At 41.8% G+C, this 144,179-nt stretch overlaps 1 non-coding gene across 1 annotated transcript; it reads left to right on the top strand.

Annotated features, from left to right (window-relative positions):
* Nucleotides 1–73,098: 73,098 nt before the first annotated feature.
* Nucleotides 73,099–73,236, top strand: LOC114811437. Its single transcript, XR_003759140.1, has one exon. It is a non-coding gene; the product is annotated as a small nucleolar RNA SNORA7 (small nucleolar RNA).
* Nucleotides 73,237–144,179: the final 70,943 nt, after the last annotated feature.

Raw genomic sequence — 144,179 nt, 5'->3', positions numbered from 1 at the left:
AAATAACTTGTAGTTGCTAAGAAATTATTCTACTGAACAGGATGACCAGTTAAGCTGCATCTCCACTGAGGACGAACAGAGGACAAGATATTATACTGAAGAAGGAATGATTTTAGTAAGACATAGTAATGACATGCTGACAATGGAAAAAGTGTTGAACCTCCTAGCAGCTTACTTTAGGAAACTGGAGTTTTTTAAAAGCAGTAGTGACTCAGATAAGGCCCATCCCTAGAGAATCCAACCTTTGCCAACCCTCTCATCCCAGCCCAAGTCTTAAATTTCTGTGATTTTCTGATGAAATGGACCTTACACCTCTGTGTAGTCCTGTCTTAAAGACCATGTTTGTTACTTCAACTGCACATTAAAATCTGATGCTAGATTGTAAACTCCTTTGAAGGCAGAGGTCATGTCTGCTAACTTTATTGTACATTCCTAAGTGCTTATTACAGTGCACAGACCAGAGAAAGTACTTAAGATTACTGTTAATTGATCGACATGGAGATGCATTTGATAAGGAAATTCCACTTCTTACTTCAAAATAGCTAATAGAAGACTAGACGAGACGTCTATCTCTCTGGACTGCTCTGTCCTCCGAAATGCAGAAATGCTATTTAGGGAGTAGAATAATAAGAATGATCTATGTTCTGCATAACCTTTCATTCTAAACAATCTTAACATAGTTTTCAGTTACATATGTAGGAGTTAATTTCAACTTCTATTGGCCATGTAAGAAAGTCAAAGTTACTGCTGTGGATTGTTTCTTTGGTATCCTACTTAGAGAAGCTGCATGGCTTAGTGGAAAGAGCATAGGCTTGGGAGTCAGAGGACGTGGGTTCTAATCCCTGCTCTGCCACTTGTCTGCTGTGTGACCTATGGCAAGCTACTTAACTTCTCTGTGTCTCAGTTACCTCATCTGTAAAGAGGGGATTAAAAGTGTGTGCCCCACATGAGATAACCCAATTGTCCTGTAGTTACTGCAGTGCTTACAATGGTGCGTGGCCATAGTAAGCGCTTAAAAATAACAGAGTAATTATTATTTTTACTTGAAGAGGGCAGATTTTTTTCTTTCCAGGATGTTTGGGTGGGGCCAAGGAGACCAGTGCAGAACACACAGATCTTTCCACAATTAAGACCTACTCAACTGAAATGTCAATGAAGTCCTTTGCTTTACAAAGGCTAGAGGAAGTATCAACTGGTTCCTCAAACCACTAGATCTCCACTCCTCCACTAACTTTCACATTCCTTTGGTCCAGATCAGAATAGAAGTCCATTGGGTCTTTGAAACACCAAATGGGTGTGACATCGTTTGGGATTTCCAAAAGGGGCTCCCCAGCCAGAGACAGAAACACCCACTCAAGAAGAAATATTTCACTCCAGTGTCACTAACGATGAAAAACTGGGAAAATCTGATGCAAAGTTTCATTTTAAGCATTCTTTATGGCCTGGCTTTGACCAAAGTTTATTTCTTTCCTTTCAGGCTATGAGGTGACCTGAAGTGGGTTTTCATCAATGCAACCTTCAAGACAAGCTACATCTTTATCAAAAGACAACATCAAATTAATTTTTCTCTAGTCTCAGGAACTCATGTAAAATTTATGGGCTGTTTTTTAATTTTCTCTAGTGCGAGTGATAGGCTGGAGTTGGGAAAAAAAAAAAGAAGTTTGTAGCAAAATTGGCTGTGCTGACACAGGCCCATGCATGGGATGACCTTGCTTGCATGCCAAACTTCACACGGAACAATAATGAGAAACCGGCAGAACTAATCAATTTGGAATGGGTCCCATTCCCTCCATCTCCTTTGCTCAGCTAAGCCACTTAGAATGCTTATGGTGTCCTGGCCTGCTCTTTTGAGGCTGCCCTTTGAATACAAGCACAATGACTTCTCTTATATAGTCCAACAGGCAATTTTGCAGGTTCACAACCTAAAATGGAAACAGCAAGAATTTCCATATTGTCCTACCTTCTCTTTTTCTCCCTTCCTCTCCATCTTTAGTATCCTGGACCCTGAGGTAACTGATCATGTAGCAATGAAAATGCTCCAATTTCTGCCCACTAGAGAGAGGTCCAATGCATTTGGTCATTTCACTCATGGGATCATTAAGTAGGCCCTTCCACTGGAGATGCATTTGGTGAAATAAGCAAAGGACTAGGCCAAAGGAAAAAGACTGGTGGAAAGATAGTTTAATCCCAGTGTAAAAATGGGGCTGGGGAGTATTTATATTTGATGTTAATGGGGGCGCTTGAACAGCTGCTCTGTTCCACACCACCTATGGGCTTGTTGCTCCCATTAGCCTAGCGGGTCCATGATTGGCAAGCATCTGACTGGGACTAATTGGGAGTGGTTCTGTGCAAACCAGTATCCCTACAATCAGTTTCCCTTTTCAAGGTCTTGGTCCCCAGGTCTTCATTACCGGAAAAATGCATTTATAATGGATATGTCTTTATCAACATGATCATCATCCTCCTCATCCTCCTCTACATCATCACCATTTTGTCATCTCTTTACAATATACATTCATTTTCAATAGTGATACTGCTGATAGTGAAATTCTTTTCCATGTGGGTGTGTTTCTGAAAAGATCAGTATGAAGTCAACACTCTCTGCTGCATAAATATCTATACCTGATACACACACCGCTGTTCTTTATATTAAAAAAAAAATCAAGTTTTGTCTGAAGTTTGATGCTCTGATAGCATCCCAATCTGATAGTCTTCCAAAGGCATAAAGGTTTTTCCGATTTCGATTCTCCACCTCTCTGTGAATTAGAACATCACTGTGCAATGTGTTACTGAGAAACAACATTCAGTGACACCTTTCCTATGAAACCAGTGACCTTCTGGTTTCCTATGAAACCAGAAACCAGTTCAGGAGACTCCCTGTGATTAATCTCACAAGCATTCCCATTACCCTTCCTTTATTTTTACTGTTGCCGTGGCTATGGATATTATGTGGATTAGAAAAGGAGAAAGATGGGCCATTGAAGGTGAAAGAGAAGAAACAGAAAGAAAAGGAAAAATGGAGAAGGAAAAAAAGACTGGGAAGAAAGAGTAGAATGGGAGGAGGAAGAGAAGAGAAAGAGGAGGAGAAGGCAGAAGAGGAAGAGAAACTGGAATAAGAGGAGAACACTATTTACGGAGCTTAACACTCACTAATGAGGAAGAATGATGATAAAAAATATATTGGCCATATCTCTCACATTTTCTTGTGATTCCCAGAAAATTCCCCAACCTCACGTTGAAGCAGACTAGAGAGCATGGTGAGGAGTTGGAGGAAAAGGTGGAAAGTTTTGTGTCTAAGTATCCAAATAACTAGAATAACTCATTTTTTAATAACTAGAATAATCATTGACCTATTCAGAATTCATATAGTCCGTATTTATAGTGTGTTTCTAAATCACCCTCATTCGGTTATGTCACAGTGGACATGTAGTGAGGGGATACAATGGGCAAGTTGAAGATCCGGGGCTGGGTGTCCAGTTACTCATGACTCCCAGTCCTGGGATCTACTCATTAGGTCACACAGCCACCCACGAGGCTACTACTTATAGAGAAATTGGTAGATTCAGGCCTATTATTCAGATTTCTCATCTAGAGAGGCATTATTTTAAACAAATAACAGCTACATTTTCTTCAGTCATTCCTGAACTTGGAGCTAGGAAGATATAGTACAGGGCTCTGCACACAATAAACACTCAATAAATACCATTGATTGATTGATCAATTGACTATTTCTGGCTCAGACCACCTCTTAGCCTTCCCTCCAAGGGAGCAGACTCTGTCCATCATGGGGGAGAGAGAGAGGATCTGGGAGAACTCTTATGTGTTCTTAGAAAAGTAAGCATAAACACACCAGAGATGCCTCGTGATTAAAAATACATGGATGCTCTGTGGACCCAAGCTAAAGACATATGGCCTTTGAGTGTCTGGCATTTTCAATTCATTCGGGAACATTACAGTGCTGCATTATTGATAATGAAACGTATTTTGCCATTCTGCACTAAGGGTGCTTTTTTTCCTTCCTCCCCTTTACTTGGAGATTGAACTGTTCAATTAAGTTCTTATTTACTGTACTTACAATTCTGTCACTGATTTAGTTATGCCACCATGGTGGCTCCCGGAGTTTAGGCTGACTGACACGAAGCTACATCTCTGCTGGTGATTCCCTCCTGGAGCCTCAAGGGCAAGGATGATGCTGAGCCGCTTGACTCTGGCAGTTTTCCCCAGGAAATTTTGGGACTGAGACGGTCTCTGTGAGAAATTGCCTTTGAGAACCGCAGCTTTGGAGTATGTGACAAAGAAGAGGGACAGCTTTCTTGATTAGACTGAGGTAAGCAAATTCCCTCAGCTGGAGAAATGGCTCCATGAAAGGGCCACCGTTTTGTGCAGGTGCCAGCGTGCCCTGCAGCTGGTGCACTGAGAAATCTGCCCAGACTTCCCTGCCAGATGGCTAGTGGGAAAATGTGCATATCTGTAGAGGCCTAGGTTATCACCAGAACAATTTTTGCCCCGCTGGCTCCCTAGCTGACATTAATAGAAGAAAGCCTCTCTGCACCTCAACAAACTACAGTTCAATTGTCAAATTGCCTAACTGGAATTCCCTGGCTTGCCCCACTTCAAGAATGGCAATCTTGACTCTTTTCAGTGTTTCCACATTATTTTTTCCTTTTCTTTTAAAAAAACTGCTGAAGTTAGAATTCAGCAGAGAGAGGGTTTCAGAAGAGAAAAGCAAAATCATTGCAGCCTAGAAACTGCTCTTGAAATTTATTAGCTCGTGACTCATACCCCTGAAAGGAGCTAATACCTTAATTTCATATTTCTCTGCTCAAATGGAGACCAAGACAAAAACTGAAATGGAACTTTATACAAATGATTTCTTAATTATGCCCATCTAAAAGCAATTACCTGAGTTTTAACAGATAAAAAGTTAGCGTAGATGGGACGAGTAGATGAGACATGAGATGGTAGGTCATCTGTGAAAAAATCGATAGAGAGGAGCCCAGATGGGGAAAATTCAGATGTGGGCAAAACTGATACAACCCAAGAATAATTCTGCTTAGAGTCTTAAAGACTTTCTTCTCTTTGGCCAACGGAATAGTTTAGAGAATGAACTCTATTGGCAGGAAAATAATGATAATGATATTTGTTAAGCACTTACTATGTGCCAAGCACTATTCTAAGAACTGGAGGAGATACAAGGTAATCAGGTTGTCCCACGTGGGGCTCACAGTCTTAATCCCCATTTTACAGATGAGGAAACTGAGGTACAGAGAAATTAAGTGACTTGCCCAAAGTCACACAGCTAAGTGGCAGAGCAGGGATTAGAACCCATAGCCTCTGACTCCCAAGCCCACATTCTTCCCACTAAGCCACTCTGCTTCTCTGTGGAAGCTGACCTAGAGGAGTTGGATCAGGAAGTATGGGGTAGAGTCAATCAATCAATCACTCAATCTTTGAGCAGAGCTCTGTAATAAGCACTTACTAAAGGAAGCAGACTATCATTTGAAAGGTGGAGATTCTGGACCAAATTCTTGCCAGGGAATCTGAGTGTAGTGATCCTCCTTCCTAATGGTGGATGACTCGAGGGTGCATCAAAGCTTTAGCTCCAAGACAGAAGTGCTCCCCAAGGAACAAAGTCCTTCAGAGTAAGCTCTCAACTATACTTGCTTATCTAATTTCATAGAATTTCGTGAGTCTGCTATTCTAAGTTTAGATCCAAGACATTTTAAAAAATAAATGCATTTTTTGGTTGAGATCCCTCCTAGCCCAATCTGCCCAAAGTGGAAGATGGGTGACTTATTGATCATATGAGCATCTGTTGGAACAGAGAGGAGTTTCATAATAATAATAATAATGTTGGTATTTGTTAAGTGCTTACTATGTGCCGAGCACTGTTCTAAGCATTTGGGTAGACACAGGGGAATCAGGTTGTCCACGTGGGGCTCACAGTCTTCATCCCCATTTTACAGATGAGGGAACTGAGGCACCGAGAAGTTAAGTGACTTGCCCAAAGTCACACAGCTGACAAGTGGCAGAGCCGGGATTTAAACCCATGACCTCTGTCTCCAAAGCCCGTGCTCTTTCCACTGAGCCACACTGCTTCTCTATAAAACTGAAAAATCAGTCCCTTTGATGGTGATTTTTTTTAATGGTATCTGTTAAACAATTACTATGTGGCAGGCACTGTTCTAAACAATGGGATAGAAAAAACTAATCAGGTTGGACACAGTCTATGTTATACGTGGGGCTCACAGTCTTAATCCCCATTTCTTAATCCCCATTTTACAAATGGGGTAACTGAGGCACAAAGAAGTTAAGGGACTTGGCCAAAGTCACACAACAGATATGTGGTGGAGCTGGAATTGCAACCCAGGTTCTCTGACTACCAGGCCCTTGCTCTTTCCATTTAGCCCTGTTGCTTCTAGAGGTGATCACCTCTGATAAACATTTGGAACTGAGTGTAAACATCATTCGGGATTCACCTATTTACAAACACAATTAGAAGCCTGTCAATTTTACTTTTGGTGAGTTTTGGATGTTTAAATTCCCTATTTACAATTCAGGATGTGATCTGTAACTTGCTGATTATCTTGATTTAAAAAGATTCGAATGAGGAAATATTCAGCAAAAATCAGTGGTCTTGGTAAAAGACTGAAATATCCAGAGAATCCAGAGAGCACAATATGATGAAGATTTGAATAAAATAGAATAAAATTTTACAATATACTTTCCCTTTCTGGCATTCAGAGTAATAGCCTTTTGGTCTTTCATTTGACAGATTAGGCACAAAAGAAGGGAGGTTAGAAATGATCAAGGGTGGAAACAGAGGAATTCTTATTTACAGCTGCTTTTCACGAATTTGGATCCAGGTAAAAGACAAGGTAACAGATTTTCTTGTTTAACCATAGTTTATTTTTTAACACGGTATGACAGCTTATATTTTTGCCCTTTCCCCAAATTTTAAATGCTAATTTCTTCACTGTACATGACACTGAAGATGAACTGCTGGGTTGAATACCGACTTGGTGAGATATTTCTTCCTTAATCAGGGGAAGGAAGAGTTAAACATTCCAGGGATACTTTTCCCTAAAAATTGTGACAAGTATGTCTGTGGCTGAATTTATTTCCCCATTGATTGCACTGAAGACTTTATTCTTTCTTTTAGACTGTAGTCACGTGAACCCTCTGAAGAGATGGATGAGAGAAAGTCCTCAAGAGTCCACATTTTGGTTTGAGTTGTTTTACAGATCACTACTCATTCAGCATCCTCCACTGGCATAGTGTTTGCTCAGCATTTCTCACCTGTCTACATGAAGTCAACCACCTGATTGACACTAGAAAAGTAAAAGTAGATTACCTATTCACATGTAGTGCAAAAAGTTGATGCCACCAGTTTTTCATTCAGTTTGCGTAGGCCTTTCAAAACTGTTGGATACTCTTGCTTGGCATTCCTTAAATTTTACTAAGCCATTTGTATTGGAGGGAAAGGGTGCCCTACCTGAGGCTTCCCCCATCTCCATGCAAGAAATGAGAGTTGTGCAAAAAATTCTAGTTTTCCTTTACCTGTTCCAGAGGTCTGCACCATTATTCATTCATTCAGTAGTATTTATTGAGCGCTTACTATGTGCAGAGCACTGTACTAAGCGCTTGGAATGTACAAGTCGGCAACAGATAGAGACAGTCCCTGCCCTTTGATGGGCTTACAGTCTAATTGGGGGAGACAGGCAGACCAAACAATGGCAATAAATAGAATCAAGGGGAAGAACATCTCACGGGAAGCAGCGTGGCTCAGTGGAAAAGAGCCTGGGCTTCGGAATCAGAGGTCATGAGTTCGACTCCCGGCTCTGCCACTTGTCAGCTGTGTGACTGTGGGCAAGTCACTTAACTTCTCTGTGCCTCAGTTACCTCATCTGTAAAATGGGGATTAACTGTGAGCCCCACGTGGGACAACCTGATTACCCTGTATCTACCCCAGTGCTTAGAACAGTGCTCTGCACATAGTAAGCGCTCAACAAATACCAACATTATTATAAAAACAATGGCAACTAAATAGAATCAGGGAGATGTAGATCTCAATAAACAAAATAAACAAAATAAATAGTGTGATAAAGATAGATACAGTTGAGCAGTTGAGCGGAGGAGTACAGTGCTGAGAGGGTGGGACGGGAACTGTTATCTAGCCCTTCTCTGAAATAAAGTTGGCCGTAGAGAAAGGAGAAGGAGTAGGGAATGTCTTGTAAAACTGCCACAGAGTGAGATGTGACACACTAAAACCTTTATTATCACAACAAAGTAAGCCATGTTAATTTATGTTTAAACTGTAGGATTGGCTCTTTGCATACAAACTGCTCACCTGGTTCATTTTATTCAAATCTTGTGACCTATTCTATCCCAACATGCTGGAAACTTTCAAAATGGACCAGTAGCATGAGAAGCAGCATGGCTGAGAAGCAATGTGGGCCAGTGGCTAGAGCATGTGCCTGGGAATCGGAAGGACCTGCGTTTAAATCTTGGCTCCGTCACTTGTCTGCTGTGTGGTCTTGGGCGAATCACTTCACTACTCTGTGCCTCAACTCCCTTATCTGGAAATAGAGATTAAGATTGTGAACTCCAAGTGGGACAGGGATGAGTTCAACCTGATTTGTTTGTATCCACCCCAGTGTTTAGTACAGTGCCTGGCACATAATAAGCACTTAATAGATACATAAAAAAAACACATAAAATTTTATTTCTAGTCCTCCAGGGAACTCTTTCTTCAGGCCATGAACATCATTCAGAATTTTTGATCTAGAAGCAGCATATATATGTGAATGTCAGCGGCAAAGCACTATGGGCTATCTATAAGTCTGAACAATAGTGAATGTATGGATTTATGTAACACCCTGCATCTGGAAATCTCTTTAAACAATCCAGAATTTTAATTAGTGGTTAGTGCTGTCACTGAACTCTTCTATCTGGGCAATCCACTGCCAAATGATTCATGTGTAGAAAAGGAAGTAGTAAATGGTATTTGGAAGGCCAACATGGCCTTTGGTAGAGTGGTGGGCACATGGTTTTAAATTAAAGATCTAGAAAGGTTGAGGAGTGTACAGTCTTCTCTATAAACCCTTTCCAGACCCACTGGCCCCATCCTACTTTGAGCAGCTTCTTCAGGATCAACTTCATGGCAAAGTTAACATCGAATGTCCAGAGAAGGTCAGTTTAAAAATCCTACTGCGTAGTCAGCCATTGCACGTTCCCAGGCATTTGGTACAGTATTCTGCACACAGTAAATGCTCAGTAAATGCCAATGATCGATTTACCAATGGATTTTGGACATGTGTGTTTGGGTCCTGGAAAGGCAATTTGTCTCACACTATGCCCCTGAAAATAAAATCCTTTACCTTTTGGGGTGACCCCTTTTGTGATCCCTTGCTATTTGAAGTGACCATTGTATTCTGTTGTGCTGCTCAAGCAACAAAATGCTGTCAATGGCACTGTTGTCTCTTCCTCACCGAGAGCCAGAATTGCTCTGACTCCATTTCACAGACCTTTAGTGTTGGGAAGAGAGAAAGGATATTTTCTGCAATTCCTTGTCAAATGGGAATATTCATTAGCTGCCACCAAGACCCTCCCCATTGCAGTCAGCTGGAACTAGGTAAGGTAGTCAATCGATCAATCAGTGATACTTATTGAGTGCTTACTGTGTGCAGACTATTTCCTTTCCCTGACCCCCTTACCCCACTTTCTCTTACTCAAAACCTTCTAAAAAATGCCTTTTGTTTAAGTGTCTCCCCCATCCCTACCTCCTCAAATTTGCTTCTTTCCCCACTTCTTCTATTCTCCACCATCTCCAATTCAGCCCCCAAATCCAAACTCTCCTGTCATTTTGCTTTAATGGACAATCTTCTTGCCTTCCTGACTCTGCTTCTGACACTGCTTCTCTATCAGAGGCTTTGGAGGACTTGAATGGTGAAAACTAGAAAAAGACTGGTAAGTGTATATAAGCTTTGGCCCCTGGCCCACGTCCTACCACTGTCCTGGAATGCCCTCCCTCCTCACATCCACCAAACCAATTCTCTTCCACTCTTCAAAGCCCTGCTGAGAGCTCACCTCCCCCAGAAGGCCTTCCCAGACTGAGCCCCCCTTTCCCTCTGCTCTTCCCCTTCCCCTCTCCTCAGCACTGTGCTCATTTGCATTTATTATTTATTACCCTATTTATTTTGTTAATGAGGTGTATATCTCCTTGATTATATTTATCTTGATGATGTTGTCTTGCTTTGTTTTGTTCTGTTTTGCTTTGCTGTCTGTCTCCCCTGTTTAGACTGTGAGCCCGTTATTGGGCAGGGACTGTCTCTATCTGTTGCCAAATTGTACATTCCAAGTGCTTAGTACACTCCTCTGCACATAGTAAGTGCTCAATAAATACTATTAAATGAATGAATGAATAAGGATAAGGAAGGGAGCAGGCAAGCTTAAAGAAAAGTCCCGAGTAGAGTAAGTGTAGTGGTGATTGTCTCAAGAAAATAATAAATTGGTTTTCCTGGTAAACACTGACTGCAACAGGGAGAGTTAAATTGCCATGGGAAATAATAAGTAGTGAATATGCCCACCTGAGGAATGGTAGGGGGAGAAAAAAAAGAAAAAGATGATGGAGGAGAAAGAAGAAGATGATGATAATGTTCTTACTCTCCTAGAGCTAGCAAAAATGCACATTCACACTGTCTTGCCCAGTCCAACTACATGTATCTTAAGACAGAAAAAAACAAAACTGTTCACAGTAAATATGGCCCACATCCTATCTCTGGCCTTGAATGCCCTCCCTCCTCAAATCTGCCAAGCAATCATACTTCCTCCTTTCAAAGCCCTACTGAAAACTCACCTCCTCCAGGAGGCCTTCCCAGACTAAGCGTCCTTTTTCCTCAGCTCTCCCTCCCCCCACCTCACCCGGACTTGCTCCCTTTGCTCTACCCCCCTGCCCTCCCCACAGCACTTATGGATAAATGTACAGATCTATAATTCTATTTATATTAATTCATTCAATTTATTCACTCATATTTATTAAGCGCTTACTGTGTCCATAGCACTGAACTAAGCACTTGGAGAGTACAATATGGCAAGAGATAGAGGCAAACGCTACCCAACAACGGGCTCATAATTTATTTATTTATACTGATGCTATTGATGCCTGTTTACTTGTTTTGATGTCTCTCTCCCCCTTTCTAGACTGTGAGTTCCTTGTGGGCAGGGATTGTCTCTCTTTGTTGCTGAATTGTACTTTCCAAGCACTTAGTACAGTGTTCTGCACATAGTAAGCGCTCAGTAAATACAATTGAATGAATGAATGAAAATCTGCATAAATATGAATTAGAGGTCTATCGTGGAAAAGTGCAACTAAAAGCATAAAAAGTAGTGATTCTCCATTAGACCTAATGATATCAGTAGGAGTTAGTTCCCAGTTCCTGCACTTCCACTGAACAAACAGCACACATGTATATCTCTTCCTCCACCTGTTCCTCACAAGCACCCCTTTGTAATGGAGAACAAAGGGCTTTACTGCATTTTGTTTGATGTCAATTATAACTAGAGATTAAAGCTGCTCTTTTATGCATTCAAAAGTTACACTCCCCAAAATCATGCTTTCTTTTCCTTGACTCTGAACTTCAAAAGGATTGTTGCTTAGAAAACACTCACACACAGAATCTCTAAAGAGAAGCTTTTAGCACCTGAATGCAATGTAAAACCACTAATAAAGTGGTTTTGCATCCCCAAGCCTTTCAGAATAAATACACTACTAATAAACATTTTAAATGAGCAAATGGTTACATCCTAAAATAAAATATAGCTTGCTGCTGAACTTCAGAGAGTCAATCTAAAATAACCCTCCTTCAGGTTCAAAAATGACAGAACTGAACAGATTAATGAGTGTGTCTGTCCTTGACAAACCACTGTGGGACTGACAGATGCCCTTTCAATCAATGAATCAATAGTATTTATTGAATGCTTACTGTGTGCAGGGCACTGTACAAATTGCTTTGGATAGTACAATCCAATCATGCTTGTAGACATGTTACCTTTCCTGGCCCACAAAGAGCTTACAGTCTAGAGGGGGAGAACAACATTAAAATAAGTTACTGATAAGTATGTAAGTGCTGTGGGGCTGAAGGTCCAGTGAATATCAATAATAATAATGATGATTATAATAATAATGGTATTTGTTACGCTTACAATGTGCCAAGTACCGTTCTAAGCTCTGAAAGTACTTAAATGGTGCAGATCAGAGTAAACGAACAATATGGAAAGGAGAGAGAGTAGGGGATGTGAGGGCTTAATCAGTGAAGGCCTGCTGAAAATGTGATTTTAGTAAGGCTTAGAAGGGAGGAAGAGTGGTGATCTGTTATATAGTAAAAGGGAGGCAGTTCCAGGCCAGAAGGAGGAAGAGGGCAAGGAGTCAGTGGTAAGATAGATGAGATCAAGGTAATGTGAGTAGATTGGTGTTGATGATGATTGATGAACAAAGTGAATAGGTTGGGCTGTGGTAGGAAATCAGTGCGGTAAGGTAAGAGGGGACAAGCTGACTGATGCTTTAAAGCCCATTGGTAGGAGTTTCTGTTCACTGTTGAAGTGGATGGGCAACCACTGGATATCATTATGTGCATAAAGTTTGACCCTTACCATGCTGTTGCATTTGTTACCCAGAGTACCTGGCACCATCTTTTTTTCTTGTTCTTCTTGATGTCTCTGTACTGAAAGACAGTTATCCCATTTCTGCCTATTGAGCACTTACCCATCTACCTTCTGCTTTTCTCTATTGCTATAGCACAACATTTGAATTTTGCTTCATTATGTCTGTAGTGATAATAAAATTTATTAAGCAGTTACTTGGATCAGAGTTCTTAAAGAAATGCAAAAACTTCAGGAAGGCTGGTGACTGTAAGTGGTGGTCACTATGGCTACCTTATGACTGTTGAACTCAGCCATGAGGGAACTGAAATTCTGTTCTAGCCACAGTGTCCTATTGATTTTTGTTTTATTTTATGCATTTGTCCTAGTCTTCAGGTTGTCAGTGTTTTATTTCATCACTCCTTTTATGTCTGTACCAATCCCTTCTCCTCACTTAATATTTTAAATCGTGAGTCTGAACCTCTCCCCACTTAATAATTGTAAATTGTGAACACCTGAGGGTGAGAGATCATGTCTAATTCCCACCTGGTTCTTCTTTTCCAACAGTTAGTACCTTTGCATTTCTTTGATAGCCTGTTTATTCTGCTTTAGCTCATTCCAGAGCAACTATTTTTGGCAGTTTTCTATCATCCACTCTCCTTACTTATCCCACCCAGAAAAATGTGCTGTGATGAGTGTTGCTCCAGTGCTGGTAGTCTGACTGTATTTCAGGACAGCATCGTTTCTGATTCTATCTTGCCACTTCTGTTGAGAGTTGCAAGAAGTCTTCATAGAAGATCCATTTCTCTTGATTATGCACAAGGATTTATTGAGCTCTTACAATGTGCAGGGCACTATACTAAGTTCTTGGGAGACATGTTCCCTGTCCATAACAAGCTTACAGTATAGAGAGGGAGACAGGCAGTAATACAAATAAATAAATTACAGGTGTGTACACAAATGCTGTGGGATTGAGGGAGGGATGAATAAAGTGTGAAAATCCAAGTGCAAGATGTGACATAGAAGGGCTGGAGATGTAGATTTGGGAATCATCTGCATAGAGTTAGTAGTTGAAGCCGTGGGAGTGAGTGAGTTCTCCAAGGGAGTGGGTGTAAATGGAGAATAGAAGGAGACCTAGAACTAAACCTTGAGGGACCCTCCCAGTGTTAGAGAGTGGAGGCAGAGGAGGAACTCATGAAAGAGACAGAGAATGAGTGGCCAGAGACATAGGAGGAGAACCAGGAAAGGATAGTATCAGCTAAGTCAAGATTGGATAATATTTCCAGGAGAATGGGGTGGTTGATCATGTTGAAGGCAGTTGAGAGGTTGAAGAGGATTAGGATGGTGTAGAGGTCGTTGGATTTGGCTAGAAGGAGATCATTTTTACCTTTGTGGGGGTGGTTTCTATCGAGTGAAGGGGGCAGAAACCAGATTGGAGGGGGGCAAGGAGAGAATTGGAGGAGAGGAAGTGGAGACAGTGGTTGTAGACAACTCACTCAAGGAGTCTGGAGAGGAATGGTAGGAAGGAGATGGAGGGGTCAAGGGAGAGGGTTTTTTTTTAGGATAGGGGAGACGTGAGCATGTTTGTAAGCAATGGAGAAAAAGCCACTGAAGAGCAAACAGTTGAAGGTGGTCAAGAAGGAAAAATGGTAGCGGGCAAGTGCTTTGATTAGGAGTGAAGGGATGGGGACAGAGGCACAGATGCAAGTGGCTAATTTTGAGATGAGGTGGGAGATTTCCTCTTGCAATACTGCTGGGAAATAGGGGAGATTTGAAGGAGCAGGAGTAGGGAGGTATAGAAGAATAGCAGGAGAGATTTTAGGAAGATCATGTCTGATGTCTTCAAATTTCTCAATAAAGTGTGTAGCCTGGTCATTAGGGGCAAGAGTAGGGAAAGGTTGGGGGGAGGGCAGGGGGTTTGAAGTGAGAGTTAAACATCTGGAAAAATTGACAAGGGTACTGGGCATGGGAGACAATAAGGATGGAGAAATAGTTTTGCCAACAAGAGGAGAGGACAGAGTTAAAGCATGCAAGGATGAACTTGAGATACATGAGGTTGGTATGATATCTGGATTTCCACTATCTGAGACTCTGCCAGTTTGTACACTGCCAATTTGGCTTTACAGTTACTTGATGCCACAGTGGCACTGCTTACTGAGCCTTCATGCTTTGGTTTTCAATCCCTTTCTCCAACCTTGCTTTAAAGGACAATATAATTCCCAGTTAAAATAATTGTGACATCAATGAAGTGTGTCACTAATACCTTTTGGTAGTTGTGTGTAGGGTTTGTCAGATGCTAGTGGGTATGTATCTCTGCCTTTAAACTAACTGTCAATTGACAGTGAACTCTGTTCATGAAGAATGGTCTACCACTCTAAACCCAAAGGAAAATGAGAAAAACCTCAAATGTGAATGAGGTAAGTGAAAAGGAGCCCACTAATAAAGAAGCTTTGTAATCTAGGCCTTTTCTACTGGAGGATCACAGATAAAAACCAAACAAAAATAAGGTGTAGGAAATGTTCTCTAATTAATACTGTATCCTGAGGTAATGTAAATGAAGTGGATTATTATTGTCAATAGCTCGTAATTCAGAAGGCAAATTATCACCTTGCCTTAAAGATCCCCTGGTCTAATGGAAAGGTGACAAAAGATCAACAGCCTGAAAGTCAGGAGACCCAGGTATGAGTACCAGTTCTACCCCTGAAAAACTGTCATACTTTGGGCAAGTGACCTAACCTCCATGGGCCTCAGTTTCCTCATCTATAAAATGGGGATTGTGAGCCTAGGTGAGACAGGGACTGGATCTGATTTCATAAATTACCCCAGGGCTTAACCCAGAGAAAGTGCTTAATAGGTGTTATATTTATTATTAGGGCTCTGCCTGAGAGATTTGAGAGTTGAGGAGAGGGCACATTTGAAAGAGGGAAGTAGCAAGTGGTCACATCCTCTCCTTGGGGCTCCTAGCTCACTACAGAGAAGATCCACTTCCCTCTCATGGTGGAAGCCTGTTAGGGCTCCAGAACTGTTCTGGGGCTCTGCACACAGGTCACAAATCATTCAATCCATCAGTGATATTTACTGAGTGCTACTGTGAGTAGAGAACCATACCAATTGCTTGGGAGAATACAATGCAATGCCACGCCACTGGTAGACACAGTAGTCCCTACCCTCAAGGAGCTTACCGTGGAGGAAGCAGTAAAGTAAAAAGAAAGGTACCTAAGTGTTTGGGGGGTAGGGGTGGGTGGGTGGAGTGATTACCTAAGTGCTTAAGCAGTACACAGCCAGGTGAATAGGTGATGCAGAAGGCAGGGTGAATAGTGTGGGGAAATGAGAGGTCTAAGTACTGGCAAAAACGAGGACAAATTAAAGACTGATTACCATACAGGTACATGCCAAAGATAAAGCTAGCAGTCTAAAACACGAATCCATGCCACATAGTTACCATCACTGACTGCTCCATACTTTAGGGACCAATACATATGGTTAATTGATTGACCATGTATCTGGAATTGCTTGAGCTTCAGCTGCCCTTCTAGGCATCATCTGAGCTGGATGCTGACACCACCAGAATGTTTTTCTCGCCATATTCCATACTCTAGAAGCAATGGCTTGGACTCCCACAGATTCAAGTTGACTCCAGGTGGAAGCTAGTTTAAAATAATCAAGCCCCATTGGAGGATAGAGATCTCTGGGTTTTGAACTGATGACAACCATGCAATTGAAGCTATGGTTGAATGAGAGGGAGGAAGAGACACTAGTGAGGGGAAACTTTCAGAATGATCAATCTCAGGCTTGAGTTTAACATAGGAAAATCTTGACGTCTCAAGACAATGATCATAATAGTAATCAGAGTCAGTATGAGATGAGAGGACAGAAATTTCAGCTCTGGTCTTGTTTGTTAGAGCAGAATGACTTGACATACCCATGAGTCCCTTGTAAATAGGTGTTTTGCATGTTCCCATCTGCACTGCAGGCAGAAATTGAACGAGACTCTAATTTCCTTGAAACTCTCCCAGATTTTGATTTTGTTGTGCCATGAGTTTGTCATCTGTATTAGTTTGCTTTCTAAGGGGAAGAGTTTGAAGCCCTGGAATGTCCATCTCCAGCAATGCAATAATCTTACAGAATCCTATTGTTATAGTATAACTCTTCCCACCTATCCCCTAACTCTCCATCAAGTCTTAATTCTCATCCCTTTGAACTTTTGACCCCAGTAAGAACTCCTAAAGCCGGAAGTGAAAAGCGAAATGGTGGAAGAGCAGGGGAGGAAACTCAAATCCCCACTTTTGGGGCCCCTTGGTTTGTGTGATATGAGGATAAAGATGATAAACTCTCCTCCTCACCCACCAGGAACTTCCTGCTATACCCTCGTGAGAGTTTGCACCACAAAATTAGACTTCGATCTCCATCATTCTAAGGGAATGAAGAGTCAGTCTACATCCTGGAAGGGAAATGGTTAACCACCCAAGTGTGCCTAGTGGTGGACTGTAAATAGCATTTTGCAAAAGAGCCATTTATCAGAGAGATTATGGAATCTGTTTGAAGATTCCCCTGGAGGACGCATTTAAAAGATGGCTCGTGTGGAACTTAACGAGAGGTTATGTGAAATGAGACCGGCTCTGTGTAGGCAGGAATGCTTGCCGAGAATTAAATCCACGTTGGAAATGTTAATAAATGCATACACATGTTCTTGTTTGTAATGCACTCCTTGTTTTCCTCATTTTCTGGATGTTGTAACAACGTGAGTACCCTCTCGGCCAACTCCCGTGGGATCTCTATCTTCCCCCACTGGCTCTTTGACATTTGTTCTAAACCCTCCTGTTTTCCAGTGCCTGAACTACCTTGTGACTGTCCAGGAGAATGGGAGGGACTCACATTGGAGATGAATAGTAAAAAGAGAGGGTTTATACTGAATAGTACATACAGAAAGCAGTATGGCCTAGTTGAAAGACCTAGTTGAAACAGAACCTGGTTTCTAATCCCAGTTCTAAAACTTGCCTGCTGTATAACCTTGTGCCAATCACTTCTCTGTGTCTGGGGACTTCAAACTTGTTCTTTGTCCAACTTATAGTGTGGGAGCTGATTATCTTACACCTACCCCAACACTTAGTACACAGCTTGACATGTAGTAATACTCTTATTATTATTATTGCTTTTCCCCTTCAGCATGAGAACACATTGGAATTGGTGGCAGAACCAAGAGCATAAGTATGGAATCACCTTGTAATACTCACCCGATGTCTGACCACGTGTATGAGCATGACTCTTTCTTCTGGCTCTGTTTCGTGGTATATCCCAATAGATGCATTATCGGAATACTTTTCCTTCATTCTCCTATCACATCCTACATAGTGAAAATGCATATTGTGGCAGAGCTGAGTGCATTGTCTCAATATTTTTCTATCTTTTCGAAATTGCTGTTTGAATTTGCCTAGAAATGGACCACGTTTGTGTGAGAACAAAAATTTCAAACCTACATTATATTACCGAAAACAGCCTCGTTTCCAGTCATTCAACTTTACTTATTGTCTATAATGTGCAGAGTACTGTTCTAAGCATCTGAGAGAGAACAATAGAATTAGTAGAAATGATCCCCACTTACAATCTAGCAAAGGAGACACTGAAGTAAATCCCAGAGGGAAGAAGTAATATAGTAAAAGGTAAGTGTGTGCATGCTATGAGGGTTAAGAGTACTTAAGTGCTTCAGTCACCTGAAAGTGCTGATATAGAATATGAAGGATATACAGTGAAAAGATTTGAAAATATTCCAGAAAGTCTTTCTGGAGATAGATTTCAGAGGGGTTTTAAAGATGAAGAGAGCAATGGTCTGTCAAATTAGAAGGGAGAGGGACTTCCTAGAAGGTTGTGAGCAAGAAATAGGCAGGATAGGCAAGAGTGAAGCAGAGTGTTTAGGTTGACTTGAGAGGAATGAAGAGTGCCAACTGGAGTGCAGTGGGAAAGAGATCAGATTCCTAGGAGGAAGAGAATGGTTGTTCAAATGCCTTAAAAGCAGTGTTAGTAGTTTCTGCTTGATGTGGAAGGGAAAGAGCAACCATTGGAGGTTTTTAGGGATGGGGAGGCATGTACAAAATGTAATTTTAGAAAAATGATCCCAGGAGCAGAATTAAATATGGACTGGAGTGACAGAGAGATCAGCGAGGACGCTGATGAGGTAAGTTCCTTGTGGGCAGGAATCACATCTACCAATTCCGTTGCATTGTACTTTTCCAAGTGTTTAGTACAGAACTCTGCTCACAAAAAACACTCAATACACATGAATGACTGACTGATTGATTGAGTCAAGCCAGCATATGACGTACGACTGGACCAGGGTGGTAGCCTTTGGGTGGAGAGGAAAGGAAGGATACTGGAAATATGTAGGAAGAACTTGGTGACATGGTGACAGACTGAATGTAGTGATTGAAAGAGGTAGGAGTCATGGATATGCAAAGATAAGGGAAAGGTGGTGATATCACTATTGATAATACAACAATAATTATAGTATTAATAATGTTAGTGATATTATTTAAGTACTTACTATGTGCCAAGCACTGTACTAAGAGCTGGGATAGATTAGAACAGTGCTCCAGTGCTTAGAACAGTGCTTGGCACATAGTAAGCACTTAACAAATGTTATCATTATTATATAAAATAATCAGGTTGGACACAGTCCCTGGTCTAAAAGGTTCTCACAGTAGAAGTAGGAGGGAGAACAGATAGTTAGCCCCATTTTACAGATGATGAAACTGAGGCACAGATATATTAAGTTCATTCATTCATTCAATCATATTTATTGGGCGCTTACTACATGCAGAGCACTGTACTAAGCGCTTGGAAAGTAAAATTCAGCAATAAAGAGAGACAATCCCTGCCCACACCGGGTTTACAGTCTAGAGCCAGGGAGACAGACATCAGAACAACTAAACAGGCATCAGTAACATCAATATAAATAAATAGAATTATAGATAATTACACATAAATGATATAAATATAATAATCAATATGTGCATATATATTCATATATACACAAGTGCCATGGGGCAGGCAGGGGGTTAGAGCAGAGAGAGTGAGTCGGGCTGATGTGGGGGGAGGAGGAGCAGATGAAAAGGGGGCCTCGGTCTGTGAAGGCTTCCTGGATGAGGTGAGCTTTCAGTAGAGCTTTGAAGTGAGGAAGTGTGCTAGTTTGGCTGATGTTAGGAGGGAAGGCAATCCAGGCCAGAGGTAGGACGTGGGCCAGGGGTCAATGGTGGGACAGGTGAGAATGAGGCACAGTGAGAAGGTTAGTGCCAGAGGAGCGGAGTGTGTGGGCTGGGATGTAGAAGGAGAGAAGGGAGGCGAGGTAAGAATGGGCAAGGTTTCGGAGAGCTTTGAAGCCAATAGTGAGTTTTTGCTTGATACGGAGGTTGAGAGGAAACCACTGGAGATTTTTGAGGAGGGTGGTGACATGCCCAGAACTTTTTTGTAGAAAGGAAATTAAAGGAACTAAAGACTGAGCAGTAGCCCAGACAATTCTATCATAAAAGTCAAAAGACACAAGATGTTAGAAAAGCACCCTGGCCTAGTGGATTGAGCATGGGCCTGGTAGTCAGAAGGACCTGGGTTCTAATCTCAGCTTCTCTATGTGTGTGCTATGTGACTTGGGTAAGTCACATAGTTTCCCTGTGCCTCAATTACCTCATCTGTAAATGTGGATTAAGAGTGTGAGCACCATGGAGACAGGGACTGTGTCCAACCTGATTTACTTGCATCTATCCCAGTGTTTAGAAGAGTGCTTGGCACATAGTAAGCACTTAACTAGTACCATAATTATTATCATTATTACCTCTATGCCATTCCTCAAACTGTAATTCATCAGTGACTAAATATTAAGGCAATCAGTCATTTTGGGTAGGATACACTTTTTTTTAAACATCATGTTTTTTGAGAATTGTGGAAGTACTAATAACATCATTAAAAATGATAAGGTAATCTGTAACTTTGGGCAAGTCATTTGGCCTTTTGGAATGTCAGTTTCCTCCTCTGTAAAATGTAGATTAAATACGTATTCTTTTTTCTGAGACTATGAGTCCTTCAAATCTTGTTTCTACCCCAGTGCTTAGAATGGGATTCAGCACATAACAAACACTTAACAAATACCAAGGATACTATACTTAATATTATGAATAATAGCTCATTTCTTGAAAGAATAATAATGAGTCTGAATCTCTCCCTTACATAGAGAGTAGATTGTCTAAATCTGGAAATGGCTACCTATGCTTTCCATGTTTGTCCAGTAGAAAGAGATGATAGCACATCCTTGCTCTGGTCAAGTTTTCAATGATTCACATATAGAGACAAGTCTCAGGGCACACTGACATGCATTCCGTGATTACTCCTCAATTTTATCCTGTTTCAAATAAAATGCACAAGAATATAGGGAAATGTGACTATTCCACACTCATCTGAATAAATTCAAGCTATTTTCAAACATCACAGGGCCCACAAATATTCCATTTAATCTGTCAAAGTTTCATCAACTTCAGTGTACAAATGCTAGAACTTCCCCTCGGTAGCCATACCTGCTTACTGTGTTTGCTCTTTGAGAAATAAGATGCTTACGCATGGAGGAAACGTACTCAATTTAGCACTAAACAGTCTATTTTGAAGATGCTTTTATTTTAGGCATTACCAGTTCTCAATCAGCTAGTCAGAATTCAGAGGATGGCAAGCCATCCTGGCTTGCCATGTATCATCTCCATTCCCTAACTTGCTGCCCTGGCCCCTGAAGCCCACTGTTGCTCTGAACATCTCCATCTCCATTTTATAAAAATACAAAACTAAAAAATGCTCATTATCCTGATGCAGCAGTTTGTAGAGAAGAGATCCTTGAAAGCAAGAAGACAAAGTTAAGGTAAGCAATATAAACTTGGTTAAATTACAACCAATAAACACGGAGTTGGGAGGAGAGAGATGATTTCCCTGGGAACTGTTAGAGAAAATGCACACATGCTTTTGAATAATGAATTTAATTTCTAGGCGACGACACAACTTTGCATAAAGCCTAGAATCTTGATCTCCCTCCTTTGCAGTCTCCTAACCTTCTCACTCACCCTTCTACGCTAATTTTCAAATATCTGCAATTCTAGCCTGTCTCCTCCTTCCCCATTATTTCATTAATCCGTCTCCACCCACATCATTAATGCAATCACCTCCCCTTCCCTCCTTCAGCTCTTTGCTAATCACCCCGTCAGTATTAGTAACTTAGCGACCTTCAGCCTACATGATCAGCGTTACAATTCCCCTAGCTCTTCCAGATCCCTTAGAGAGAGAGAGAGTGTGTGTGTTTACGCGTGTGTTGGGGGGGAAGTACTGGAGCTGCAGTAGTTGCTTAGAAATAGCTCTCTTGCCCATCTAGGTATTTCTTGGCTTTGATCTGTATCAAGTTTTGACTGAAAGCATTGTTTTGCACCTGCTTTGATTTACCTCTTTTTTTTCTCTCTGCCCCATTTATTATTAGATATCGAGTGATTAATTAACTGGGATTGGATCCTTCTCAGGGATGCTCTAACCTGCTCAGCCTCACTTTTGGGCCCTGTAAAAATTAAAACAAAAATGAATAGATGTAACACAAGCCTTGGAACTCATCTTTTTAATTTGGTATTATTCTCTTATCTGGCCTTCCCCATTCTAATTTAATTTCCAGCATTATATCACATTCTTTTTTCACAGCCTAAAAAACGGCTGTTTTCATTCTCTTTTGCACACATTTTGGCTGGTTGTTGCATCTGATTCCTTTTTTTGTAGAAAGCCCTGGACACTGTGTTTCCTTGAATAGAAATAGGGAGGTGAATCTTTCCCATTGATATATTTAGACATTTCTCCATGTGAAAAATGGGAAAAGAGCCTTAATCAAGCATTTCAAAGGTAAAGGAGATAGCAAAGAAACAACGATTGAGACTTGAATGTTTAGAAAGCATAGTAAGACTGTACTTGCAATGCTTTTCATCCTCACATCATGAAACACTTTGTAGAGCTGTATTATTATCCCCATTATTCAACTTATTATAATCACTTAGCATTTATATCTGCAAGGATCTTCACATCCATTTTATTTGCTGTGTCTCACAAACACACAGTATGAATAGCTCGTACTCTTTTATCCCAGGTGGCTGGGACTCACCCAAGGCTGGCCAGTAAATTAGTGGCTGAAGCAGGACTGGAAAATGAGGCCCCTAAATATAGGATCCAAGGGAGGAATGATTAATCCGGCTTCCCATCTTGGCTTGGCATGTTTGAATCCATCTCTACTTAGACCGTGAGCCCCATGTGGGACAGGGGCTGGGTTCAACCTAATTAACTAGTCTCTACAACTGTGCTTAGAAAAGTGCTTGACTCATAGTAAGTACTTAAATATCAAAATAATAATTTTTTATGGTATCTAAGCATTTACTAGGTTCCAGTAAGCACTAGGGTAGATACAAACTAATCAGGTGGGACACAGTCTGTGTCTCACATGGGGCTCAGAGTCTTAATCCCAGTTTTACAGATGAGATAATTGTGGCACAGAGAAGTTAAGTGACTTGCCTAAGGTGAACAGCATACAAGTAGAAGAGTCAGGATGAGACCCCAGATCTTTCTATCAGGTGCATGCTTTATCCACTACACCTTGCTGCTTCTCACACTATTTCTCTATAAGTAACTTTTACTACTTCATCCAGGGTTAATTACCACAGTCACCATTTGGGGTTAACCTTAGAAACAACATGGCTCAGTGGCATTAGAACCCATGTCTACTTAAACTACTAACCCTTAGGCTCAGGAAAAGCCCACCTAGGCCAGAGACTGGAGAATTTCTTTCATTTTGCTTCAGGGTATGGTGTCCAGTTACGGTTAGCCATTTAAAGAGAAATATTATGAAATGGGGTAGGGGTGGCTGCACAAAAATGATGAAAAAGGCTGAGAATTAGGTTGTAGGAAGTGAAAGCAATAGGGTGATTTGTAATAATGACCTTCAAGTACTAAAGGGTTATTAAAAGAAGAAAGCTGACTAACATGTAATAAAGAATTGAATAGAAGTTAGAACAAGAAAGATTTAGATTGAATATAATGAATAATTTCAAAACTGTAAGGGTCATAAGTTGCTGAAATGAGTTATGTTGGGAAATTGTAAAATGTCTTCCCTAGAAATCTTTTAAGAATAAAATGGATATTCAACTATGGCTGCAGACAGATGGTTACTTAGTTATTTGTTTTTGTCATTTGTGCTTGGATTTATCTTTATTTATACTTGTCCCTATCAACCTGTAAGTCCCTCAAGGGCAAGGGTTCCTCTAGGGGTTCCCATTACAGTGTCTAACAAAGGGAAAATGATCTGGGCATGCTGAAAACAGCTTGATACTTTTTTCAGCCAGGTACTTTGAGGTCGAAATAATTTCTTTTTCAATCAGTCAATCATATTTATTGAGTACTTGCCATGTACAGATCACCATACCTGAGCATTTGGGAGAATACAATGTAACAATTTTGTAGACAGGTTTCCTTTCTAGAAGGAGTTTACAATCTCGAGAAAATTGTGGCATTTTCCTATAGGCTCAGCCAGAGAATTTATCAGAGGTGATTTTTTAAATGGTATCTGTTTAGGGCTTGCTATGTGTCAAGCACTGTTCTAAGCACGAGGGGTGGGGGGGGGGGGTAGATGCAAGATAGGTTGGTGTGTCCACAATCCCTGTCTTACATAATATTCACAGTCTAATTTGGATGGAGGAGGATTTAACTCCCATTTTACTGCTGAGGTATCTGAGGCACAGAGAAATTAAGTGACCTTCACATGGTGACACAGCAAATAAATGAACTGGGATTAGAACTTCTAGGCCTGTACTTTTTCCACTAGGCCACACCACTTCTAATTCCTGCCATTCCTGGCTCTGGTGATTCCTTTTCTACTCTTACATGCAACGAGATAAAACAGGAGGATATTCCATTGTCCCACATAGACATCTAAGACATTGGAAAAGCAGCTTGACATATCGGATAGAGCACAGGCCTGGGAGTCAGAAGGACCTGAGTTCTAATCCCAGCTCCACCACTTGTCTACTCTGTGACCTTGGGCAAGTCACTTCACTTCTCTGTGCCTCAGTTACCTCATCTGCAAAACAGGGATTAAAACTGTGGGCCCCATGAAGGACAGGGACTGTGTCTAACCTGAAGACCTTGAATTTACTCCAATGTTTAGTACAGTACCTGGCACATAGTGAGCACCTAAGAAATAAAGCTTAAAAAAAACTGGAGGGTGGCCTGGGGTTGTGTGAGTCTAGAATGCTTAGGAGAGAGCCATATACCTCCCTCAGGGCCTAAATTAGTCTTACATTCAAGGCATGTAGAAGCATTCAGTGTATTAAAACTCACCCTGCTAAGGTACTGCTTCCCATGGTCACCTAGCATTGGATAGCAGGACCAGAGGGGACTGTTATTACCCCTCACCCCCAGCCCACATCAAGAAGCCCCCTCCTTGCCAATTAATGAGAAGCAGCGTGGATTAGTGGAAAGAGCCTGGGCTTAGGAGTCAGAGGTCATGGGTTCTAATCCCAGCTCCGCCGCTTGTCAGCTGTGTGACTTTGGCCAAGTCACTTCACTTCTTGGTGCCTCAGTTACCTCATCTGTAAAATGGGGATGAAGACTGTGAGCCCGTGTGGGACAACCTGATCACCTTGTAGCCCCCCAGCTCTTAGAACAGTGTTTTGCACATAGTAAGCACTTAGCAAATACCACCATTATTATTATTATTAATGAGGTGAAGCAGAGTGGGCAGAGGACAGGAGACCTAGCTTTCCACCCTGAGTCACTCAGTGCTCGCAGTGGGATCGGCCTGTGCTGCAGGTCACACTTCAACCTAGGCCTGAGGCCTCTACCTACTCCAGGAAGCAAGGGGAATTCTGCCAGCCCCACAGGGAATTTTGCACCTGAGTCTGCACCTCCAGAATCTTTGCGTTCCTCTTCTAGATACATGAAAAGAGTGGCACATTTGCAGAACTTGCTGGAGGATAATTCCAGATAATTGAATAATATTTATTAAGTGCCTACTGTGACCAGAGAAATGTACTAAACACTTGGGAAAGTTCAATACAAAAGAGTTTGTATCCTACCCACAAGAACCTTATGGTCCAGAGGGGGAGACAGAGTCAAGACAGGGGTGAAATGGCAGAGTACAAGGATGTGTAATGTAAGTGCTGTGGGACTGAGGGTGGGTTGAATAGAAAGTACTGAAAGGGTACAGATCTGAGTTTCTACCATTCTCGTTATTACATTTGAGCTTCTTTGCTATGGGGCAAAGGACCTGAAGACAGTGTAAAGGAGAAAGCATGGGGTGGATAGTAGTGGAAACCTTGCAAGATGCAAGAGATCCAGCACTTAATAATAATAATGGCATTTGTTAAGCACTTACTATGTGCAAAACACTGTTCTAAGTGCTGGAGGTGGAGGGATACAAGGTGATCAGGTTGTCCCACGTGGGGCTCACAATCTTAATCCCCATTTTACAGATGAGGTAATTGAGGCCCAGAGAAGTTAAATGGCTTGCCCAAAGTCACACATCTGACAAGTGGCAGAGAAGGGATTAGGACTGTTGACCTCTGACTCCCAAGACCGGGCTCTTTCCACTGAGCCATGCTGCTTCTCAACAGTGCTTCTTAGAACAGTGCCCAGTGTTTAGACCAGTGTTTGGTACATAGTATGCGCTTCACAAATGCCATCACTATTATTATTATTATTATTGTATCTGAGAAGCTTCCACTACCAACCATCAACTGAAATTGAGTCAAACCCAGCACTCCTCTTCGCCCAGAAATTTTTGGAAAAGCCTGTGCTAATTAATTCCTACTCTAGATCTTTGGAACCACTCACTTTCTCCTAAATCATGTTACCTTTTTTTACCTGGCCCTCAACCCCCTCCTACTAATTGTTATGTTTCTTTTCTTTTTTCCACTACCTTTCAGATTTCCAACGGAAATTGATTTGTGTTTCATTTTGGTGTTGATAAAAAAGATAATCCGACTGTGAGCCCATTGTTGGGCAGGGATTGTCTATATCTGTTGCCTAATTGTACATTCCAAGCGCTTAGTACAGTGCTCTGCACACAGTAAGTGCTCAATAAATATGATTGAATGAATAAATTAATAAGTAAAAGTGATATTGAATTTCAAAAAAAGCATTTCAATAATCAAACAATTCCAGTGTGTTTCAGGTGGTTTCAGGGTGAAAATACTTTTAACGTGAAAGTTCCTTTTCCCATTTTTTGCTAAGTAGAGTTGTGTAAATATGCTTCAGTGATTTCATAAATCAAAGTAAATCACATTGAAAAAGTAGACTGTGAAATGACTTCCAGCTTGGGAACAAGTTTGTAAAAATCTTGAAATTCCTTGGTTCCCAGAAATACCTTGCCATTCTGTGTTGGGCCTATTTGCATTTATGCATTAGGAGATTAAGCCCTTGACTATGTGATCTTTGGTTTTTATAGGTCAGTCAGAGCCCCATGATCATATCTTCATATTTCTAAGATGCACATCAGTGAAACTTCAGAGCAGAATGAATCTTCAGCCTTTTTGCATGTCATTTGTATCAAGGGGCAGTCTTCCCTCTCTGTCACCTCTAGAAGTGGTTGTAATAATAATAATAATATTGGTATTTGTTAAGCACTTACTATGTGCCAAGCAATATTCTAAGGGCTGGGGGAGATACAGGGTAATCAGGTTGTCCCCACGTGAGACTCACAGTCTTAATCCCCATTTTACTGATGAGGTCACTGAGGCACCAAGAAGTCAAGTGACTTGCCCAAAGTCACACAGTTGACAGGTGGTGGAGTGGGGATTAGAACCCATGACCTTTGACTCCTAAGTCTGTGCTCTTTCCACTGAGCCACAGGACTTTTCTTCAGTGGATTATACTAGTAGCTTCTTAGTTTGTTCCACAGTCCACCAGAGGAGCCTGGACCTGAGGGAACCTTCTAGAATAAAACTCATGGCTACATCTGGTCAGGGCCTGAAGACAGAACCAACCACAGCCATTCTTGGGAGAGTAGTGTCTCTGCTATTCCATTGGGATGATGATTCAGGGAACTCATCTGCTGGGCTCAGCTCAAACAGGATCCTCTCTCAGGATGCTTATCTATGCTTGCCCCAAGCTCTCCCATTATAGTATAAGCTTTTTGTCAGCAGGGAATGTGTCACTCCGTTATTTTGTACTTTCCAAGCTTACTGTACAGTACATCATACCAAGAAGTACTACTACTGAGAAGCAGCGTGGCTCAGTGGAAAGAGCCCGGGCTTGGGAGTCAGAGGTCATAGGTTCGAATCCTGGCTCTGCCACTTGTGTGACTGTGGGCAAGTCACTTAACTTCTCTGTGCCTCAGTTACCTCATCTGTAAAATGGGGATTAACTGTGAGCCTCACATGGGACAAACTGATTACCCTGTATCTACCCTAGTGCTTAGAACGGTGCTCTGCACATAATAAGTGCTTAACAAATACCAACATTATTATTATTATTATTATTACCATTATTTCTACTACTATTAATACTATCCAGAAATTTCCACTATCCAGAATTTTCTACTATCCAGAATTTCAAAATGCCCCTGAGGAATGTACTACTTCCCAGTAAAAGTAAAGGCATAGGCTCACAATTATAGCTTCTATGTACAGTTAACATTTTTATACTTAAACATTCTGTATTGACCCAGATTTTGTTTCGAGGATTGAGACTTCCTAGTTCCCAACATTTTCACCCCGGTGATTGTCCAATGAAATGATGATGTCATTCTGATTTCCAACAGACCACCCAATCAGTCCTATCCACTAAATGACAGTAATTCCCAGGGAAAATGCTCTCATTCTCAGGATGTCTGGCACACACATGACGGCTTTAGGAGCTGAGGAGTGAGTATAAGAGAAGACTTTACATCTGACCCCATTCTTTACTTGTCTTATTTTAGCTGAAGACTGGCAGCTCAGCAATTTCTATTCCCAGATAAATTGGTTGTAAAGGACCCAGGTGTCAATTACACTGGGACTGGCCACCATCTTTTGAATCTCACCGGCTCCCAGACAGAAAAGAAGAACAATGGAAAAAACAGCCCTCCGAATCCCTTTAAAATGGCCTCATCTGCAGAGAAGTCTGGGTGACAGACAACTGTGCCCGCCCAAGGACATTTCCCAAGTGGGATGAGCTGTTTAAACTCGGAACCAGATTGCAGCTGACACCACAACGTTGATTTTTCTCTCTTATAATCATAATGGGATCTCAGCAATAAAGATGGATTTGTTAATTTCCATCCCTTCTCACTTTCTCCTTTAATCACTGTCGAGCGTAAATTAATTTCAGTTTAGAGAGCTTTCACCGGGAGTCTGTCATTGTCTAGGGCACTTAAAGGTCACAACACAGGAGAATCCAAAAATATTTATCCGATGTTTGCCAGGAATAAACTTTCGTTATTATGTTCAATTATTTTCATTTTACCCATGACAAAACAAATTGGAAAAAAAGATAAATGTCCCATCCCATGATGGCTAGAATGCAGAATTCAGATTGTCAGAAATTTGCTTTCCTCTTGAGACTGCAGTGAACAACCTATGCTGAATTTGCAGAAGCAATCCAATCTTAAGTCAATCCTCCCTTGTCAGAAACCATTCTCTTAATACTAATGTATTTTGAGTAAAAAGCAAGTTCCCTTGGGCTAATAATACTACTGATTGTGGTACTTGCTAAACTCTTACTCTGTGCTTAAGCTCTGTAAATTCTTGTAGTTTGTGGCACTTTGGTTCAGGCCTGATGGTACACCTGACCATGATGAGTGACTCATGATGGATTGGAGTAGCTGACTCACTGGAAGCTTGGTAATTACATTGGCTGAAACACAGCCAATTGCAAGGAAGAGTCAGGACCAAGGGGAAAGGAGACAGGATAGAAAGGGTATTCAGTAGGTAGTATTCTCCTTTTCTTCTACTTTGTACTTAGTCTTACTCTGCACTAAAGGAAAAAGTGTGCTTTATCTGGGGAAGCAAGCTGAACAGTAACCATGCCTGAAAGCTTTCTGACTGGTAAGGGTGGATGATTTATTTTTAGGAATTATTCTTCTGCATATCTATGTTTCCATTCCCATCTTTCTCATATTTGTAATTTATTTTGTTTCTGTTTCCTCTGCCAGAGTGTAAGTTTTTGGGGCTAGGGATCATGTCTTCTAACTCTTGTACTCTTCCCATATGCTTAGTATAAGGCTCTACCCATGCTGGATGTGGATTGATTTTGACTGATTAGCTGAAATGAGATAAATGTGAAAGGGCACAAAAAAGACAGGAACTGGAAAGAGGTCAGTGTGGTGGAGTGCAATCAAACATGGAGTGACAATCTTGAAGGAATGACTTTAGGTATCTTGTAACATCAAGAGGAAGAATAAAAACATCCCCAAACACTGTGAGTAGCAGATGTGCAATGTAGCCAAAGGTGAATTTTTATATGCACAAGGGAATTCCATTTACACTTTTTTTAAATTAACCACTCACACCCACTGATCTAAACTTCCCTGTTACTAGCAGAATATTTCTATGGGTGTACAAATTTTAATGAGTAGTTAATTTTCAGAGTCTTGTCATAGGCCAGGACTTCCAAGGCAACAGAAAGAGAATTTGCAGTTTTTGGCACCTTGGGTCAGTCCTAGTGATACACATGAGCACGATGGGTTGGAGCAGCTGCCTCACTTGATACTTGATGGCATTGGCTGAAACATAGCCAGTTGTAAAAAAAGGGAAAGGTGACAGGGTACAAAGGGCATTCGGTAGGTAGTATTCTCCTTTTCTTCTACTTTATACTCAGCCCTACTCTGCACTAAAGGAAAAAATTGTGCTTTATTTCGGGAAGCCAGCTAAATATTCACCATGCCTGAAAGCTTTCTGACTGGTAAGGGGTGGTTGATTATTTTCAGGGGTACACAGCTTACACTAAGGATCAATAGCAGACTTAGGTCAGGGCTTTATTTTTAAAATACCTAGTGACTTGGTTATGTTGTTATTGTGCTTACTCTCTTCTGACTAATGAAACCACTGATTTTGAGACATTATCTAATTAGTGCCAGTGTGGCTGAAAACTCCAATAAACAGTCAGTAGTCTGTCTTATATATAGTTACATTGTCACCTCTGATACCTGCAGTGCCCAGTGTAACCACAAAGTTTCTCTCTTTCATAATCTCTTAAAAATATCTATTGTCACCTCTTTTTGGCTACATGTTCATCTATGGTGTCTACTGCTGTTCCTAAACTGTTCATATTTCCTGGGGTTTAGCTTCACTGAATGTTTACAATCCTTTTGTTACATTCTTAACTTATACTTGTTCCATTTGGGCTCACAAAAGAGCAGCTACTTGTGTTTTCCACCAATTTCCTTGTGTTCCCTTCTCTGGGAATGTGTAATGTTGCCTAGTGGAAAGAGCATGGGTCTGGGAGTTTAAGGACCCGAGTTATAATCCTAGCTCTGACACTTGCTAGCTGTGTGACCTTGGGCAAGTCACTTTACTTCTGTGCTTAAGTTTTCTCATCTGTAAAATGGGGATTTAATGCATGTTATCCCTCCTACTTAGACTGTAAGTCCCCTGTGGGTCTGATCTGATATAACTAAGGGCTGAGGAGATATATAACTTAGTGTTTAGGGCATAGTAAGGCTTTAACAAATGCCACAGTTATATAATTTAATTTATTGTTATTATTAAATTACTTCAATGTTGGGGGACTGAATGCATTCCAGAACAACTTGTGATCTTGTGCTGACATTTTGTTAAATATGACATGTAGGCTATCATCAATAGTTTTTGAGTACTTACTGTGTGCTGAGCACTTTACTAAGTGCTAAAATGATGAGGAAACTGCTTGCAAAAGTCTCTGGTAAATGCATATCTCAATCAAAAGAAGACTAGACACTAACTACATGATACACTTTCACACTGGTTTCAACTTGGTTGCCATGCCATCAATCAATTGTACTTTTTTAAGAACCTGGCAGCATACAATACAGGAAGTAGATAAAATCCCTCCCCTTAAGGAGCTTACAATCCAGTGTGGGGAAACATATATTAAAATGTTACGGGTAGTTTTAAGATTAAAGTTCTGGTAAGTGCTTAACAAATACTGTACCATAATTATTATAATTATTACCAAATCACAGGAAGCAGAATTTAGTGATAGCCAGCTTTGACATTCTGATGGAGAGCTGTGTTTGTAGAGTTTATCTGGTGCTGGCTAGTTTCAATTTTCTTAGGATCACTGTTAGTCCATAGTACATGCTGATTCTCAAATAGCTCATAATAATAATCTGCATATCTTCTGTTGCTTCTACAACATAATTATCAGCTGATTCAAGGACCTTTCAATGATGCCCTTATCCTGCTGGAAGTTATTTCCAGAGTAACAAAGTTCTATTAAAATATTGGCTTCCAGAGTCTTTCCAAACAAGGCCCATACAATTGGCTGAACAAAAGCACAGCTAGTACAGAGACTTGCTTTGCTCCATTGGTGATGGAAGAATCTTTCCAAACAAGGCCAGTCCGATTGGCTAAACGGAAGTAGACACAATACAGAATCTTGCTTCACTCCTCTGCTGATGGAACAATAGCTAGACAAAACTCTTAGCTGATCACTTTTTCATGCAGAAATTAGAGCATCTTGGCCAAACTGCCCAGGGCAGCCAAACTAATTTAGTTACTTCACCCCAGGTTTTCTAATGACATCAATTTGTTTATTAAGGTATACAAAATTGTTGTAAAGTTCTTGGAGGTGTTTCTGAAAATCATACAGTAAGCACTCAATAAATACAACTGAATGAAAATCATGTCGGCTCCAATCGAGTTACTGTAATTTCCACAAGCCATCAAACTTTAAAGGCATTCATTCAATAGTATTTATTGAATGCTTACTATGTGCAGAGCACTGTACTAACTCACATTGCCCTACTTTGTCTCCAAACCCAAACAACCTTCCTTGATGACATTCTCAACACCACTCTCTATATTGACGTCAATTCACTCACTCCCCTATCCTTTTATTGATCTTGTACCACTAACCCTCAGCCTTAGATCACTTTCACAGTCCACTTCCTTCACTCTTGTGCACAAGCTGCAGAGTGTTCCTGGTGGAAATCCAGATATCAGACTGAGCATGTCCCCCGAAACTTCACCTTTGAATGCTTTAACTTTCCTCTCTTCTCGGCCTGGCAACACTTATTTATGTTAATGTCTGTCTCCTCCTCTAGACTGTGAGCTCATTGTGGGCAGGAATGTATCCTGTTATATTGTGCTCTCCCAAGTGCTTAGTGCAGTGCTTTGTACACAATAAGTGCTCAATAAATATAAATGAATGAACATTATTTCTCCATCCTTATGACTCCCTTTCCCAAGTCCTTGCTAGTTGCTTCAGATGTTTAACTCCCTCCTTAAACTTGTTGTCTCACTGCCTCCCTCATCTCTTATCCTTAGTGGCCTGGACATATATTTATTGAAAATTGAAACCTCAAGGTGTGATCTCTCTAAAATCTCCCCTACTCTTCTCCAGTCCCTCCCTCCCTCTTCCTGTTCTTTCTTCAACTTTCCCATGTTTCCCAGCAAATAACTCAAAAGATCTCCTGCTTCCTTTCAAAATCAACCTACTCCATCTGTGCCTCTTACTCCTTCCCTTTATGCCTTATCAAAATGTTTGCTCCTTCCCTTCTTTCCTCTCTGACCCCCATTTTCTACAATGGCTCCTTCACCATGACTTTCAAATACGCTTATGTCTCCCTGTCCTTAAAAAAAATAAAAACTCCTTTAACACCACAGCTCCCTCCAGTTATCACCCTAGCTTCCTCCTTCCATTCCTCTCCAATCTCCTTGAGCAAATTGTTTACCCCTGCTGCCTTCACTTCCTCTCCTCTAATTCTCTCCTTGATCTTCTCCAATATGGCTTCTGACCAATTTGCTCCACAGGAAGCAGCGTGGCTCAGTGGAAAGAGCATGGGCTTTGGACTCAGGGCTCATGAGTTCGAATCCCAGCTCTGCCACTTGTCAGCTGTGTGACTGTGGGCAAGTCACTTAACTTCTCGGTGCCTCAGTTCCCTCATCTGTAAAATGGGGATTAAGACTGTGAGCCCCACGTGGGACAACCTGATTCCCCTATGTCTACCCCAGCGCTTAGAACAGTGCTCGGCACATAGTAAGCGCTTAACAAATACCAACATTATTATTAAACTGTCCTCTGAAAGGTCACACGAATGTGTGTCCTCCTTCTTGACAAATCCAACTCTATCCTCATCCTCCTCAGCCTCTCAGCTCCCTTTGAAACTGTCAGTTACCACCTTGTTCTGGAAACATCCAACCTTGGCTTTACTTACACTATCCTTGTTCTCTTCCTAACTCCCTGGTAGCTCATTCTCAGGGGTTTTTTGTTGTTGTTGTTAAGCCTCCTCTTCCTCCCATCCTCTAACTGTGGGAGAACCTCAAGGCTCAGTTCTGGGAACCCTTCTATTATCCATCTATATGCACTTCCTTGGAGAACTCATTCACTCTCATGGCTTCAACTACCATCTCTATGCAGATGATTCTCAAATCTACATTTCTGGCCCTAATCACTCTCCTTTCCATGTTTCCTCCTGACTTCAAGACATCTCTACTTAGACGTCCTGCCAACAACTCAAATTTAACACGTCTAATACAGACAGACCTGCTCATATACCCACCCAAACCTGTCTTCCTGCTGATGTTCCCGTCACTGTAGACAGAACCATCATCCTTCCTGTTTCTTAAACCCAGTACTTTGGTGTTAGGCTCAACTCCTCTCTTTCATTCAACCCATATATTCACTCTGTCACCAAATTCTGTTGGTTCAAATTTCACAACACTGCTAAAATCCATCCTTTCAATCCAACTAGCATGTTAAACTAAGCACTTATCCTAACCCTCCTTGTCCTTGTATCAGTGTCCTTGCTTAACTCCCTGCCTCCTGTCACTCCCCATTGCAGTCCATACTTCATTCAACTACCCAGATCCTTTTTCTATGAAAAGATTCAGGCCAATTTTCCCCACTCCTCAAGAAACTCCTGTGGTTGCTTATCCTCCTCCATATCAAACAGAAACTCCTTACCACTGGCTTTAAAACACTGTCACCTTGCTCCCTCCTACCTTACCTTGCTGCTCTCCTACTACAACCCAACCTGTGCATTTTGCTCCTCTGTCACCAACTTACTGTACCTTGATCTTATCCATGCTGTTTACCCCTTGCCAATGTCCTGCCTCTGGCATAGAATGCCCTCCCTCTTCATATAATAGACAATCACTCCACACCTTCAAAGCCTTATTAAAAGCACTTCTTCTACAAGAGGTCTTCCCTAAGCCCTCATTTCCTCTTCTCTCACTCCCTTCTGCATCACCCTTGCACTTGAATTTGGGACCTTTATTCACCCCTCCCTCAGTCTCAAGGCCTTTTTTAGTGGTCTTAAGCACTTGTTAGGTGTTAAACACTCTTCTAAATACTGAAGTAGGGACATGTTAATTAGGCTGGACACAGTCCCTGTCCCACATTGGGCTCACTCTCTGAATGGGATGGAGAACAGGTATTTAATCCCAATTTTTCAAATGAGGAAACTAAGGCAAAGAGAAGTTAAGGGACTTGCCCAAAGTTACATAGCAAACATCTAGCAGAGCCAAGTTTAGAGCTTGGGTCCTCTGACTCCCACACACATGCTCTTTCCCACTAGGCCACACTGCTTCCCCACTTATGTACATATCTGTAATTCATTTATATTAATATCTGTAGCCCTTTCTTGACTGTAAGGCCACTGTGGGCAGGGAATGTCTACCAACTATGTTGTTATACTATTCTCAGCACTTCATACAGTACTCTGCACCCAGTAAGAGTTCAATAAATCCAATTGAGTGACTTTTTTTTTCCCCATTAATCTCTTTGCAACACTCTTCATTCTTTGGGACCTGGACTTTCAGCCATCTTAATGGGTTGAATACCATTTTTAGCTGTTTTCACTTGCATCAGTTATAAACAAAGCATGTTAATGCTGTCTCACTAAGGTGTAAAGTCGAAATGAAGCTAAACTTCTTGTGCAGGAAAATGGGAGAATGTTGCTTCTTGAGACATGTCTGCATGTGGAAATTTCCCAGATTTATGAAAGCTATAATACCCACGTTCTTAGGATGCCAAAGGGAGTTTTGCCTGGGTTATTTGAATTGTATTGGCCTCGTTTTGCATGGAGAGAGAAATCACCAAAGGGACAGATTTTTCCCTCTTCCCAAATTTGAATGAGTAAATGGTAATTCCTGTTCATTAAAATTCAGTGGAGATAAAGAATGAAAATTTGTAGATAATTAGCAGATTTCTATATTTGTAGAAACCCAGCAGTGCATAAATAAAGAATTGTGTTGCTATCGATGCATGTGGCCATCGCCTACAAATGGAAAAATCTGCTAATTACCATTACCACAAATGTTTCATGTCGTATCCTCATTGAAGCTGTAACAAAAAATATGACAGAAGAACTCTCTCTTCACCATTGCTTTGCTTGGGGATCACAATGAATGGCTGGTTAGCAAGCAGGTTGGTGAAAGAGATGAGAGATCATTAGAGTGGATAGCACTGAAGACCTGTCTTTATCTATTCTTCCAGGTTATTTGGTTCTCCCCACAATTGGCCTGGATAGGAGATCCACCTAGGATCATAAATGGTGTTGGAAACTAAGGAGCTGTGCTTCCAGTCATATGACTTGTAAAGTCATAGACCAGTAGTCTACTTTGGTTTACTGGGGAGAGTTTACTGGGGAGATGTTAAGGGCTTAGTAGAAAGGTGAATAATCAAAATTGTGGTGCTTCAGTGCTTTGAATATAGTAAAAGAAAACTCAACCAAGTGTTGAAATTGATGTAATATAAGCAGATTAGACACAGTTTCTGTGCAACATGGTTATCCCAGGTTAAGCAGGAGAGCAGGTATTATGTTGCTGTTTTACAGATGAGGCAACTGAGACACAGGTGGCTCCCCCACCTTAACCCCCAAGGTCATACATCAGGCAAGTGACACTTTATATTGCTCATATCCAGTCATTAGTCACTATCAAGACAGCCATTCTTTGCATGGTTTCTTCCAGGATTTGGGGGCCATTATCAGAGACAGAGTTCTGGTCTGTATAGAACCCAAAATGGTATTGCTCATGGTCTTATTTAAAAATCTCTATAAAATTTGAGCCACTGAAGAAATATGGACCTCTAAAGAAGTTACCAAAGAGATGATGTAAGACGTCTTCTCATTGATTATCTTCCAGATCTTCCTCTTTTATGGCTCTGAAAATCTGCCATTTCTTTTTCTGGCTAGTCTCCCTTAAGCATTCTTCTCTCCACTCAGGCTGATGAAAACTTGGCCTCTTTTCCTGGATGTGTTTTCTTTTGACACTTCTGCCTATGCCCAACTCACTTTCCCAGGGTTCTCTATCCCTACACTGGTCAATGGGACATCCTCAGACATCGGCACCTGAATCATCTTTAAGGTTTTCAGAAATGCTGCATTTTCTAGCCTCTCAGACAACCGGTTGGCTCCTTTTCAAATGAGTAGCAGAATGGCAAATGTGTAGATACATGGGGATAAAATGAGCTCCTCTTATTGATTTTTTTCCAAACCAATATGGCACTGATACTGCCTCTTTGTGCCATTTCCCTCCTCTGCCAGGAGGTATTCTCACCCCTTCCATCATTTTAATTAGACATTACACCTGACACAAATGCAGAGTTGATTAACCTTAAAGGAGCTGAATAGGTTCTCTGATCGTTAGCACGGGCCCCTGATATATTATAACTCATGTTAACATGTGCTGTTGCACAAATTCGTGGCTTCTCCGGCTCACTTTCCAAAGCCACAGTGCGATGTAATAACATCTTCAGAGAGCTTTTTATGGTTCTCTCTCACATAATAATGCTATAAAATCACAATTTAAAAGATAGATAGCTGTGGACTCTGCAGACTTCCATTGATAATGTTTACATAAATGCACCTTTTTTTTGAGGGGGTGGGACATGGGCGGGGTTGAGGGGACATTGTTCTTCTCTGAAACCTTTGTCCAAGTATCCATCACCAATGGGTAGCATTGCAGCTCAAAGCTGTCCCTGCTGGGCACATTCCTTTGTCTCAAATGGTGAAGCAACAGGGAAAGTTGAATTATCTTCCTGACTTTGCCACTAAATAGCATTGGCCACTTCCTTAAGTCCTACTTTCTCTGATGCTTGTCTTTCCCAGACTTACACCTACCATTCTAGCCAAACCACTATCCTCATCCATACACACACTGTGCTGTAATTAAACTACTGCATCTGCATTTTCACCTGTTTCCAGTATCCTTTCCTGTGGTCCAACTTTTCACTCTTGTCTCTGGATAACTTTTCTAAAATGTCACTTTGCACATGTCTTTTCAGTCCTCAAATACCTTCACTTTTTGCCTATCCCTCTATAGTAGCAAGTCCTTAACCCTGGTTTTTAAGGCACTCCAACAGTTCTCTTCCTCTTACCACCTCTCTTCTTCCACTACAGCTCAGATTGATCTCTTGGTTCTTTCCAAGCTAATCTCACTAAGTCTTATTCTTAACCCTCTGCTTTCCAACCCTTGTTCTTGACCTTCTTCCTGTATGGTACTAGCTCTTTAAATCTGCCAGACAAAGGTTCTCTTCATCTTTAAGACCCTGCTTGGAACTCCATCTCCTGTAGGAGTTATTCCTTAATCTCCCTAGGTCATAGCTTCCCAACTATCATCTTAACATATATGTCCTCACTTATAGCACTTTTGTTCATATACATTTGTCAGTCAACCGTATTTATCGAGCACTTACTGTGTGCAGAGCACTGCATTAAGCACTTGGGAGACTACAAAATAACTTGAGGGAGACTGGCCAAAAAAAGAAATGGCAGATTTTCAGAGCCATAAAAGAAGAGAAAGAGAGCGTGAGCACACAAAAGAGATCAAGTGAAGGAGCAAAAGAGAGTGAGCAAGTGAGAGAGTGACTGCATACAAGAGAGCACAAGGAGAACAAATGAGAGGTTTAGGCTTCTCTCCCTGTCTACTCAGAGAAGGCTATCATCCTGATGCAAGTGGGACACTGATGCCCTATGAATGGAGGTGGTTTTGCCCACACCCTTGTTCAATAGCCCAGATAGGGGATGTGTGGTGTGGGCCCAAGTTATGGTAACAGAATAGTTTGACTGATACTCTGTCCCATAACTAGACAAGGGCAGCAGAGAAAATATTCTCTCTTAGAGTTTGGGCTGGAAAAGCAAGGCTTTTGGGATCCACCAAGAAAGAATATTTACTGAATCAATCATTTATTGAGCCCTTACTGTGTGCAGATCACTGTACTAAGCACTTGGGAGAGTACAACACAACAGACACAATCCCTGAACCCTCATTGGAGTGGGATGGAGAGAGAACTTTCCATGCTGAGCATCACAAAACCCCCTCAGTCAAGAGCTAGATGTGGAAAGAGGATTGGCTTGCCCCAAAAACCTGTCAGAGAGGTAGATATCCCAGTCCCAAAGCCAGATAGGGATGCCCAAATTCCTGGCACAAGGAGACCTCAATCTTGGCCCCAGGGATGGATAGGGGCATAAATTTCCACGGGCTATAAAGCTTAGTGAGGTAGCCAAAGCCCCAAGCTGGCCAAAAGCAGGCAGCAGCAAGACAGCCGGCAATTCTAATGGTAGTACCTTGAATTTGGTGACTGCTTTTATTGATCCAGAATCTTTATAACAATTTCTCCTCAACATTCCTGAGGAAGGAGGGGTATTTTAAATCTCCATTTTACAACTGAAGTGATTTGCCCAAGGTCACCCAGTAGTCCAGTGGCAAGCAGGGGATTAAAGGCTGTGAATTCTTCTATATTTTAAGCTCCTTGCAGGGAACATGCCTACCAGCTCTGTTGCACTGCACTCTTCCAAGGGCTTACGACATTCTGAAAAATAGGTGCTCAATAAATAACATTGATTAGAACATCTCAGCCATGCGTTTTTTCAAATTAAACCAGGCTACCTAAGCAGCGTGGCCTAGTGGAAAGAGCCTGGGCTTGGGAGTCAGAGGTCATGAGTTCGAATTCCGACTCTGCCACTTGTCAGCTGTGTGACTGTGGGCAAGTCACTTAACTTCTCTGTGCCTCAGTTACCTCATCTGTAAAATGAGGATTAACTGTGAGCCTCATGTGGGACAACCTGATTACCCTGTATTTACCCCAGCACTTAGAACAGTGCTCTGCATGTAGTAAGCACTGAACAAATACCAACATTATTATTATTATTATTATTAACCATTCATTCGTCAGCCTCACTTCAGCCACTGGGAGAAGTTCCAAAGAAACAAGACAGCAACATCAACAATATAAAGGGATGACTGAGCCAACCCACATATCACACCAATTTGCCAGTAAACATGAAAGACAAGCAACAAGCCTAAAATAAGAATGATTCTATAAATACAAACCACAGATGGTTATGACAAAGACACCTGAATTATAAGAGAACTAGAATGTTGAGTCCAGAGCTTAATCTGTGCTTCAAGGAGAAGGGGGATTTTTCAGCAGAGTTTTAAAATGGGTGGAGGGAGGTGAAAATCTGGGTCAAAGGAAAGATTAGCATTTTTATGCTAGATGGCTTGTCTACCCCTCCAAAGCCTTGAGAGAGTGGGAACTAGTTATTTCTTGAAATATCCTCTCACACTCACATGGCCCATGTCAAGAATATGAAAGACACCAGCTTAATACATTTCAGGGACCACACTAAGAAGCTTATCATTAAAGTTTAGATGTTTCTCCATTTGACAAAGACACATGCCTGAGAGCTTGTGCCTTCACTACAGAAGTGGACAAGGATTAGAGGTCAGGGATTTTGTTCAAGTGGGTCACTTTTGAAGTTGAAAAATTATAATAGATAAAAAAAGAACCCTCTAAGGTATCTCTCTAGGGTTCCAGCTCTGATCCCCTAAACAGTGAAGTGAGCTCATAGGTTGGAACCCAAATTCTCATTTCTCGGGCATTTGGCCCACTAGATTTCACTCTGAACTCACAAAGAAATTTAGGATGTCTTAACTTTTTCCTTTCCTCAGCTTTGGTGTGGTTCATATACAGGCACACCAAGATGAGCTGCATCTCAGTGACAGGATGGAGAGAACCTTGACCATGGGCTGTAGAGTACCTTGGGTACAGCCAGAATAAAAAGTGCAGGGTGATGGAAAGTCAGGAATTAATCTTATCTAGATTTCTAGTATTCCTGAACTGTGCATCAGGTTTCATCTGAACCTGACTGATTTGATTAAGGAGTCACCACTTCAAAAGCTTTACTTCAATATTTTACCCAACTCCAAAGGCAGTTTAGACATTATTCCTGCACTGGCTCTGTCATAGGTTCAGTAAGAGGGGGCAGACTTTTTATGGCATTTACACATTTACTGTAATCCAGGAACTGTACTAAGCGCTATGGTAGATACGTAATATCCAAGCTGGATACGGTCCCTGTGCCACATAGGGCTCACAGTTTTAATCCCAATTTTATAGGTGAGCTGATGCACAGAGAAGTTGAGTGTCTTGCAGTCAAGTGGTAGATCCGGGATTAGAACCTAGGTCCTCTGACTTCCAGGTCCATGCTCTTTTCCCTGGGCCAGTAAATTGTCCTTGTTCACTAACTTCAGGAAAGTATTAATGATAATAATAACTATGGTTCTTGCTAAATATTTACTATGTGCTAAATTCTGTGTTGAGGTAAATTCAAGATAATCAGATTGAATTAAATATCACCTAAAGGGTAGAAATCATGAGGATTGAAATCTTCTGGAATGAATCCATCCCAGGGCTATGTGCACCAGGGGTGATTAACTCCCACATTTCAGTCAATGTCTGCAGAACTTTCCCCAGAATATTAACCCCAAATCAGCAAGTTGACTCAAACACCATGTGGTAGAGCTGATTTTGCCATCCAGAATATTCTCCAATCTAACTAGCCTCCTTTCCACTCCACCTATGCTGGTTCTTCCTGCTTGGCAGAATTAGTTGACCTGGATCTCTAGTCTGCAGAGTTCAGGAGACCAGGTGATTGTCTTATTCAGTTAGGAAACATGGTCTCGTGACTTAGTTCATAGCCACATCCTTTTATCCAAGATGCACTGGCACCGGCCTGAGTCTCTATGAATTCAGTTCAGTAGTACTTACGGAATAAATATTGTGAAGAGCAGTATACAGTGCATTTAGGAGAGTTCGATTAAAAGGTAGAAGAAACAATCCTGATCTCATGGAGTTTTGAATATAATGGGGGAGAGAGAGACAAGATTTACCTTTAGGAGGAAAAGATAGGAAAGACTGTAGTTGAATTAATGAATCAATCAGTGGTGTTAATTATTGATTGCATGCTATAGGCAGAGCGTGGTACTAAACATTTGTACAATACAACAGAGAGGACATTTCCTGCCCATAATGAGATAATAGTTTAATAAGTGCTTAAACAACAGAGACTGTAAACTCCACTGTGGGCAGGGAATATTTCTGTTAGATTGTCTTGCTCTCCTTGTGCACTCTGTGCTTGCTTGCATGTTGTCCCACTCCCACTTGCTTACTCTCTTGCTCCTTCACTTACTCTCTTTTGTGTGCACTTTCCCCCTCGTGCTCTCCCTCTCTCTCATTCTCTTTCACTCTCTCTCATTCTCTTTCACTCTCTCTGGTTCTCTTTCACTTTCTCTCGTTCTCTTTCACCCCCAAGTCTGGGGTTTGGGGGAAGACCAGACAAATACATCCCAAATGTCAGGGGTTTGAATTTCTGTTCTGCCACTTGTCAGCTGAGTGACTGTGGGCAAGTCACTTAACTTCTCTGGGCCTCGTTCTCTTTCACTCTCTCTTCCTCTCCCTTTCTCTGTCTCTGTCTCTCTTTCTCTGTCTCTCTCTCCGTCTCTCTCTCTCTTTCTCTCTCTCTTTCTCTCTCTTTCTCTCTCTTTTTATTTCTTTATTTCTCTCTCTCTCTCTTGCCTATGGAGCTGATAGAAGGACTTGGGTTATTAGCTCCAAACCACAAAGGATACAAATGCCTATCAGGGCCTAGTTAATCATAACAAAATTAGCTCAGTGAGTCTTCACGTAAATCACATCAAATATCACTTTTATGGCCAGTAAGAGCAGATACAATCTCTCTTGCCATTGAGAGAGCAAGCAAGCAAGAAAGGAGTGTGCCAGGGAGAAGGAAGAAAGTGCAGATGCATCTTTATGTGTCACAGGGGACGAGAGGTAAAAAAAAAAATTGCAACAGTTTGGAGTAACCTAATCAATTTGTACTGGGTGGGAGAAGTGATTTAGGTGGCTGTGCCAGAGAGCGGATGGAAATAAATAACTTCTTTTATACAAGATGGAGAAATTATCAGAGATATATGAATTCTGACGAGCGCTCCAGCCAGTTAATCTGTAACACTGATTTCTTCATGCGTTCTGTTATTCTTTGTCCTGTATTAAAACCGGTCACCCTGGGATTGTATAGTGTTTTTTTATTAGGCTCTAAATTGGCAGTTAGCCAACAGCACAGCAAGGTGCTTCAGGAAATTCCTTCACTCGGAGACTATCTATTTGCAGGAACGGTGTCCACAGAGAATAACTTACTATTGGAGATCTCCTGCAAAGAGAAGTTACCCCAGGAAGGCTTCTGGTGCTCTGCACACTATAAGTGCTTAATAAATACCACTGACCTCTTGATTTTTATTGAGTTGTCCCAACCTAATAGAACCCTAGGTGATAAATTGTCAGGATTATAATGTCAAGTCTGGGGTTGAGGGGGACGACCAGACAAATGCATCCCAAATGTCTGGGGTTTGAATCCCGGCTCTGCCACTTGGCAGCTGTGTGACTGTGGGCAAGTCACTTCACTTCTCTGGGCCTCAGTAATCCCCATCTGTAAAATGGGGATTAACTGTGAGCCTCATGTGGGACAACCTGATTACCCTTTATTCATTCATTCATTCAATAGTATTTATTGAGCGCTTACTATGTGCGGAGAACTGTACTAAGCGCTTGGAATGAACAAGTCGGCAACAGAGACAGTCCCTGCCGTTTGACGGGCTTACAGTCTAATCGGGGGAGACAGACAGACAAGAACAATGGCAATAAATAGAGTCAAGGGGAAGAACATCTCGTAAAAACAATGGCAACTAAATAGAATCAAGGCGATGTACATTTCATTAACAGAATAAATAGGGTAATGGAAATATATACAGTTGAGTGGACAAGTACAGTGCTGAGGGGATGGGAAGGGAGAGGGGGAGGAGCAGAGGGAAAGGGGGAAAAGAGGGTTTAGCTGCGGAGAGGTGAAGGGGGGGGTGGTAGAGGGAGTAGAGGGAGAAGAGGAGCTCAGTCTGGGAAGGCCTCTTGGAGGAGGTCAGTTTTAAGTAGGGTTTTGAAGAGGGGAAGGGAATCAGTTTGGCGGAGGTGAGGAGGGAGGGCGTTCCAGGACCGCAGGAGGATGTGGCCCAGGGGTCGACGGTGGGATAGGCGAGACCGAGAGACAGTGAGGAGGTGGGCGGCAGAGGAGCAGAGCGTGCGGGGTGGGCGGTAGAAAGAGAGAAGGGAGGAGAGGTAGGAAGGGGCAAGGTGATGGAGAGCCTAGAAGCCTAGAGTGAGGAGTTTTTGTTTGGAGCGGAGGTTGATAGGCAACCACTAGAGTTGTTTAAGAAGGGGAGAGACATGCCCAGATCATTTCTGCAGGAAGATGAGCCGGGCAGCGGAGTGAAGAATAGACTGGAGCGGGGCGAGAGAGGAGGAAGGGAGGTCAGAGAGAAGGCTGACACAGTAGTCTAGCCGGGATATAACGAGAGCCCCTAGCAGTAAGGTAGCCGTTTGGGTGGAGAGGAAAGGGCGGATCTTGGCGATATGGTAAAGGTGAAACCGGCAGGTCTTGGTAACGGATAGGATGTGTGGGGTGAACGAGAGAGACGAGTCAAGGATGACACCGAGATTGCGGGCCTGAGAGACGGGAAGGATGGTCGTGCCATCCACGGTGATAGAGAAGTCTGGGAGAGGACCGGGTTTGGGAGGGAAGATGAGGAGCTCAGTCTTGCTCATGTTGAGTTTTAGGTGGCGGGCCGACATCCAGGTGGAGACGTCCTGGAAGCAGGAGGAGATGCGAGCCTGAAGGGAGGGGGAGAGGACGGGGCGGAGATGTAGATCTGCGTGTCATCTGCGTAGAGATGGTAGTCAAAGCCGTGAGAGCGAATGAGTTCACCGAAGGAATGAGTGTAAATGGAGAACAGAAGAGGGCCAAGAACTGACCCTTGAGGAACTCTAACAGTTAAAGGATGGGAGGGGGAGGAGGCTCCAGCGAAGGAGACCAAGAATGACCGGCCAGAGAGGTAAGAGGAGAACCAGGAGAGGACGGAGTCTGTGAAGCCAAGGTGAGATAAGGTATGGAGGAGGAGGGGATGGTCTACCCCAGCGCTTAGAACAATGCTCTGCACATAGTAAGTGTTTAACAAATACCAACATTATTATTATTATTATTAATATTAATGATGATACTTTTTAAGTGCTTACTATGTGTTAAGCACTGTTCTGAGTTCTGTGGTACATACAAGTTAATCAGGTTGAACACAATTCCTGTCCCTCATGGGGCTCACACTCTTAATCCCCGTTTTACAGATGAGGTGACTGAGGCCTAGAGAAGTGAAGTAACTTGCCCAAGGTCACACAGCAAACATGTGGTGGAGCCTAGATTAGAACCCTGCAGTGTATTTACAGAGCATCTACTGGGTGAGGTACTTTGCTAAGCATTTGTAACTTTTTAAGTCAATTGAATAGTTGTCAGCAATATCCAAATCAACTTTTTTCTAAATTAAAAAAGTCTGCGGTCAAATCTAAATCACTTAACTAAAAGGGAAGTTCTAGAAACCAGCATTTCTCCTGCCTTTTCCATTCAAGATAGCTACAAGATTGTATTTCCATGCAATACCTCAAAGTCTTCCCCTTGCAGAATCTAACAGGTTTTGGTGAAGACTTGAATCTTCATTACAAGCTTCTTTTGCCTCCTGTATATGGGCTTCTCCTGGTTTAGTAACAATTTTTGCTTAGTTGACACTCTCATAACCTCAAATGCCAAATAACAAAACCTTTACTGATACATTACACTGAATCAAGAAAGGTTTGCCTTGTCTGAAGAACATTCCCTAATTCTGCCAGTTGCAGTATAGCCAAATGCATAAATGGAGGACAGAGTATATTTGGGAGGAGGGGGAGTGTATTTGGAGGAGTTGATCATTGTCCATTTTTGAGATATAGGCCAGTATGTCTGTTACCCTATGGAATGCTCTTTAGCAGCACACTGTAGGGAACCTAATCAGTGAGTAAGAGGATGAGCAAGGTGTGTATGCATATAACTACAACTACACACACACAAACATACATGAGTGTGTGTTTAGCAAACCATAACTGTCCTAAGCGCTGAGGTAGATATGTTAATTAGGTTGGACATAGTTTTTGTCCCACAGGGATTCACACTTCAGGGAGGAGGCGAATAGGCGAACTGAGGCACAGAGAGGTTGAGTAACTTGCCCAAGGTCACACAGCAAGCATTTGGGACAGCCAGGATTAGAACCCTGATTCTGTGGTTCCCAGGGCCATGTTTTTTCCACTAGGCCATGCTGTGTTCCTGTTTCCACTTTACAGATGGCAAAACTGTGGACAGGCACAAGCTGAGATGTTAAACGAAGGAAGTCCAACCCGGGTTCTAATCTGAACTCTGCCATCGACCTGCTATGACCTTAAATTCTGAAACTCAACTTCTTCATCTGTTAAGTAGAGTCAGATGCCTACTTTTCCCCACCTCTTAGACTGTGGGCCCCCTGTGAGACAAGGTTGTTTAATCCAATTCTTTCTATCTACCCCAGTATCTAACACAGTACTTTGGCATGTAAAAATATAATTATCAAAATAGGTCCCAAAGAAATCAGTGGAATCAAGTAAATCATGAGTGTTGGGTACCTAGAAAAGGACCAATTGGCTGCCAAGGAATGGACTATCTAGCTAGCAAATAATGTTCCTAGAAAGGACCAAGTTGCTATATAAGTTTAAAATGTTTCACTTCTTTTCTGCACGTCCAGCAGTTTCAGATTGGTTCAGCTTCGTTTTGGGCAAATTTATGCAAATCCAAAACTCTGGAGATGTATTATGAACTTAAAAAGGTTTGCTTGTAATTCTTATACCACAACATCCAAGTTTCACAGTGGTCTGTTCTACATCTTGGATGTAGCCAGAATCCAGAGCTAGAGCTCTGGATAGCCCTGTGGATTTGATCACTGGCCATTGTTTCAGATGAGAAGGTAAAGCAGCAGAGAAATGTGTTATCTGCTGTTCATAGCACTCAGTGACTGGTTTCAGCTCTTCTCCTACCCTCTTGTAGTAGGCTTAGTAATTCCCCCTAGGATTTGGCAGGGCTGTGTGTAGTCTTTCACTTTCAACTTACATGTTTTGGTTACAATTTGGGTGTATCATTTAATTCACTTTCAGTACCTTTTGCTAAAGCAACAACCTCTTCTATCAGGAAAAAGTCCCACTGTCACTGTAAGAAGAGCACACTTTCTGCCTGTTTCCCTTGTTGTAACAGTAGGAATAACTACTGCCCCAATTCACCACCCTTATCGGGTATTTTACCCACTCCTTTCTCCATCAGTCATGGAGTGAAGATAGACTCTAAAAACAGATCCAGATAAAAAGAAGCAAGAGGACAACAGAGTAAACTTCCTTTCCTCTTCAACTACATCCATGTAGCCAAAGGAACTAGGAAGAGATATGGACAGAGCTAAGACAGAGAACTGGCAGGGGGTAGATGAGAAAAGGAGACATTTCTGTGGTGAATGGGTAGCCTCTGCTTGTTAGATCAAGTCCTTCAGTCTCAAATAATAATAAAAAAACAAAAACTCTGGATGTTAGGGGGAGGTGGAGGAAAAATCATTTTAGTTTCCATTTAAAGAGCTGGGATTGTCAAAGAGAAATCTGGATGGTAACAACTAAAATAAGAACCTGAGAGAAAGATGGCTACTCCTGTGTGGAATTGGAACAAGGCTGGAAATTTGGCAGGGAACATTTTGCCATAAATATTACAGTACCAATTTCCTATCCCTTAAATAACATCATCCTAAATGGTGCTCTACTAAATCATTGGCTAAGGGGCAGAATAATAATGATAATAATAATGTTTGTGGTATTTAAGCATATACTGTGTGCCAGGCACTATACTAAGTGGTGTGGTGGATACAAGCAAATTCATTTGGACACAGTCCATGTCCCATGTGAGACTCATTCTCAATCCCCATTTTACAGATGAGGTAACTGAGGCACAGAGAAGTGAAATGACTTGCCAAGGGAAGATATCAGAATCCCAGGAGCTCAAGATTAGAACCCAGGTCCTTCAACAGCACAGGCTAGGGAATCAGAGGTTGTGGGTTCTAATCCCCGTTCTGCCACTTGTCAGCTGTGTGACCTTGGGCAAGTCAATTCACTTCTCTGTGCCTCAGTTACCTCATCTGTAAAATGGGGATGAAGACTGAACCCCACATGGAACAACCTGACTACTTTATATCTACCCCAGTGTTTAGAATAGTGCTTGGCACATAGTAAGCACTTAACAAATATCACCATTATTATTATTATCCACTAGACCACACTGCTTCTATGTGCAGAAGGATGGCAAGCTCAGTAAGTAAATCTACACTGTTCACAAGGCAACCATTATGTGCATAGCATAATAGTAATTGTGGTGCTTGCTGAGCATTTACTTTGTGCTAGGGCCTGGGATAGACACAAGTTAATCAGGTTCCTCATGGGGCGCACAGGCTCAGTAGGAGGGAGAATGGTATTGAATTCCCATTTTGTATATAAGGGAACTGAGGCACAGAGAAGTTGCAGTTTGCACAAGGTCATACTGAAACAAGTAGTTGAGCTGGGATTTGAACCCAGGTCCTCTGACTCCTAGCCCTGCTCTTTCCAGTAGGCCAGCTGTTTCTCAAAGCACCAAAAGTGGTACCCAAAACTGAGATGCTATTTGGGTGAGTTGAGACCTGCATCTACGCACACGTGCCTAGATTACTGTATCAACCTCCTTGCTGACCTCACAGCCTCCTGTCTCTCCCCACTCCAGTCCATACTTCACTCTGCTGCCCAGTTTGGTCAATGTTTTCCCCACTCCTCAATAACCTCCAGTGGCTGCCCATCCACCTCCACATCAAATAGAAGCTCCTCACCCTCACTCAATTATCATGCCCCCAACTACTCTCCTAAGAATAATAATAATAATAATGGTATTTGTTAGGCACTTACTATGTGCCAAGCACTGTACTAAGCACTGAGTACAGTATTTCACTCCTCTAATGCCAACCTACTCACTGTACCTCGATTTCATCTATCTCGCTGCCAACCTCTCACCCACATCCTGCCTCTAGCCTGGTACATTCTCCCTCTCTGTATACAACAGATAATTACTCTTGACCTATTTCAAAGCCTTATTGAAAGCACATCTCCAAGAGGCCTTCCCTGATTAATTCTTCATTTTCTTTTCTTACTCCCTTCCACTTCTCCCTGATGTGCTCCCTTTACTCACCACTGCACCATAGGACTTATGTACATATCTGTAATTCACTTATATTAATATCTGTCTCCTCCTCTAGGCTGTAAGCTTCTTGTGGGCAGGGAATGTGTGTTATATTGTTGTGTTGTATTCTCCCACGTGTTTAGTACAGTGCTCTGCATGCAATAAGTGCTCAATAAATGCATTTGATTGATTGATACATTAATGACCCTTTCTACTTACTCCCAGGAGCTCAAATTCAATACCAAACTATTCTGATCTTCAGTTCCTTCCTCCTCTAACTGGTTGCCAGTAGAACAGTGAAGATAAATGAAGTCTCCTTGAATTTCTCAGGGAACAAAACTCTCTCCCATGTCTGAGCTAAGACCCAAGTATAAGGGGGACTCTAAGGAAACATTACTACTCTAGAACAGACAGCTCTATTTGGGATGTTATAATAATAATAATTGTGATATTTCTAAAGTACTTGCTATGTGCCAGGCACTGTACTAAGCACTGGGGTGGATCCAAGCAACAGTCCTTGTCCCATTTGGGGCTCACAGTCTTAATCCTCATCCTACAAATGAGGCAACTGAGGCACAGAGTAGCAAAGTGACTTACCCAAGGTCCCACAGCAGACAGGTACTGGAGCTGAGATTAAAACCCATGTCCTTCTGACTCTTAGGCCCATGCTCTATCCACCGGGCCATGATCCCCTTTGATGTCAAAGTAAAAATTAGTTCAGTCCATATCCTCATTATTTCTTTCTGAGGCAAGAAACAACCTCTGAAACACTTAGCAGTAGGTCTACCCCTTGCTTTTCTCCACTTACCTCCTTCCCTCGCCTCCCCAACCAAGATTACATACTATGCCCAAGACAGCAAAGGATGAACAATGGAGAGAGAGTTAGAGATCTTAGTTCACATCCCTCTGAGACCTTCAAGGTTCACTTCATTCTACCGTAGTAGGTAAAGATAGCAGCCCCATCTAAAATTCATAAGCTGCACTGCACATGAAGCAGCCAGCCATCTGCCATCGTGCTTGAGTGTCTGGATGCAATGAAGGAATGGGACCCTTGCTCACTGCTGAGCTGCTTTCTTTTGAATCCCTTAGGGGCTGAGCACCAGCACATGTGGCTCCTTCCTTCCATCCTCTTTTCTCCTCCCCCACCCCACCAGGCCTTGAATACAGAGGAAAATAGTCAAATAGTCAATGCTGGAGTAGTCCTATGGGAGAAGAGCTCACTAAACTAGAATCCTTTGTATCCTGCTTTATACAGGGTAGCTCTGCTACTTAAAGCATGACTATAAGTCTGCTTATTAGTTTCTACTAGAAAAAGCAAAGGGAGGGTTTATGGGTGAGGAGGAAGTCATGATAATGTCATTTGGCATTTGGATTCAGAGAGCACAGCCTTCCAAACAAGATGGGACATTTCTAAGGGAAAAGCTAAAACAGGGTAAAGGAAACCGGAGGCTGTGTTTTTGACCAGATCCTAGACTGAGGTGGATGAGAGCTGGGAGGAAGAGTATAAATCCATTTAGAGTAAGATGCAGTTGAGGAGAAATTGGCATAGGATGGCACTTCTGCTGGATTGGTTGATATTGCAACCCCCTCTGTGGGAAATTCTGTATCTATTTCTAGTAAAAAGGTCCCACAGAGGGTGAAGAACTTTGTGCCTAGAAGATTCCAGGTAGCTTCCTAGGCTTCTGTCCAGCCTCTGTTAGAGTAGATCTGTTTTGCCTCCATTTCAGCTCCAGAAAGACCACAGCTCCCTTTACTATGTTGCATTTGGCATTTTTTTTCCCCACACTATTTTCCAGAGGGAGGAAAGGGCTAGTTCTCAGCCCAGCCTCCGGAAGCTGGACCATATGGCCGTGGGTTGATCTGGTTTTGTCCTGGCTGTCTGAATAAAAAAGGCCTGTTGTGATTTTGTTTAAAATTGCTTTTTACCATATGATGTGCTGCTATGAGCAAAGGAGCTCTGCTTGGTGGGCAGTTGTCTTGGATGAATATTGTCTCCTATTACTTTTCTCTTACTAAAGAACAAAAAACAAGCAACCCTGTTTCTGGCTAGATGTACTGAATTGAGAAAATATTAGCCTGAATGTCCAGAATTTCCCATTTCTAAGTAAGAATGAACTACAATATAGAGAGATAGGAGAGGCCAGTTGGTGAAATGCTGGATTGGGGCTGTTTCTGCCCAGGCAGAGTGAAATATAGCATATGACATAGGCCAGAGAAGCCCGTTCTTGAAAGAAGAAACTGGAGTTCAGTTCAGACTCTCTTATTTTGATTAAATCCACCTTAGAATTGCTTGGTTCTTCGTTGTAAGTAGACCCAGGTGAGAATTTTTTTCTAGACTCCATGCTGTGCTACCCTACTGTTTCCTAGGTCTCCTTTAGTCAGTCTCTTAAATAATCTGGGCCTCAGTTTCCATGACTGGTAAATTATTCCTGGCCTTCTGAGGATCAGATTTATTAGCCTGTAAAATGTCAAACTCTTTGGATATATACCGCATGGCTTGTAGAATGGAAAATACCATCACATTTATGGTTTGGTGGCTCAGACTCAATATCTTGTCCTTCCCACCCCACAGTGCTATTCTATGCTTTAGAGACAGATGGATTTTCCTCTCTAGTCTGCTGGTTCTTCCTTATAGATTTGGGAAGTGACAACTCTTTGGAACACTAAAAACAGAGCATAACTTTCACTCTGCCTCCCTCTCAAACCAGGGCTCCCTGACTGCAACTTCTAGGTTAATCCCATGGGTTTAAGACAGCACTGGGTGGTACATGAAATACTACCCTTCCAAGACCAACCACAACTTAGACTTGCTCAGACTTTTACTTAATTAAGTTGGTCCCTATCTTTTAATGACTTGATTTGGGGGTTTTGCTCATCCATTACCCATACTTCCCAGAATGTGTGGATTGCAGAATTGAAAAATCCAGCCTAATGAAATCCTGTACTGTAGTTTCCGCCCATTCCATTGCTACATGCAAGTACTTAAGCTGTCTCAGCTGACACTATGCAGGGGGGTTCATAACATTGTTGTTTTATTGTACTCTCCCAAGCGCTTAATTGCTGTGCTTTGCACACAGTAAGCGCTCGATAAATACGATTGAATGAATGAACTTGCAATTTTGGATGGCTGTTAATTCCCTGATGACAATCTCACCAAATCATTGCCAACAGATCTGGTTGGTGTAAGTGAGTATACTCCTCTCTAAGGTGACCATTTGCCTAGTTTTATACTGGATGGTCTGTATTTCATGTGGTTTATCCTTCACTTGTTATGGATGAGGCACTGCTAACTTTCTTAACAGTGTCCATTTTCGGTCTCCTAGAGTACAACCATAAAGTTCTGTGGTCTGGAAGTGGCAGCCCTGCTCAGTGGGACCTGGGGAAGGGATACAATGACTCTAGCAACTAGGGGAGCAGGTTCCTCAGAGAAATGCCTGAAGTTTGAGTGGAATAGGGCAGATTTCTGACATAATGCCATTCATGTGATATTTTACCCTGATCAGGTGTTGAATATGCGTGGTGTCAAGTGTGCCTTTGAGTCTGTTTTTTTAAAAAATTTATATTGTCACTGCTGGCCATTCTACTCCTCCCCTTATTTCCTTTGCTTCTACTCGATACACATACGTAGCCATATCAAAATGTTTAGAGGGAACCATTATGTAGTCTTATTCTGTAAAGGTGTCATCAACATGAGTCCTGTTCAACCACACAGTATAAGTGCTAAACAAACTCATTCCTCCTTGATGCTGCTATGAAGTAGACATTCAATTAAAACATTCTACAGGAAGATATCACAACAGCCATTCTATGGGCAACTGTTCCTATCTGAGATTGCTGAAAGTGGTAGGGCCTCTGTTCCCTGGCTCATTCTGCCCTCTCACTTCCAAACTGTGGTTTGGAACACCTGGCTGTCTTATAGAAGCTAGGAATCTAAGTTCTCCTTAAGAGCCAGGTGGTAATAAAAGATTTGTACAAGCAATTGTTGTTCACAGTATCACACACACCACAGCAGGACAAAGATTGCTTATTGAAATTTGAGGGTGCTAGGCTTAGAACACTGAAAGGAACTGGATGGAAAGCATATCCAGTTTGCTTATGAAGTCAATCAATAGTTTCTATTGAGTGCCAACTCTGTGCAGAGCAATGTACTAAGTGCTTGGGAGAGGCCAGTAGAATCTCTAGAAATGATGCCTGCTGTTAAATAGTTTACAATCTATTTGGGGAGATAGACACTAAAATAATTTACAGATAGAAAGGAAAAGAAGCAGCATGGCATAGTGGATAAAGCACAGACCTGGGAGTCAGAAGGTCATGATATCTAATCCCGGCTCTGCCACTTGTCTGCTCTCTGACCTTGGGCAAGTCACTTCACTGGGCCTCAGTTAACTTATCTGTAAAATGGGGATTGAATGGGTGAGCCCCACTTGGGACAGGGACTGCATCCAGCCCAATTTGCTTGTATCCCACGCAGAGCTTTATTACATTGCCAGGCATATAGTAAGTGCTTAACAAATACTGCAAATATTAATGCAGCCTAGTGGATAGAGCTCAGGTGTGGAAGTCAGAAGGACCTGGGTTCTATTCCTGGCCCTGCCACATACTTGCTAAGACCTTGGTCAAGTCACTTCACTTCTCTGTGCCTCAGTTCCTCATCTACAAATTGGGGAGTAATACTGGGAACCCTATGTGGGACAGGGACTGTTTACAGCTTGATTAATTTGTATCTCCCCCATTGCTTGGTATAGTGCCTGACAATAGTAAGCATTTAACAAATGCCATTAAAAAAGGAATCTGTAAATGGTTAATGATTATGTAAGCTTACATAAATGCCACAAATTGAGTATAAAAATGCATTATGATGCTGAAGTTAGATTTAAGGAGCTAGACTCTGTAGTGACTAGAAATTAATCAGGGAAGGCTTCCTGGAGGTGTGATTTCAAAAGGGTTTTGACAATGGATAGAGCTGTGGCCTGTATGATTTTGGGGGCATGGGAATTCCAGAAAGGGAGATAGAAGGGTGTGAGCAAAATGATGGCAGCAGGAAAGAAGGATGTACAAGGGGTAGGGTAGTTTGAAATGAATGAAGGGTTCAAGCTGTGGTGTAATGGGAGAAGAGTGATTAAATAGGAAAGAAAATGCTTTGGAGTTGATGTTAGGAATTTCTTTGTCAAAGGGAATCTGTATTCTTTGGATGCTTTGGAAGAGTAGAGAGATGTGCAGAATAACTTATAAAAATGATCAGAGCTAGGGCAGAATGATATGATGACAAATTTGCCATTTGGTGGAAATCCATTTGATTTGGTTGGCATCTTCCGAAACCTAGAGCATTTCCCTGAGGTACCCTGGCCCACCCACTAGCTCCAGAGCCTTCATGCTCCCTAGCAATCAAATTCCTGAAACTCTGCCATCAGAGTTGCAGCAAAGGAATGAAAATGAAAGTATCTAGGACTATCTTGGAATCCTTCAGGGGATAGGCCAGAGGAAAACTTAGTTCTCTGGTATAATGCTGGGTTTCTGCCTACCTTAAAGAGCAGCCAATAATAGCTTGCTAGAAGGAATGTTAAGGATGTTGAGGGGTTATTTTATGAGATTAGATGAGCCATCTCTAAAATTCATCATGGTTGTGCAGGGGATTGCTTCTATCTGTTGCTGAATTGTACATTCCAAGCACCTAGTACAGTGCTCTGCACAAAGTTAGCACTCAGTAAATACGAATTAATGAATGAATGACAGCTATCATATGATTCCACTAAACACTGATACCATTTTAAGGCAGAATACATGGGGTTGGTTTTATGTTAATGTCTCAACAGTGCATGACAAGTTATTTGAATGAAGCAGAACATCTTAAGGCCAGTGTAGACCATTATTAGCACTTTGTATTTTATAGCAGGCATAAGAAGGGGAGCTATGACCCCATGGTTAGTTGATCATGTTCTGAGTAACTTGGATGTCTCAATTGCAGATTCTCTGGCCTGAACTATCTTTGGTTTTTAATCAGAAAACATGTATAAAGCTCTCGACTATTTTATCATAAATGCAGTGTGAGGTGATTATAAACCCAGTTCAGGCTAGTAGCTCTAACTAAGGAGTTCTTTAAAGGAATACGTGGATTTATGTCTTAGGATATAGTCCTTGGTGAAGTGAAGGCACAGATCACTGGTCTTTTTTGTGTGTATGCCCAACTCAAAATAATAATGAAAGGACTATGTAATGACATGTACATATAAAGGACATATGTATATTTGTGTATATATAGTATTTCATATATACTCCTCTCTCTCTATATATGTATGGATGCTAAACCATAAATAAATAATGTATTTAATTACTATTTAATAATAATAGTATTTGTTAAGCACTTTCTACATGCCAAGCACTGTTCTTAGCACTGGGGGAGATTCAAGGTAATCAAGTTGTCCCATGTGAGGCTCACAGTCTTAATCCCCATTTTACAGATGAAGGAACTGAAGCACAGAGAAACTAAGTGACTTCCTCAAAGTCACACACCTGACAAGTGGCACATCTGGGATTAGAACCCACAACCTCTGTCTCAGAAGCCTGTGCTCTTTCCACTAAGCCACACTGTTCTCATAAACCATGCTGTTTCTCATAAAGTTATAATAAGGTCCAGTCCTAAGTTATCCCCCACACCACCCCACACATTGCTCACATTGCTATTTTATCATCTCTTTTCACAGTATCTCTTTCAGTCCATTCCAGTTTGAATTATCAAGTACTGGAATAGGTTTACAGTAACAAAACCAAAAGGGAGTTTGTACTATCTTATTCCCATCTTCCCTCCAAAATAAGGAAAACTCAGCTCCAACCCATGTGACATGGGAGAATATGCTGGATCTTCCAAACAAGCTCCAGCCAATTCCCTAGGTCATGGGAAAGTTCTATCTAACTCCACTCAGTTGAACCAGCCAGCGTTTGGCAGGGGGCAAGGAGAACAGTTCTCCCTCCTAGCTTCCCTTCCTCACTTCCCTTGCTTCCCTCACCAACCCCCTCCCACTCCTATTCGATTGTCCTGCTTTACGCCTTCTCAGGTTCATAATTAGAGTCTGCAACCTCCGGGCTTCTTCACAAACTGATGAGCTACTAAAAATACAGCCCTGCAGGCGCACATTCAACTTCTATTTCTGTTACTTTTTTTTCCCACCAGTTTCAGATGAACAAAGCAGTTAAACAAAGGGAGAGAGAAAGTGCTGTGATTGCGAAGACGAACATTGCCGTTTACTTTGTTCATTTTAATTACACAAAGTCATCATTTAGTGAGAGCCCAAGGATAGGAGAAGAAAAAGCCTTCACAGCTCTCCCTTCTTTTGATATATCCCATTTAAATCTTCTCTAGACGTACCTGAACATAAATACCTTTATTGTAACCCTGAAAATCCCCTCTTGTCTGTGCAGCCCATCAGGTAGAATGGCTACTGCAGCTTGTGGGGAAAGGTTGGAAGTAATTGCAACCATTCTACTAATGAGACCTATTTCCAACAGTCTATAGACTCTATTTCATGGTGTTTAAGACATATCTTTGAAAAGGAATTAGAGAGAGAAAAGAAAAAGAGCCCATCTCATACATAGGTACTGAGCTCAGGAAAAAAATCTAGTTCTATTACTAGCAGGAGTGCTCAGTCTGTATCTAGCGGAGTTACCCCCCAGAGAATTGACTTTGACTGACTGCCCTATGAGGCTTCGAAGTTATATCTTTCACCTCTTTCCAACTGAACAATAGCAGTACCTGTCCCTAGCCCTGGCCCTGATCTCTTTGTTGTGTGATTTTTTTTCTAACTGCTCATCTCTCCTTCAGCTATCCTGATGAATCTAGGCTTTCAGCCCTTAGCCTCACTGCTTCTCTGAATCTCACCACCTTTTGCATGTTGACTCTTTTTAAAAATGGGATTTAAGTGCTTATTATGTGCCAGGCATTGTCATAAGCCCTGGGTTAGTCACAAGTTCATCAGTCTGTGTCCCAAAAGGGGCTCACAGTCTTAATTCCCAATTTACAGATGAGGTAACTGAGGCACAGAGAAGTTGTGACTTGCCTGAGGTCACAGAGCAAACCAGTGGTGGAACACAGATTGGAACCCAGCTCCTTCTGACTCCCAGGTTTGAGCTCTATCTATTGTCTTTTGCTTTCTCCTCCCTTTTGCTCCTACTCCTATTCCTGCTGTGGCTCCTGCCTATGCCCTTCCCATAATCATGCCAATCCAAATAACTACCATCAAGAAGCCATCTCTGAGCCAATCAGAAGCCTCAGCAAAAACACTGGTGGCAATTTATACTTTATGCATATAGATGTGATTATGTCCACCACCAACATCACAAACAGCAATGATTGCAAGCCCACTCTTTGCAGAGAGCTATAAAAGGTGCTTTATTATTGAATGTTCTTAATTTTTGGTGAATTTTTAACTGTTTCCATTGTATTTCATTTGTCTGTTTTCCTTTGTTCTGTGTGTTTGTCCTTCTCTACCTAGACTGAAAACCCCTTGTGGGACTGGGATCAAATCTGATCTGCTATCCTATCTCAATGCCTGGCACAGAAAACACTCAAATGTAACAATATTAATGTGAATGTTACTATTAGTCAGTATTAATAGTGGTAGTACGGGAATGTACAAAAGAATTACTATATCATACTAATAATACCGTAAACATTAACAAAGTAGCTGCTGTTGTCACTTTACATACAAAGGACCTAGGATGTGACATCTACCCTCAAAGAGCTTATACTGTAATGAAGAATATGAGTAGATTTACCCTCATGGAAATATGATAGTTAAGGGAGGTTCAAGTAAAACCTGCATTTTCAGAAACCCACTGAAGATATGTTCTTGGATGAGGATATATCTCATTGGAGTTCTCCTTTTAAACCACTAGATCAGTGGTAGATAAGGTTGCTTGAAGTGTCAAATTCGTGGTTTTCTTATTTAAAACATTTATAAGACAAAATACTTATAATTCCCCAATTTTTGGCTCTTTTTCTTCCCTAACTTCCCTACATCTGCCCCAGCTCTTTTGCCTAGGCTCCTCTATTCCTGCTTCTGTTCTGTTTCTCTGTAATATCCCTTTCCCCCTTTGTCCTAGAAATCAGTCTCCAATTTTCTGGCAGAGAAAAGACATAACAATAACTCTAGCTCCTTCAGAGCAGACCCTGTGCCATCATTCCATTCTCCAGAAGAGAAATCAGATGGGTATTATTACTCAACCTAGCCTGCCCTAGACTTCCTTCCATATTTACTGTGGGGGAAAATTCTTTTTAAGCATTTCCCCTAAACTATTCCTCTTCAGTGATATTTATCAAGCACTCACTGTGCAGAGCACTGTACTAATTGATTCAGAGAGTACAAAACAATAGAGTTGGTAGACACAACTCCCCTGAGAGCTCACACTCTAGAGGAGTAGGCACACATTAAAAAGGTTATGTACAAGAATGATATGGGAATGGATCAAGCATCGGTGCTTAAGGGAGAGACAAGGGAGATAAAGTGAGCAAGGGATGCAAACTCAAATGTGTAAGTGATGCAGAAGGGAATTATTTCTTGAAGTACATTTGGAGCAACTGAGGAAAAATGCCCTGGAAGATGCAAGTTTTTTCAACATGAATAAAGTTTATCAATACCACCCCATTCACTCTCTAAATCCAACCTAGATTGTGAGGGCAGGGGAGGAAAAAAATTACATTGTTTGTAGCTAGGAAGTGAATTAAAGATTTGCTCCCTCCAAAGGACTTCACTGTCCCTTTTCTCCTACTCACTTAAAACAATTCCCATTATCCCACACAACTACACTTTTCATTCTGTAGCCTTCTCATCACCTTCCTTATTCTGTTCTCTGGGGACATTGTAAAGTAGATGGGTGACTTCAAGAGCTCATAGGGCTCAGGTTGTTGGAGGTTGTGGAGTAGGGGTGAACCATTGAACAACCCACAATGGAGACCTGAGACACTTCGGTCACTCCTGCTTCCCCAGTCACATGTGGTCAGAAGGAGCACATTTTCCCCAGCAGATGCACACTCCCTGGAGTCCAACAGGGTCCCGGTGCCCATGAGGCTTTTTTTTTCTTAAGGTTTTTCAGGCAGGTTGGTTACCACTAGCTCATGCAGCTGTTGGATTAGGAAACGAATTACAGGGGCCCCAAGATAAGGGCTCTGTTTTTTCCACCATGCCAGTGGTGTGGGGTCTGAATGTGAGCTGCAGCATGACCAAGGCTTGGGAAAGGGGAGAGTTTTCTGCAGTGCGAACACAGGTTGGAGCATCCACTCAACTGATTGGTCCTGCTTGACTAGGCTAGTGCCACTGGTGGTGAGGGGAAGGCTGAGGGGACTCCTCACAGGTCCTTATTCAGTGGAACCTGGGAGATGGTACCAATCTCATTATATGCAATGCCATAATAATAGTGTTGGTATTTTAGTTTTTGCTATGTGTCAAGCACTGATCTAAGTGCTGGGATAGTTACAAGCTAATTAGGTTGGACACAGTCCCTTTCCCACACAGGGTTTACAGCCTTATTCCCCATTTTACAGATGAGGGAATTGAGGCACAGTGAAGTGACATGCCCAAAGTCACATGGAAAACAAGTGGCAGAGCTGGGATTAGAACCTAGGTGGTTCTGACTCCCAGGCCCATGCTCTATCCATTAGACCACACTGCTTCTCAAATATCACATCACAAGGTTCATAGGGGGATTAACCCAGTCTATTAGCCCCAGGTTCACAGGGGGATTAACACATCCTTGACCAAGATATGAGAGGATGATAGTATAGTTTCTGGAAGGTTGATTCATGCAAGTGAACATCAGCTCTGCCACTCTTCTTCCCCCTGACATTGCAATAAATTAATAGGGAATCAGAAGGGGGGTACTTTATGCTCACCATGCCAGTGTTCATGTGAATCTGAATTCAAGTTGATGACTTTAGTTTGTTTAATGTACAGAAAAACAAAGTAGGAAAGCTACTTTATGGAACCAAGTAGCTGAATACTTATATTTTAAAGTTTCTGTTACCAAAGCCCATCCTTTCTCTAATTGAAACAGCCTCTGAAAACTCAATGCCAGTAGCAAAATTTTCTAGCAGATAACATATTACATCCAGTATTACTTGAGCTAAATTTGTATACCTTGGATTTTCTACAATGCCATCCAACTCAGCCATTTTTAAACTGGATTTCTTAAAACCCCAAGAGTCCCAGAAATGACTCTGAAGTTTTCTTTAAACCTTTTGGCAATTTGGTAAAAATGCTCTGCTTCCTACTAAGTTCTAGTATTAGACTACATCAGCGAATGAGGTTTAGTAGCAAAAATAACTTGAGTTGGCTATAGCTCTTAATTTGGAAAATATTAGTACAAAAACTATGAACAGGAACATAGCCTAAATGCCCAAACTTTCTGTGATGGACTTTTCCTTATGGCAGAACATCTTTTCTTGGGAAGGAAGAGAAAGATTTCAATTGATGGTACCTGCCAGGTGCCAGTTGAGGTGATTTCCAAGATAAACATATTCCAGGTAAGGTGCTGACACTTAAAGAGTTTTACCCAAGATGCTTTGAAACGTTGTTGAAAAGTATTACTGACCTTGATAGATCAGCTCTGATTAGAGTGAGCTTTGCCCCAGGACTGAAGAAGCCACCAATATGGTTACAGAACTGGGAAAGGTTTTTGCTTGTGGGAGGAGAGACTCTTCATCTGTTAAAAGTTATTAAAGAAGATTGAAAGGCAGCATTATGGGCTCCTTTTTCTCTTTGGATGCACCGCAATGATAGCTCAAAGAGATGCGAACTGACATCTCCCCACTGGAAGAAGAAAGGAGACAGTCAATAATCATGCCATAGTCACTTGGGTGCATGGCCATTTCCTTGTACATGAGAAATATGAAGATTGACAGGGCTCTTCCTGCATCATTTTTCACCTCATGCCATTGCTTGTGCAAGAAGTTGACTGAGAGGATGAGAATGAAGGGACAGGGCTTGACCTGTCAAGCCAGGCTTTGGGATGGATAGGTGAAATGCCTGATAACTGAGAATTACTGCTGTTGACAAGCTCACCTATAACCTTGAACTTCTCTGATTCCACTATCACCTTCTAAATCCCCCTTTTCCACTTCACCCATCCCTGTCCTCCCTGCCCATTACCTCTCTTCGTTCTCCGCCACCCCATCTCTATCTTCCTGTCCCAGCACAGCACCCATTAGCTGACTCCCATCCAAACCCTCCCTACCTCTCATGCTGTCCCTTCCTTCCATATCTGCCCCCAACAGGCTCAGCCAACTGCGACCTGTCGAATCCTTACTCCATTATGGGTGAATGCCCTTTCATCATTGTCCTGTTCCTGACACAGTCACTACTCCTCCTTGCTATCATGAAAACTGGCTCTCTCCAGATGACACTGTCTCCCCTGCTGCTCTCTCTAGAGGAGGTCTTATCTTCTCCCAGTCACCCAGTCTCATTGTGAAAGGTGGATGAGTTGGCTTCCTCCTTACTCCCCATTGCTGCTTTTGCATCTTCCCTTGACTCATCCCTCTATTTCCCTTTCTTTGAAGTCCATATCATCCATCTCTATTACCCAACCCAGATACTAACCACGGTCACCTACCAACCCCTAGGTCTCACCTCCAAATTTTTGAACCATTTTGGTACATTTTTCACATTCCTTCTCTCTTTCTCCATCCCGACAGTGTTCTTTGGGGACTTCAGTATCCTTCCCCTGCCTGCTTTCTGTCACTCCTCAACTCCAGGGATCTATTGGTCCTCCCTACCTCAACTGCTCACCAACTTGGTCACACACTTGAGTTCATCATCTCTGGTCACTGTGCAATCTTTAATAATAATGATAATGATCATATTTAAGTTCCTACCATTTACCAAACACTGTTCTAAGTGCTGGGGTAGATACAAGGTATTCAGGTTGTCTCACATGGAGTTCCCAGTCTTAATCTCCATTTTACAGATGAGGTAACTGAGGCACAGAGAAGTTTAGTGGCTTGCCCAATGTCACAAAGCAGACAAGAACAGCAGATAACTTGGACACACATTCCATCTCATCTCTAACTGCCATACATCTCCACCCTCACCAACTCTGAAATCCCTCCCTCTGACCCCAACCTTCTCACTTGCCTCTTCTCTCACACTCCTCCTCCCTATAAATCTGTACTTTTCTTCCACAGAGACCTCCACTCTCTTGACCCCATCCATCTCTCTAGGCCTATCAGACCCCACCCAGCCTCCCTACACATCCTACCCACTGTTGATGACCAAATAGATGCTCTCAACTCCACCCTCTTCTCAACTCAACTCTCTCGATCCCCTATCCCTTTGTCACTCTTGCACCACTAAGCCCACAGCCCTGGATCACCTGCACCATCCACCTCCTTCACTGTTATACTTGTGCTGCTGAATGCTGCTGGCAGAAATCTAACACCAGGCCAACCTTGCCTGCTTTGTTTGCCCTTTCAATGTCTTAACTCTGCCCTCTCTTCTGCCTAGCAAAAATATTTCTCTTCCCTTACTGACACCCATGCCCATCACTCTCATCAGTTGTACCAGACATTTAACTTCCTCCTCAGGCCCCCTGTCCCTCCCCATCCCCCATCCCTCACCCCCAACGATCTGACCACCTACTTCATTATGAAAATTAACACCATCAGGTCTGAGCTCCCCAAAGTCCCCCCTCCCTCCTCCACCACCCTACCCTCTCTTCAATTTTCCCATCCTTCCCAGCAGTATCTTCAGAGGAAATTTCCTCCCTCCCCTCAAGTGCCACCCTCTCCACATGCAATTTAGACACCATTCCCTCCCACCTTATAAAAAAAACTCTCGCCCCTTCCCTCTTCCCCTCCTTAACTTCGCTCTTCAATGGCTCACTCTTCAGTGGCTTCTTCCCCTCTGCCTTCCAACATGCCCACGTTTCCCCCAACCTAAAAAAAAACCCTCGCTTGACCCCACAGCCCCCTCCAGCTTTCACCCCATTTCTCTTCTACCCTTTCCAAACTCCTGGAGCAAGTCCCCTGCATTTGCTGCCTCAGATTCCTCTCCTCCAACTCTCTCCTGGACCCCCTCCAATCTGGCTTCTGTCCCCTCCACTCCACTGAAACTGTCCTCTCAAAGGTCACGAGTGACCTCCTTCTTGCCAAAGCCAACAGCTCCTATCCATCCTAATCCTCCTCAACCTCTCAGCTGTCTTTGACACTGTTGACCTTCCCCTTCTCCTCAACATGTTATCCAACCTTGGCTTCACTGACTCCATCTTCTCCTGGTTCTTCTCTTATCTCTCTGGACATTCATTCTCAGTCTCTTTTGTGGACTCCTCCTCCTCCCATCCCCTAACTGTAGGGGTTCCCCAAGGGTCAGTTCTTGGTCCCCTTCTAATTTCAAATACACTCACTCCCTTGGTGAATTCATTCACTCCCATGGCTTCAACTTCAACCAAGCTTGCATTTGGCCTTCAGGACATCTCTACTTGGATGTCCTCCCACCACCTAAAACTCAGAAAAGTCCAAGACAGAGCTCCTTATCTTCCGTCCCAAACCCTGTCCTCTCCCTGACTTTCCTGTCACTGTGGGCTGCACTACCATCCTTCCCGTCTCACAAGCCTGCAACCTTGGTGTCATCCTTGACTCTGCTCACCTTGACTACCCATATCCAATCCATCACCAAAAGCTGCCGGTCTCACCTTCACAACATCACCAAGAGCTGCCCTTTTCTCTCCTTCCAAATCGCTACCATTTTAGCACAATCACTCATCATATCCCAACTGGATTACTGCATCAGCATCCTTTTTTACCTCCCAACCTCCTGCCTCTCCCCTCTTCTTTCCATACTTCACTTTGCTATCCAGATTATCTTTCTACAGAAATGTTCTGGGTATGTCACCCCCCTTCTCAAAATTCTCCAGTGGTTGCCTAACAACCTCCATAACAAGCAAAAACTCTTCACAATTGACTTTAAAACTCTCCATCACCTTTCCCCCTCTTACCTCACCTCCCTTTTCACCTTCTACAGCCCAGCCTGCACCCTCCATTCCTCTGGTGTTAACCTTCTCACTGTGCCTTGTTCTCTCCTGTCCTGCCATCGACCTCTGGCCCATGTTCTACCTCTGGTCTGGAATGCTCTCCCTCCTCAAAACTTCCAAACTATCACACTTCCCCCCTTCCAAGCCCTACTGAAAGCTCATCTCCTCCAGGACACCTTCCCAGATTAAGTCCCCCTTTTCCTCTGCTCCCCCTGCCCTCCTTATCATCCTGACTCGCTCCTTTTGCTCTACCCCCACCTGCCCCAAAGCACTTGTGTACATATGTACATATCTATAATTCTATTTATATTAATTCCTGTTTTGATGTGTATTTATTTATAGTTCTATTTATACTGATGCTATTGATGCCTATTTACTTGTTTTGATGTCTGTCTCCCCCTTTCTAGACTGTAAGCCCATTGTGGGCAGGAATTGTCTCTCTCTATTTCTGAATTGTTCTTTCCAAAGACTTAATACAGTGCTCTGTACACAGTAAGCATGAATAAATATGATTTAATGAATGAATGAACAAGTGGTAGAGATGGGATTAGAACCCACGTCCTCTGACTTTCAAGCCCGTGCTCTTTCTACAAAGCCACACTGCTTCTTTGCTTCACCTTTCCTCAACCCTACAGCACTTATATACATATCCAAAATTTACGTATTCATATTAATGTCTCCATCCCCTCTAGACTGTATGCTCATTATGGGTCAGGAACATGCCTACCAACTCTGTTTTACTGTATTCTCCTAAGAACTTAGTACAGTTCTCTGCCCACAGTAAGAACTCTAAATGTGATTTATTTTTTGAGTTGAAGTTGGATTTCCTCATAAGAGCTAGAAGATGACAGACTTACTGAAGGCACATCTCCTCAAAACCTTCCCTGATTAAGCCTTCATTTCCTCTTTTCCCACTCTCTTCTATGCCACCCTTACACTTGGATTTGCAACCTTTATTCAGCCCTCCCTCAACCCCAAAGCACATAAGTACATATATGTAATTTATTAATGTCTATCTTCCTATCTGTACTGTAAACTTGTTGTGGGCAGGGAATATGTCTATCACTTCTGTTATAGTCTCCCATGAACTTAATACAGTGCTCTGCGCACAGTAAGCACTCAATAAATATGATTGACTGGAATTTAGATTACAAGGACAGAGGTAGATCTGTTATCAGATGGAATGATGAGATCAACTTAGTAATAAATGAGACCATTTAGTTGGCTGGAAAATTAGGAACTTTGAACAATGTTGAGAAAATGCTGCCTCTGGACAATTCTTTTCAGCCATTGACAGTAAATTTCTGGCAGTACTTGTCCCCTTAAAAAGATAACAAAGATACAGCTAAGCAGTAAGCAATTACAGGTGAACTGGTTAACTTGCATGCAAGCTAGTGTACAGTGGGAGAAGAGTGAGGATAAGAAGGGAAAGTGAATTGAGTGTTTTAAAGCCAATGGTTAGGAGTTTCTGCTTGGTTTGAGAGTAATGGACAACAATTTAATAATAATGTTGGTATTTGTTAAGCACTTACTACGTGCCGAGCACTGTCTAAGCACTGGGGTAGATACAGGGTAATCAGGTTGTCCCCCATGAGGCTCACAGTTAATCCCCATTTTACAGATGAGGTAACTGAGGCACAGAGAAGTTAACTGACTTTCCCACAGTCACACAGCTGACAAGTGACAGAGCCAGGAGTCGAACCCCTGACCTCTGACTCCGAAGCCCAGGCTCATTTGAAGTGTTTGAGGAGTAGGAAGATGTGTGCAGAGTGGTACTTAGATAAATGCTCTAGCTGTTGAATGAAGTATATTCTGAAGAAGGAGATACTGAAGGCAGAGAGATCAGTGCGGAAGTCAAGCTAGGTTACAACAAATGTCTGGAACAGAATGGTGAACATTTGGGTGGAGAGACAGTGGCACATTTTGTAGATGTTATGGAGAAAGAGCCACCAGGATTTGTGGTCAGATTGAATGTGGAGGTTGAAATAGAAATAGGAGACGTGTAATACAAAGGTTGCTGGCTTGAGATGAGGAAAGTGGTAGTTTTGTCATCTGTGATGAGAAAGGGAGATGAGTTCAGCTTTAGACTTATTGAGTTTGAAGTATTGACAAGATATTAATCAATCAATCTTAGATTCCCTCCAGGATATCCACTTAGAGATATGATGGAGACAAGAGAAAAATATAATATCATATAAAGGGATAGGGGAAGGCAAGCTTTGTAGATTTTATAATCACCTGCAGTGAGTCCACAACTCAAGCTACATGAGCAGATAAGTCCCCCAAATGAGTGAGGTAAATAGAGAAGGGAATCCAGAAGAGTGCCTTGGGGGATTCCCAACTAGTAGGTGATGAGCAGCAGAGAAGAGCTAACAAAAGATTCAGAGAAGGATGAGGAGAAACAGGGGACTCCCTGTACCCCTATGCTAACTCCCACATGCCCAGAAGAGTGATCTCTTCCAAGCACCATGTGAGCAACCTCAGCCTCCTTCCACCCACCATTAGCATTTTCTAATCCTCTGCCTAGTAGCCCTGGCTATTGCCTTAGATATTAGCAGTCACAAATTAATGCTAATGACTGGAGCGATTAGCATGGTCCATGGCATCGTGTGCAGGAGCATTCTTTGGGTTGCAGCTGGTGTGGCTCTTCCCTGGATATCTCCCTCCCAAAAAAAGGTTTCGGGGGCATGGGAAGGGGAGGAGATATTGGTGAAGTTGCCCACCACCCTTGCTTCTCTCCCTGCAGGTCTTGGGGGTACTCTCCCTTATCTGACTTACTGAAGCAAAGGCAGTGGTCTCCTGAGCTGGGTTGCTGTATCTGGACATATGAAGATGACTTTCGGTGAGTTTGTAGTTGGAACTGCAGCTTGCACATCTGAGGGCTATATAGTGGGGTCTTCAGGTCATCCCATGTTTGGACCTCAGGGACCTAATTTCATAGGCCCCTGGGTTAAAATAGGCCCTGAGAGAAGGAGTGAAGTTTACAACAATGCCTGTTCATTTGCAGCAACTCAATCTGGCTCACTAGTAAATATGGTACAGCTTGTTTCCTTTGTTATTGAATGTTGGCAAGACCTGCCTGAGAACAGGTGGATTTCTTCACTTGACAAAGTAACTTTCAGCACTTCTTTAAGATCTGAAGAAAGTATATAATCATCAGGGACCACAGCGATAGGCAGATGTTTCCCCAGGATTTGACATTCATTAGTGGCTGAGGTAATGCAGTAGTGCAAATAATATTTAAGTGCTTACTTTGTGCAGAGAACACACTTTACTAAGTGCTGGGAAATAATATACAGGTTTGGAATTGTTACAGTACTTGTCCCTTGAAGAGCTCTTGAACTATTTCTCTCTGGTTGGGAAGAAAACTTTCAGGCTGGGACAGCAGCATGGTGCAGTCTCCTATTTAACTTGATTCTCAGCCCCATGAGGAGGATTGAGAAGGATCTGCTAGTGTATTGAGATGGAATATGACATTCCTGTGTAAACTGATGGGGAAGGGTGGAATCTCATCTGTTCAGGTATATAGAGAAACCTGTCAGTCACATACCAGTTTACAAGGTAGAGCTGAGTTAATTTGAGTTAATATGCAAAATTTTTTTCTAATAACAACCTGTCAAGACTGAACAGGGACCAAAAGGGAACTTGACATGGAGAGGAAAGAAAGAGAAGAGACCTGGAAAAGGAATCTAGAATGCAGATAGCTTGCTTTACTGGGCAGAAGTCAAAGGTCATTTTGCTCTCTCTGCCCTGTCTTCCTGCCCCTGCCCCCATCATTTTCTTTTCCTTATGATTGGCTAGGCTTGCTAAAATGAGCTTGCTATATAAAATGCCCTGAAAACAAGGAGGCGTGGTCATTGCTCTCAGGGAACTGACTGTCTAAATGGGTAAAGAATAGAGACCTATAAATACACACAGGCACAGTCTCTTAAAATAAGCAAAGTCCCTAATAGTATGGTAAAAATGAACAGGGAACCCTAACAGTTCAAATGGTTAACCAAGTCTCCAGAGCATATTCTCTCTCTGGGATCTCAAGGAAATTGTTGAAAAGTGAGGGCTAATGGTTATTGATCTAGGTATTAGAAGTGCATAATATGAGGGAACACTAGTGAAAATTCTACCAATGCATGCCCAACAGTTCAAAGGGAACTGCAGAATTTATAGAATTGTACCTTCTTGTTATGAACAGCCACTTTCAAGGAAGACTGGTAGATTGTAAATGCAAAATCCATATGCAAGTAGGGTTCCAGAGATGACCCTGAGGATTATAGATTAGTAAATATAACTTTACTTTAGCAGAATCTATAATTTATGGGTCATTGAACACTTGGAAAATCCGTCTTTGGAGAAAAAAAACCAAAACATGGTTTCTGGAAGGGAAGAACCAGGTCTTGATAATCTGCTAACATTATTTGAAGGGATAAGTTAATATTTGGATAGAGAGGAGCCGTTGAAAAGACAAGATTCCACCAAAGTAGGTTTTTTTTTTTAATCACAACAAATAATCATAAGGTCAGACAGGAGACTGGCAAAAATAGCAAAAATAGCAAAGAAAGGGATCATTTGATCACTGGCAGTACCAGTTTTGTTTAATTTCATTGTAAATGATCTGGAAAAAAGAAACATGCAGTGACAGCTCCAAGTTTATAGATAATGGTATCAAGCACTTAATATATGCTCAGTGCTGGAGTAGGTACAAGATAATTGGATCTGATACATTCACATGGGGCTCAATACCAAAGATAGAGGTAACAGGTATCTTATCATCACTTTAATCAAGTATATGTATTGAACACTTAGAGTATAATATAGGAGTTGGTAGACACATTCCCTGCCTTCAGGGAGCTTAGATTTTAGAGAGGGAGGTAGACATTAAAATTATGGATGGGTACATTAGTGAAAAGTTGCATGACCTATTGGCAAAAGCCCAGGCCTGGGAGTTAGAGGACATGGGTTCTAATCCTAACTTCATCACTTCTTTGTTGTGACCTTGGGAAGTCACTTCACTTCTCTTTTCCTCAGTTCCCTCATCTGAAAAATGGGGATTTAATATCTGTTCTCCCTTCTTCTTAAACTGAGAGCCCCATGTGGGGCCTGATTAAACTTCTATCTATCCCAGAGATTAGTACAATGCTTGGCACAAACAAAGCGCTTGACAAATACCACAGTTACTATTATTATTGTAAGTGCTGTGGAGTGAATAAATGGAAGAAAGCCAAGTGCAAGGGTGATACAGAAGGGAGAGAGAATAGGAGAAAGGAGGACGTAGGAAGTCCTCTCATAGCTGTGCATTTAATAAGACATTATTGGGGGGGAATGATCTTTTTTTGGAAATGAAATAGGAGGGAGTTCCAGGCTAGAGGCATAACATGGTAAAGGGGCCAGTGGCAAGATAGTGATCAAGATACAATGAGTAGGTTGGTAGGAGCAAAGTGAACAACCTGGGTTGTAGTACAAAATAAGCAAAGTAAGGTAGGAGGGGGCATGGTGATTGAGTGCTTTTAAGCCAATAGGAAGGGTTTTATTTGATTTGGAGGTTCTTGAGGAGTGGAGAAACAAGGACTGAACATATTCCTAGAAAAATGACCCTGGCAGCAGATTGAAAATGCACTGGAGTTGGGGAACACAGGAGGTAGGGACATCAGCAATGAGGCCGAGGGAGTAATCAAGGTGGGTTAGGATAATTACTTGGATCAACGTGATAGCAGTTTGAATGGAGAAGAAAGGGCAGAGTATAGCAATGATCCGAAGGTAGAATTGGCATGATTTAGTGACAGACTGAAGATTTATGGAAGATGGTGATGCTGTCTACAGTGATGATATGTCCCAAAATAATAAATTTAGGGACAAGGAGTTCATGACGATGGAATACACCACTATATTCAGTATCACTGAAAGAAAACATTTAATAGCATAAAGAAAAGCCTTGATAATAAAGGAGCCTGCTTCTGTTAAGCCCTCAACCCAGGGCCGATGAGAATTTCCCACTGTGGGATGATCAGTCCCATTCGGGGCTCTGATAATTTAACAGGCTGGACCAGCATGGGCTCCCCCATCTCTCTTCGGGAAGACAGTGCGCAGCCAAGTACGGGCTGGGACCAGCGAGGCATCCGTCAGTAGGACCCCTCTGTCTGGACTGTCTCGGTTGTACTTTCGGGAATCAACATGCAGCAGCAGGCGCTTCCCCCCAGCCTTTATGCGATGCTTGTTGACTATACACTGAGATTGAGATTCTTCAGCATAATAGCCCTAATCTACTAATTACAGTCCCATTGTCTTCTGCTCTTAGAAGATGCCTCCCCGGACCCCTGTGGGTGTGTCAACATTTAAGTCTTCCCTTGGAGCCTTTTGTCTGGCTCCACTGTGGTCACTGGAAGCTATATGCTGAAGGGCATTAATAATAATGATAGCATTTGTTAAGCGTTTACTATGGGCAAAGCACCATTCTAAGCCCTGGGAGGGATACAAGGTGATCAGGTTGTCCCATGTGGGGCTCACAGTTTTAATCCCCATTTTACAGATGAGGTAATTGAGGCACAGAAAAGTTAAGTGACTTGCCCAAAGTCACACAGCTGACAAGTGGCAAAGCTGGGATTAGAACCTATGACTCCCAAGCCCGTGCTCTTTCCACTGAGCCACGGGTGTTTGCACGAGGAGCAAACTGCACACTTCAGATAGGAAGGTCAGAGGGAGGACAGGATGTGGGTATGAAGATGAGGATTTCTGTTCTGAACATGTTAAATTTTGGTGTCAATGGGCGTCACTGGTGGATTAGACCTGGGTTTCGGGATCCCACTTAGAAATGTAGGTTTGAGGCAGGGAGCTGGACAGAATGAACTGTGCTGTGCTAAAATATATCAACTTCTTTATTCGGTGTCATACACACACACACACACACACACACACGAGTGTCCCTCCCCACACCTGAAAAGGGTCAGTAAAAGAGAAGCAGCATTGCCTAGTGGATAGAGTTCAGGCCCGCGAGTCAGGAGGACCCGAGTTCTAATTCCAGGTCTACCACTTGATGTTGGTATTTGTTAAGCGCTTACTATGTGCAGAGCACTGTTCTAAGTGCTGGGGTAGATACAGGGGAATCAGGTTGTCCCACATGAGGCTCACAGTTAATCTCCATTTTACAGATGAGGTAACTGAGGCACAGAGAAGTTAAGTGACTTGCCCACAGTCACACAGCTGACAAGTGGCAGAGCCTGGAGTCGAACTCATGACCTCTGACTCCGAAGCCCAGGCTCTTTCCACTGAGCACGCTGATTTCCCCTTGTCTGCTGTGGAACCTCTTTTCTATACCTCAGTTCCCTCATCTGCAAAATGGGAATTGACTGAGAGCCCTATGTGGGACAGGGACTGTGTCCAACTGATTATCTTGCATCTATTCCAGCACTTAAAACAGTTCCTGGCACATACTCAGTGCTTAACAAATACCATTATTTCTAACAAAAATAGCCAGCAAAAAGTCAATGCCAAACAACTGGGCTTTCCTAGGTCCTCAAGTATACTAAACTCTTAATGTTAGATTCAGAGTTTTCTTAACAAAGATTGGGTCTAATTACAAAATGACAGCCATCCAGCCTCCCCATTTTCCTAGTGGTGCCATCGCAGAGAGGGCATCTCACAATCTGGGTAGGGGAGAGCATTAGGCCAGCTAAAAGGTGTTCCATCCCACTTAAAGAGGCTATTCCCTGTTGATGATTTTTATGGAGTCTGGGCTGGCTGTGGTCTGCCTAGCTTTGCTCATTAAGGACCTCCAATCCACCTTGTTTTGCTCATTCCAGTAGTGGTGTGCTTCTCTGTCTTGCCCCACTACCAAGTTTTGCCCCATTGTCTATGGTCACGATCTGGGTCTTCAACAGCATCTGCTGAGTATGGGAGAGGCTTGTTCCCTATCTTAACCAATTGTCAGCAGTTGCAGTCGGAGGTTGCCTAATGGCATCTGCTGATTTCAAGGAAGGCTTGTGGCATACATGATGCCCCTGCCTTAAGCAAATGGAGGCTTGGCCAAACAAGTTGGTTTTCAAGCCTTAGGCCTGTCACAGTGAGGAATCCATGTAGCAATGTCCTGAAGCCAGGAAGAAATACAAGTCTGCAGAGAAGGAGAGAGCAGGGCTGGAAATGTAGATCTGGGAAACATCTCCATAGAAATGGTAGCTGAAATAAGGGGAGTGAATGAGTTTTCTAAGGGAATGGGTGTAGATGGAGAAAAGAAGGGGTCCCAGAACTGAGTCTTGAGGGACTCCCACAGTTAGATGAGAAAGCTGAAGCTCAGAGAAATTGTGATTTACCTCAGGTCAGCAGACTGGTAGCAGAACTGGGATTAGAAACCAGCTTTCCTGATTCCTGGCTCCATGCTCTTTCTGCTCTGTTAAGCTATGTATAATATCATTTAAATGGTGGAATTCCATAAACACTAGAATAAACTATGAGAAGACTTTACCAAGATGAGGGATTGGGCTGCAAAATGAACAAATGCAGTGTTATGCATTTAGGGAAAAATAATCCAAATTATAACTATATGATTATGGACTTGGCACTATCAGCCACTAATCAGGAAAAAAAAGATCTCATCATCATTGTTTACTTTGCTTTTAAAACATCAGATCAGTGTGCAGCTGCAGCATCCAGAAAGTCCAACTGAATTCTGGGCATAATCAGGAAACAGATAAAAATGCAAACAAAAGGCATAATTTGACACTGGTTATAAAATCATGGTAAGACTGAACCTGAAAATATTGTAGGCAGTTCTGGCCCCTTTGTCTTGGGAAGAATATAAGAGAGCTGGGGAAGACATAAAAAAGGACAACTAAGTTGGTCAGACTCTCTCAGGGTTGCACCTGGAGAGTTTACAGTACTCTACCGGTCTCAGTTTTGGGAGGGAGAGTCAAGCAAAGGCATACCCATTCTATTCCTAGTTGGGCCAGTGGCTAGGGAGTGGAAGGCAATCTGCCTCAAGTCAAGATTCCTCTGTGCTGGGTAGCAGTGGCACGGGAGAGAGTCAAGGGTAGAGACTCAAGTTTACCACGCAGAAGGAGGCAATGGTAAATCACTTTTGTCTTTTTCCCAAGAAAACTCTATGGTTACACCACCAGAACAATTGCAGATGGAGGTTGGCATTCTGGAAGAGATGTGCCCATGGTATTGCTTTGGGTCAGAGATGACTTGACAGGATAAGACAAAGATGGTCAGGGGGATGGAGCAAATTCTTTAAGAGGGTCAAATGAAATGCAGTATGATCTTCATGAGAGATCACAGACCTGGGAATCAGAGGACCTTGGTTCCAATCTTGAGTCTGAGACATGCCTGGGGTGTGACCTTGGGAAAGTCATTTATCTTCCTCAGTTTCCTCATCTGTAAAATGGGAATTCAACACCTGTTCTCCCTCCCATTTTGACTGTGAGTCCCATGTGGGACAGGAGCTGTGTCCAACCTGATTATCTTGTATCTACTCCAGTGCTTAGTACAGTGCTTTGCACATAGTAAGCAGTTAAGAAATATCACCATCCAATTAGGCTTCTTCAGTAGATTGTAAACTCCTTGTAAGCAGGGATCACACCTATCCACTCTACTGCACTGTACTTTCCCAAGAACTCAGTACAGTGCCCTTCACACAGGAAATGCTCCATAAATACTTTGACAGGAAGGAAGAAGCTGAGAAGGAACCTGATTGACATTTACAATATGAAGTAATGGAATTTTGGAACCCCAAAGATAACCAGGATGGAAAAAGTGTTAATCACATGATAGTAATTTATTGAGCACCTACTGGGTACTGAACTCTACAGAATGCTTGGGCTGACACAGTAGAAATACACGACAGTCCCTGTCTCAAGGAGTTTAAGATTTAATTGGGAATTTAGAATCTAAGGGAGGTTAAGTTAACAGGCATTGCAGACTCCTTAGAGAGATTGTTCAAAATATCCCTAGGTTTTGAAAAGGAAAATTTAGGAAAGAGATTATTTTCTTTAAAGACTTTCCCAAATCTCAGGGTCAGATGCTTTTTCTAGTGTGATAAATGAAGTAAGAAAGGTTACTTTGATTTTTTCTGGACACTCTCCACGGAGTTTCATTAGTATATAAAGAACAGCATCCTTGGGGCTTGAAAGAGTTAATGTGGCCACTAAATAACTTAAGTGATTGGAGACTCCAGCTTCCTCATTATCCTTTGGCCTTAGATCATCTCTCATCCAGCTCACTCTACACTTTAGTTGCCTCCTCCAGCCCCTCAGAGGCACCTTTCTGACTTCTCATCCCTTCTCAAAAATACATCTTCTCTGACCAAAGCCGCTTTCACCATCCACTATTTCCTTTCGATTAATCTCCCATTTTTCTCCCTTGCCTCCTCCCTCCAGGATATTGACGGTGGCTGGAGTTTCCCATTAAACTAGTCATTCTTGTAGAAAGGGGAACTGACATGATTAATGCCATTTGGTGGGGAAGGCAACATTGCTTCTTTCTGCACTCAGGGATTTAGGAGCCTGACATGTTCCCATCATCCCATCATTAGCATTTTCCTAAAGAAAGTAGCTCAGTTGAGACCCTGTTCTCTGGTTGTTAGGTTTTGTCCATTGCAAACTTTTCTCTCCATAGAGGGAGGAAAAGGAACCAGAAAGAGTCAATTCTAAATTCTCATTTAAAAAACTTGCAGATAAAATGACTTAGCATGGATTGGACATATGTTTTCCCCAGAACTAAGGCTGCATCATTCCCTCCAATGGAATTTCTAAGTGAAGGCATAAAGAGGCAGGTCTTTCTCTCCACAGCACTATGCCTGTCCCTCAGAGCCAGTTATTCTAGTTTCTAAACTTGGGCTGTCTCTGCCCTGTTTCACCCACCTCTTTCCTTAAGCAGGGACAGGGTTTGCATGGGGTGAGGGGCAGTTTCTGAAAGGACCATCCTTGGGGGAAGAAATTAATCTTACTGTCTGAAATAGCTCAAAGACTAACCAACCCTCAGCACTAAGCAAACTCATATGGAGATATCCAGTTTTAAAGGGGCAACACATCTGCACAAAGTACCACTTTTACTGCCCCATATCCTCCCTGAAAACCCTGATGCCAGGATATCTACTTGATTGACAAGTGACACACTGGGCTCTTCCAGATCCCACTTCTGATCATCAGCAGGCTGGCTGCCATCAGAAGACTCTCAACATTCTTTAGAGTCTATGTGGGCTGTCCAACCCTCATTTTTTAAGTTATATCTTCCCAAGTGCTTAGTACAGTGCTTGCCACATAGTAAGCCCTTAACAAATACCACATCTATACATATTTATATGAAACATACACACACATTTATTTTGACCTCTTTACTTGTAAATATCTTTATATACCCCTTGTAAGAGTGTAAGCTCCTTGGAGACAGGGAGTATGTCACTTCTCTCTTCGTACTTACCAGACACCTAATACAGTGCCGAGAAGCACCGTGACTTAATGGACAGAGCTCAGTCCTGGGAATCAGAAGGACCTGGGTTCTAGTCCCCTCTCCATCACTTGTCTGCTTTGTGACCTTGGACAAGTCACTCAACTTCTCTGGGCCTCAGTTACCTCATATGAACAGTGAGGATAAAGACTGTGAGTCCCATGTGGGAAAGGGATGATATCCCACTTGATGATTTTGTATCCACCCCAGTGCTTAGCACAATGCCTGGAACATAGTAAGTGCTTAACAAATACCATAAAAAACAAAAGTGAGTGCTCAGTTAATATTACTGCTACTCCTATAGATTGAGAAGAAAGATGAAAAGCCACTAGTAATCACCAGGGAGCATCTGTCAACCAGGTGATTCTCAGACCAATCTGGAGGTCCTCTGGAGGTGAAAACTATTTGGCCCAGACCACATGGCTGAAGCTATTGGCTTCCAGTTAGTCAAGAACTACCATGCAATAATGTATTGTTTAGCAATCCCATTTTAAATTGAGTTAAAAAAAAAAACCAAAGTGGTTTGGGGGGTTATCTTGGTGGGACAATTTTATTGTCTTTAAATGAGGATTGGTAGAGAAGCAGCATGGCTCGGTGGAAAGAGCACGGACTTGGGAGTCAGAGATCATGGGTTCTAATCCAGGCTCCACCACTTATCAGCTCTGTGACTTTGGGCAAGTCACTTAACTTCTCTGTGCCTCAGTTACCTCATTTGTAAAATGGGGATTAAAACTGTGAGCCCCACATGGGACAACCTGATCACCTTGTATCCCCCTCAGTGTTTAGAACAGTGTTTTGCACATAGTAAGCACTTAAATACCACCATTATTATTATTATTAATCCTGGACAGTGGCAGCAACATTGATTTCTTGAAGAGAGAGAGCTGCCCAGAATCTGGAAAGGTGATGCCTGGGAGGGAAGTAGTCCCTGGCAAACCTGTCCCTTTCTGCCTGTGGAAAGAAAATATGAGCAGAGTTTTAGAGAGTGAGTTGTAAAGGGGCTCTGAAGAGACAACCAGACTTCAGCTGCACCCATTTATTATTCTTTTAAATTGGATTCACACAAAGCAAAACTTCAGATTAAATACAAGCCTTTGCCACCCTAATGCCATAAGCCTGCATTTGTACCTGTTCTACTGCTCTGTCAGAAGGCTGTGTTTCTGAAGCTGCACTGTGTCCTAGCTTTCACAAAGGCTAATAGGTGTCTTTCTGATTCAAATTTGAAATACAAATTAAAAACCAAATCACCAAGGGGAGTAACAATCTGTGCTGCACACAATCCTCCATCATCTCTGTAGTGTCAATCTCTCACTACGCCGACATCTGAAGTTGACATAAATGTGACGTTTCCCATTGATAGATACCAGCAGGAGTGGTCTCGATTCAGAAGTCATACACCCTGTTTCATGGTTGAGCCTGAGACTCATAACTCAGAGCTGGGAACGGAGGCAAAGAAATGGGAAAAGGTGACTGACAGCCCTAGAAAAAAACTGAGGTCTGGGCCCCAGGCTCCTGACAGGGTGCCATTTATTAGGAGCAAGGAACAAACATAGGTGGGGTTAACACAGCTTGGTTTAAAAGTACCAACAGCAAGCACCCACAAACCCCACTGCAGCTTGTGAATTCCTGCAAGAAACCATCTGCTTTCTTCTTCAGCATATGGTCCCTCTGTACAAAAGAGGAGACTTCCCAGCCATGGCTTGAGTTGGATATTCATTTGTTTGTTGAGGGAGAGTTGAAATGAGGTGATTGTCAGGGGACAGCATGGAAGTGGATTGTGAAATCACGGAAAAATCAATGACAACTTAGTCGGAGGGAAGAAGAGTCCTTCGTATAAATGTAAAACTTTTTACATTGTGAATATTATGAGCTAGTTTTGAAGGGTCGTTCATTATTTCACTTCTCTGTATTCACTGATATCTGTAGGAAATTACAGAACACTAATTCAGGGCTTATCTCTAACTTGGGGTCAATCACCTTGGCCCCTCTGACTTCACTCTTTTCCTACTATAACCTAGCCCATACATTTTGCTCCTCTTATCCTAAACTACTCACTCTACCTCAATCTTGCTATCTTGCAACCAATCTCTCACCCATGTCCTGCCTCTAGCCTGGAGTGCCCTCATCTTCATATCCAATAGCCGATCACTCTCCTCATCTTCAAAATCCTATTAAAAGAACATCTCCAAGAGGCCTTCCTTGACTACAATCTTAATATTCTTCTTCCACTCTCTACTGCATCACCCTTTCACTTGGATTTGCACCCTTTATTCACCCTTTTCATCAGTCCCACCACAGTTATGTATGCATCCATAATTCAACTATATTATTATGTATCTCCCTCTCTAAACTGTAAGCTAGTTTTGGGCAGGGAACTTGCCTACCAAATCTGTTATTGCAGTTTCCCAAGTGCTTAGTATAGTGCTCTGTACAAAGGAAGTACTCAAATATGATTGATTGGAATGAATGAATACAGTAATCAAATTGATTACTTGTATGTCAATAAGCAGGTGAGGTTATAGGCATCCCTTTGGAAAGATAGTTTGCTAGCCTAATTAAAGATGTATTTACTTGGGAATAGGTAAACCTGACCACCCAGGAGAAGAATATTATTTATAAGTCCTGATGTGGCTTTTGGTGGAAAAAATAAAATGTGGATTTCAGTGCAACCAATTCTGTTAGAATGTTTGTTTGCACTAAAGTTTTAGTGAGACTGCAACAGCAGAATTAGAAATGATTTTCTGGCAATAAGCCTGTCTGGCTGAAGTACGATGTGGTACAAGAAGCAGTTGCATACATCAGTAAATGTGCACATCTGTGTAGCTGTTCGTATGGGCAATACTTCAGAACAAGTCTTCCCTAATGTAAGCCCTATATTAAAAAAGAAGTATTTATAATATTTCATCCCGTCAAAGTCACCCCAAACCATAGTAGGGTCTCAGCGTGGGAAAAAGAATAAAATCTGAGCTTCAGGAACCTGATAGAGACCATATGGTTCTAACTAGAATTAGAGTTCCTTTCAGGTGTGCTGCTTGTTTTGAGAAGCAACATGGCCTAGTGGAAAGACCACAGGCCTGAGAGAAGGAGGACCTGGATTCTAATCCTGGACCCACCACTTTTCTGCTGTGTTAGCTTAGACAAGTCATTTGACTTCTCTGTGCCTGTATTTCATCTGTAAAATGGGGATTAGGACTGTGAGCCCCATGAGGAACATGGACTGTGTCCAACCTGATTATCTTGCATCTATCCCAGCCCAGTGTCTAGCACATAAGTGTTTAACAAATGCCATTTTAAAAAAGGGATGTAGAGTGAATACCCTTTCAAGAGCAATGGAAAATTAGCTAACCTGTGCCTTAGCAACTTTCAAGGCCTCAACCAGATCTATATACTTTGGCATTGAGGTGCCTATTTTACTGGACAACTTTGCCACACAAATGGCTAAAGAACCACAAGTGATCTTATGCAAACCTCATTTGGATCAAGTAAGGTTAGACTATACTAGAGACAATTACATTTGCACGGATGAGTTTATGGGTGATCTTGGAGAGTATAGATTCAGGGAACAAAGGGGGTGAAAATCAAATGGTAATTGTTCCAGAAGTAAGTTGGAGAAAGAGAATTGGAGGCAGTGAGTTTACCCAGCCAATTTGAAGAGTATGGATAAGAACTGGAGCAGAGAAATGGGATATTAATTGAAGGGTGTGGTGAAAAGTGCAGGTAGGCTTTTTTTAGTGGTTCTCTAAATGGGAATTGAACCATTACCATGGCAGTGAAAGCTTCAGTCAGTCAGTCAATCCAAATCCTAACAACTAAATCAGAGGCTTTATCTTTGGTATCCTTAAATTGTCTGTCTCTGTCTTCCTAGCTTTCAGGTTCCTGATTCTAGTTCCCCATATAGCAGCTGCTTTAGTGTTCTACTCTTGGGACCTTCTCCTTACATGTCCTTCCCAGGGCATCTGCACTGAGGGGAGCATATCTTCAAATTGTGGAGACTGACCTCATTCTAAACTTTACTGCTTGGAATCCTGCCTTGCTATTTGACGTTGAACATACTCCAACAATGATGCAGATGTGGCTTCAATAAGGAATCCAGGTCTCATAAATGCACAGAAGATTGGAGAGCATTATAACTGGAGACCTTTAGTTTGGACCTTTAGTTTTGTTTCGTAGGGACCTTAATGTTGGAGTATAAGCTTGTTACATTTTCCCTAAAGAATGCTCTGTTATCATTCACTTTTTTTTATTACTTGTCTATACTTATACTGTTGGTCAGTGGGCTGCATGGATAAAAATTCTGCACTTAATACCACTAATATTAAATGGTAATAATAATAATGGTATTTGTTAAGTGCTTACTAGGTGCCAAGCACCGTTCTAAGTGTTGGGGTAGATACAAGGTAATCAGGTTGTGCCACGTGGGGCTCACAGTCTCAATCCCCATTTTACAGATGAGTTAACTGAGGCTCAGAGAAGTGAAGCAAGTTGCCCAAGGTCACACAGCAGACAAGTGGAGGAGGTGGAATTAGAACTCATGACCTCTGACTCACAAGCCTGGGCTCTTGCCACTAGGCCATGTTGCTTCTGCTTACTAAGTACCAAGCATGATGCTAAGTGCCAGAGTAGATGTCATATAATCAGATCAACTCAGAGTAAAGGGGAAAGGTGAAAAAGTATTAATCTCTACGTCATAGATGAGGAAACCAAGGCACAGAAGTTGTGACTGCCCACGGTCACACAACAGGCCATTGGCCAAGTTGGTATTAAAAATCAGGTCTCCTGGCTCCTAGTCTTGGGCTCCTTCAACCAGGCCAAGATGCTGCTAAGAGCAAAATATTTTTATCCTTGCTGTGGTTACCACAGAAATTTGAAGCTTTCTGGGGCCAGTTGAGGAGTTGAGTGGGCAGGGAAGAACAACTTGGAGGAGTAGTGGTTAGAGCTCAGGTTTGGGAGTCAGAAGAACCTGGATCCTAATCTTGGCTCTGCCACCTGCCTGCTGAGTGACCTTGGCCAACTCATTAAACTTCTCTATGCCAGTTACTTCATCTGCAAAAAATGAAAATTAAGATTGGGAGCCTCATGTGGGACATGGGCTATATTCAGTCTGATTACTTTATATCTACCCCAGCACCTAGAACAGTGCCTGGTACATAGTTTTGCACTTAACAAATACTATAAAAAAGCAAAACAAAACAAAAAAATCTTCATGTACAGCCAGTGGAAGCAGCTTCTTAAAACCCAGGAAGGTGGGGTCCAGTAGAATGTGTGTCTGTCTGTGAGAATGTAGAACTGCTAGAGAAGTGTATGATTAGTCTCTTCTACCCTCAAGCTTACCTAACTGCATGTAGCTTTCAATCCATCTGTTCTCTGACTTACTGTTTACAATTTTCTCCCTGTATGGAAATCAAACTTAGATACATATGTCCTTGAGCTCTCTCTGTTGACTGTTACACTGGATGAGAATCTACTGTTTAGATCATGAATACATTCAGGATGATTTTCTCTTCTTTGGCAAGTGGAAGAAAATGCTGATGATCTTGAGTTAAAGTTTGGTGTATTCACTTAGTTGAAAATGGTCCTATTAATTTTGCCAGTCCCACGCAGACAAATGACTTTCCTCCATGCGTGGGCAATTCTATCAACTCCAGGGCTAAAGTTTCCCATTAGAATTGATCCAGTGTTCACCCACTTGAGTTGAGTTAGTCTAAATCTCCATAGAAAGATTATTTTTCTTCATTGCAGTATGTTATTTTGGGGGAATATATATTTATGTTTGTGGAAAAAAGATACAGTTACAGTACCAGAATGTCATCAGCTGATCACTTATGCCTCCCGGAGGTTTGGAAGACCTGATGTTAGTGATTGTATGCATATCAAATATCTGACATCCACTAATCTAAAGTAGGGAGATCTCACAAAAAATTCCTATCTAGGAACTAGTTTTGTGACTTGTCCTATATCTGGCCATTAAGTCTTATCGCTGTGATAAGTGACTTTGTATCTGTCCAGCCTATATGCTATAAAAACTGTTCTTAGTATCTGACTGTTTTCAAAATCACATAATACTTTAATATTCTTTTAGATTCATGCAATTGTATTTACTGAGTGCTTACTGTATGCAGAGCACTGTGCAATACCTACCCAACAATGATGGCTTAGGAATTGGTATTAGAATAATATATTTTTCTTCTACTTGTTTTTACACTGCAAGTGTACCACTTGTGGCCTGCTAATGGGTCCAGTTTAATTTGAGTGAGGCTAGTTCTGGAGACTGTTTATTGTGATGGCCTAATCAGGCCCCAGGTCTTACTTTTTTCTTAGCTACCCAAATAATTAAGAATTGATTTTCATAAATATAATGTGTAATTGCTTCAATTCACCCCTTGACTTTAGCTGTGGTGACCTCACTTCATTTAGCACGATATCCAAGTAATACACATTCCTCCTTTCAGTCTAATCATAATTACGGTGATTCTGTAACAATGACATTGACTTATGTGACCCTTGCAAATATTTTCTTTTCAGAGATAGCAGCACTGACTTCTCACCTAAGGACAATACTACATCCTTCTCAGTCCGGCCCAGACACCAAGGAATTGGGCAGTTCTGGGAGTGGAGGCAGGAGATGGATGTTGGATATTAGAAGCTGATTGGTTCTTCCACTGCCTTTCCCTCCCTCTCCTCCCAGGCCAAACTGTCCCCACCTTTCTAAACTCACTGTGGGTGGGGAATTTTTCTGCCAAATCTGTTATAATGTTGCCTTCTTGGAAAGCCACTTCCTCTAGTATTAATCCCCACTTTCCTGGTCTCTCCTGCAGATAGCAAATTAATTTTACTACTTTATTCCATGTCTGCCTGCCTCTGCCTCTAGATTTTAAGGTCCTTGGGGGCAAGGTTCATGCCTATCAAATTGATTGTATTTTACTTTCCCAGGTGCTTAGTAGAGTGCGCTGCACTCAGGAAGTGCTCAATTAATACCACTGACATTTTCTATAGAGAAGTAATTCCACCTAAATGCATTATTCTATATAGAGATGCCCTTCATGTTTGAAGGTGATGATATTGATATAGAAATTATCCATGTGGATGACCAAGAAGACAATGTAACTAGTCTTCTCTTTCACACACTAATGTATAAAGACTGACTGTGAACTTGTGGTTGCATCTAGTAAGTGTCAGCCTGAGGAATACTGTATCTGTTAAAATTCTAATTTGCCTGCAGCCTGGCTTATTTCAAGCCATGGGTCTGTGCTAATTTGCATGGTTGACAAACACTCACCATAATTCATAATGAACTTAACTCTATACGGTATATCTCATAAACTTGGAATCATTAATCTTCAGTGAAGCTATTTCACAAATAAGTTGTTAACAGTGTTTTCAAAACCTACATTTATTCCAATTCACCTCTGATGGCTTTGGTTTAACCCACTGCCTGAAGGAACAGTTTGGATAGAAACTTGTTTGCATAGCTGCAATTTTCCAAACTAAGATGCCAGTTGGAAATTCAAATGCCCCAGAGCACCTCTTTTCTTCCCTTTCCTTCCTCATGTCTCTATCTTAATTTTTGGATCACAGAGGCTGTTAGTTTGAGACAAATCACAACTGACTTTCCAAAGCTCACAGTAGTATTATGACTGGAATTCAATAGCATATAGTTGTGAGGACATGGCTTAGAGAGAGACCTAAGGTTAAGTAATGAGAAGAGGTACTTTTTCTCAGCCTATAGGATCATGACTGAAACTACCAAGACTTGTGCAAATAGACAAACTGGAAAACCTTTCAAATATTTTATTGGAGGACACCTCTCCAACAATTAGAGATACAAGTGTTCAGATCAAGCAAACAGAACATGAATTTTGTATCTATATACATATGTATATAATGCTAGCTGCATCATCACCATAAATGATGTTGACTGAGCCTACAGGGTGCAAAGCTTGTATGAAGTGCTTGGGCACTTACAGTGAAAGTAAAAAATACAATTTGGACCCTCAAGGGGCTTGTAATCTTACATAAAAGATTATAATGCTAACATAGGTATGGGAAGAGTAAGTATGGTATAAAGCACTTACTATGGGCCAAGCACTAAGATAGATATAAAATCAGACTGGTCACAGTCCTTTTCCTAATACTAAAAAGAGTTTTAAGCTTGTTGTGTCAACCACTGCGTTAAGTGCTGGGGTAGATTCAATATACACCGGACACAGTCCCTGTCCCACGTGGGGCTTATAGACTAAGTAGGATGAAGAAAAGGCAATGAATCCCCATTTTACAGATGAGAAAACTGAAGCATAGAGAACTTAGGTGACTTAATGAGGTTCAAACAGTGACAGAGCCAGGATTAAGATCTAGATTCCTTGACTCCCAGGCCCCTGGTCTTTCTACTAGGTCATGCTGCTTCTCAGGGAGGAAGGCAGATTGTCAGAGATGCTGGATAGTCACTGAAGCCGTAAACCTAGGCTCAGCAAAGTAACCAAACTCTTGGAGATGAAACTAAAGGTCTATGGAGCTGTAGTGTTGTCCAATCCTTCTTCAGCTGTGTGATCTGGACCATGCACAAATGCCACATCTAGCTCCTCAAGCAGTTCTATCAGCATCACAGGCCCTACTCCATAACGAAGGGCAAGATAAGATCACAGATAATGTAGTTCTGGAACATAGTCTCTAAGTACCAGAGGTCTGCTCACCTTAGCTAAGCTGGATGGGACATACAGAAATGAGTGCAGCAGAATATTCCAACAGCTGCTATTGGTAGAGCTGGAATTGGGAAACTGAAAACAGGGAAGATAGTAGAAGCATTGTAAGGATACAGGAAAAGAATCTTAGATAATGCTGCATCTCAGTTAAAAACTGAAACTTAATTGCTGGGCATAGACATACTAATGCCCAGAATGTTGTGGCTTTCCTGAAAGCAAAAGCTTCACATGGGAAGAGAGAGAAGAAGGCAAGAGAAAACAGCAACAGGCACTGCAAGCATTAGGTAAAACAAGAAACATCCATGTGTCCAATGGGGTCCAGACCGTAGATTCCACCCTGACCTTTTTCTCCACACAATCACCCATGAGGGAACTTCATCATCTATGTTGTCTGCTTTGAATACATGGGACAACTACATATAGGCTGATCATATTAGCTTTACTGAAAACCAGAATCATTGGTTCACCATTCCAAGCTTGGATCTCTTCCCCTCTTGATCACTGAGTGGAGTGGAGAATGAAGCCCCTCAGCCTCCAGGATCAGGGAAGCAGGATGGGCTAGTGGCTACAGCCCAGGACTGGGAGTCAGAAGGATCTGGGCTCTAATCCCAGTTCTGCCACCTGTCTGCTGTGTGACCCTGGACAAGTCACTTAATTTATCTGGTTCTAAGTTACCCATCTGGAAAATGGGAATTAAGGTTGTGAGCTTCGTGTAGGACAGGGACTGTGTCCAACCCAATTTGCTTGTATCCATTTCAGCATTTAATATGGTTCCTGGCACATGGTAAGTGCTTAACAAATGCTACAGTTATCACCCCTTCTTCAAGGCCCATCAGGCTGAACTGAAGATGCATTCTTCATGATTGAACCCAGAACTGTTCAAGCATTCAAAGTGAACCAGAGCAACTGAAGTTTGGTGTCCAGAAGGAGGGGGAGTGTAGGCTGGATTGTCCCAATTCCTGGATCTTTCTATATCATCCAAAAAAGCCTGAGGTGCCTTACAGAAACTTAGAATATTTAAGGTTATACTGTGTCCTGGGTTCTACCAACCTGAAACAGAGGGCAGATGAGGGCAGAGTCCACAGCTTTATCTCTTTACTACAGAGGTTAACCTCTATGTGGAACTGGAACTGTCTCCAACCAGATTGCCTTATATATACCCCAGTTCCAAGTGCACAATAAGTACCACCATCATTATAACTGGGGAGGGGGCAGCACCAGTGAACTCCAGCCATCATGAGGGCTCCTGAAATCCCTTCTGCTGATTACAGATCCTTGTTGGCATGGTGCTGTTGAAGAGTGAAATATATCAGACCCTCCTCCAAAATCAGAATTTAAAATACTGGGAAGCCTGGAGTAGGGGTAGATGTCAGACAGCTTGAAACCCAGTCCAAGCCCCTGTTGTTAAACACATTTCAACTTTGGCCCTCTTCCTTGGGTACTCTCTCAAATTTTGGATAGGAGCAAAATAGGCTATTCACTATTCCCATGATTATAAGTTTACTCATTGACAAAGTCAACCCAAAAGGTCTCTAGGGGTCCGCTGCTGCTCTTTACCTGCTTGCCATTCCTTTCTAGCTTTTTTCCCATTTAAGAGTGCAAATAATACAAAGACAATACCATTATCCCTGTCACAAATCTTCTCTATAATATTATTGCTCATCGAAGACTTTATTCAGCATCCTCCTGGACCCTTCTTCTGTCTGAAATCCTTAACTCTCCTCCAAAAGCCACAGAAGTGCTTGGACTTTCATATATCCATGCCATAAACATCTCATATCCAGTTGTTTATAAGAAAAGTGTTCTGATTCATCTGGGCTTTCCATGAGAAGATATGTGGTGCTATTTTCATGGCATTTTGGTACTGAGCCCCGTGGCTGTTATCCAGAATTGCAAGGGATCTTGCCAAAGTACATCCTCACCAGGGGAAAATGCAGTTATTAATAAAACTGAACAGTTCCTAGGAATCTGTGACAGGACTGGTAACTAGAACCGCTGCTTCCTAATCTAATTCCTGATCCTTTTCTCACTGGATATGTCTGTTTGGACAAAATAAACATACTGAAGATAATTTTCTTAACATTAGCCCTAATCTGTGTGGCACAATACTATCAAGTCAATCTGCTGAGCATGGGCATTACTCCATGCTGTTCTGTTTTGTTTTGTGATGTTGTTCTACCTGTCCCATCCCTGAGTCTCCCTCTGTCAGGCAATCAGTTGGATTTATTAAGCTTTTACTGTGTGCAGAGCACTATACTAAGTGCTCGGGAGAGAACTATATAAAAATATAACAGGCACAATCCCTACACACAATGAGTTTACAGTCTAGAGGAGGAGGTTTCCAAGTCTTCTGGTCTCCTTCCTCCCATGGACATGTCTTTGTGACCACGTGGTGATATGGGGCTATTCTAAAAGAGACCAGGCATGCAGTCCACAGAATGATGTAAAGAGCAGAAGTTTGGTGTCGTCTATCCAGTGGTCATACAGGTAGGATGCACCTCTAGGGAGACCATTGATTGGAATAACGTCACATCTGCAGCACCTCAACCTAACGTCTTTCAGGCTTTCCAACCTGCATTGCAACTATTTATCCTCTTAGGGCCTGCTGGATAATGAATCAGGTATTGGGAGCACTGGGAAGAGGCAGGCAGATCTAAAGTCAACCTGTCTCCATTAGATGTGAGACCTTCTAGATCTAGCTACTGGGAATGTCATGGGAATGACCTTATGGGAATGTCTCAAGTCTTCATACTTCAGTCTCCCAATCTGTGAGATCAGTCAAGTCATCCCCACGAGAAATGAAAGCTCATTCCAAGCTGCACTCAATGATATGAGTTTCTCTGAAATAGCTATTTGCTCTGAAAAACAATCAATGGTATTAAGGGCTTTTTGTGTGCAGAACACTATACTAAGCCCTTGGGAGAATATAATAAAGTAGGCACAAGTCTTGATCTTGAAGAACTTATGATATAGTGGGATGCATAGTATTCTTTATTTGGTTATAATCCACATCATTTCATGCCCCCAACCTATTCCACCCCAAAGCTAACTGTTATGTGAGCGGCAGAGAAAGAAGATCCTCATAGGTGTATTATTACAACTAAATTCACACACAGTGGGCTCATAATCACAGAATAAAAGAGAATTCTACAAAGTTTGCAATGATACTATAATACACTTCTGAACAGGTGTTCCACTAGGAAGAGGCCCTCCAAACCACAGAAAATTAGTCAAAATGAGGAAAACTAGCATTAGCAAAAACTTTTAAGGAAGTTTCTGCTCCACTGTCATAGAAAAGCATCTGGGCCTGGTGGTATTCCTTCAGGATCTAAAAACAGGTAGTGGACCTAGTCCTCACACATCTGCCCAAGATTTTCTTCAGTATGTGAATCACTGAGGAAATACTGCAAGTCTTCAAAAATACCACCATAATCACCATCTTTAAGGAGAAAGGAGAGAAAGCTTACAGGGGAAGCTACAAGAAATTTCCCTCCCTTAGACTGCAGCAAGATGCTTGTCAGAGTCCTTCTGAACAGACTACTGAAGACTACGAGAGTACTAGCATTTATTAAGATCCTGCTGTGTGCAATGCAACTGACCAGGTGCTTAGGAGGTACAAAATACAGTAGTAGCTTTTTACTTCAGTAAAGGAGCTTACCGATCCAGAGTGGCTGCAGGCCAAATGGCAGCCAGCACAACCATCAGTCAATCAATTGTATTTATTTAGGACTTGCTTTATGTAGAACACTGCAATAAGTACTTGAGAGAGTACACTATAAGGGAGATGACAGATATGTTCCCTGCCCACAATGAGTTTACAGTCTAGCTGAGCGGGGGAAGTACATATTAATGTAAATAAATTATAGATCTGTACATAAGTGCTCTTGGGTTGAAGGAAGGATGAATAAAGGGTGACATTCCAAGTACAAGAGCAATACAGAAGGGAATGGGAGAAAAGTAATGCGGGCATATTTAAGGAAAACCTCTTAGAGGGGTTGTGCTTTTAATAAGGTTTTGGAGGTGAGGAGAGTGATTGTATGTAAGATATGATGAAGGAGGGAGTTCTAGGCCTGAGGCAGGATGTGGGCGAGGGGTCACTGGTAAGATAAATGAGACTGAGGTACAGTGAGTAGAGTGGCATTAGAGGATCGAAATGTGCGGGCTGTGTTTTAGTAGGAAATTAGAGCGGTAAGGTGGGAATGGGCAAGGTAATTGAGTGTTTTAAAGCCTATGTTAAGGAGTTTCTTTTGGATGTGGAGGTGGATGGGCAACCACTGGAGGTTTTTAAGGAGTAGAGAAACATAGACTTATAGAAAAATGATTCCAGCAGCAGAATATAGTATGGACTGGAGTGGGTAGAAACTGGCGGCTGGGAGATCAGCAAGGAGGCTTATGCAGTAATCTAAGTGGGAGAGGATAAATGCTGTGATTAAAATGGTAGCAGTTCGGATGGAGAGGAAAATGCTGATTTTAGTGATGTTGTGAAGGTTGAATTGATGGGATTTGGTGACACTAAATATATGGTTAAATGAGAGAGATGAGTCATGATAACACCAAGGTTATGGTCTTGTGAGACATGGAGTGTGGTGGTATGTCTACGTTGATGTGAAAGTCAAGGGGAAGAGAAGATTTGGTTGGGAATATGAGGAGTTCTGTTTTGGACATGTTAATTTTGATGTGTCAGCAGGACATCCAAGTAGAGATGTAATGAAGGCAGAGAGGTACGAGACTGAAGAGAAGGAGAGAGATCAATGCTGGAGATGCAGATTTGGAAATCATCCTCATATATAGTAATTAAAGCCATGGGAGTGAATAAGTTCTCCAAGGAAGTGCATCTGGTTGGAAAATAGAAGAGGACACAGAACTGTGCTTTGAGAAGTAGAAGGTAGAAGAGGAGCCCACAGAAAAGACTAAGTGTCCAGAGATATAGGAGGAGAACCAGGAGAGGGCAGTATCAGTGAAGCCAAGGTTGGATGAGGCTTCCAGGAGAAGGGGGTGGTTGACAGTGTCAAAGACAGCTATGTGGTCAAGGAGGAATAGGATGGAATAGAGGCCAACTGGATTTGGCTAGAAGGATATCATCAATCACTTTTGAGAGGCCAGTTTTGGTGAAGTGAAGGGGGTGGAGGTCAGGTTAGAGAGGATCAAGGAGAAAATGGAGGAGAGGAATTGGCATTGGTGCAAACATCTTGCTCAAGGAGTATGAAGAGGAATGGTAAGAGAGAGATGGAGCAGCATGGCTTAGTGGGTACAGTATGGGCCCAAGAGTCAGAGGGACCTGGGTTCTAATCTAGGCTCTGCCACTTGCCTGGCTTTGTGACCTTGGGAAAGTCACTTAACTTCTCTGACCCTCGGGTATCTCATCTGTAAAATGGGGATTAAGACTGTGAGCCCCATATGGGACATGGGCTGTGTCCAACCTGATTAGTTGGTATCTACCCCAGCTCTTGAAACAGTGTCTGGCACACAGTAAGAACTTAATAATAATAATAATAATGTTGGTACTTGTTAAGCGCTTACTATGTGCAGAGCACTGTTCTAAGCACTGGGGTAGACACAGGGGAATCAGGTTGTCCCACATGGGGCTCACAGTCTTAGTCCCCATTTTACAGATGAGGTAACTGAGGCACAGAGAAGTTAAGTGACTTGCCCACAGTCACACAGTTGACAAGTGGCAGATCTGGGATTCGAACTCATGACCTCTGACTCCAAAGCCCATGCTCTTTCCACTGAGCCACGCTGCTTCTCAACTTAACAAATGCCATAAAAAATGGGGCAATAACTGGAGGGAACCATGGAGTCAAGGGAGGGTTTTTGATCTCTATAGGGCAAGAGATACAGCAAAAAAGTAGAGGGCACTATCTATACTATTTTGTGTGCCCTTACCTAATCAAAAAATTGACTCCATTAACAGACTAAGGCACTGGAAATTGCTATGCTAATTTGGCTGACAAGAAATTCACCAAGACTTTTAGGCTTCTCTATGACACAATTGTCAATTGAGTCAGAGTTGAATAAATCTTCTATAATAATTATTAATATTATTATGGTAGTTATTAAGTGCTAATTATGTGCCAAGCACTGTTCTAAACATTGGCATAGATTCAAGTTAGGTTGGATACAGTCCCTGCCCCATAGTGGGCTCACACTTTTAATCCCCATTTTATAGCTGAAACCCAGAGAAGTAAAGTGACTTGCCCAAGGTCTCCCAGTAGAGATGTGGTAGAGCCGGGATTAGAACCCATGACCTTCTGACTCCCAGTCCTGAACTTTATCCACTAGGCCATCCTGCTTCTCCATGCTGCTTTTATGACCTTTTCTCCATCACTTTTGGAGGGCACCAGGACTGCATGATGGGTGAGGCCCTGTTCAGCCTCTCCTCTACTGCTGTGCTTCAGAATGCAATGAAAGATGTGCACACTAGAGTCAGAATTTCTTTTCCAACCTCAGGGAAACTCTTTCAGTTCAACAGGCTACAGTCATCATCAAAAGAGAGCGATTCTAGGATTGCTATATGCACATGATGGAGCCCTAGAGGCACATCGACAAGATGACATGCAAATGATTATCAGTCTCTTTGCAGACTGAGCGCAACATCGTAGTCTGAGAAAAATGGCAGTCAGGAACCAGTTCATGCCTAAAAATCCCCAACAAAGCACCAGATAGCCTACAGACCTCACTGTTAGTGGCATCAGTAATAATACTTATGTTGGTATTTGTTAAGCACATACTACGTGCAGACCACTGTTCTAAGCACTGGGGTAGATACAGGGGAATGAGGTTGTCCCACGTGAGGCTCACAGTCTTCATCCCCATTTTACAGATGAGGGAACTGCGGCACAGAGAAGTGAAGTGATTTGCCCACAGTCACACAGCTGACAAGGGGCAGAGTCAATGTCAATGTGTGGTATTTAGTGAGCACTTGCATTTTGGAGAGCCCCGTACTAAGAGCTTGATAGAGTACAAAAAGGCAACAGAGTTGGAAAACGTGCTCATCTTTGAAAAAAACAAACCCAAATATATAGCTATTTGCCTACTTCTACATATTTTCATCTCTATGGCCACTACAGCTCAGAAAAATAAGTAATACTTAGGTGGGTCAGCAGAGGGCAGTTGTATGCACCCACCAAAATCCTCTTCTCAACCTTAGCCAATTGTGAATCTCAACAGTGACATTTTATTGCCGGAATGCCACGGCAGGTGCTCTTCTGGTGCTATGGAACAAGCTTGCCATCTAGTGGTCAGCTAAGTGAGTAGCAGGTTTGCCCCAATGAGTCTCCCAAAGGAAAACAGCTGCTCAAAGGTGGCATGGTGACTGATTGGGGTCATTCCAGGTGTGGAGTCTCCATATGCAGGAGATTCTGTGGCTGTATATGAGGTCTAGCAAATGAGTTATTGGTTAAATAGTTTCTTGCGCCTTCCCCCCCATACTCACCTGATGGTGCACATAGTTATCTGATCCTTGTCACCCATGGGATAGATTATTCAGGCTAACTAATTTCACAGCCAGTAAATTACAGGCATACCCAGCGTAGCTTCATCTCATTAGAGAAGGTTAATTTAAGTAGACAATCAACAAAAATACAGAAAACTATCTTGGAGAGAAGATACTTCTACATCTCTGGCACACAATGAATTCACAACCCCAACATCTGCCACCACTAGGGAGAAAAACACTTTGGAAAAAAACAAGAAAATTAACTCATTGCTATTTCCTCTGATGAATGGTGAATTTCCAATTAGCATTTTAATTACTCAAGCCAGACTTTCAGCTGTCTTGATGTCACCAACTAACTTTGCAACAAGTTCACTCCAGGGCGCTGAGACAAAAACTTATTACTCTATTTGTAAACATAGTCTTTCAATATGAGCATCCAACTTTAGCTGTTTAACCAGGTTCTGTTGTAAACTGACCCCACTGGGGCTGCGGATATTACCTAGATGGCTAACATTCAAAGCAGGTTATGGCAGGTATCTCAAGTCCCTGTACCAACTGAAAAAAATTCCATCATTTGTCAGATAAGATGGAGTCTGAATTATCTGTAGAGTCATGGCAGATTTATATGAATTCCTCATTGATTTATACATAGTGAATCTGTAGAATTTGATCCCCTACCTTGTGCACAGCACTGGACTAGGTGTTTGGAAGAGTAAAATAGACCTAGTAGATGTCACTTCTGTGACCTTGAGCAAGTCACTTCACTTCTCTGTGCCTCAGTTACCTCATTTGTAAAATGGGGATTAATGCCTTGAGGCCCATGTCAGACAAGAACTATGTCCCACTTGATTAACTTGTATCTACCCCAGCTCTTAAAACAGTGTGCCCGGCATAAAGTAAATGCTTAACAAAAACCATCATCATTATCATCATAGAGTCCCTACCTTCAAGGAATTTAGTCTGTTGAGTGGGGCAGACACTAAACTATATTAAAGATGGTGGCTATTAGTGGGAAAATAGAGATGTAAAGGACAATGTTAAGGTACTCAAATATCTCTAACCATTAAAATGCATATCAAATGTCCTGTTGCTGCAGTCCAAGAGGGAGTTGTGGGCCTAAGTGAATGAATTTACTTCCATTCTTACATACCTAATTTGCATCTGAAAGTCCTTCCAATAGGGCCAGCTCAGAATGACCAATGAACAATAGAGGAAGATCTGGTTGAGATTTGAATCTGAGAACTATGGTCAAACAAGAGGTTACTAAATAAATCTCTCATTAGGGCAAGGCATTGGCAGCCATAGCTTGAAACCATCATACTGGTTAAGCTTCCTGAATGTTTACAAGCCATCTGTCTAGGAGGCTGCTTGATGTGGTTTCTGGGTACGTCTTTGTGGGGCAAGCCTAACCCTTCATTGATAGTGAAAAGCATGTTAGCTTGTAAGAAGAACCCTGTGGGCAGGGAATATGTCTCTTTATTTTGTACTTTTCCAGTGCAGTACAGAGCCCCACACTAAGTGGGAGCTGAATAAATGCTCCTCCTCCTCCTCCTCCTCAAGCAATTACTAAAGTTTTACATTTAAAATTACATTAGATTTTCAGTGGCCCATTTCCCCCCATTTTCCTGTTCATGCCGTCTCATCAGTCAAGTGAACATTTGTTTATGAAGCGTTTATTGAATTGCTGACTTTTATAATTTGCATATTTGCTCTTCACTTTTATCTATGCTACATTTGGAAATTCAATAATTATAGAATTTATTAATCACCTACTATGTACCAAGAACTCTGCTAAGATGTGGGGTAGATAAAAATGATTAGGTTAGCACTATTAGGTTAGACGCATCCTCCAGTTAGTGACTGTCTCTTTTACTTTTTTTTATGGTATATGTTAAGCGCTTACTATGTGTCAAACACTGTTCCAAGCACTGGGGTAGGTATAGGTTAATTCAATCAGACACAGTCCCTGTTTCACACGGGCCTGACAGTCTAAGTAGAAGAGAAAATAGGTATTTAAAACCCATTTTAAAGTTGAGGAAACTGAGGCACAGAGAAGTTAAATGACTTCAAGGTCACACAGCAAACAGTTGATGGAGAAGGGCTTAGAATCTAGATCCTCTGATTTCTAGACCCTTGCTCTTTCCACTAGGCCCTGCTGCTTATGTGGTAGGTGGTTGCAATACCTCTACCATGTTCTGAACCATAAGTGCTTGAGAAATATAGTTCATGCTGTTGGCAATGCTGCTGAATGGATAGTTATAATACATTTAATTGATGGAACACTCTAACTAAAAATGTATTTAATGAGTGCTAGATCTTTACATCTAGATTGTTTAGAAATTTAAAATTTATGTTTTCTTTTCATTTGCAAAATGGAAGTGGCAAACCCCAGAACTACTAGGGCAATGAGCTGACAATTTCAAATGAAGCCCATGAATCAGTCAGTGCTATTTACTGAATAACTACTGAGTTTAAAGCACCATGCCAAGGATGTGGAGGAGTAAAATAGAAACAAGAGACATGCTGTAACTTGTCTGCAAGGAGCTTACATTCTAATGGGGAAGACAAAAATGATACACAAATAATGGAATCACTGGCCAAGCTTTCTCTCTGTTCCTAACACTGGCTCTAGATTTCTCCCTCTAAATTCCGTGCATGGAGGTGGGAATCAGAATTAATCAATCAATGGAATTTATTGAGCACTTTCTGTGTGCAGACCACTGTGCTGAGCACTAGGGAAAGTACAATATAGTAGAATTGGTAGAAACACTTCTTGCCCACAAGGTGATTACAGACTAGAGGGAAGGAGTTTCTGCCGGGTCTACAGGGTTCAGAATCTCCACTCCTTGAGGAGGAAGGCTGGGTCTATTCACACTTTGGAAGAGGACTGAGGTTCCCTTTTCTTTGTTACCTGCAGTTTATTTCAGTGACAAATTATACATCAGCCACAATAAAGTGTGGTACAAACTCAGAGGTGTAACTCAGAGGTATAAATCTCAAAAGAAGAAATATGGGGTCCGACATGCTGCAGAATGAAATCTCAGAGAAGCTTCTCTATTCCACCCTCCCTTGTTCTGCACCCTCCCCTCTGCTTTCTCAAAACTGTCTTCCTCTCTAGATAGTGACAATCACTCAGTAGGGTTGAACTCAAACAGAGAAGCAGAGCTCTTCACTTCTAAATGCCTCAAGATGCTGAACCACAGCAGCTTTTATTACATCGTAAATTAGAGCCTGATAAGCTAATACACTTTATACATTTTTCCAAAAGGAAGACCTATTCCTGCTAGGTACCTCAGAGCAAATCTGACACATTGGTGAGTGGGTTTTGAAATATCAGAAGTATTTACAATCAGACACTGCCCTGGGTTAGAATAGCAAAGCTTGTTCCTGTCCATTTCAGAACTGCATCTGCAACTGATAGAGTTCTCAGGCAATAGAGCACAGAGACCTTTCTGGGTCCTGTCTTGGCTCCATTAAGTGTAGCTAAAATAATGAAATGGGCAGAGTAGAGGGGGCAAAGCCACTCACAGAATCATGTCAAGCTCATCTCTGAGCTGGAAAAGTAGAATAAAGCAACTCAGAGGCAGGTGTGTAATACTCCACATTGAATTGTGTCCCTTTCAGATCTGAGAGGCAGAGGTGAAATAATGGAATTTTCCTGAAAAGGGGCAGACCAACTCAAAGAATCACCTTCTTAGTCTAGAGGACCCAGGAGGGAGGGATGCAGAACAAACTCTACTTTGTGAGAGTAAGGTCCTTGTTCAAATTCCTTTGCTACCCTCAGGAGAAACCTCCAGAGGTTTGAAAGCTATATGCCTTGATCAGGATATTAGCATAAGAGCATAAGAAATGTTATTACTGGGGCAAACTAATGATCTCTCAGTCTCCAGGATAGTTAGAAGATCATGTCCCCCTGGACATCAATCTTCATGTTTAGGGATGGACCATTCTAAATTCCTAATTTTCCTTTGTACATATGTTGTTTTTTTAATTGGCATTTGTTAGGTGTTCACTATGTGCCATGCACTGTCCCAAACACTGGAGTAGATATAAGCTAATCAGGTTGGACACAGTCCTTGTCCCACATGGAGTTCACATTCTTAATCCCCATTTTACAAATGAAGTCTCTGAAGCACAGAGAAGTTAAATGATTTCCAAGGTCACACAGCAGATAAGTGGTGGAGCTGGGGGATTAGAACCCAGGTCCTCTGCAGTTTACCCTAAGCCATGCTGCTTCTACATTCTGTACATTCCTCCAGCAGATCTTTTCCTCTTTCTTAGTTGGTCATATTCCACTAAACCTGGGCAAAGCTAGATGCTATGCCAACTCCTGCTGAAACAATAACTGCTCTCCTGCCTTTCAAGATAGTTCTTCACTCAGGCAGGTAGCTGATACCAACACAGAATACCCCATGAAATGCTGGGCAGTAAGAGTTAACCTTTATTTGTTAAACCAATGCAGAAGCAACTAGAATATTGTCCTGAGGAGTGACTCTAGCCTCCAGCATTTTCTTCTCCCAGGTTAGTCCTGAAACCTAGAGAGGAAAGAGAGAACAAAGTGTGCTTATGTAAGATTAGTGCTCAGCACACAGTAAGTGCTCAATAATTACCACTGATTAACTGATCCATCTTTGATTTGGCAGGTTTCATTCCAGGCCTTCTGAACAAATCAGAGATGGCTCCCTTTCAAGGTACATGAGTCCTAAATTCTACTGAAGATAGTGTAGCAATTTAAAGATGTCCTTTTCCTCTGTCTCTTCACATAAGGAGCTTGTGTGCACCTTTGGAAGGGAAGAACAGATGTGACTTCTGAACCTTTCATTCAACCATTCAATCGTATTTATTGAACACTTATTCTGTGCAGAGCAGCAGAACCTTCTTCTGCTTCTTGGAGAACTTCTCCTGGATTTTGCCATAATCCCTCGATAAGACCAGGATGGCCTTTCTGAAGGGAAACATGGCTGGTCCTTAAAAACAACCTTCTTCAAGTCTCTCTCCATATATGGAATTCTCACCAAATGTCTCTGACATCACAGAACTGACATCCATCCCACATTTATCCACAAAGAACCAGGTTTGATGTCAAACCAGGAATGATGAGCTAGATGTGGATGATCTGGAGCAAATGGGGATCCATCAAAGAGCATGTTCTCTCCCCGAAGGAAAGCCAGTATGAAATTCCTGAGTTTTCCTTTGGGGGGAAGACTTTGACAGCCTCAGGAGAGTCCTGTTCACCCGAAGGAGAAAGTGTCCATGAATGTTTCCATTCTCAATATCCAAGTTTTAAATGATAGCAATTGTATCTTTTATAGGTTTCCCCTGGCCAAGTTTCTAAATTCTGTTTTCCTGCCTGAGTGAATGAATGAGATTTTCAATTACCTGGTAGATAATTAAAATTAGAATCCTAGCTAGTTCCTCCTCTTTTCTTCCCCCTTAAACCCCTGATTCCTCTTGTTAGGCACTGCTCAAAATGAGACATTGAAGTGATTGAGTTTGTGCTAGTTAGGTAATATTGCAGAATGGACTGCCTGCTTCACTTCTCTTTTCTTCTCATGTGGATTCCTTCAATCAAGTTGGGATAGGATAAGTGCTTGATTTAACATTTAGCAGATTGGATGGAGAAGAAAGGGTAGATTTTTCCAATGTTGTCGAAGTTGAAATGACAGGATTTGGTGACATTGTATGGATTGAATGAGAGATGAGTCAAGGAATATGCCAAAGTTTTGGGCTTATGAGACAGGGAGGATGGTGGTACTCTCTACAGTGATGGGAAAGTCAGAGGGAAGATAAGGTTTAAGTGGGAAGATGAGGAGTTCTGTTGTTGGCATTTTAAGCTTGAGAAGACAACAGGACATCCAAGTAGAGATGTCCTCAAGGCAGGAGGAAATGCTAGACTGCAGAGAAGGTGGGAGATCAGGGCTGGAGATGTAGATTTAGGAATCATCTGCATAGAACTATTAATTGAAGCCATGTGAGTGACTGAGTTTTCCAGGAGAAGGGGTGTAGATGGAGAATAGAAGGGTACCAAGAACTGAGCCTTGAGGGATGCCTACAGTAAGGGGGTGGGAAGCAGAAGAGGGACCCATGAAAACAACTGAGAATGAGCAGTCAAAGAGATAGGAAGAGAACCAGGAGAGGACAGTGTCAGTGAACCCAAGGTTGGATAATGTTTCCAGGAGAAAGGGGTGGTTGACAGTGTCAAAGGCTGAGAAGGATGAGGATGGAGAGGCTCAATATGTAAATCTGGTGGAAATCCTTAAAGCCAATGCAAAGAGTTTCTCTTCAGTTAGGAGGAACCTATTCCAGTGTACTCCTGCTGGTCTGGAAATTCTTCCCTTTCTATATATGCTAGATCACCACTCTCCTCACCGTCAAAGTCTTATTATTGTCCTATCTCCTCCAAGACTCGTTCCCCTACTAAGCCCTCTTTTCTCCAAGTCCCCCTCCCTTCTGTATTGACTTTGCACTTGAATCTGTACCCCTTGAGTGCTTGATAGTCACCCCACTCTCAGCCCCAAAGCACTCAAGTACATATCCATTATTTATATTAATGTCTGCCTCCTCCTCCACACTACAAGTTCCTTGTGGCAACGTGTCTACCAACTCTGCTGTACTGTACTCTCCCAGTCACTTAGTACAGTGTTTGGAATGGAGTAAGCACTCAAGAAATACCGTTGATTGATTGATTGAGACAGATTACCACTGAGGTTTTTTTGAAGAATGGGTAGATGGGCACTGTTTTAGAAAGATGATCAGGAAAGCAGAAAGTAGTATAGACTGAAATTGGGAGAGGCTGGAGTGAGGGACACCAGTGAAGTAGCTAATACACTAGTATAACCATGCTAAGATAGGAGATTGGACCAGGGTACTACCTGTTTGGGTAGAGAGGAAATAAAGGATCTGGCAAATGTTGTGGAGGAATAACTGATAGGATGTAAGAATTGACAGAATGGAGAGCTAAAAGAGAGAGGCAAGCTGAAAATGACATCAAGGTTACAGGGTTCTGGGAAAATGATATTGGTGGTATTAAACATAGATGATAAATTTTGGAGGAGGGGTGAGTTTAGGAGGGAAGATATATTCAGTTTTCTACATATTGTATTTCCACCAAATGGAGATATACTAGAGGCAGAAGAAATATGAGATTATAGACTTTACAATAAGACAGGGAAGGATGGATAGAATTAAAAGTCATAGACATAGAGATGGTAACGTAGCCTTAGGAGATGACTAGTTCTTCCAGTTAGCCAATACTAAAAGTAAGAATAGGGTACTCAGAACAGAGCTTAACAGACAATTTAGGAGATGAGGAGCCAGAAAATGAGAATGCAAAAGAGTAGTTGTCAGTGAGGTAGGAGGAGAATCAGGTAAGTATATCATGCCAGTAAAACCAAAGAGTGAGAGAATATTTCAAGAAGAGAATCCATAGTGTCATTGGTGGGAGCAAGATGAAGGGGAATTAGGATGGAGTTCAGTGTGTTGGAAGGAATCCCTCATAACTATCAGGGAAGGAATCATTTGTCAAAGCAAGTGTTTTCCATCTTTTCCCAGAGTAAGAACATCTCTGCCTTCTGGTTGTTTTCATTTTCCTGACTACAGAATTGGCTCAGTCAGAAAGTCAGTCTACCAGAAGGGAAATGGAGAGAGAAGAGATGAGGTATCTTCACCTTTGTCTTTCTCCAGATGCCAGTGCCATCTTTCAGATACCACATTTTACTTACAAAGTGGCCATCATGTGCACACATGGCAATTTGGGATTCATTATATTAGCTCATAATTTTTTATCCCAGAGATTACATCTGGCTTCTAAGACTACTGAATGGATTCACGTTACCTGAGGTGGATGCCTATATATATCTCCACTAAGAGGTGAAAGTACAATTAGTTTGTTGGATATTTAGAATTAATTATAAAATCTTTAATAAGACTTACAAGTGAGTTTTGGATACTTTTAATTTTTTTTTCTCTTTATGGTGTTAACTTCTTTCATTTCTATGTAAATCTATATTTATAACTCTGGGAGATAAACCAAACCATTTAAGAGCTTGCATCTTAGGGAACCTAGGCAGAGAAATGAACTATTCTGTTTTCCTGATATTTGAAAGTCTTATTTTGGTATTCAGAGAATTCAAGAGATTGGGGACCATTCATAAGAAGATCTAGATGATGAACCAAAATCAAACTAGCTGCAGTCTTTTCATCAGAGAGATAGTGGGACCAAGCCTCAAAGAAGTCATTTTCAAGATAGAAAGGGCCTACTGTCAGACAATATACAATATGAAGTTTATATGTTCTAAAGAAAATGGTCTATCGTACTGGGCTACCTGGCTTCTCTCCCTCACTTCCATTCCTCCAGAATTGTTCTTTTCCCCACATAGAGATATATGATCTCTAGACCACTTCCACTTACCTCAGCTCATCATGATCTATGTGTGTTTCCGACTCAATTTCCCCTTTTCGAAGCAAGACTCCATGCCCTTATCACCACTCTATCTGCCCAAAACAACAGTTTTGCTGGACTATGCCTCCAGTGATCTCATACCACCAAGCCTCAGCCCTGGCTCACTGCCACAGTACACATCCTCCACTCCTGTGAACATGATGCAGCATGCTGTTGCCAGAAATTCAGGCATCAGTCCAAATTTGGCCATTGCAGATCCAACTTTACTTATTATAACCCTACTCTCTCTTCTGCTCAACATTACTTTTCCTTCTCTGACTTCCATGTCCATACCTAATTATTTGAGAACTGTAACTCCCTCCTGAACCATGCAGTGTCACAACATTAATTCATTCATTCAATAGTATTTATTGAGCGCTTACTATGTGCAGAGCACTGTACTAAGCGCTTGGGATGAACAAGTCGGCAACAGATAGAGACAGTCCCTGCCATTTGATGGGCTTACAGTCTAATCGGGGGAGACGGACAGACAAGAACAATGGCAACAAATAGAGTCAAGGGGAAGAACATCTCGTAAAAACAATGCCAACTAACTAGAATCAAGGCGATGTACAATTCATTAACAAAATAAATAGGGTAACGAAAATATATACAGTTGAGCGGACGAGTACAGTGCTGTGGGGATGGGAAGGGAGAGGTGGAGGAGCAGAGGGAAAAGGGGAAAAAGAGGGTTTAGCTGCGGAGAGGTAAAGGGGGGATGGCAGAGGGAGTAGAGGGAGAAGAGGAGCTCAGTCTGGGAACGCCTCTTGGAGGAGGTGAGTTTTAAGTAGGGTTTTGAAGAGGGAAAGAGAATCAGTTTGGCGGAGGTGAGGAGGGAGGGCGTTCCAGGACTGTGGGAGGATGTGACCCAGGGGTCGACGGCGGGATAGGCGAGACCGAGGGACGGTGAGGAGGTGGGCGGCAGAGGAGCGGAGCGTGCGGGGTGGGTGATAGAAAGAGAGAAGGGAGGAGAGGTAGGAAGGGGCAAGGTGATGGAGAGCCTTGAAGCCTAGAGTGAGGAGTTTTTGTTTGGAGTGGAGGTTGATAGGCAACCACTGGAGTTGTTTAAGAAGGGGAGTGACATGCCCAGATCGTTTCTGCAGGAAGATGAGCCGGGCAGCGGAGTGAAGAATAGACTGGAGCGGGGCGAGAGAGGAGGAAGGGAGGTCAGAGAGAAGGCTGACACAGTAGTCTAGCCGGGATATAACGAGAGCCTGTAACAGTAAGGTAGCCGTTTGGGTGGAGAGGAAAGGGCGGATCTTGGCGATATTGTAGAGGTGAAACCGGCAGGTCTTGGTAACGGATAGGATGTGTGGGGTGAACGAGAGAGACGAGTCAAGGATAACACCGAGATTGCGGGCCTGAGAGACGGGAAGGATGGTCGTGCCATCCACGGTGATAGAGAAGTCTGGGAGAGGACCGGGTTTGGGAGGGAAGATGAGGAGCTCAGTCTTGCTCATGTTGAGTTTTAGGTTGCGGGCCGACATCCAGGTGGAGACGTCCTGGAGGCAGGAGGAGACGCGAGCCTGAATGGAGGGGGAGAGGACAGGGGCGGAGATGTAGATCTGCGTGTCATCTGCGTAGAGATGGTAGTCAAAGCCGTGAGAGCGAATGAGTTCACCGAGGGAGTGAGTGTAAATGGAGAACAGAAGAGGGCCAAGAACTGACCCTTGAGGAACTCCAACAGTTAAAGGATGGGAGGAGGAGGAGGCTCCAGCGAAGGAGACCGAGAATGACCGGCCAGAGAGGTAAGAGGAGAACCAGGAGAGGACAGAGTCCGTGAAGCCAAGGTGAGATAAGGTATGGAGGAGGAGGGGATGGTCGACAGTGTCAAAGGCAGCAGAGAGGTCAAGGAGGATTAGAATGGAGTAGGAGCCATTGGATTTGGCAAGAAGGAGGTCATGGGTGACCTTAGAGAGAGCAGTCTCGGTAGAGTGGAGGGGACGGAAGCCAGATTGGAGGGGGTCTAGGAGAGAATGGGAGTTAAGGAATTCTAAGCATCGATTGTAGACGACTCGTTCTAGGATTTTGGAAAGGAAGGGTAGTAGGGAGATAGGGCGATAACTGGAGGGGGAAGTGGGGTCAAGAGCGGGGTTTTTTAGGATGGGGGAGACGTGGGCATGTTTGAAGGCAGAGGAGAAGGAGCCCTTGGAGATTGAGTGGTTAAAAATAGAAATTAAGGAAGGTAGGAGGGCAGGGGCGATGGTTTTAATAAGGTGAGAGGGAATGGGTTCCGAGGCGCAGGTGGAGGGGGTGGCACTTGCGAGGAGGGAGGAGATCTCCTCTGAGGATACTGCAGGGAACAACATCCTCCTGTCTCTCTCCTGGTGATCTTACCAAATATTTTATTGACAGAATCAAAATCATCAGGCATGAGTACACCAAAATCTTCCCCTCACTTCCCAACACTCCTACTCCCTCAAATATCATCTTTCTTTGCTGTCTCTGAGGAGATTATAATAATTGTGATATTAGTTAAGAACTTACTATGTGCCAGGCCCTGTAATAAGCACTGGAATAGACATAAGGTAACCTGGTTGGACACAGTCCATGTCCCACATGAGACTCACGGTCTTAATCCCCATTTTACAGATAAGGTAACTGAGGCACAGAGAAGTTAAGTGTCTTGCCCAAGTGTCTTGTCATACAGCAGATGAGTCGCAGAGCCGGGATTAGAATCCAAGTCCTTCTGACACTCAGAACCTTGCTCTATCCTCTAACCACCCACTTTCAGCATCTTCTCCCTCTATCAGTGCCACCATTTTATCTTCACCCAAACAGTCATGACCTTAGTTCAAGCTCTCATCATTTTTTGATAATATTTGTTATGCACTTATTATGTACATGGTGCTATGTTAAGCAATGAGGTAGATACAGGCTATTCAGGTTGGTCACAGTTCTTGTCCCACATAGGGCTCACAGTCTTAATCCCCATTCTACAGATCAAGTAACTAAGACAAAGGGAAGTTAAGTGACTTGTGACTTGCCCAAGGTCACACAGCAGACAAGTGGTGGAGCCAGGATTAGAATACAAATCCTTCTGACTCCCAGGCCTGTGTTTTATCCACTAGACCATGATGCTTCCCTATCACATTCCTCACACTTGTCTCAATGACTTCAGAGTCTTCCTGCTCCACTCTATTACTAGCTGCTACTGCTTGGGTCACTTTTCCTAAATATAATTGGCCCACACCTCTCCTCTAAATTCTCCAGAGGCCCCTTATCTCCCTGATGCTCAAGCAGAGATTCCTTACTATTGAGTTCAAGACATCTCTACTTGGAAAGAGCATGGGCTTGGGAGCCAGAGATCATGGGTTCGAATCCCAGCTCTGCCACTTGTCAGCTATGTGGCTGTGGGCAAGTCACTTAACTTCTCTGTGCCTCAGTTACCTCATCTGTAAAATGGGGATGAAGATTGTGAGCCTCATGTGGGACAATCTGATTACCTTGTATACCCCAGCGCTTAGAACAGTGCTCTGCTCATAGTAAGCGCTTAACAAATACCAACATTATTATTATTATTATTACTTTCCTGACCCACCTAACAACTCAAACTTAAACAGACCTCCTTATATTCCCACTCAAACTCTGCCTTCTCCTTGACTTTCCCATCACTGTAGATACCATTACCTCCCTCCCTGTCTCGCAAGCCTGTAACCTTGGTGTTATACTCAACTCATCTCTCTCATTCACACCACATATTCAGTCTGTCACCAAATCCTGTCACTGATTCTGTCAGTTCAACCTTCATATATCACTAAAATCTGCCTTATCCACATCTTCCAAACTGCTACCATGTTAATCCAAGCACTTATCATATCCTGCCTTAATTACTACATTAGCCTCCCTTCTGACTTCCCTGCATCCTGTCTCTCCTTAGTCGAGTCCATACTTCTCTCTGCTGCCTGCATAATTTTTCTATAAAAAAGTTCATCCCATATTTCCCCACTCCTCAAGAACCTCCAATGGTTGCCCATCCATCTCTGCATCGAAGAGAAACTCCTTACCATTAGCTTTAAAGTACTCAATTACCTTGACCCCTCATATGTTATTTTCTTGTTTTACTACAGAAACCAACTTGCACATTTTGGTCCTCTAATGCCAACCTACTCTCTGCACCTCAATCTCATCTATTTCATGGCTGACCCCTCACCCACATTTTTCCTCTGTTCCAGAACTCCCTCCCTCTTCATATCTGACAAATATTCACTCTCCCCACATTCAAAGTCTTATAAAAAAAACCTCATGTCCTCCGAGGCCTTTCCTGACTAAGCACTCATTTCCCCTACTCTCTCTACCTTCTGCATTGCTTGGGCACTAGGATTTGCACCCTTTATTCAACTCTCCCTCAGCCCCATAGCACTTATGTACCTCCTTATTTAAATATATTTATATTAATGTCTGTCTCTCACTCTAGACTGTGAACTCACTGTGGGCAGGGAATGGGTCTACCAACTCTATGACTGTACTCTCTCAAGCACTTATACAGTGTTCTGAACACAGCAAATTTTTAATAAATATGACTGATTGAAAGATTTCCATTAGTTGTTTCCAACTTACATAACAGCTCTTTTCATCCACCACACTCCAGCTCATATTCTTCATTCCTCTCAAGCAAACCTTCTAACATATCTTAGCTTTGACTCTTCCACTACACCCTCCCTATCACACTATTCCCCTAACCTGCAGGTTCCCTGCTCAAAAATTTGCTAATCCTCAGCCCTCCCCATTTACAAAGTACCCAAATCCTACCTCCTTCCGGGGACTTTCTCCATTTAATTACCAACATTCCAAGTTGCTTAAACCCCAAAGCCTCCTTTATCATTTAAGTACTGACACCCTTTCTCAGCAATTGTGTGTGTGTGTGTGTGTGTGTGTGTTTGTGTATACACTGGGAAGTAGTGTGGCCTAGTGGAAATAGCTCAGATCTTGGAGTCAGAGGACCTGGGTCCTAATCCCAGCTCTGCCAGTTGCCTGCTGTGTGACCTCGGGCAAGTCACTTAACTTCTCTATGCCTCAGTTTCCTTAACTGTAAAATGAGGATGAAATATCTTTTCTCCCTTCTGTTTTTTAATGGTATTTGTTAAGCACTTACTATGCACTAGGCACTGTACTAAGCACTGGATAGATCCGAGACAATCAGGTAGGACATAGTCCCCCTCTCAAATGAGGATCACAGTCTTCATCCCTATTTAGCTGGCAAACGTCAAACTTATGAACACCCATTTCTTTCTTTCCTTTGAGACAGAGGGGAAGTCATCTTCCCCCAGACATGTGCATAGGCACTCCCATCTCTAGCTTGAGTAGACTAGAGTGGTACCATGAAGCCAGTCTGTCTTTATGGACAGCAATCCTCCTATTTGGTGAATTCCTCAAAGTCTGGCTGTCTTCAAGTTGCTATATCTAGGCAATCATACCCTTTATCAAGTCTGTTAAGGCTGAGTTTCAGCTCTGCTAGTTAATTTAGGGGAAATGGCAGCGGAGGACGCCCTCTGCAGCCATGCTGGGGTGGATGCTCAATGTTCAGGTGAGTTCACCCTGCATTTCTTGCAGTATTAGCTCCTTCTCTCCCCCTTAAGGCCACTTTGGGCTCCAGACCTTCTCCTCTCTCCCTCCCCAACACAGTGGGGTGGGTGCACAACAGGGAAAGATGGGGCAACTTCAATGTTGTGGATGGGAACCAGTGCCAGTTCCCAAGTTTGACACCCCTACAATATTTAATACAGTAAAATATCAATGAGAGGCAAGAGTTAAAGCAATTCTAATAATGATAGGTATAATCACAAAGAAAATTTCATTGAAAAATGTCAGTCAGTGTGGTGTCTTTGAATTGACTGACTCCTAATGCATTAATTCCCATTGAATTGTTTTCACACAGTTTTCCAATAGGAGGAGGATCAGCCAGAATACAACTCGTACCTAAGAACTTCCTGTGCCTATTATATGCGTGGGATGGTCAATCAATCAATCAATTCATCAAATTTTAGGATCAATTGATAAATAGTATTTATTGAGTGCTTACTGTGCAGAGCACTGCACTAAGCACTAGGGAGAGTACAATGCCTCAGAGTTGGTAGACATGTTCCCTGCCCAAAATGAGTTTATAGTCTAGAGAATTAAAGAGAAATATGTTTTGGAGGCAGTGGGATATTTCAGGTATGGGGAATGACCCATATAAAGCATAAGAAGTGGGAGGGAAAGAGGTAGATGAAGGAGTAGCTCACTAAGACTATTAATCAATCAATAGAATATATTAATTGATTACTGTGTGAAGAGCACTGTTAAACACTTAATCCAGTATTCTACACAAAATAAGGGTCCAATAACTATAATTATAGGGGTTTCTATGCATAAGAAAAGGGTTTATGAAATTTTTCATAAGCAAAATTAAAGAGGTTTTAAGTATGAAAATATAGGCCAATTCTCACCTGGATAAAACTCGAGGATTCGTGGTCATGAGGATCCAGGCTTGGTTTTATTGTGTATGGCTCTAAGCAAAGTAATTTCATTACCCGAGGCTCTTTTTCCTTCATGGCAGAATGGGAAAACACCACTCATTCACCTCCCAGGGTGGTTAGAAGAAAAATAGAGTGAAAATGTCTCAAAAACATTGCAAAGCTCCAAAGGGCTATAGGAAGACATAAGGAAAATAATTTCCTTCATTTCATTTTGGTTGACAAGTTTGTTTACCAATATGCAACTTCTTGTCTAGAAGAAAGGAGCTGGAAAAAAAAAAACTTGTTAAAATACCTCATATTTCTCTTTGGACATCCCATTGCTTCATCGAATGATATTTGGATGATTTAAGTGTAAATGAGTGAGAAGCATATGGATTAAATTTCCCTTGAAATTTGATTGGGTTTTAAACATTAAGGAAGTAGGCAAGGTATAGGGCTTGGGGCAAACATTGACTGGTGCTTTTTGGGGATCCAAACCATCTGCAAGAACCCTTGGCATTGGCATAGCCACATGAGACTATGCCATACCTCAGCCCCAAGCACCTCAGGCTGGTGCTGGGTAGACAGTCCTACTGTAGCTTCTTGAGAGGGGAGATGAAGGAATTAGCCAGACAAAATACTCCAGATTAATTCCTTCTACCTCTCTTTTGCTCTCTCCTTTTAGAAACTTTTAATTAGTCCCTGACTCAGTGACATTATTCGGATCTGTTATTAAGCATTAAAGGCAAAACCATTCCCGTTCCCTCCACACTGTCCCCATGCTGTTCCCTCTCTCCTCTCCCCCTCTGTTTCCTACTTCCAGGCCTCTGTTTTAATTGTTATATTTTTTCATCAGTGATCAGTGGAGCTTCCCTAATGATCTTAGCTCATTTAGAGGGTTTATAACACTAGCACAAAACTCCAATAAAATGAAAGGAACAGCAAATCCATGAATCCTCTCGGGCGCATGCAGCAGCCAAGAAAACAATAAACTGCTTTGCTGTTGTGCTTTGCTCTTCTCCTTCCCCACCTGACTGCCTCATTCTGAGACAAAACAGGGCTCCAACTTAGAAGAAGAATGTTCCCCCTTCTTCCTCCCTCCTGGAGATCAATAGTTAGAGCAGTAGAGGAGTCCTAGGGAAGGAGGGTGTGTTAGACTTTAAATGGTGACTTTCATTCCACCTCCTTTTCTCCATGTTCCAATATCCCCTCTCCAAGATCCCTTCCTAGTTATGGGAAGAAGATCTAATGTTCCAAATCATGCTGGTGCAGGGAGTCGAGTTTGTCTTTCAAGTCACTCTTTGGATGGTAAGAGATGGTAGTTATTTGCCATGGGAGCTAAAAGTTCTCCAAGGGAGAGGGTGTAGAGAGAGAATAGAGGAGAGCATGCAACTGGGCATTAAGGAACTTCCTCATTTAGAAGATGGGAGGCAGAAAAGGAAACAGTGAAAGAGACTGAGAAGCTGCGGTCAAGAAATAGAAGAACCAGGGGAGGACAATGTCAGTGAAGCTAAGGTTGGATAATATTTCCAGAAAAAGGGGTGGTCCACAACATTGAAGGCAGCTGAGAAGTCAAGGATGATTAATATGAAGTAGAAATCATTACATTTGGTAAGAAGGAAGCCATTGGTAGCCTTAGGGCTATTTTTGTGGAGTATATGGGGATTATTATTGGAGATTAAAGAGAGAGGTGGAGGCAGCAGGTGTAAACAGCTTGTTCGAGGAATTTATAAAAAAATGGTAGGAGGGAGATGTGATGATAACTTGATAGTTCCCTGCAGTCATGGGAGTGTTTTCTCAGGATAGGGAATAAATGAGCATGTTTGAAAGCATTGGGAAAGGAATGATTGAAAAGAGAGTGATTGAAGATTGAGGTCAGGGAGGGAAGAAGGGAGGGGGCAAATGTTTTGATAAGGTGAGAAAGGATGGGGTCAGAAGCACAGGTGGAAGGGATAGATTTGGGCGGATGTGAAAGAACCTCCTCTTCAGATACTGCCAGGAAAGATGGGAGAGTTGAAGAAAGGGTTGGAGAAGGGTGGGACTAGAGAGGAGCAGGGGAGAGTTAATGAAGATCACACCTGATGATTTCAATTTTGTATTTCAATGATGAAATACATGTCAAGTCATTAGGGGGAAAAAATTGGGGGACACAGATTAGGGGTGAGTTAAAAGTCTCAAACAGCTGGAATAGACAATAAGCATGAGAGTCAGTGAAGAAATATTGTAGTCAGGTGGAGGAAAGGGCAGAGTTAAAACAGGAGAAGATAGGTCTGAATTGGATAAGGTAGGCCTGGTGACAGGATTTCCACCAGCAGTTCACCTCTGCTCATGCACAAAAATGGAATAAGAGTACTGTGGAGGTGATCCAGGGTTGTGATTTGGTGGTGGGAGAGCAACAGGGGAGAGAGGGAGGTAAGATAAGTGGAGTGGATTTGGGTGTCGAGAAAGTACAATGGTTATGGTAACCAAATGACATGATAACTTTGGCATAATTGAGGTTATTGAAAGATTGGAGATGTATGTTCGGGGAAAGGACAGATTTTGTGGAGGGGAGTGTGGGAAAGAAGGCCCATGAAGAAGTTGTGATCGGAGAGTGGAATTTCAGAGTCGATGAGGTTAGAGATTATACAGAGATTGAAGATGATGACTAGGGATTACCTGGATTGTGACCATGCCCCGTGTCCCTAACCTCCTCAAGCATCTGCAGCAGTGAAAGGGTCTGGAAACCATGCCTGATCTTTCTCCATGTGCCACTGCCAGATGGTAGAACTCAAACATATCACTTCCTGAAAAGCAAACTGAGTACAGAGTGATGCTATAAATTATAAGGTGAATATGGATCTTACAGATTTTTAGTTGATGACTCCAGGTGGAGAGATATTTTCTCCAACCCATATGCTACCTCTTCAGAAATAGGGGTCCCTGAAGGTTTTCTATATCATGAAATCAATACACAAATGGCAACCACTGTATTTGCTTTGCATTGTTCATCCCATGGAACAGCTAAATCTGTCACAACTGCATTGTAGTTGCTCACTATGGACCCTCATCAGAACTGTATGATGGAAGCCCTGGTAACCCATGGATGAGAGCTTTTTCTCTCCCTTGAAGCTCCAGATGGCCAACATCTAGGTGTTTGAGTCAGTTTAAGATGATTACCCTTAAGCCTTCCTTCTGACTAGTGAATTCTACTAGCCCCCATAAACCTGGGCTGAGATTGGTGTTCAGAGTTATGGAGTCTAAGACCAAGAGAAGGATCATTTTTTTACTACTGTACTGTTTGAGTAGGAATAGCCTCTTACTATAAATTGGGGTGCCTGGAGGGGTGGATAATAGGGTTTAAAATGGTGGTGCTATTTAGATGTCTACCATTCATAAGGAGCTCTTTATAAGAAATACCAAACTAGTTAATACTCAATCATCTATCTTTCATTCATTCATTTATTCGATTGTATTTATTGAGCTCTGACTGTGTGCAGAGTACTCTATTAAGTGCTTGGGAGAGTACATCACAGCAATAAATAGTCACATTTCCTGACCAAGACGAGCTTACAGTCTAGAGGCAGGGGAGACAGATATCAGTACAAATGAATAAAATAAAATTACAGATATATACATAAGTAATGTGGCACTGGGAGGGGAAAAGCAAAGGGAGCAAGTCTGGGAAGGCCTCTTGGAGGAGATGTACCTTCAATAAGGCTTTAAGCAGGAGAGGGTAATTGTCAGATTTGAGGAAAGTGGGTGTCACAGGCCAAAGGCAGGACATGGGCTAGGAGTCATTGACTAGATAGGCGAGATCGAGGCACGGGGAGAAGGTTAGCACTAAATATGAATTGCTTTTCATGGTGACTATAATTTGAGGAGGGAAGAAGATGGGGTTAAATGGGACAATCTCACTGGCATAGATTCTTGCATATTTGCAAACACCAGTGCAGACACACAAACACATATCCCCACAAGCCACTTATTCTTTGACACCCCTTCCACATCAGACCTTCAGAGCTAAGAAGCTCTCAATAAGCTACTGCAATGGAATGGGAAGGAGAGATGTTCAGTAGTTCTACTGGGGTAAGAATTTCACTTGGTAATTAATATACCTCTCTCCTTCACATCAGTCCATAATCTCCTACTTTTGCCATGCAAAAAAATCCTGAAATAGGCAATATAGACCCTGCCTTGAGGTGTCCAAGAAGTGAAAAGAATTCTAGAAAACTTCACTCAACTCTTGGTCCAGTGAGGAAAATGATTCAAAACTGGATGGAACCACTAAATTCATCCCAAAGAATTCATAAATTATGGCTAGACATTTTTCATTCACAATTTTGGGACAATATGTTAGCATAGATTGGAAAAAGTTTCAAAGGAAAATCAATCAATCATATTTACTGAGCACTTACTCTATGCAGAGCACTGTACTAAATGCTTGGGAGAGCACAGTACAGAAAAATTAGCAGATAGGTTTCCTGCCCACATCGAGCTTACAGTCCAAAGGGGGAGGCAGACATTACTATAAATTAAGGGAACACATTGAAATGGTCAAGAATCACCCTTTTTCCAAACTGCAAGACAATTTGGCTTTTACTTGTTTTTCACCACTGAAGGACTTTATCCATCATCAAGATATTATTTCCCATCAACACTCTGTGTTCTCTGGTGGGACAAAATATATGATGCCCACGTATTTTTTTAATGGTATATTTTAGCAATATAATAATGGTGGTATTTGTTAAGCGGTTACTATGTGCAAAGCACTGTTCTAAGTGCTGGGCAGATACAAGATGATCAGGTTGTCCCATGTAGGGCTCACAGTTTTAATCCCCATTTTATAGATGGGGTAACTGAGGCACAGAGAAGTGAAGTGACTTGTCCAAAGTCACACAGCTGGCAAGCAGCGGAGCTGGGATTAGAACCCCTGACCTTTAACTCACAAGCCTGGCTTTTCCACTGAGCCACGAGTGTTCACTATGTGTCAAACACTTCTGAGAAGTGGAGTCGGTACAGCCTAATTAGGTCAGACACAGTCCCTGCCCAGCTTGGAGCTCACAGTCTAAATAGGAGGAACAGCTATTTAATCCCCATTTTACTGTTGAAGAAACTGAGGCTCATAGAAGTTACATGACTTGCCCAAGGTCACGCAGCAAGCAACTGGCAGAGCCAGGATTAGAACCCAAGCCCTCTGACTCCCAGATCTGTACTATTTCCACTAGGCACACTGCTCTTCAAACCTACCAGTGCTTTATTATGACAATGGTGTATCACATTTACTTCAAAACCTCCAAATCACATTTACTTATTTTGTTGAATTATATTCTATCTGGTGATCACTATTTGGGAAACTGAATTCTGCATATGAATTACCCAGTAAATAAAGCCACAGACAAATTGCCCACTAGTGGGCCATTTCAGTAGGATGAAGTGTTAGTTATGCCAAATAACTGAGAGATGACCTAGTAAACTACAGGGTGACAGATGTGGTGCCTATAATTTGTTTTTAAAGGCATTCGGCATTAGAAACAATGAAGCCTGGATTCCAGATGGCAGCCCCAGGAGCCTCTAAAAGAGCAGTGAGTGAAGGTATTGTTTAGGATTGCAACTTAGAAATCAAATAGCATGATGGAATGAAACTGTGAATCTGAGCTCTTGGAGGCAAAATCCTGGGGAGGTGAAAACGAAGGGGTTATTATACAAAGTTTGGGAAGCAGTTGTGCTCCATCTCCATTGAGAATAGAACAAGATTAAATGGCCATCAACTTCCTCAGGTGGGCTTTAGGCTAGATAAAAAAGTTTTTGAGATGATTAAAATGGGCTTCCACGGGACGTGGTGGAATGTCTCCTTCTGAAGATCTTTAAAAATAGAATTGATGGCATTAGGTGGGTTGTAGTTTTGCTCAAAGGCAGGAGCATGGACTACAGGATCCCTTCAGATCCTTCTTGCCCTAAGAAATCATAAGAATGTGTCTCAGAATCAAGAATCTGTAATCTGGTTTGAGGAATGTTAGCGTCATAGGTACTTGGACATAAGCGGCTAACTGAAGAATCAGAATCAGAAGAGTTGGCTTCTATTTGTAAACAATTCTCAGACCTGGGCCACTAGGCCTAGCAGCATTAATGGAGTGACAACTGTCTGGTTGGATACACTGAGGCCATAGGACAGAATATTTCTCCTACAGTCCCACAGCAGAAACCATAAACTTCCAAGGGGTCTACAGTCTACACCCAGGATCACTGTTGAAGGCAGATCTTCATTAAGAACGCCCCTAGCCTTTTTCACCAGGGTTCACTACAGTTCTCATGGGCAGGGCGTTCATGAAAAAAATATTTTCTTTTTAGATTCTATAAACCTCCTATCTAAACAAGTTCACCCTAAATCCCTCTTTGAAATTATCATAACTCCCACCCCTTATCTTCATCTCCCCTTTTCCCCAACAACCAATTCAAAGCCATTTGCACTTGCTCCAGTGCCCCATTGCTCCTTCCCACATGAACATGGAAATACTTTAATTCCTGAAGTCAACCAGAGTTCAGTCTGTGGTAAGGAATCTCCAGGCTCCCTTCTAGGTGGTATTTGTAAAGCTCTTTACTATTTGCCAGGCACTGTAATAAATACTGGGGTAGGTATAGGACAATCGTGGACACAGTCCCTATCCCACATAGGAATCACAGTCTTAATCCCTATTTTACAGATGAGATAACTGAGGCACAGAAAAGTTAAGTGACTTGCCCAAGGTCACCCAGCAGACAAGTGTCAGAGTCAGCATTAGAACCCAAGCCATTCTGACTCCCAGGCTCATGCTCAATCCTCTAGGCCAGGCGGCTACTTTAACATCTTGTGTCCTCTGACTTTTATAATATAATACTCTGGGCACCTGCTCAGAGTCCTCAGTTCCTTTAATTGATGTGTAACTGCATTTCCTACCAGCAATGACATTTTTTAATCCTGTAGTTGAATTAGCCATCTCCCCTTAAAGCAGTGGCAGAGATGATGGGGGTCATCCAGTGCCTTTAGCTGGCAAGAATTTGTCAGTGCCCCCTTCATCAATATATGGCTTTTGTGCCTTAATTGGCTTTTTATACCATTGTTACAGGAGTGTTGCACCTTCAGTAGATTATTGAAGAAAATTTTCACAGTTCAGTAGATGGAAACTGATACTTGTTTTGAGATGAAAGGGGAAGAAATGCTCAAGGGAAACCATAGTCCCACCCACAGAAAACACACTTTTCCATCTCATTTCCACTGCTATATGGTTAGTTAATAATAATAATAATAATAATGATGGCATTTGTTAAGCACTTACTATGTGCAAAGCACTGTTCTAAGTGCTGGGGAGGATACAAGGTGATCAGGTTGTCCAACGTGGGGCTCACAGTCTTAATTCCCATTTTATAGATGGGGTAACTGAGGCACAGAGAAGTTAAGTGGCTTGCCCAGAGTCACACAGCTGACAAGTGGTGGAGCTGGAATGAGAACCTGCGACTTCTGACTCCCAAGCCTGTGCTTTTTCCATTAAGCCATGCTGCAATGGGACAGCTGAAATCAGGGAAGAGGAGCAAGTGCTTTGAGCTTCCCATGAGCTTCAGCTTCAAAAATGTGGCTTGTCATCTCATTGTAGGTAGATAGATCAAATTGGTGTATTACAATCAAGAAATAGATATTTTTGAGAAGCTTTGAGGGGATTCTGAAACTCAAAATCAAAATAGCAACAGCACAACTGGAGGCAATCCTTTCATGTGCATGGTGTGGGAGTTTCTGTTAATCACATATCTGCCTTTTCAGCCACACCTGTACAGAGGGTAAAGTTCACCGAGTGACCTCATCAAACAGAAGACAAATTATCTAAATCAAAATGCCTAATGCCAAATTTTCTAAGAACAGAAATTTTTGACTATTCCAGAATTCAAAATTGACCCAATTAAAAAAAATCATCCATAGACAAAACATATGGCAGAAAACTTTACCTTATTCTAGTTAATTTCAAGAAACTTAATTAAATACTCACAGTCTCTCTCTTACTATTCCCTGAAATTGGCTAAAATATTTGCCTGTCTCCAACCCCCACCACATCTGCCAGATTACAGTCCTCCAGGAGATATTTCCTCCCTGCTTTCCACCACACGTAATTATCCCAACTGGGATCCTTAACAATTATGGCATATATGACCATTCCCAGCACTAAGTGAATATTGATCAAAACATTCCACTGATTTATTCTTTTATTCATTTTCCTATACTCTCAGATGTATCTTTGTTTCCTCCTGTTCCCATTATTTGGTTTTACCTGACTCTTTCCATTAAATGGTAAACTCTAATTAGAGTAGTAGTATGGCCAAGTGAAAAAAGCACAGGACTGGGAGTCAGAAAACCTGGGTTCTAAGTGATTGTTGTGAGATTTAGCTGCTCAGTTTCCCCATCCACCAATATGGAAGAAAATGCCTGTTCTCATCTCTCTTCTACTGTGAGTCCCATGTAGGACAGAGAAGGTGTCTGCTCAGTATATCTTGTATTTATTCCGGTGCCTAGTAGAGTGGTGGCAGGGTAGGTGTAAGACTTAACAGATATTATAATAATTATTGTTAATAACAGATAATAATGAAAAAACCCTTGATAACAGGGGCTTCAATTTTTACTTTTATTTTTCTCTTCTTAGTGCCCAGGATAGTGCACTACAAACAGTACATACTCAATAAATATAATGTCCAATTACTCTGGAAAGCTGTTTTCTTGGCACATATTTGGCCCTTCAATTCTTGAGATGTATCTAAGGAAAGATGCTGGAAATAAGAGGCACCCCAAGCCTGACAGCAGAGGCAGGACTTCTCCTGAGTGAAAAGATATGATCATGCTATGGTGATGAGTCCCATAAAAATGCACAGATATATGGATCTTCTTGACATTTATTTCCAGTGTGAAATACATACGAATAATAAGGAAGATGATAATAGTACAATGTGAGACTTTTATTAATGTTAGACTAACTCTGAGATGTGAGATATGTTTCCTTTTATTGCCACTAAAGTTGTATCCTTCCCTTCCCTTTTGAGCAGCAAGCTGTAGCTGCTCCAGTTTACTGCAATTAAACTCTGAAACAGTGACTTTCCCAAGAAGATATCTCCACGTGCATGTCTACCAGTGCATCTGACCCCATCCCTTTGCATCTTAAGAAAACACTTAGCCCTTCCCTTCTTCCCTCCCTAATCACCACCTTCAACTTTTTGCTCTCCAATGGGTCCTTCCCCACTTCTTTTGAACATGCCCATGATTCCCTTATCATTAAAAAAACACTCCCTTGAGCCCATAGCTCCCTCTAGTTATCACCCCATTTCCCTTTTACCATTGCTCTCAGAAGTTGAGCAAGTTGTCTACACCTGTTGTCTCTAGTTCCTCTCCTCCAATTCCCTCCTTGACCCCCTCCAATACAGCTTCCGCCCCTTCACTCCACAGAAAGCACCCTCTCAGAGGTCACAAACGATCACCTTCCTACCAAATCAAATGGCCTTCACTCCATTCTATTCTTCCTCAACCTCTCAGCTGTCTTCAACACTGTCGACCACCCCCTTCTTCTGGAAATGTTGTCCAACCTTGGCTTCACTAATTCTGTCCTCTCCTGGTTCTCCTCATCTCTCTGGCTGTTGATTCTCAGTCGTCTTTGCGGGCTCCTCCTCTGCCTCCCACCCCCTAACTGTGGGTGTCCCTCAAGGTTCAATTCAGGGTCTCCTAATCTCCATCTACAGCCACTCCCTCGGAGAACTCATTGGCTGTCATGGCTAAAACTACGTAGATGAATCCCAAATCTACATCTCTAGCCCTGATCTCCCACTGTCTCTGCAGTCTCGGATTTCCTCCTGCATTCAAGACTTCTCTACTTGGTTGTCCTGCAGACACTTCAAACTTAAAATGTCCAAAACAGAACTCCTAATCTTCCCATGCAAACCATGCCCTTCCCATCATTTTCCCATCACTATAGACAGAAGCACCATCCTTCCTGTCCCACAAGCTCATAACCTTGGTGTTATCCTCTACTCCTCTCTTTCATTCAACCCTTATATTCAATCCATCACTAAATCCTATTGGTTCAACTTTCACATTGTCACTAAAATCCACCATTTCCACTCTATCCAAACTGCAACCATCTTAATCCAAACATTTATCCTCTTTTCTTGAGTACTGTATCAGACTCCTTACTGAACTCCCTACCTCCTATCTCTTCCCACTCCAGTCCATATTTCACCCTGCTACCCAGATCATTTTAATATAAAACAAAATTCAGTCGATATTTGCCCACCCTGCAAGACCCTCCAGTGGCTGCCTAGTCACCTCCACATCAAACAGAAACTTCTTACCATCAATTCTAAAGCACTCAATCACCATGCCCCCCTACTATCTCACCTCACTGCTCTCCTACTACAACCCAGCCCACAAACCTTGCTCTCTAATACCAATGTACTTACTGTACCTCGATTTCATCTATCTCACTGCCAACCTCTCACCCACATTGTGCTTCTGGCCTGGAATGCCCTCCCTCTTCATATCCCACAGACAATTACTCTCTCCACCTTCAAAGCCTTACTGAAGGCATATCTTCTTCAAAAGGCCTCTCTCTGACTAAGCCCTCATTTCCTCTTCCAATCCTGTGTTGCCCTGATTTGCTCCCTTTATTCACCATTCCCTCAGTCCCACAGCACTTAGGTACAAAGCATTAATTTAATTATATCAATGTCTGTCTCCCCTTCTAGACTGTAAGTTCATTGTGGACAGGGAATATTTCTTCCAGTTCTATTATATTGTAGTATTGTACTCTCCCAAGTGCTTAGTTTAGTGCTCTGCAAATAGTAAGTGCTAAATAAATATGATTAGTTGATTGATTGAAGACCTAAAACCTCTTCTGATTTGTACATCCTGACCAGTGTGTTTCTGGTCTGAATGATCCCAGATGCTCTTCGGGAAATCAGGAGAAGGAAGGTTATGTCTCAGGTATTTACAATTCTTTGTCATTTCCAGAGCTGGTTGCTTTTCCTTTTGGATAAGAACAAGCTTCAGTTTTAGTCTTTTTTGACAATGGTGATTTAGAAGGTTCAGAAAGAGCCAAACAAATCTCTCTTCTTCATGCATATCATGGGAGTCTTCCCAAGTTTAGGCTCACTGATTCTGTGGTGTGTTGCTTGTCTATATGATCAAAAATTATTGCAGCGGAAAACAAATAAGTGCACACTATGAACTGTCAAATTCCTCAGGTTGCAGTTCAAAAATTACTCTAAGCAGATACTGTATGGGCTTATTGTCTAATGTGAAAATTCAAAAGTATTTGCAAATGTTAAGGGAGGTGTTATATTAGGACAATCAATGGCATTTACAGAGCATTTACTCTGGGAAGATAACTATACTATACTACTATACTATACTAAGCACTTGGGCCAGTACAAGGAGGTATAGATACAATCTCTGACTAAAAGGAGCTAATTTAAGATAAATGATTGCATTTATTTATGTTTCTAGCTTTATATTTAACATTCTCTAGACTGGACTAGACTTTAACCATACCCTGCTTCATTCCAGTGACGAGAAGCAGTGTGATCCAGTGGATAGAGCATGGGCCTGGAAGGCAGAGGACCTGGATTCTCATCCCAGTTCGGCCATTTGTCTGCTGTGTGACCTTGGATAAGTTACTCAACTTTTCGGTGCCAGTTTCCTCATCCATAAAATGGGGATTCAATAAATGTTCTCCCTTCTTTGACTGTGAGCCCCATGTGGGACAAGGATGGTGTCCCAACTGTCTAAATTATATATACTCCAGCATTTAAAATGGTGCTTGACTCACAATAAGCACTTAATGAGTAGTGTTATTATTGTCACTATTATTATCATTAAAGGATCAGATAAGGCACCTTCAACACTGATTTATCTTAGCCCAAAGATTTTGGTGAATTTCTCAGGACCATCTCTGGTCAGTTAAAAGCATCTGATCAATGATTAGTATTTACTACACTTACTCTGTGTAAAGCACTGTACTAAGCACATGGGAGAGTACAATAGCATTAGTAAACTGATCTCTGCCCTCACAGAGTTTACAATCTAGTGGAGTTTGCAGTGCAGTGGCTGAAAGTAATAATTAATAATGGTATTTAAGTGCTTACTATGTGCCAAGCACTGTTCTAAGTGCTCATAATAATAACACTATTTGTTAAGTGTTTACTATGTGTCAGACACTGTTCTAAGTGCTAGGGTAGTTACAAGTTAATCAGGTTGGACATAATCCTTGTCCCACATGGGGCTCATAGACTTAATCCCCATTTTACAGATGAAGAAACTGAGGCACAGAGAAGTTAAGTGACTTTCCCAAGGTCACCCAGCAGACAAGTGGCAGAGCCAGGACTAGAACCCAGGTCCTTCTGACTCCCAGGCCTATGCTTTATCCACTAGGCCATGCTGTTTCTCTAGTAAGTACTTAAGAAGTACAGTGCATGCATCTAAGGATTAGGTTCCTCCCTACTGGTGAGTTTCTGGAAGAATCCCATTAGATCTACATACTTTTTCATTTTTCATGGCTTTGCCTGCAGAAGTTACTATCTCAGAAGTTGGAGGTAAGGTCATATTTATGATTTTCTATATCATAAAAGGATATCCTCTTCAGTGTGCTCAAGTGTCTCTGTAGCAATAATAATAATGATAATATAGTGCTCCTTAACCTCTACGTAAGATCCCTCTTTCTGTGTGCTGAGGGTGGTTATGTGTGTACTCTTCAACAGTGTTAAAATAGTGTTTATGGGGCATAGTGCTTCTTTATTGAGATGTGAAAACCTTTAGTTTCGTGGTTATCACTATTAGACTCTATATGATTATTTAAAAATCTATACTATTAGTTTTATAGATGATACTGCTGATAGTGACATATTAGAGGTGGGTGTGGGATTTTCCTGACAAGACTGACATGTGGCCCATAATCCTTTCATATATGCATAAAGATTTCCCTTGTTACAGTGTTATACTAATTTTATTTCTCCGTGTCACACTTCTCAGTTCCTATGTTCTAAAAGAGTCTCACTATTTTTAATGGGCTTACATGTGGATGGTGTATCCTTTGCTGCTGTCTCCCAACTAATCTTGGCTAGACGTTGTTTGAGGCAATGTGTCATTGTGTCTTTAAAACTTATTTTCTATTGTCCACTTTTTCAGTGATTACTCTATTTCAGGTCACCATTTTGTTTTGGTAGCAGGCATTCTTCTCAAAGTCCCACATAGTGAAGGTTTGATTTGTTGATCTAAGATAAGATTTGGATTGACTGTGCTCCAGGTCTTCATTGTTTCTTATCCAATCACATCATTTAATGTCATACTAAAGACTTCAGACCAGTTCCCTCCTTGCTCTTCTTTAGGAAGAGGGATTTTGCTCCAAGAATGTCCTTAAATTCAGCATAAGGATTTACAGCCTTTGACAAAGTTTTCAATCAACTTTCCCAATGCCACAACAAAATTTTACTAAATCCAAGTATTAGAAATACTAGAGTCTAGGGACAATAGGCTCCCAGCTGATAAATACCATCAGTCAGTCAATGGCATTCACTGAGCTTTTACTTTGTGCAGATCACTATATTAAGCACTTGGGAGAGTGAAATGCAATATAATTTTTTATGGTATTTGTTAAGCGTTTATATGCCAGACACTGTACTAAGTGCCGGAATAGGTACAGAATAATCAGGTTGGACACAGTCCCTGACCCATATAGTGCTTACAGTCTCGATCCCCATTTTACAGATGAGGTAATTAAGGCACAGAGATGTTGAGTGACTCACCCAAGGTCATACAGCAGACAAGTGACAGAGTTGGGATTAGACTCAGGTCCTTCTGACTCCCAGACCCGTTATCTATGCATTAGGCCAAGTGCTTCTCAATATAATTGGTAGACATGATCTCTACCCTCAGGAGCTTACATTCTAGAGGGGGCGACATACACTAAAATAAATTATAGATAGGGGAAATGGCAGAGTATAGGGTTATGTACATAAGTGCTTCAGGGATGGGGTGAAAATCAAAGAACTCTTGGGTTACAGATCCAGTGTAAATAGGAAGGTGATTAAGGTGAGGAAAAAGAGGTTAGTCAGGAAAGACCTCTTGGAGGAAATATGAATTTAGTAGGACTTTGAATATAAAGTGGTGATTCATTGGATTTGAAGGAGGAGGATGGTTCAGGCCAGAGGAATGGTGTAAGTAAAGTGTCAGCAGCTAAACAAATGAGCTCAAGATTCACTGAGTAGGTTCCATGTTTCTCTTTGCTGTATCTTTCTTTACTTGTAGTATGTGGTTTGGGACTGACTCTTTAAATTCCATTTTATCAGCTATTAAACATAGCTAATAATAGGCAGCCCCTTCCCAAGAGAGGAATGTAGATGAAATTAGTTCATGTTATGAAGCAATTTGAGAAATTGCAAGCCCAGTGTAAGGGGGGGGAGGTGTTTTGAAGGAAGCTATCTACTGTAAAAAGATAAAACTTTCCAGGGAAGAAGGAGAATATTGTGTCAACCATAACCTTTCCCCTCACCAATCCCTCCAGCAAAGGTGTAGAGCAGTTTTTCTGTCCCAGGGACTACCCTTTAACCTTAATCTTGAGGGAACTTCCCTGTCTCTTTTCTCAGATGTTGCTTCAGTCCCAAGTGAGACTCTTTTTCCCTAAAGACAGTAAACTGCTCTGAATGGTATTTGAAAATAAAATATAATTGATTTCACAGTTCTTTGAACCTCTCGTATCAGGAATTGATTTTTTTTCCTTCTGTTTTACACACTTGAAAGTGGTTAGAGTGATGACAGGTAGAAAAACCAATGCATAAATGCCCTTCCCTGCTTCCATCCCTCCTGCTTTCAACTGAGCGATGTATGTGTGTGTACATGTGTGTTTGTGGACCCTAAATTGGCATTCCAATACTTGCTTCACTTAGGTCCCACAAAGGCCATCTGCTTGTTCTTTTCCCGGATGGCATGTGGATAGAAAGTACCCGAGACTGGCTTCGGAATCTGTACTGAATTTCCTTCTGCCAACCCAGTATTAGCTATGGTGTCCTTGGGCAAAATCAGGCTGCCCACCTGGAATCTTCCTTAATTATCTGGCAAGTGAGGGAGCAGTACTAGACATCACCAAAAGATCTTTTTTGCTTTTCCTCTATATTCACACTGCAATAGCCTAGGGACTAGATTAAATGAGAAGCCACCCCATGCAAGCTTAGGCTGTGATATGTTCAGGAGAATATGGTGTGGGCTAACAATCCTGCAAGTGGAAACACAAATCAACTCAAAGTTGTTGTAGTCAGAATCATTCTCTACCACATGAATCATTCTACTCCCCTCAAGACGGGAGAAACATTTAATTGTCCAGTCCATCCTTAGCTGCTTTAATAGTTAGTGATTCAGTTTTGGAGGAGAAATTAGATAATTGCTAACTAGGAATGGGTTTAGGACTTCAAATCATTTCATAGTGGCCTCCCCCAAACTTCCAAATCCCCAAACCTAGAGATTATGGTATTCCTCTAGCCCATTTATGGTGACACATTAGTATCTTCCTCCTTTGCTGGATTGTAAAACAACATGATGTCAGGGCTCAGGTCTACTAATTCTATCATATTCTCCCCAAAGCTTAGTGTTGTGCTGCTCTGAATAGAGTAAGCTCTTTATTGTGATTGTAATAATTGTTATTATTATTATCAAAGACTTACTATGTGTCAAAAACCTATTCTGTTGTTCTAGAGAAGCTACAAGTTACTCGGGTCAAACACAGTCTGTCTCTCAGATGAGCCTCACAGTGTAAGTAGGAAGGAGAATAGATATTGAATCCCCATTTTACAGATAAGGAAACGGAGGCACAGCAAGTTAAGTGACATGCCCAAGGTCACACAGCAGGTAATTGGCAGAGATTAGAACCCAGGTCCTCTGACTCCCAGGTTCACACTCCTTCCAGTAGACCATGTTACTATTGATTGATTGATTGACTGGCAGAATCATTTAACTAAATAAAATTTCTAGGAATCATCTAACTCATTCACCATATCCAGGTGGGATGACATCTAAATCAATATGGAAAGACAGGAGAGACTCTAGCCTCTTAAAGATTTCTGGGGGAAGATATCACATAATCAGGGTCAGCTTCTTACATATCATTTAAGCATTTGCCATAAATCCCCCCTCCTATAAATATCACCTTGAATCACCCAGACACAAAGGAAAAATGTTTGTGGTAGGCACAGATAATAGCTAAGCAAGGAACGGTTGTCATACATGATCTTTTATTGATTCAAAAATAAGGTGTTCATTTCAAGACAGCAGTGTTCTGTATCCCAAACTCTAGCTTTGATTTTGAAACAGATAACTTCACCATTTTCCCACTCATTTCTCCCATCTGGAGGATGGAGGATGGAGGCAAGAATGCTCTAAATGATTTACTCTGGTAATACTGGTGTCAGAGGCACAATAGAGTGTTAAGCAGGGAGTTGATTCCAGAATTTGACTGAAATTTTCCTTCTTTGTCCACCCGTTCATTTTCCATCATTTCCTGTTACTCATGACTGCCACGAAATTGATGAGTAGACACCTATGAGGTCTTAAAAAGAAAGTCAGTAGAATTCTGTTACCATAACGGTCACTCATGCAACTTGAAAAAGATGGTTCTTTAGCTTTATGGCTTCTTTTTTCTGGCACACTAAGATTTTCCAGGAAGCACAGTGATCTATGCCAGATATTAAGCCTCCAATCACCACTGACTAAATTTCTCCTGAAGATTGTCTTTGTTTAAATAGGGGTGTCTCTTATTAAAATCCTAAAGAGAAATGTCAGAAAGTGGGAATGGAGGAAATGAGAGAAATGAAGACAAAGAAGACAAAAATGAAAATTCCTGGAAAAAATAATTTCCTTTGGGATTTCATCACTAGATAGGTAGATCTAGGTACCTGCAAATATGCAGTATTTCTAAGAATGGAAATAGCAAAGCAACATAAAACATTAAACATAAAGCTTTTGTAACAAGTTAATGAAGCTGCCTTCATTCTGGCCTTCCCCTATTTCTTCAGACTGCAGCTGGCCAGACCATTCAGCTCAGGACTCCACAGAGAGCTATGAGATATTACTCCATTATAATGTAGTATTTATAATTCATTCAGCCTGTCAGTGAAATGGTGACAAATGGCCAACTTACTAGTAAGAATCATTTTTCATATTTCATCCTAGGGTTTTTATTTTACTTTATTTTTTCCATTATGATTTGTCTCTCGTTTCCAACTGACATATCCCTTTGCTGTTCATCATCATTGCAATCATTGTTAAACACTTGTTGAGCATCCTGGAGTTGTGTGGCCCCGTATTAGAAGAGGGAATATACAGAATTTACGTGAGACATAGTTCCTACCCTTGAAGAGCTTTCAGTCAGGTGGGAGATAAGATGGACCAGTTGAATGAAACATCTATAAAATTCACATCATCAGGAGTATATATAGATGTTTCTTTTGATGCCTGGCCCACATCCTACCTCTGGACTGGAATGCCATCCCTCCTCACATTCGCCAGACTAGCATACTTCCCCCCTTCAAAGCCCTGCTGAAAGCTCACCTCCTCCAGGAGGCCTTCCCAGACTGAGCCACCATTTTCCTCTGCTCCTCCTCCCCTCCCTATTGCCCCTACTCCCGCCCTCTGCTCTACCCCCCTCCCCACCCCACAGCACTTGTGTATATATGTACATTTTTATTATTATATTTATTGTATTACTGATGTGTTTATATCTATAATTCTATTTATTAATATTGACACTATTGATATCTGTCTACTTGTTTTGTTTTGTTGTCTGTTGCTCCCTTCTAGACTATGAGTCTATTGTTGGGTAGGGATTATTTCTATTTGTTGCTGAATTATACTTTCCAAGTGCTTAGTACAGTGCTCTGTACACAGTAAGCACTCAATAAATACGATTGAATGAATAAATATTACAAATTTGGAATTGCCTAAATCAGTTCACAAAGTGTGTGGTAGATACTTTGAGAAGGTTTAGAGAAGGCTTTTGGAATAGATAAGCTCTGAATTGTGTCATGGAAAATCAGAGTGATATGGTTTGAGTGATTTGGAATTGATGAAATGATCCTCAGAGGAACTCTAAAATTCAGATGGTTGATGTTGCCATTTATGAAGAGAAGCTTACTGTGAGAACAGACATAATGCTGCATGGCCTAGTGGATAGAGCATAGGCCTGGGAGTCAGAAGGATGTGGTTTCTAGTCCTGGCTCTGCCACTTGTCTGCTGTTAGACCTTGGGCAAATCACTTAACTTCTCTGTTCCTGAGTTACCTCATTTGTAAAATGGAGATTAAGACTGTGAGCCCTATATGAGACAGGGACTGTGTCCCCAATTTGTTTGTATCCAACCAAACATGTAGAAAAGTACATAATAAGCCAGACCCAGCTAGGGTTGGAAAGATCTCCACACTTGAGTGACCTGAAAAAAATACCTTAATCAGTTACTTCTAATCCATGAACTCTTCAATTCCTACTTAGACTGTAAACCCTTATGTGGGACAGGGACTGTATCCAACTTAATTAATTTGTCCCTTCCCCAGCACTTAGAACAGTGCTTGACTCGTAGCAAGCACTTAACAACTCCAGCACTTAACAACTCCATAATTATTAAGCAAAACTCTCCAAAGCCTGCTTGTTGTTCTTAAGCCTTATCCTATTGATCTCCTCCACAACAACATCCTATCACCCTTCCCATTCCCTTTCCCCAAATACCAAGTTAAATTCTAAGGCTGTCACATCAGCATTGTATTCTTATGTCCTAGAGTGCAGGGGTGCTATATAATCTTAAATGTATGTCCACAGCATTCAGGACAGTGCCTTGTACCTCAAAGGTGCTCAAATAAAATTCTGTAGACTATTGCTCAAGTGTTGGGATTTTAATGTGAATTGGGATTTAAAGTGCACAATAAATCAACTTTGCAGATATGGAGAATCCACCACTTGTCTTCTCTGTGACCTTGGGCAAGTCACTTAAGTTCTCTGTGCCTCAATTCCCTCATCTGTAGAGCGAAGATTAAGACTGAGAGCCCTATGAGGGATAGGGACTGTGTCCAACCCTATTATCTTGTAGCTATCCCAGCACTTAGAATAGTGCCTGGCACATAGTAAGTGAATAGCAAATACATTTATTATCATTATTATTATTATTATTAATGAGTATAGACATATAAATATGTAAGTGTATTCTCAATTTAGCATTCAGTTATTTATTTTGATTATTCATTTTTTTTTCTTTTTTGCCTATCTTGCCTGTTACGGTCACTGTTACTAGTCAAAGACCATGTCTATTTTTTAAAATTTCCCAAGTGCTTAATCAAGCATCATGTCTATTCTTTATTTTAAAATGTCCAGTGCATTGCATCCAGTAATTCTGCAATTAATGTGCTACTACAATTTGACATGATAAGGGCAAATGTAATCTGAGGCAAGTTGGAATTTTTTTACTACACTGAAAAACTCTAGGAAAGCATTAAGTGGTCCCTTCAGAATATATTACCTTTTACTTCCAAATATAGTAAGTGTACAGTAGGGTAAATTGTAACTTTCTACATTTCATTTTGTGTCCTTCCTTATACTAAGATGCTAAAGTAATAAAATATTTAGATAAACACATTTAAGCAGAAGTTTCTCTAAGTTACCTCTAGACTGTAAGCTTGTTATGGGCAGGGAATGCATCTATTATATTGTTGTGTTGTACTCTTCCAAGCACTTAGCACAATGCACTGCACACAGTAAGAGCTTAATAAATATGATTAACTTCTTGATTGAATTTCAGTATGTTCAGACTGGTTTAACTCTGCTATCCTCTATATAATTAGCTGTTTTTGTAATTTGATGATGCTCAACAAGTAAATGATTGTCAAAGGCAGAATTAAAGCATGGCCTACTGGGAAAAGCATAAGCCTGGGAATCAGAAGACCCGGGTTCTAATTCTAATAATAATAATGTTGGTATTTGTTAAGCGCTTACTATGTGCCGAGCACTGTTCTAAGCGCTGGGGTAGACATAGGGGAATCAGGTTGTCCCACGTGGGGCTCACAGTCTTAATCCCCATTTTGCAGATGAGGGAACTGAGGCACAGAGAAGTTAAGTGACTTGCCCACAGTCACACAGCCGACAAGTGGCAGAGCTGGGATTCGAACTCATGAGCCCTGACTCCAAAGCCCATGCTCTTTCCACTGAGCCACGCTGCTTCTCTAATTCTATCTCTGCCACTACTCTCCTGTGTGACCTTGGGCAAGTGACTTCATTTCTCTGTGCCTCAATTCGCTCATCTGCAAAATGGGAATTCAATGCCTGTTCTCTCTCCTACGTAGACTGTGAGCCCCAGCTGGGACCTGATTAGCTTGTATCTACCCCAGCACTTAGTACATTGCTTGGCACATAGTAAGTGCTTAACAGATACTACACTTATAATTATTATTAGAGCCAACTATCAATCTGCATCTCTTTATAGTATCAGCACCTAATGCATTTTGATAAAAGCTAAAATAAAAGCTTCCTGGAGAGATGAAAGACATTTAAAATTAGTCCTGGACAGAACCCAAGAGAATACATTGCTGAAAACAATCCTGTGTTAGCAGCAGGGGAGAAACTAGATAACTTATTAAGTGTTCACCATCCCTAACATATGTGCATCTGTGATTCCCAAAGGGCTCAGCAGCAGAAAATTTAACCAGCAGCTATTTCTTTGCTGTGAAGACCTGCAACTAAGACCTAAGGGATTCTGTTCTGTCTAAAATGTACAAGGTATTAGCAAAGTATTTTTTTAATGAATAAGATGCTGACCAATAAAAGAGGTCAGCTGGTTTTGATGAAATAGAAAATAGTTAAGTCTGTAACATATACACTAAAGTGGGTCTTTTCCTTAAAGGAAAACAGAGCTTAGCTGTTTCATTTTGCTGTTTCATTTTTGAGTTTCTTCCTGAGTAAATCTTTTCAATGAAGCTGGTGACAATCTTGAAAGTAGGAATGTTGCACAGGACATGGGAATCAGGTCATTGCTAAATAAGTATGATCAGAAAGTTGCTTTTTGGGAATTCTTCCTCACATTTAACCTAGATCCTTCCTTCTGCAGTTTAAAGCCAGTTTTTCTTCTTCCCTCAATGAAGATTGGGGTTATCTAGTCACTTTACTGAGCATTAAACTGAAAACCATTATTATGGCACCCCACAGCTTTCTAGCTAAGGTAAACAAACCCAATTCATTCTTTTTCAGAAAACCTATTTCTATCTCTTTAGTTGCATTAATCCATATCCTCTGAAGCCTCTCTTAGCATGACCAAGGAAAAAGAGGAAGGGGATGGAAGTCAGAAGACCTGGTTTCTAGTTCCAAATCCCTCACTGGCCTGGTTCTTGACCTTGGGTGATCATTTAACTTTTCTGTGCCTCAGTTTCTTCATCTGCAAAATGGGGGGTTTCAATCTCTGTTCTCCCTCCTACTTGATTATCCTATCTACTTCAGCGCTTAATACAGTGCTTACCTCATAGTAAGCACTTAACAAATGCCACAAAAATAAAATACTTGTTCTCCCTCCTTTCTAGATATTGAGCCCCTTGGGGGACAGGGGTTGTAGCCTTTGGATTATCTTGTACATGCTCCTCCACGTAGACCACTGATTGGAAAAATAGCAAGTGCTTAATAAATATCATCATCATGATCATGTTGGTGAGCTCTTTGAGGGCAGGACCATGTCTCTCCCTTGTTGTACTCCCCCAGGTGCTTAATACAGTACTCTGCACACACAGTAAGTGTGAAAGTACTATTGCTTATCTGTGAATCATAGACCTAGACAGAGAACTGTAGCAAGAGTTAAACCGTGTTGAGAATAACAGAACAAATGGGGTGGTCCAGCTTCTTCAATGCTGTTAAATCTCAGCTTGTCTGCTCAGTGGGCACCTTTGCTCTTCATATAGTGCCGGACATTCAGAGACAAAATGTTTTCATTTAAATGAGACAAGAAAGGCATTGCCTGTAAATTATGCCATTCCTTTTCTCCATTATGCTTGCTGAGCATCCTGGCAGGGTTGTTACAAACCAATAGCAAACGGCCTCCTGGAACGGAAAAGACAATAACCTTAATGGAAAGAAATTGGGAACTGGGAGACGACACAGATTGTATTAGAAGAAATGAAATAATATTTAATTTCCCTGGTCATAAATAATCTGTCTACCCACATTATGAGCACATCAGAGTTGACAGGGAAAATATTCACTAACATGGAAAAAAAATCATTATTTCTTCATTAAATTTTTCTGTGAAAAATCAAATGAGACTTTTTTTTCCTGACAGATGGAAATGCAAAAGCTGATGGCCCTTCCAAGTGGATGATAGTATTTGTGAATGTGTCACTGATGGGCAAAACATTTTAGGAATAACAGTGATCCTCCTTTTCTTCCATGGGGACTCTGCTCTTTTTAATTTATTTGTTTATTTACTTATTGTATTTGTTAAAAGCTTTCTATGTGCCAGGCACTGTACTAAGCACTGGGGTAAATATAAGATAAATCAATCAGTTGTATTTATTGAGCACTTTTTGTGTGCAGAGGACTGTACTAAGTGCTTTGGAGAGTACAACACAACAGATCCATTTCCTGCCCACAGCGAGTTTTTAGTCTAGAAAGTTGGAAACTGTTCCTGTCTCACTTGGGGTTCAGTGTTATTCTTCATTTTACACATGAGGTAACTGAGGCAAAGGGAAGTTAAATGATTTCCCTAAAGTCACACAGCATGGAAGCGTCAAAGCCAGGATCGGAACTCCAGGCCCTCTTACTCCCAGGACTATGCTCTTTCACTTACCCCACACTGCTTCTCCAGCATGTTTTCTAAGTTGAAACTAGAAAGTCTTTGAAGGTGGAACCTCTTCTTTAGTTTGGAAAGCTGTTCAGGCAAGAACTATCACTCGGCTGGAGATGAACTTAGATTAATTCTCATGTATGACCATGAGTGTCCATAAAAGAACCTACCTTAGAGAAGAGGGAAAGAACCCACCAATCATCCCAAAATAATGAAAAATCCAAGAAGGAGACAACAAGTCAAGGTGTCCATAACAGTGAAGTTTAGTGGCTCACCTTTACACTTGTGCAGGGACCAGTGGACTCTGGCATGAACAGCCCAAATTATTGTCCCCGGACCCCTTTTATACCCTCCAGCACTCCTTGCCCCTCCCTGGTTCCACCCTATCAAACTGGGTGGTTCAGGGAGTTTCTGAGGTGTGTCTGCATATTTTAGGGGTGGCCCTGGTTGGGAACCTGTGTAGCTCTTGCCAAAGAGTCATGGTTGGGTCAGCTAATACGACCTTTTTGGGCTGATTGTCCCGATAATATTTTCCTGCCCCTTTAGTATTGCCAATCTCAATAGCTTTTCTGGTGGTGATGGGATGATCTATTCTATGCTGGAGCCCTACTGTCCCTTGAAAGTGCCCTTATCCCATCCTCCTTTGGTGTTCTATTTGGTGCGGCTCCTGGTTCCACTGCCAGGTACTCAGTGCCAGGTGCCCATTCTCCTGCTTATTTCAGTGTTACCCAGATGTATATTTGAATACTCGAACATCAGCAATAGGAACCCTCAGCCTCAATACCTAGCCTTTGTAACAATACAGATTGTTAGTTGGCTTATCCCCAACCATGACAGACCAGCTTACTAGCTTATTAGACTGTTTAACCTTTGAGATATGGGATCATATCTACTAAGTCTATTGTATACTTCTCTCCCAAATACTTAGTACAGTGTTCTGCACACAGTAAGTGAGCTGTAAATACCACTGATTAAATGAATGTTATGAGGTTAGATATCCAGGAAGGCAGCCATAGCACATTTCTTCCAAACATCCTGTTGGCACTGTCAGAGACAGAGTACTGGGTTGAATGGTTTGACCCATTAATTGGTTGTGTTTTTGTGTATTTATGTATTGTTGCAGGACAGCTCACTTGCTTAATTTCTGCATCTTCTCTATTTTGGGGAAAATTTCTCATGCAAACTATTGAACTCCATTTTTGGATCCCAGTAAACAGCTACCCTCCCAGCAAGAAGTTCTTTTGGAACTCAGCTCTTGGAAAAGGGGGAGTGGAGGTGTATTTTTATACCCGAGTGAGGGTTTGCAAGAAGAATGTCCCTAACAGGATCCAGCGCTTTTTCCTTGTGATTCAGAGGATCAGATTGGAAAGGAAGGAACATTTTTTTCCTACTGGGGAAGTTGCCCAAATTAGGAATTGAGCTTCAAGAAGTGTGCAGGTGTGGTTTACTTCAAAACTCATAGATACTCTGCCATGTACCTGCTTATCATGTGCCAATTAAGCACCTAGGACTAGAACTCTGTAATAAATCACTTAAGTTAGAGACAGAAAAGATCCATTAACTCATCCTGTCCGCCCTCTAATTTATAGCTGCTAAGGCCAGGTTGTTCTCATGATGTTTTTTTCTAATACTTTACTCAGCCCAGTTTTACTTTTAAAAACGTCAGTACTTTCATAAGATTCTTTCTGGTAGATTCATACACTTCCTATCAAAAATGGGGCCAGTTATTCAGATTGAAATTTTCTTTCATGAAATTTGCTAATATCTTGGGAAGGATGTTTTCCAAAGATATCATTTTTCATTCTGACAATTTTGGGGAATATCTCTGGCTTGACTTTCTTTAAAAAGTATCTTTAGATACTTTGAGTGCAGTTTCACTAGTGCATTTTTAAATGAAAATCTTCATTTAAAGATGATGAAAATCTTCATCCCTCTAGTCATAGATACAGATTGTCAGGCATAAAATGGGTTTAGTCTATGAATTAAATAATTTAATTGTCAGTACATTCTCTCCTCTGGAAATTTTAGATAAATTATCACATTTTCCTGAATATCATGAATTAAGTGGTAAACCTTGTCCACATCCCCAACCACACAGTTTAGCCACTACAGCAGGGGCAGGTGAGGCAGAGAGGGCAGACTGCTTAAATGTGTTAAACCTCAGGATTTTTCTGTTACTGGACAAGAGATAGAGGGAGAGAATGGAGAAAAGGCAAAGCCATCAAGACACGGCACTGGTACATTATTAGTGAGGATTACTTTTGGTTGCTCAGTTTGTTATTCTCTCTAGTTAGCAAGCTACTGGTGGGGTTCTAATCAGTACAAACATCATCACTACCATGAATATCCCTATCATCCTCATCCTTAGTCATCCAGAGTCATTCATCATCATCATCATCATCACCATCAATCATCCCAAATAATGTCCCTGTTTGGGAGAGTTGTAATAGTATTTATCAAGTGTGAAGCACTGGAAAGAATACTCAGCATTTAGTAGGTGCCAAGTACTGTACTAAGCACTGGGGTAGGTAGAAGATTATCAAATCTGACACAGTTTCTGTCCTACATGGGGTTCACGGTCTAAGAGAGGGTCTCAAGTCAAAAGGATTCTGAAGGAGAATGGAGCTTAGTCAGTCTTATAAGGGTTAAATTGAACTAATCAGACCATCCAATACCTATAATTCTTAATTAATCTCTCCCTGCTTTAAAGGGCCCCCTCAATGCTTCTCATCATCTACATCCAATTTTCTCACTCCTGCTAGTTAGAACAAGACAAAAGAAGTCAACTGATCAGTGGTATTTTCTGATCATTTACTTTGGGCAGAGAACTGTAAGTGCTTGGGAAAGTATAATATAACAGAATTGGTAGACACATTCCCTCCCCACAACGAGCTTATGCTCTAGAGGGTCAGATACTTCCTATATCGTATTCATGATAGAGACTTTATGGATTACATAGAATATTTGGCAACTACAACTGGCTCTCTTAGAACCAAATATGATTTTAGAGTAGGGCCTCAGCCTAGAGGCATTTCTCACTGAATACCCAATAATGAATGGTGCTGTGCTCGTGTACGGCACTGCAAGTTACCACCTACCTAGTAGCCACAGCTGGGAGTACCAGACTAATGGGTACAATGCTCCTGGATGCAAGGGAGGGAAAGAGAGTTGGTTGAGAAAGCAATAGGTAGCTTTTCAGGGACCTCCACTGGGCAGCATATATGATTGCCCATCCACTGCTGCATCAGATAGAAACTACTTACCACTTTAAAGCAGCGCTAGATCATCTTGCCCCTTTCTACCTCACCTCACTGCTTTCCTATTACAACCCAGCCTGCACACGTCACTCCTGTAATGCCAACTCACACACTGTACCTCCATTATCATCTATCTCTCCGCTGACCACTGGCCCACATCCTGCCTCTGGCTTGGAATGCCCTCCTTCCAACCCCAAGAGGTTTTCCCTCACTTAGACCTCATTTCTTCTTCCATTCTCTTCTGTGTCACCCTGATTTGTTTGCTTTATTCATTCCTCCCTCAGCCCCACAGCACTAATATACATATCTATAATTTATTTATTTACATTAATGTCTGCCTCCCCCTCTAAAGCTTAAGCTCATTATGGGCAGGGAATGTGTCTACCAACTGTTATATTGTACTCTCCCAAGAGCTTAGTGCAGTGCTCTGCACACAGTAAGCACTCAATAAATACAACTGAATGGCTATTGCTGTGGCAATGGCTGAGGCTATTGGCCTCTGAACAGTCCTAGCTGAGCCATGAGGGACCTGAAAATACTCCTTAAGCCTCCAAGCCCTATTATCCCTTAATTATTATCCTTCTCTTCTTATCCTTTCATCGTATGTGTTGCTAACCTCTTGTCCCACAAGCCTTGCATTATCAATTCCTTGGGGACAAGAGATCTTGTCTAATTCTTCAACATGCATTTTTTCCTCAGCACTTAGCATTGTGCCTGGCCCATGAAAGATGCTCAATTAATACTGCCGAATGACTGAATTCATTAAACGTCACCACCTGATTTCATTTCCTGGCTGGTGAAGGAGAGCATTTCCCTGAAAAGTAGGTGTTGTTTGAAGAGAACCCTTTTGGAACTGAGCTCTGCTCCTATTAAGGGCAGCACCATCTCCACTGATGTTTCTCCTTGTTGCTGCCCCTCTGATCCATTGCAGACCACTGCTGCTTCTGGCTAAGGCTCTGCTGCTGACTCTGTCACTCTGATGATCCATGACTGCTATCCATCTCTATCCTCAGTGACCAGTGCATGGCCGCTTGCAGCGGAATTTCATTATTCCCTTCATTTCTGGGCTGAGAATTGTGATATAGTACATACTAACATATCAAGGTCATGATACCAACAAATGGAAATGTGCAAGCTCATTGTCTTCCATCTAACTGCCTCTGATCCCCCCCCACAACCAAGCCTGAACAACACCTCCCTCACACTAATGGCATCATTACCTTCCCCATCCAGATTGTTTAACAGATGCTCTTGATAAATACCAAAGCAGCTGAAATTTGGAAAGAAATGGAGCGCGGCCTCCTGATCACTGTGGTTACTGCTGAAGGATAGGAGACATTCACAAGGTCCTTTGGATAGGAATTACTCAGTGAGAGTCCTTCCAGGCTATCTACTGGGATAGGGGATGACTGGATGTTTGGAGGAGGAGGAAGAGGAGGTGGAGAAGGAAAAAGAGGGTGAGAAAGTAGAGGAGCAGATGAAGGTGAAGCCAGAGGAGAAATATGCTCTATAGTTAGTCCATCAGCATTGTAAGCCAAGTTCTCAATCATCCAGAACATTTTAACATGTCATGTGGGAATTCTAAATAAGTGAAGTATGCTGTCATTACCCATGAGTAGCTGTTGCTTCTGCTCCATAGCTAAGTGGTACCTAGTTGTATACAGATTCTGAGAGTCATGGTCTCCATCATATAGTGCATCTCACCCAACAGGAACAACCAACTCTTTGCCAAGATAACAGTATGCTTCCTTTCTCATAGGGTCTCATGTTCTGTCCTTCATTCTCAAATTTATTATTTTCCTGCATATATACATATATAGCTCCATAATATATTTATATTAATGTCTTTTGGCTCTTTTGGGCTGGAAGCTCCAGGTGGGCAGGAAACATGTATACCAACTCTGTTGTACTCTCTCAAGTGCTTAGTACAGTGTTCTGCACACATTAAGCACTCAAATGCCATTTGCTGATTAATATTATTATAATCTCTCATTATTAACTTTTAGTGTTAAAAATAGTTATCTGTCAAATAAAATTTATTGAGCAGTTACTGTGTAATTGTACTTGGAAGAGTAAAGTAGAATTAATAAACACGAATCCTGCCCTCAAGAAGCTGAAAAATCTAGCAGAGGAGACAGACACTAAAAGGGTGGTTTTGATTTCATCTGTGAAGTAGTTGACAAGGTGATAATGGGACGAGGGGTAAAGTTGGAGTTAGATAGGGCTTTCATAAAAGGTTAAAGGTCTAGAATAGTTGGTGGAGAGTGGACATGAAAGCTGGTAAGAAAGCAGAAGTAGTGTTGCTTAGCAAAAGGGACGATAGTGTTATAGTAGGTAAGGGTTAATTTAAGATGGTTGAGTCAGCCAGGTACCTAGGTTTCCATTAACAGTTCTCTGCTGCATGACATAGGAACATAGAAATCATACTATCACCGTGTTCCAGGATTGCAACTGGATAGTGTGAGATCAGTGGAGGAAGAGGGAAATGACAGATTTTATTTTGGTGGAAATGGCAGAGTTGACAATGTAGAATAGTGAATTAAGAGGAGAGGGATCCATATAAGGAGTCCAAATACAGCATGTTGGCCTGGTATTTGTGAAGGGGATCAAGATTGGATGTCTCAGGGTGGGTAGAGGATAATTTTATGGTGTAAGAGGTGTAAAGGAAAGCAGGTTAGGAGATTGTAGTTGGAAGTTGGGATAGCAGGATTGTACAGTGACTAATAGTGATGAGATCCAATATGTAGTAGTGAGGAGAGGGAGAGGAGAGAACTCATAGTTAGGTTTCAGGCTCAAAGGAGTTATTGATGAGTAACCAGGCTACAAAATGAAGTCTGATGGTGGCAATGTTGCAGGGTTGAAGGTCATGTTGCAGTGAGAAGGGAACCTGCTTTCTTTGCTCAAAGTAGGACACTTAAACACTAGGGAAAGGACAAAGAACAATTACCCTGGATTTGTCTCAAATAGAACTCAATGATTAAATGGTAGGAAATAGATACAGAAAACAATAAGACTAGATTACCAGAAACCTTAAAGCTTTTTGAACCTCTCATGCTTTTTGAGGATCCAAATCAATCATTCTAGGTAGAAGAGAAGTCTCCCCACAAATAAATCACTGGTCATTTTTTGTCAAGATTCATACCCCTAACTAAAGTGACATTTCCCTGAAGTCTCCATTTCCCGACACAGTATCTCCATGCATCATTCTATTTTTTTTGCTCTATTAATATCCTTTAAAATAAGAGAATGGGGAAAAGGAAATTATGCATTTGAAAGAAGAAATCTATTTTCCTCTCCTGATTTCTCGGTTCCTTTTCATCTCTCTTTCTTCTCACTGCTTTTATTTCCCTCCCTCCTTTCACTCTCTGGACCTTTTTCACTGCTCTTTCTTTGTTCAAATGCTTTTTGTCCCCTTTTGTTGTGTGCTTCCATTCTTCCTTATCAATTCTTTCATTTCCTACTGGCCCCATCCCATTCCCAATCTCTCTATGCTGCCTCTATCATATTCATTTTCTTGGTTCTCTCTCTCTTCCCTGATTTTCTTTGATTCCACTCCCTTTAACTTTCCAGCCCCCTTTAGTTACCTGGTCTCCATTTCACTTTATCTCTCTTTTTATGTTTGTTTCCCCTCTTGGTCTACAAGTTGCCCCTGTACCCCAAAGGCTCAGAACCAAAATGGATCTTTCCTAAACGCCTGCAAACACAATTTAGAAATGTGACATAGGCAGGCATCACCTCAGGCTGACTGGCCAGAAGACAGACAGGAAAGCTATTAGTTACCCAACAGTGAGAGGAGATGAGGTGTGTGCAGAGGTCCAGACACTGCAGATATCATTTCTAGTTCGAGGAGAAAGTGGAACAGCTGGACCAAAGAGGGTGGTGATATATGATGGACTAGAAATACAAATAACTGAGAGAAAATGAGATGGGAAAATAGAGATGCATGGCACAAGAGGTTTTAGTAGAATTGAGATTGTCATCAAATCTGCTTGGGGGATAGATTGGAAAAACAAACCGGTTAGAGAGAATTCTTTGTCATAAGCACCCATTTTGACTTCAAGTCCTTGGTCTCAGCTCCCACAAGCCTCCTTGTTCCTATTAATGTATTTATTTGATACTTTTGTCCATCTTAAATCTCCCAGAATTGGTCACTTCTCAAGTGATGATTTCCCTTTTTTATTTTTGAAGATCAGGGGAGAGGGTTGGATAAAGGCTGACACACTTGGCAAACTAAATGGACCCTAATACCCTTTCTTTTCTACTGATTTTTCTTTAGTTCCATACCATCATTCTTCAGATCTCACTAGTACAAACTAGCACCAGCAGCATCCTATTACACCAGGAACATGTGTACAAGACAAGTGGAGAGACTTTCTTTGACTCAATTGGTTATTTCCACTTTTGGATCATTATGCACCCAGGGGAATCATGACCCCTATCATTCTTTCATTCATTGATTCAGCTGGCCATATTGTTTTTTGAGCACTTACTCTGTCTAGAGAACAATGTCTTGAAATTCTGGACACTCAGTGAGGAAATCAGATGAGCACGAAAAGAGAAACTTTCAAATAGACAAAGTGGCAGAAGAAATTAAATACTGGTAAAATCACTATAAAATATTGCTATGAGAACAAATGAAAGTACATGTATCTGGAAAGTGTACAGATATGTATGAACTTCAATGGGCTAATGCAGTGACTGGAGTGGACAAAGTAGGAATCAGGGTCGGCTTCTTGGACAAGATGGATTTGTAGAATTGTACAAAACAGAGATTAATAATAATTATGGAACTTAAGTGCTTCTTTATTATGTGCCTAGTGCTGTGCTAAGCATTGAAGGAGAAACAAGAAAATCATATTGGACACTAGACTGTAAGCTTGAGAGAGGGAATGTGTCTGTTGTTCTATTCCAAAAAGTACAATGCTCTGCTCACAGTAAGTGTTCTAAAAATATGAATGATTGTTTGATACAGTCCTTGTCTCACACGGGGCTACCAATCTAAGAGGAATGAGATTTAGCAAAGTGGGCTGGGTCACCTAGTTCATCCACAGGAGAGTCGTCTCTGGAGGATGGCAAGGAAATATGCTGGCTGGGACAGGTAGATCATTTGGATGTAGGGAGATGATGAGGAAAACCATGAAGGCTGAGATTTGGAACTTGTGATTTGCTGTGAGCAACAACTGGGAGTTCCTATTAGCACCATCAAACAATGCTTAGAGGAACAGCTATGATTCTCAGAAAAATAAATTCCAAGATCATGGTCTCTCCCAGGACACCTACAAACAAATGCCTAGGAGCAATGGCATTTGTGACCCAGACCAAAGATCCATCCAGCTCAGTATTCTGACCTGGTTAGGGTGGACCAACCAGCACCCAAAACCTTCTCTCTTCACAACCTTATTTCCCTCTCATCTCTCTAAGAGTCAGAGGACCTGGGTTCTAATCCTGGCTCTGCCACTTGCTTGCTAATTAACCTTGGACAAATCATTTAATTTTTCTGTGCCTCTGTTTCCTCAACTGTAAAATGGGGATTCAATCCCTATTTTCCCTGCTACTTAGACTATGAGCCCCATATGAGCTAGAGACTGTGTCTAACCCGATTAACTTGAATCTATGCTAGTACTTAAGAAGAGTACTGTAAACATGACAAGTGCTTAACAAACAATATCATCATCACCACCATCATCCAGTTTGAACCACCAGATAGGATTGATACAGAGCCCTCTTTGACTGGCTATTTTCCATCTGACCAACTCCCTGTGGTAACAAATCTCAAGTAACACCTACTATGTACATAAGAGTTTCTTCGTATTTGTTTGGAATTTACTAACTCCAAGCTTCAGTAGGTGTGAACAATCCCCACTCTTCCAGAAAATCTTCTAATCTTTCTTTACATTTAAATCTCCCATCTCTGACTGCTCCTTTCTTCTCTAGAGAAACTGGAAAGTTACCCCTCCCTATTGAACTCTATCCCACTCTTGCTTCTGAGTCCTGCATAATAATAGTAATAATAATAAAAAATTAAAACTCCTAAAAAAATGATCTATTTCATAGTTAATTCCCCCTCTCTTCTGATCATGACAACCTCTCTCAGCCATCTCAGCTCTAATGAATTTCCTTAAGCAATCATATTATTTAATCTACTTGGATTTGTTACTTTTATCTGTGATCTTGGAGTCTTAACTGCCACCGAGAAAGCAGTGTTTTCTAGTGGAAAGAGCACAGACCTGGGAGTTAGAGTACCTGGGCCCTAATCCTGGCTCCACCACTTATCTACTTTGTGACCTTGGATAAATTTCTTAACTTCTTTGTGCCTCAGTTTCCCCTTTGTAAAATGAGAATTAAATCCTACTCCCTCCACACTCCCTCCATGTGAGTCCCATGTGGGACAGGGACTGTATCTGACCTACCTTAGTGCCTATTACAGTACTTGACTCACAGTAAGTGTTTAACAAATACTATTTAAAAAACAAAACAAAACAATTTTAAGCTGTGTTTTCCCATTAAAATACAGACTTTTTGAGGACATTTTATTTCTGCTTCATTTCACCAGATTGCAAGTGCCTTGAGAGCAGAAATCACCTCTACTTACACTGTGGTAAGTGTTTAATACTGTATATGATAAGCTCTGCATACAGTAACGGCTCAATAAATAACATCGATTGATTCTGCAAATAATGTGCTCAGAAAACACTGTGGATGATGTTGATAAAAGGGAATATTCTGATGGAAGCAACAACTCTAATTTCTTACCTTAATGAGATGCAGAGCAATTGCAAGTGGAATGAATGACTAAAAGGAAGCTTGAGTACTAATAAGAATAATAACTGGTATTTGTTGAGCACTTACTATGGGCCAAGTTCTGTAGTAAATGGTGGGGAAGACACAGTATAATCAAGTCACATGGTCCCTTTCCCACAAGGGGCTCAGAATGATTGAATGCAAATGGGCTATTGCAAAATTTTGAGTCCAAATAGAATTTCTTCAGGCCTGTAGATTTTGAATATTATCTGCAAGGCCGCTGAAAAAATTCTGGAACCTCAGGAGGAAAAGCCTTTGAGGAGGGCAAAGTGTTAAGAGTTGTTGTTATTACTGTTTTTATCTGTGCAGCTCCAATGGCCCATAATCTGCACCAGATTCAGTGTGATGAAACACAAGTGCTTTAGAAGGGGAGAAGACTCCTTGATTAACGCTTCTTAGGCAGTTAAACTCCACCAAGCATAAACCAAGGAAAAGCATTTGTCATTCATCACTGAGAAGGTGGAGTTAGTGAAGCCGTTCAACAGTTGAAAGAATCTTCCATCATTTCTCTGGACAAATGAGCAGGAAAGTTATTAGCCAAGAAAACCTGGGAAAACCTTCTGCTTCCAGATGTGCCAGTCAGATCAGATTTATTTTTGAGTTCATATTCTGTTTGGAATTTGTAAGAGCCTCATTCAGAGGGGTGAAGTGAGGAGTCTCAGATACAAACATCAGCAACTAATCCAGGGCAAGCTGGGGTCAGTAGAAATGGTGTGACAATCAGAAGAGTTGATATTAATGGTAATTCCCTCATTCAGAGAGTACTGGAGTATGAGTAACTCGGTGATGTTTTGAGAATTAGCCACAAATAGGAGTGATGGAAAGAAATTTATTGTAGATTCATTCATTCATTCAATAGTATTTATTGAGCGCTTACTATGTGCAGAGCACTGTACTAAGCGCTTGGGATGAACAAGTCGGCAACAGATAGAGACAGTCCCTGCCGTTTGACGGGCTTACAGTCTAATCGGGGGAGACGGACAGACAAGAACAATGGCACTAAACAGCGTCAAGGGGAAGAACATCTCGTAAAAACAATGGCAACTAAATAGAATCAAGGCGATGTACAATTCATTAACAAAATAAATAGGGTAACGAAAATATATACAGTTGAGCGGACGAGAACAGTGCTGTGGGGATGGGAAGGGAGAGGTGGAGGAGCAGAGGGAAAAGGGGAAAATGAGGCTTTAGCTGCGGAGAGGTAAAGGGGGGATGGCAGAGGGAGAAGAGGGGGAAGAGGAGCTCAGTCTGGGAACGCCTCTTGGAGGAGGTGATTTTTAAGTAAGGTTTTGAAGAGGGAAAGAGAATCAGTTTGGCGGAGGTGAGGAGGGAGGGCGTTCCAGGACCGCGGGAGGATGTGACCCGGGGTCGACGGCGGGATAGGCGAGACCGAGGGACGGTGAGGAGGTGGGCAGCAGAGGAGCGGAGCGTGCGGGGTGGGCGGTAGAAAGAGAGAAGGGAGGAGAGGTAGGAAGGGGCAAGGTGATGGAGAGCCTTGAAGCCTAGAGTGAGGAGTTTTTGTTTGGAGCGGAGGTCGATAGGCAACCACTGGAGTTGTTTAAGAAGGGGAGTGACATGCCCAGATCGTTTCTGCAGGAAGATGAGCCGGGCAGCGGAGTGAAGAATAGACCGGAGCGGGGCGAGAGAGGAGGAAGGGAGGTCAGAGAGAAGGCTGACACAGTAGTCTAGCCGGGATATAACGAGAGCCCGTAATAGTAAGGTAGCCGTTTGGGTGGAGAGGAAAGGGCGGATCTTGGCGATATTGTAGAGGTGAAACCGGCAGGTCTTGGTAACGGATAGGATGTGTGGGGTGAACGAGAGGGACGAGTCAAGGATGACACCGAGATTGCGGGCCTGCGGGACGGGAAGGATGGTCGTGCCATCCACGGTGATAGAGAAGTCTGGGAGAGGACCGGGTTTGGGAGGGAAGATGAGGAGCTCAGTCTTGCTCATGTTGAGTTTTAGGTAGATGATCCCTCCACCCAATTTGGTCTTAGTTTATACCTTATTTGTTTTCTATCTCTTCCTTTACAAACCCTCTTTTTCCTGACTTCTGGCTTCCACCCTAGTGTTTTCCATTTTCTCTTCCTTCTTGCCCCATTTCACACCATTATTTCTCTCCTTTCCTGACTCCCTCCTTGTCTTTTCCTGACCTGTCTTTCTGCCTCTATGTAGTGTTGATGATTGGAATTTCTGTTAACTGCTTGGCCAGGTTCAAGGAGTTTTCTTCATTATCTTTCTATTGCAAACAGCTTCTGCATTCAAAAAGCTCCATTAGTAAATATCGATGCACTGCAGGCTGGGTGTGCATAGATTACTGTGACACATCAAATAGCAGAAATGATAAATTGGCATCTTGAGATTGGGAAGATGGATTCATTTTAATGTAAAGAAGAAACAGGGTAAAATGCAACCAAGGAACAAGCAAATAAAGGCAACTACCTCATCCCATAGCTGAAAAACATAAAATGCTTGATTCCCCACAGTGTATTATACATTACAGTGACAGAGGAGGGAAATCAAGATGTAAGGGCTCACTGTAATTGTAAGATAAGATTTGGGAGCCCAATATGGAATAAAGTTTTGAGAGGCAAAGAGTGGTTCCTCCAATCCTGGAAGAAGGTTTAGATCTGTCCCCTTTTCAAAAGTGCACTGTTTAGCCAGCTGAGGTTTTCCTACTTAGATTGGGGTATTTCTCAGATATATGGCCAGCCCTGAATTACCAATAGGTAGAAGGGCCTCAGAGAGTCCAATAAGTATATCCTGGAGCCAACCAGGAATTTGATTCCATTTACAACACGTACAAATTTCTTGATTGACTGTTGATAGTCACTTAGACCAGCTAACAGGTAAATATTTACTGGTTATCCATCAGTCAGCCAGGCAATCAAATTTATTGAGCACTTACCATGTGCAGAACACTGTATTAAATGCTTGGGAGAGTACAATATAACAATAAATGGACACATTCCCTGCCCACAGTGAGGTTATAGGATACCATACTTCATTTTTAAAGGCATTTGTTAAACTCTTACTATGTACCAGGTACTATACTAAGCACTGGTGCAGTTAATAAAGCTAATCAGATTGGACACAATCCCTGTCCCATGAGGGGTTCACACTCTTAATCCCCATTTTACATATGAGATTACTGAGGCACAGAGAAGTTGCCAAGGTCACACAGCAAACAAGTCGAGGAGCCAGGAATAGAACCTAGGTCCTCTGACTTCCAAGTCTAGGCTCTTCCCATTAGGCTGTGCTCCTTCTCTTATCTTTAATGCTTTTTGCATGAAATTTCAGAAAAAAAATGCAGCCTAGGGGTTTGTGATCTTTGTGGCACCCAGAGATAAGCGAAGGGCAGGGACCAACATCAAAACCTCTCTAACATTTTTACAGATATTAGAATAACTGACATCATTTGGGATATTACCTAGAAAATTTGACTTACCTGTAAAGTTCAACAAGATCTTTAGGCTATTAGACAACAGTATAGAAGGTCAATTCAGAGATGAAAGTTCTCTGTATCACCCTTCCCCATTGTCATCAGCATGAAGCCGGGCTATGTTTAGGTTTAGTCACTTCAACCCAAGTCTAGGCGAACATGTTTGTGGTTGCGAAAACACATCCAAAACAGGAGCCAGAATGCTTGTCCCATCTTCCAGGAAGCTCTTCCAACCCCGCAGACTGCAAACATCATCAAAACTCTTCAAGGCAGGAACTTTTGTGTGCTGATGAATGCTCTTTAGTTACACAAGAACATATGTAGATGATTATGAATCATTTCAGAAAATTAGCACAGAGATATGCACTGTAAAAAATACTTGAAGAAAATCAAGTTTATGTACCATCCTAGCTGGGAAGCTCTACTATTTATCCCCATTGGTGCTGTTTATATTGTTTCTCTGTTTTCATTGTTTTATTTTCTTTATGTGTCACTTCTCTTTCCCCTGTCAATCCTTTGAGAGTCTGGGATAATGTTTAATTGTCACCCAACCATGCTTTCCATGCTTCAAGTACTTAAATACAGTTTTTAACAAAACCAAAGGCTTTCATTGATTGAAGAGAATTTAATGGCCTGAAATTATTCTATATATGCCAGGTGTAATCAATAAAGCAGATGTAGGCAAAAAGTAAGAAAGTGAACCATGAAGCTTAGCATGCTTTTGAAAGATTGTCAGGAAGCAGGTATGATGACACTGTGGGCTGGGAACATGTCTACCAACTCTGTAATACTGTACTCTAACAAGCACTTACTACAGTGCTCTGCACACAGTAAGCACTCAATAAATATGATTGATTTGATAAGGTTGAGGGACCTTGGGCTATTAAAGAAGGCAAAACTAGTGTCTGGAATAATTTCACCAGCATTACCTATGGTCAAGATAAAAATTTTCATATAAGATGTCAACAATTGCTAATAATAGTAAGCATTTAGAACAGTGTTTTACACATAGGAAACAGTTGCAAATACCATAAAAATATCATTATGCGATCCTGAAAGTCAGTTAGCTTATGAGCACTGAATCAATGGTTACAGCCACCTAACTTGAATCAATCATATTTATTGAGTGCTTACCAT

The sequence above is a fragment of the Ornithorhynchus anatinus genome, chromosome 4 (assembly GCF_004115215.2).
Source record: "Ornithorhynchus anatinus isolate Pmale09 chromosome 4, mOrnAna1.pri.v4, whole genome shotgun sequence".
NCBI lineage: Eukaryota > Metazoa > Chordata > Mammalia > Monotremata > Ornithorhynchidae > Ornithorhynchus > Ornithorhynchus anatinus.
Note: the sequence above shows the minus strand (reverse complement) of the source record. Positions and strands in the feature narration are given on the sequence as shown.